This window comes from Pomacea canaliculata, linkage group LG13 (genome assembly GCF_003073045.1).
Source record: "Pomacea canaliculata isolate SZHN2017 linkage group LG13, ASM307304v1, whole genome shotgun sequence".
Classification (NCBI taxonomy): Eukaryota; Metazoa; Mollusca; class Gastropoda; order Architaenioglossa; family Ampullariidae; genus Pomacea; species Pomacea canaliculata.
Genome location: NC_037602.1, coordinates 5,385,802 through 5,517,490, shown reverse-complemented (window position 1 = coordinate 5,517,490; position 131,689 = coordinate 5,385,802). Strand labels below are relative to the sequence as shown.

At 41.8% G+C, this 131,689-nt stretch overlaps 4 protein-coding genes and 1 long non-coding RNA gene across 7 annotated transcripts; 2 read left to right on the top strand and 3 right to left on the bottom strand.

Annotated features, from left to right (window-relative positions):
- Positions 1–2,625: 2,625 nt before the first annotated feature.
- LOC112554164 lies at positions 2,626–7,168 on the bottom strand. The gene is made up of 3 exons (XR_003097212.1): positions 7,154–7,168; positions 6,850–7,027; positions 2,626–2,677 (listed from the first exon to the last, which is right to left on the bottom strand). It is a non-coding gene; the product is annotated as an uncharacterized LOC112554164 (long non-coding RNA).
- Positions 7,169–11,344: 4,176 nt separating this feature from the next.
- LOC112554161 (heterogeneous nuclear ribonucleoprotein M-like) lies at positions 11,345–29,460 on the bottom strand. Of its 2 annotated transcripts, XR_003097211.1 has the most exons (15): positions 29,304–29,460; positions 26,086–26,261; positions 25,928–25,988; positions 24,257–24,350; positions 23,731–24,150; positions 23,150–23,303; positions 22,500–22,595; positions 21,982–22,053; positions 20,760–21,760; positions 19,852–19,903; positions 19,560–19,658; positions 18,456–18,587; positions 13,005–13,078; positions 12,370–12,424; positions 11,345–11,542 (listed from the first exon to the last, which is right to left on the bottom strand). XR_003097211.1 is itself a non-coding variant. In XM_025221786.1 (12 exons), the coding sequence occupies exons 1-12, from the start codon at positions 29,351–29,353 to the stop codon at positions 18,529–18,531; spliced, it is 2,334 nt and encodes a 777-aa protein (XP_025077571.1). In that variant the 5' UTR covers positions 29,354–29,460; the 3' UTR covers positions 16,144–18,528. The 2 variants fall into 2 exon arrangements, 1 of the variants encoding a protein (XP_025077571.1); XM_025221786.1 differs by lacking the exons at positions 11,345–11,542; positions 12,370–12,424; positions 13,005–13,078 and having other exon boundaries at positions 16,144–18,587.
- An 891-nt stretch (positions 29,461–30,351) lies between these two features.
- LOC112554162 (40S ribosomal protein S17) lies at positions 30,352–33,532 on the top strand. Its single transcript, XM_025221787.1, has 5 exons — positions 30,352–30,496; positions 30,834–30,985; positions 31,342–31,447; positions 31,689–31,754; positions 33,435–33,532. The coding sequence occupies exons 1-5, from the start codon at positions 30,494–30,496 to the stop codon at positions 33,507–33,509; spliced, it is 402 nt and encodes a 133-aa protein (XP_025077572.1). The 5' UTR covers positions 30,352–30,493; the 3' UTR covers positions 33,510–33,532.
- Positions 33,533–37,840: 4,308 nt separating this feature from the next.
- On the bottom strand, positions 37,841–42,280 carry LOC112553976 (ARL14 effector protein-like). Of its 2 annotated transcripts, none has more exons than XM_025221524.1 (4): positions 41,999–42,280; positions 39,517–39,753; positions 38,398–38,534; positions 37,841–38,131 (listed from the first exon to the last, which is right to left on the bottom strand). In XM_025221524.1, the coding sequence occupies exons 1-4, from the start codon at positions 42,167–42,169 to the stop codon at positions 37,903–37,905; spliced, it is 774 nt and encodes a 257-aa protein (XP_025077309.1). In that variant the 5' UTR covers positions 42,170–42,280; the 3' UTR covers positions 37,841–37,902. The 2 variants fall into 2 exon arrangements, with proteins under 2 accessions (XP_025077309.1, XP_025077310.1); XM_025221525.1 differs by lacking the exon at positions 41,999–42,280 and adding an exon at positions 41,662–41,791.
- Positions 42,281–43,405: 1,125 nt separating this feature from the next.
- Positions 43,406–129,824, top strand: LOC112554370 (ultraviolet-B receptor UVR8-like). Its single transcript, XM_025222126.1, has 14 exons — positions 43,406–43,795; positions 48,652–48,903; positions 65,803–65,845; positions 71,962–72,275; positions 76,469–76,577; positions 77,850–77,974; positions 83,722–83,865; positions 108,373–108,534; positions 109,209–109,401; positions 110,649–110,743; positions 116,293–116,460; positions 116,827–117,575; positions 118,568–118,675; positions 127,137–129,824. The coding sequence occupies exons 2-10, from the start codon at positions 48,654–48,656 to the stop codon at positions 110,668–110,670; spliced, it is 1,362 nt and encodes a 453-aa protein (XP_025077911.1). The 5' UTR covers positions 43,406–43,795; positions 48,652–48,653; the 3' UTR covers positions 110,671–110,743; positions 116,293–116,460; positions 116,827–117,575; positions 118,568–118,675; positions 127,137–129,824.
- Positions 129,825–131,689: the final 1,865 nt, after the last annotated feature.

Genomic DNA, 131,689 nt, shown 5'->3' with positions numbered 1-131,689 from the left:
AACAAGGCATAAAATTATTATTCTGCAACATTTTCAATGGATCATGTTTTATATAAAAAATAACATATCATCTCATGTATCTATATACATCAAAGACTATAGTTATCAAAGAGTTTCCATAAACTGGAAGCAGAAAATAACCTCTGAAATCATTTTTTCATAGTACCTATTTTGACCTCACAGAAATTTTTTAAAAGAAATGAACATCTTCTGCAAAGCAGTCATGTTCCTCAAGGTAAAGAAATTCAATTTAAACCACCTGTTAAGCGATCTGTGATAATAGCGCACTGAAAGCATTCAGTATTAACAATCCGTTTGCACTTTCTGCCATGACCGTTTTTGTCATTTAAATACTTTCTTAAACCCTCTCTACTAATGTCACAGGTGTACTTAGAAAACAGATATATTATAAAGGATAAAATCTGCGGGACAGCCTCCTATAGGCGCTCAACTGCAACAATGACCATTCCGCGACGACTTCAGCAAATTCTTGTCCTCTTGATATTCAGCTTTTCATAAATACATCCCAGCTCAGTTGAAGAACCCTCTTTCAGCTATGTGCGAGCGTTGACCTTGTAATTCCAGCGATTAAGATGGACTAGCGGTGAAAGATGTTATACCAATATATAATATTCTGATAAATGGGATTTGTGTTCTCACAGCAACACATTATTTTTCTGTTCTAGTCTATGATCAATTTTTTTAAACTTCACTGGTTTTTCATTTCCTTTCATTACATCATTCGAATCTTTAGTCTATCGCATTGATGCATTTAATTGCATCATACGAGTTCCTCATGAAGGTCCTAGAAAATGACACGCAATACCATCAGTCACATCTTCCTGCTTTAACATATATGCGTTAACACTACGGATAAATTGTGTAAAAACTATCTACGCATTTACATAAATTACAAGATATCTACATAGCAACAAAGAACTGTGGTTGAGAAGTTGGTCTTCAGATACCTAGCTGTGCTGGATTTCTGGACTGATACCGTCCTCCAATGGATTTTGTGCCAAGCTAGGACCCAACATTCCAAGCCACATCCATCCCTAGACCTCCTCTCATGTCCATGGCCACTACCACACCACCACCTCCTCCTCCTCCTCCTCCCAACCAGTGCCTATGACCTATCTGCTCTGGAACATCTCCTGTCCTTATCACGTTCCTGGATACAAAATATGCATTAGTTTTCCAGCATTGTCATATTAATTTCATGTACATTTAATTCTAAATCAGGTACTGCATCAATTTATTGTACTTTCCTTAAGGTTGTTTCTTTTCTCTGTGTGTCAAATCTGAGTACAACATGGAAACAAACTATGCATATCTGTATGTGATTTCCAACAAATCTACAAAGATCTTTTTCAAGTTTACCAAGCGAATGGACTGTAAACGGAGACAGCTTAAAGCATATCACTAACAACTAAATTCTTAACTAGCCTGAAAGAATTACATTACGATAATTGAACGAAGACATTCCCACCTCATGCACAACAAGGTATCTGTCATGGACTTTATAACTGGTGCATAGTTTCACATAGCCTCCTGCTGCATCTCTGTCTTGAATCGATGACGCTATGAAAACATAAAACACAAATAGCTTTTTAAAACATTTCTTAACTTCATCATCAAGTACTTGCCTACATCTTTTAGACACTAGAATATCTCTGCTTCTACATAAATTAATTTGTATAAATAATTACCTGCATTAATATAATGCTTTATCATTGATAATCTAACTCATTACAGCTTATATATAAATCTCTCTTATTACATTGATTCGTCCAATGTGAATAAAGACATTTCTAGGGGCTTGTTGCCAAAGCATTTTCAAAATACCAGATGCAGCGCTGAACTAAAATTTTGAATATAATAAGCAGGCCATGCAATGCTGTTAACAGCTGGGTTGCAGTTTAGTGTAATCTCAGTTCTTCTAAAAATCTATAGTATACTTCATCAGCATAAGCAAAACTTACGCCATTCCTCTAGGTTTTCCATTTCCCTTCTATCATCTCAACATATGCAACATCTCCCACTGCAAAAATAAATCAACGGGATAGATATTTATTTTTAGTAATTCTCATATCCAGTGCAAACAATAAAATTCATTTGGTTAGGATTTCTGAATAAGGTACATTTCCTATAAGAGTACGAAAATTTAACTTGCTCCAACAACTTATAGTTATACAGATACTGATAAATTTGCATCCATTCTGCAGAAACATCTTACTTCTCATTTGTAACAGCAGCTAATGACTGGACAAATGTGACAATTGTTATAAACATCTGTAAGTCACTACATAAAGATGAATACTGCGAGTTTTAGTTATATTTTTTATAAATCATCCATTGTATCTTATAAACTGTCAATCTCTCAACTTTGAAGAATACAAAAATTTAAAAAATCCCATGACTATGGAAGAGTAAACAGATCGTGAAGAACAAAACTTTTTACCTTCTTCCTACGGAACAAATCTTGATATCCTGGCCATTTCGTTCAATATGCATGTTCTTAGACCACCACCCTTTGTGAATTTACGTTCACAAAGCATCGTTTTCTCGTGATCTTCATCGCCTTGGCGGATCTGGATCTTGATCTGGATCTCGAGATCTAGAATCTGACCTTGACCTCCTAGGTGATCTTGATCGTGAATGTTTCTTTTCACGCTTGCTGTTAATACAAAAGTGGTAACTAAACATCTGGTATTGTTTGCATATTACTGCAAACACTTACAATATAATACAAAAAATCTGTTTAATCCTCTCAAGAATTATTGCAAGCTTTAATACATATGCCTTAAGACATTCAATATGAGGACTGATGGATATAACATAACGAAGAAACAACACATTTAAAACTGTTTTCCCCCTTCTACCCATTCACCTACAACATTGCTTCATTTAGTCTCCCAGTGGATCAAAAATTTTTGTTAATTATTTTCCATGTTGCTGCCTTGGCTCTTCCTGGTAATTTGCCCACTTTTGTTATTCAAAGTCTTCATCGGGTCTGGTAGGTAATGTTGTTTCGTGCTTATTTGTGAGCATCGTGTTCTCGTTAAGCCGGTTCCGATGTCTATGGGTATTGAAAGTTTTTTTTTGGTTGTTCGTTCTTTGTCTTGCTTTCCAAATGGTTGTTTCGCCTTTGTGCGTTTCTTCTTCTCATGGAGGTGAATGGTAGTGAGTACATGGGCTTTTTCGTTACCTTTTTTTTTTAGCGGTCATTCTAGTCTTCTACCTAATTTCTTCTGACCCTACCTCTTTATTAGGTTTGTTTTTTTTTCTATTATTGCCTTCTTTGTATCTCCTTTTCTCTTACTTTTTCTTTTTCGTTCCTTTTTCTGTGCGCTTCAGTCTCCTTTTGAATTGTCATTCTTATTCTGGATTTTTGTGTGATGAGGCAATTTTCTCGCTTTAAGTCGATATCTAACCGAGCCAGAAGAAAAGTGTTTTCTCTCTTCTCAGCGGAGTACCGTGTGTTGGCGGTTCGTAGAAAGGTGGCGTGAGTGAACGTTTTTGCAACTGAACATACTGTCAGGTAGGACCTTGAAGTGTATTCTTCCATCAAATAAAAAGAAAATAGGAAAGATGAACAGCGAAATTACACAAACACGAAGACAATTGAATTTTAAAACTTTTTTATTTTTTTGATGCTTTCGTCTATCTGTTCACAACACACTGATGATGTTACTCTGGTAGTATCGACCACAAGTGTTCTAAAGGGGGAAGGTGTTTGAAACTGTGTGCAAATAAATTAAACGAGTTTCAGTGCAAAACATAATATTAGCACTAAAACGCCTTTCTCAGCCAGACTAGTACTTGCTGTAAATGGGTTCTGAGAAAAGTGAGGCGACAATGGCTTCTGGTCCTGAACATAGGTGTTTTCCTTACATCTTCTTACCTCATAAGAGGGGATAATAATAATTAATGACTTTCATTCATCCTGGACAAACAATTCACTACTGCAATAATAGTGCCCCCACACCCACGGTCTTTTCCCTCTTCTTATTACTAACCCTGGCGACGCCCCATTATCGCCCGGGCCTGGGAGGTCATATCCGGTGCTTGGTCTTCCTGGGTCGAGACAAAAACCGAAACTGGGCGGAGAAGACTTGTACAATCAAAAGGTTAGGACCCCAGTTTAGCACCCTGGTTTTGTTTGTATGTTCTCCTTGAGAGAAGAACAGACGAAGGAAAGGAGACAAGGCAAACAACCCAAATCAACACAAACCAAAAGGCAATGAATTTTTAAACTTAGTTTTATTCGTCTTGTTTAGTTTTTTTTTTATCCCATTGGTGACCCAATAAAACGGCACTGCATCTGGGTTTGGGTACAGTGTTTCTTAACTTTTTTGCACGACGCAATGGGCATGCACTTCACGCCTGTGCACAGCACCCATTCACCTTCAAACCGCCACCCATTCACCTTGAGCGATTTTCTATCCAGGTATAAAGAATGTACCTTGCGTACATTACGTCGCGATCATCCCCATTCAATATAAACAATTTTTTAATGCCAATTGGGACATGTGAATGAAATAATTTTTGAGAAACGGCTTCCACGGTTTTCTGCAGAGAGGTCGTTGACGTCTTGAAGCGCAGTCTGTCGCAGCTCACTTGCAGCAGAACAGTCCCTGTGGACGACGGATCAGTGTGATGACAGATGCAAGGCACGCTTGTCGGAAAATTCGTACCACACTGATATGTTACTCTAGGACTGTCGACTCACAAGGTTGTAAACCTCAGCACATCACCAAAGAGGAGACGAAGTTTTATTGTTGCTCTTTTCCCTCTCTTACTCGTGGTTTTCAAAAGGCAACAAACCACCCAGACCAAACTAACCAGCGGTGTATACACGTAAGTGCAGAGTGTGGTAAGAAAAGTGTAGTAGAAAGGCACACGGATTCATGAGATGGACATGACTTCATTTTTCCAGATTCAGAGTGTAAGAAACAAAGTATACATAGCACCTGGAAAAATAAAATAGCAATACTACAGTTGCGCTGTTCATTCTTCTTTCCTTTATATACAATATCTCAGTTTTGTTTGTGGAGTCCTAAGTTGCCTAACCCTGACAGTGTGTTCAGACAGAAGTCGTTTCGCCTCAGCGCTCAGACCTGCGGCTTAGTATACATGGTCTGTAAGGAAGACGTTTTATGGCCAGCTACCTCGCGGTGCCTGTGATGTCCACCGCCTTTTGTCGGTATAATTAAGACGACTGCCGCTGGCAGTCCGAACCGCGTGTACTCCTACCTTCCTCGCACGGGGCGATAACCACTTACTTCACTCAGGAGGGAGAGATATCGCCTTAAGTACAAAACTAGCCTACCTGAGTGTTCCAGTTATAAACAGATAGGTAGGTAGAACACTAATAAATATATTCTGTACTTCAGCACCTGAAACAACTGTTTAATTATAATCTAATTGTCAAAGTTGGCAATCTTGCACCTATAGCAGCAAGTCTTGCAAAACCTTGTTTCTACAACTAACATGCTGTGTCAAAGTTTCTTGCAATCATGAGCATGTAAACAATGCCCAATTCACAGCATGGTAGTCAGATTCCTTGTAAGATCTAAATTTATTCCAGCAGTGAAAGATTTAAAGGATTCAATGGTGGGTAGAGGCAGATATGGCAAATGAGTTCCATTATTTTGCAGCACAGTAACTACAATTCCATGACCATATGTTGTTGTTCTGGTGACAGAGATCAGTGACAGTATAGTCATCAGACAAAAAGAGTGGTCTGGCTGGAAAACGTAGGGAAGAGATGCTTACATTTTAACCCGACACTAGTTGCATTTCTGCCTGCAAATGTATGCTTTATGAGCAATTTAGTGCAGTTCACTCTGCAGTATGTATTGTACTATGTCTGCTGCAATGAGACCTGTCTTATAGTATTATTTTGCATGGGCTGTTTTACAATGAGAGGACTACTAAATAAAAATTTTCGCAGATATCTTCTTTAGCATGAATATTTCTTTAGAACGAAGTATATCATAAATGTTTAGCACTGAATGACATTACTGAATCTATATGAATTGCAGAATTTTGTTGCATTTCTTGGTTACAAAAACCAATATCTAGCACAAGCCAATCTTCAATCCTACTTGGACTGGAATCTGGAAAAAGGCATGTGGAGAAGGTTGTGAATGTGCATCCTGACGTGAAGTGGCAAATTCTTGTTGTTGCACTTGACACAAATGGCTACTACTTTCAAAACAGACTGAGTCCTGTAACTTTTGAAGAGATTTCTTATTTAGGGTTTGGGGGATTGTTACAAAACACCTCTTGGGTATCAGTTAGGAGAAACAGATTATATGATTCACAACTCTTTCCTGCTTCCCATTTCTGTCATGTCTGATGACTGTTAAAATATTTAATGTCTCCTCTTAAAATTAATTGAATAATGCTGGGTCGAGTTTTCACATTACTTTTAATAAATATCAAACTCTAGAATAATTTTATTATTTTTATAAGTGCTTGAGAATGTATGAAATGAACGCTAATGCATGATTTCGAACCAGTAGTATTAAAATAATGACGTTTCTGTGGTATTTGCGACCAGTAGCCAGTTTCATTCGATTTTCGAAAGTTCAAGTCAACTTTAACTTCAAGCAACTAATTTTGATATGACTATAAGTGAAACCATTTAGGTAATACATCCCCATAAACTAAAATAGACACTACCAAAAATGTTATTTTATCACAGTTTAAATAAAACCGATACGATTTTTCAATTTCTAAACGATCAGGGAAGTGCCAGGACAGCAATGAGCCGCCATTTTGCGAGCCGGTTCACGTGGAAAATAAAAAATGTGCCTCTACGGACAATCCTGTTAAATTTACCTTTTCGGCTTATCAGATTTGTCATTTTCTCCATTTTCTGATGCTGGCGCTGGTTCGGGTACTTGTTCTGGTTCGTCTTCTGCTGTAATTTCAACAGGCAGTTCCTCGGCTGTAATCTCTACGTCAGACATGACGCCTGCTTCGTATCCGTTGACGCGATAGACAATGGTGATGGAGACTTAAAAAATAGAACATTAAGTGATCGCACACAAAATTAATTATAATCTATTAATAGGAAAAAAACGATTTTCAGTTTAATTTTTTATGTTAAAATTTTTTAATGATCTAAGAGATAATTGCGTACTGCCAACCGTGACTGCGCACTAAAAACTGTAATGCCAACGGGCAGAGGCATTCTGGGGTAGTTAACGGGTACAAAATGAGTGCCACGCACGACCGCATAAACTTTAAGTACCTTAATGGACCTGCAGGTGATTGGGGTATTCTAGGGTTGTATTTTCTGGCATCGTTTAAAAATTAGGCCTGAAGGCTTATGGCGTCCTGTCCGTCCACTTGAGCAACATATCGCGATCTAAGATTATCATTAGTCAAATCTAATTTTTTAAAACTGAAGTTTTCTTATGTTACAAGCATGAAATCAGTTGGCATCCGACTGAAAGATGCAATACCGATCTGTGAAAAAAGAGAGAGGATATTTTCATTTTTTGGGAAGGAATGTTCTGACCTAAATATATGTATATAAATTGCACATAGGTGTAGTCCTTGCCATCAACTCTTGTTATCAGTGGCTGGTATGTTCATGGCTTCATGCTTTCTTTCCAGACGATAAACCAATGAGTATGCAACTAGCAGGAAACCTGCCATTATCTGGAAATGATTTAAAGTTATCAACTTCAGATGGGCGAGTGATCACAAATTAAGTCAGTAAATGACTTAACTCCTGTCAGTGTAATAAAATAGTAAAACATTTGTTCCAATTAAAGGTGATGCACTTACAATCAAAATACTTGTGTTATAAGAAAAATGGGCTTGTTTTCTTTCAAGACCTTATATAATCATTAAGTTAAGATACATTGTGCAGTTGGTGTTCCCAACATCAACCCTCTTAGTCTCGCTCGACCCCTACCAAATGAATCACTCCAGGATCAAATTGAGGAACACCACAAAATGGCACAGACTCTTTGAATGTGAAAAAAGTTTGAAAGAAACCTATGTGCAAGAAACAGATTTTCCAACTTATGATGGCGATATTGTAAAACTTATTTAAGATTGGACAGTGTGGATTTGTATAGTTATAAACTAAGACCAGTTTAGTCCTTGTTATTCCTCGAGAAGCATTAGGGCCGCAACGTCACCTCACCGGCGGACCCAGTTTTGGGTAGCCCCCCCCCCCCCTCAGTTGGGCCCATATAGTTCCGATATCCTTGCCTCGCTTTCTACTGTTCTTTTCCAAGTCTGCCTTGATCTCCCAACTCTTTCCTTGAGGATTCCAGTCAAGTGCCTGCTTGGTAATGGCATCGGCTGATTTGCACAGGGCATGTCCTATCCAGCCCCATTTGTGCTTTTTGATGTCTTGGCTAGTGGCATTCTGGTCGGTTCTTTTCAACAGGCTGCTGTTGGAGATCTTTTCAGGCCATCTTATTCCCAAAATATGGTGTAGGCATCGGTAGGTAAAGGTCTGGAGCTTGTTGCTCTCCAGGTTTCAGAACCATACAGTAGGACTGCCTTCACACTGGTGTCGAAGATATGGTTATAAACTAAGACCACAAACACCTTTATATTCATGAGAATGTAGCAGTATGTGTGGTGCACATTATGCTAATGCTGGCACATGTTTTAATTATACTACTGTACTTACCAAAAGTTAAGGGCCGATAACAACTCGCTAAAACCAACTAACGTGACTGTTCATGTAATATATTTGAATTTCATCATAGCGAAGTGTGAGGAAAATTTCATTTGTCGATTCTGTTCGAAGATATGGACAGTTAAACAGCCCCATCCCAGAATCAAAAAGTAACAGGATCTTTCTGAGCATTGTGATACAGTCAAAAGTGTGGCTACCATTTGTAACTTGGACTCGTGGCCTGTAAAGCTGGCATGACTAGAGGTTGCACAATCTTGTCTCCATATTAAATGCCAGAGGGCTACAAACAAGATCAAGAGAGGCTCTGCAAGTAGATCTCTACCATTAGGGAGCCGGCACCTTGCCAGCTGTTCCAATGCAGATATCAAATAATCGTTCTCCCAAGTGCCTGACAGCCCCATGGCCAAATGGTTAGTGCTTGTTACCAATTGATTCAGATCTTGTCATGGGCACAATGTTCTCTGCCTCTACAGGGCCAGCTGCTGTGCCATCATATAGCCTTAGTCACTGGCTCGCCAATATGCTCCTCTCACACAAAGTAGCTATCATTGTGGACTACGTGGAACCTGGTCTCATCAGTAAAAAGCAGTCTGGCCCACTGTTGCCTTGTCCAGTACTGATATCTACACGTGGCAGAGTACCTTTGTCAGTGGTGGGAAATCCGGTGCCAGCAACTAAGGTTTTATCACAGCAAAGCAGCCAATGACCATTCTCAAACATTATGCTGCTCTTAGAAGGTCCTCTTGTGCCCTATCATTCAGGGCCGACCAGACCAAGTGCGCAATTTAGTGCTGCGCATTATCTAAATCCTGAATGGTTCTAGTTGTCAGGATACTTTTCTGCCTAATATGCTGTCTTGGAGATACCAGTCTGGCCACAATCTACTGATGCCAAATGTTTTGTTGGGGACATATTTGTTGTAGCTTGGTTTTTAACTCGTGCTCAACACCTGGTAAGCAGTATTCACACTAACCATATTTGAAGGACAATCTGGTTACCAGTACACTTGCACTGTTTATCCACAATTTTCATGCCTTTTTTTTTTTTTTTTTAAAGAATTGTGGGATACCGTCAAATGCAGTAACAGCAAGTACACTGTATAGTCACTCTTCAGTTTCTGTCATTCCAAGGTGCTTTAGTTTACTAATGCTTATATTTATATTCCCTATCCCTTAAGTGCATATGGTCCAACTTTTTGTGCACTACTTGAACAATTCTGCTTTCATTCATCTTGGTAGCATTTGTCCCCATGGAAATATTAATTTAGTGCTGTCAAGATACTTCATATTAGCTTGGATGGCAAAGCAAAACAGAATATGGTATCATTTTAAACTTCAAAACTGAGCTTACTAACAGGATATACAAAGGGAGAATGTGTGAAGCCTTGATCTTACAATACCAGTTGATAAACTGAATACTGTACTCATTTTTGAAACATGAACACAAAATAGTTAAACACTTGAAACTTGATACCATTAGTGTAAGAACATAAATCATTTGCATTTAACACTTGGACAGGTCTTTTTTTTTAATTTACTCTAATTCTTGAATCACTGGACCATTTGTTGTGGGTCAGTTTTGTTTCCCTAGTTCATCCCTTAGCTCTCGCTTCAAGAATCCTGTTGATCTTGCGTGGATGGAAAAGGAGATAATTTACAAAATGTTTTCCAGGATATAGATGCATGTGCCACATCAACATTTTGTACCATGGCACAAAAACAGCAACCCAAGTATCACATTCTCTAATGGAAGACACAGTGGTGTAATGTGAAACTTGCAGGGGGCTCCCTGGTGTTGATGCTATATTGCTGTTATTGCACTGGGTGACTACCTTTCTAAAGTCTGTTAGCTTGTTCATTGTCTTATTGCAAGGATAGTGAACCCACTGCTTTGCAACAGGGCATTTTTTAAATCCTAATTTCATGAGTGAGAGGAAAATAGTATCTGCTATCTGCTTTCAACAGAAAAGACTGCATAAAAGGGAAATCTGTTCTGCTCAAAATGATGCATTAACTGCCAGTGGATTAATGAACACAGAAGGGTTATCCTTCCTGTCCATGAGGTCAGTACCTCCCAAATAATTGTCTTCATCAAGTATTTCTTGTTACAATTTAAAAAGTTAGCTATTTTACATATGTAGCCGAGTGGTGGGGGTTGTGGTGTGACAACAACAAACTTCCTGCCCTTGAACAAACGCAGGAACAGTCAGCAGGTGTGTGACCCTTTAATACATGGGCTTGTACAATGGCCATGGCTGCGTTGCATCGCCAGAGGCGCTAAAAGTCGGGGCTGTCTCTTCTCTGTTGTGTTCCTGTGCTCGCTGTCTCCTCCGCCGTCGTCTGTTCTGTCATTTCGTCTCAGCTCTGCCCTTATATACCTCTCGGAAGGGTAAACTTTCCGCGATGCTCCTGTACGGCCGAAGCAATTAGCAGTTTTAACCCAAGCCAATCACTCGCTGCCAAGTATCATCTTTCGCGATGCCTCAGCAGGTCCCGCCAAAAACTAATGACAAACGCCGGCCTACCGGCCCTCTATACATACATGCGTTAGACAGTGACTCCACTAACAATGGTAAGAAAACTGAGTTCTCCTACCCCAGAATACCTCAATGCTGGCACAAGATATCACTTCTAGCATCACAATTTTACATGACAACACTACTACTTCTCATTTTATAGCCACATTTAATTTTGGTTTAAACTTTATAAACCTGCCAATGTGATTAAGCTTAATGGTAATGGTGCAACCAGCGTCAAGCATTCATCTCATAAACTCAAGCATTCAAATTGCTTTAAAAAAAATCATGGGTAAATCACGGACTTTTTCTTTTAATCTTCCAGCCTTCAGGTTGTGGGATGACAAAAGCTGCAACAAACAATTACAATACTAAATGTACATTTAGTGTACTCAGTGGTGTATCTTATGCCAAGGTATTTTTAAGCAAAATTTTTAAGGTGAGAGCTGTCACTGAAAGAGTAAACTATTTGAATTGGTTTTTGATACAATAATATTGGTAAAATGTAGTCTAACCTAAAGCAAAAGCTGATTACTGCCACATAGATATATAGACTAGTTAATTAGATTTTCTCAAAGAAAAAGAAAGAAGTGGTGAAATATAAACAAAATTAGATTATCACGTTATACCTGCTATGTTATGAAGCTAGCAAGAATAAGGTTTTACACACTGAGGCCATCTAAGGCCTATTGACAGAAAAGGACCAGACAGAAGCAATGGTACAAAACATACCTCTAAAAAGGCAACGAGCACATCTTTCGCTCAGATATCCAGCGAATAACAAGATGATAAATTCTCAAACAAGAGTGCTTACATTTGAAGACATTTCTTTCCTTTTAAACAGTAGTTTATTTACAAGGTATATATATCCTAAACATTTGAAGTTTAACTTGTAAGCTAAGAATGTAAATGAATTACAGAAATGAACTGGAATGTACACAGTTAAAAAGTTTATAGTAATACCTGGACTGCATTTTGATATTCTTTATCATTAAATGGAAGCTTGTTGGATTTGACATCGGAATTCAACTACTTTCTTTTTTGACATTCAATGTAAAAGACAATTATTTTAGTAAAAGCTTTACACTCTACCAAAATGAATATAAATATAAAATTTTAAAAACTGATGATTAAAAAAATAACCAAAGGAGAAAAAAAAAGAAAAACAATCGCTCACCATCAGATGTGGTGGTGGTAGGGGAAGGGAACCCACATCTAGAGAAATATCGACACTGTAAAAGAAAATTTAAAAACAGATATGTTAAACAAATATAACACATGAAACATAATCAAAATGTATCATGCCAAAAATACAGTTTTTTATTTTCAAAAAAGTGTGTTATGGTATACAGAATCTTGAAAAAACTTTCCTCAAGTAAATTTATGGTCTAAATCTAAGTTGGAAAGAAAGGAAGGTAGGGTGGGGTTGGCTGAGTGGGGTGAAATTGTTTTTATGCCGAGCCAGTCAGTCAGTATATCAATGCAAGGCACGCAGGCCTGTAAACAGATGCCACATGCAAAAATAGAAAGAAAGGAAAAAAAAACAAAACCCATCAACAAAAAACAGTGTGCCCAAGACAAGAGCTGAACCCAGGACAGCCAACTCGTATTGGTGACAGGCACCAACCGCTGCGTTACCGGGCCACCCCCAAGTAGAAAAGAAAAAGTTATCGTAAAAAGAAGTTACAGAAGGATTCATAGAACAAACTCTGCATAAGCTTTAAGCTTAAAAATAATTCAAGAAAATGCATTAAAAAGAAATAGAAACTAAAATCACTGTTTCATGTAATGTGGTAAAAGCATTCAACTCACTGCCTGCACCAAGGTGCTTGATTTCAATGGTGATCAAACCTCATGGATAAACATGCCAACTTTTAATCTTGTTCCTAGTAAAATCAGATAAACAAATTACACGAAGTGCACTATGGGCTTGGGGGAAAAAAGCTATAGAATTGTTTCTGCTGAATTAACTGGAAACAAAACAAGTAAATGGCTAATGATGAAAACATTGGATAAGTAGTACTGCTCTCTCCCACAGATACATATGTTTGTGGAAGTTAAAGCATGATGCTAGAGAAAGATAGACAAAGAGGGAAAAAAAGCAAAACTTAAAAAAAAAAAATAAAGGCTAAAAACAATGAAATTACTTTTCAACTATTCTTTAGCAATAAATTTGAAAATGTTATGCTGAATAGAAATAAAATAGGCTGTATGATACATAATATGGTCCACTCAAGTAGCTGATAAATCAGCAACCTTCTCTAAAAAGATTTTAACACTTTAATAACACTGCTACTTGTTCCACAAGAAACTGTTCATACTTACTACCATTAAGTGCTTACTAGCACTTCTAGGATTTTATCTAAGGGTGTTCCACCATGCCCAACTCCAGCATCCACACATCTTGCAGGAGCTGAACTGCCCCTCTGAGTTCCTTTATCAAACATCCAAAGGTCACCATGAACCCAAATTCAAACCTTCTGTCAGTTTGGTAGGAAATACACACCCTTTGAGGAACTTAGCAGAGCAAAGCTAAGAAAGTAGCTGGCATGTCCCAACACCATTTGTTTAGGTGTGAAAAATCCATCGAGACAGATGTCTCAGATCACCACATGCAGAGGTAAACAAGTTCACTAGGGCTAAGACCACAGTAAAGTGAAAAGTAAGAAGCATTTGAAGATATTTGTCTGGATTTAATTTCGCATTATATTAAACAACTTGTTCAATGAGACTCCTTTGTCAGCAAGTTGATCAGTGAAACAAGATGTCCAGGTTAATTCAACTTGCCCAAGAAATAAATGCTAGCGAGGACTATTCCATAAAATCTCAGATCCTTTACATCCATCCCTACTTGAGATGACATATCAATACAATGGAAAACGATGTTTTGTTGAATCAAACAGCCCATGAATAATACTTCTTAATTCTCTACCTCAGAAACAGCATGATTACTTCCCATTGTTGCTGCCTACAAATGAGCAAGAAAGTGACTATCTGATGTGTTTCTGGCTTGCACTCTCATAATCGAACCTGAAATTATAATCGAGTGACCCAGAAGCATCAAATATGTGCAGCAAACAGACCTTGATTTCAGCAGATATTAAAGCTCTCAGCCACAACATTAAATGTATCGCACATCCCACAAGTACTAACTGCATGGCGCTGGAGGAAAATATACATGCCAGTTAGGAACCTGCAGATCAAAATATAAATTGAAAGTTCATGACCATTCAGGCCTATTCAAATATGAAGAGACATTCCATCAAGAAGCACTTTCAGCTTTGAATATACAAATAAGCAATATGTGAATAAATGCTCTATCTGAATACTTAACTTTTAAACAAAAAACAAATGATATGCTCATGTTTTAGGAAACACCCCAAAAATAACTGGCAAAATACAGAATCCTGAAAATTGCAAGGTCATAAAATACCTTTGTTAAATATCCCCCTCAATAAAGGTCAGTAAATTAAAGAAAAAAATCAGTCAGAACTGCACCATCTACATACTACAATTTCAACATGCATGTCAATTAGGTTGCCTCATCCTCCCATGTTAAGCCCACCTATGAGACAAGTCAGAGTTCTTCTACACTTGCAAAATGGGCAAACACCTACTCACAAAACAATCTGAAGGCTTGGATTAATAACATTTACTCCTTGTCTATGCCATGAAGGACAAATTTGGCCAACTTTCCCCCAGTGTTTGCCAAGACAAACAGGAGTAATATTACCAGTGGCAATGTCTGCTGCCAGCAGAACAAACCTGTCATGATCCACTCCTCACTGGTTGTCTGCTGAACCTTGACGGTATCCTGTAATACAATACTGGGATATTCATCCATGTTTGCTGAAGATAAAATAACTCCAAACCTTCCTGGAACACAAGTGGTCCACAAAAAAGAACTTATCTACATGTTACAACCAGAACACATGTACCCATCCAAAGAGCCAGTATATTTTTTTATAAGTGGGTGGGAAAATACCTGCATAGCAGCTGTTATTACTAATCCTCTTTCTAAAAGCAGTGTACCTTGCTGCTTACATCCACAGCAATTTCACGGTTGCAGGATCTGGCTCTGAGGATTTCCCTTCTGAATTGGGACCATCAAAAATATTCCACTTCTGTTGATAAGCCTTACTGATGTAAAAACACAAATGCAGTCACTCCGATTTTGATTTGACAAATAACTCAGTGAAACTCACTTCTGGGTACTTCTCTTTTGCACTGGAGGCCCCCCACCCCACACAAAATGCTAGATAACAGGTATAAATATTAAAGAAAATAATACCCATCATGAAATCCACGTAGAATAAGCATCACAGTACTTCTTCTCTCCAGAAATCCTTGTAGGTTGATGCACAGCAAATCCACTTTACGTGATCAAATGACTTCAGAAGTTCCAACCATGGTCCTCATCTGCGAGGAATTTCTCCCAAAAAACAGACGTAGCTGATGGAACTGTTTCCAAATGTTTAACGCTTACCATGGCAGAGATTTAAAAATATAAGATAGCAAATGACTACTTCCTGCAGGAACCTGTTTTAAAAAACCTGCAGTTTTAACATGCTGGATCTGGTGAACAAGTACGTTCAACGTGACCTTAATGGCAAATGTGATAATATATACCTGAAATTATATCGGAAAATGCTGACTTCATCCTGATGAAAATTGAACATATTTTTGCCCATATTCACCTCGATATGACAGATATCTGCATCTAAATATACCAGGTGTGTACTCCATCTCCATACAAAAATCTACTGTGCTCAAAGGCAAACTCCTTTTAGCTCAGTCCAGGAAATGTCCGTAAGCCATAAAGCACAATGCTTGTCCTGAGATAAAAAAAATGCAATGTGGCCATCTTTGTTTTAACTTCGCACATATATTTAAATGTTCTCAAGCTTTAGAGCCATGCAACCATTGTGACAAGACTACATGGTAGAACACATTCTTCTGAATTACTCTTTATTCTCTTTGAATGACTTCAAAATGTCCTGTGCATGAAGTTCAGCAAACAGAAGATATTCTATTTAATTTTTTAAACAACTATAAATAGTAACATGAAAGAAAGGAGAGGATTTCCAAAGCAAAGTTGTCAAGTGAAAAATTTATACCAAAACTACAAATTAAACTTAACTGCCTTTGTCGCCAAGACCACAAGTGGAAAGAGCATATGTACTCTCACATCTTCAGGAAAAGAAAAACCATATAATAGCAAACTAGAAGACAGTGGTGCTGCTGCAATAAGCTTATTGCTTTCAGTAATCTTGTTTTGACATGTAATTAATCATTTTTTTAAAAATAAAAAACCTCTACTGGCATATTCCTGGGCACTCTGAGATATTCACTTTTTATAGTGAAAGGTACTGTTGCATAAGTGTCTACAATGAATCTTACAAGTGACAGGTAAATGCCCCTTGCTAGAATCTGAGAACAAGTGCAACCATTGAAATTTTCTTTGACAAATGAATCTAACCATTGACCTATACTTTGTGCAAAACACTGCCACTACTAAAGATCCTCTTAGCATCAAGATACTTATTCATGAATGTTTTATCAACTCAGGGCTCCCGTGTAATGTCATCATACAACAAGATTTAAAAAAGGCTGTTTTACATGCTGAAATAGACATTTCAGTTGTATGGATCAAGTGCTGGAGAAGATACAGCAAAGCAAACCCTTTCTAAATACAAATCTTGACAAGAAAGGATGACAAAATCTACTTGACAGCTACTTTGTTGTTATCAGCTTTTTTGCGCTCTGTGCATTCACTTATTGAGCAAGCATGCTTTCTCAGATTCAACAGCTCCATTTCCCTAATATCTCTGTTACTGTGCTATTTTGGATTGTTATTACACAGACGACAGAATAATACAATAAAACAAGGAGCCGCACTGGTCTAATTCCGATTATACCAAAAGGACTTCACGGCAACTATAACTGGGTCAACTTTAAAGTCCACAGCATGATATAACCTCCTGCAGAAAATCTAAGTTCATGCAAAACAGAGTATTTATGTCTATCTTGATTAGTATAAAAAGCCTATCCCCAAGGCCTCAATCAAAACATCAAATAACAAATACCCCAGAAGACTCCTTAGCCAAATGCCTGAATTTCAAATGCTTGATACAATGGGTCCATGTGCATACAATTTGTTCTGAGTTGAAAGCACAGCTCAAAGGAGTCCAATACTTCTGAAAAGAGTTCATAAAGCGAGGCCCTAAAATGTTTGACTAGGTCCCAAAAGGTCACCAGGAGGCAAAAACATCAAAGAACCTATTTTTTCCAATCCTTGTGTAACTTACAGAAGAATGTGCAAACACATACAAAAAACAACAACAAACAAACAGAAAAACAAAAAGATATGGAGGTAAAAAAAGTGATAAAACCTCTTGCCTGATAAAATCGCTGGACAGATTAATTCTACAAGAAACTTTGCACAACCCCCCCTCCCCACCTTCCTGAAAAATGTACACTGACTAAAAACTATTCAACAGATAAATATATCCAGAAAATGCAGACAGCTCTACAACTAGACTAAACAAAAACAGATTTAAAATATCATACACATAGGCTTTTTAATCAATCTATGTGTTGTTCAGTTGCTAAACCCAGGGAAACTGTGCGAAGTTAGCTGTGGACGAGATGATGTAAAAATGCTCACCTTAGTCTGCACTTGTATATGGCTATCCAACTGAAGCCCCAAACTTCTGGGCTATAATTATATCTATGCAAAATACTTTACCACACTCTAAGCAAACTGCTACTAGCTATTACTGAGAATGTATAAGCCTTCCTCCAGTTAAAAAAATAAAGCCTGCAACTGACTTCAATCCCGCAAACTGAAGAAAAACATTAAAAGTCTGTTTCAATTATCTGAATGCCATAAACTTTATTACAGTTGTTAAAAAACACAAAAAGACAATCAGAACTACAGAGGCAAATAAAATCAGCAGACTTTCTAGCGTATCGTGGGAAGATAACAATATGAAGATGTCCCGTCAGTACACACAACAAAAGTTCATAAAACTGTGACAATAAAAGGTCCTCCGAAGCTTGCTGAAATTTCTTACAACCCAGTATCTTCAACAATAGCCACCTCTTTCAAAGAACTACAGCCCTGTCCACCCTGAAAAGTCCTCCATCTTTTCGTCAGCCTCTCTGAGCACAACAGTCTAGAATTTTGTGTTTTCTCATAAAAACAAATGATGACTGCATGAACTGCAAAAAACAGCTGCCAACGCTCTCAAGTATACATACACCAAAAGTTGTGGTGTCTGATTACTGCAGCTTCCAATGAGAAGGGCAAGCTGCTTGGTCCAACCACGTGCATTCATGGACGCAAGACCACTCTGATGGTGCGACCTTCAAGACGAGTTTGATCAAGAAGATCTTTCCAAATTAAGGAAACATAACGAAATAATGCTTTGTGGACATCTATTTTAGCTTAATAGAGATCAGAACTGGCCACTGAAAAAAAAATGTCTGAAATGGTTAAAACTATGTGATCTTTCATATTTAATATCTTTATATACCTAAAAGGAGACACATTAAAATGCCACCATTTTAAAGAATTTTTTGAGTGGCTGTGGCTGATTTTCCTTTAGTAGTGTTGAAAAAAACACCGACTGCTGACTATGGTTAAAAAGTTTTAAATGCTGTTATATACAGTTCTACATGCATAGGAACAGCCATTTGGGTCATATATTGACAAAGCATTTATGTCAGCAATGAGTGGAAAAAACTTTAAAATAAAACTGATATCAATATCAAAACTTAGTCTAAGATAATTCCCACTTAAAAAAATCATTAAAGTTTATGACACTATACTCTTGCTCCCCAATTCCTCAGTGTCTATTGCTTTAATTACTTGCCAGCAAAGTTGTTTTTCCTTCCATGCTTCATACTCTGTTCATTTCTCTAACTTGTCAAGTGCTGAGAGCATGCTCCTTCATGACCAAAATGATGCACTAAATAAATTACATTTATTATTATTTTAAAGAACAATTAAGCCTTACGTCATTTGTTTATATCCACAAAAATAATTTTTGAATGAGAATGCATGACAATAATCATTTTCTAGTCACAAATGAGAAGGGAAAATGCAGTCAATTACTAAGCTAGGGAAATTAATTTTTTTTGGATGATGTCACTTTGCTTATAATTATAGTAAACAGCAAAATAAGCAGTAAAACCCTTCTCTAGAGATTAATTTTTGATCGAGATGGAATTTGTTGTTTAACACCAGCATGGTCTCTAATTTCTTACAATAATTAGGATACATCCTTCAGGGAATTTTTTCGGACACAGTAATGCCCAATAATAATCTAGGCTGTACAAACACAGTTTAATTATAAAGGATACTGATTGCACGAACTGCATCTTCTTCACTTCCAAAACGAATCAATGCATCACCAGTTGGACGACCTTTGTCCATTACAATCTCTGCATACTTCACATCACCTAGTTCCAGAAATGGCGAAATTAATATCTGTTCTTTTAAAAATTACACCATCCACATCAATCTTTTTTCTCTCTTTTTATGTTTTATTTTGGAAAAATGTAACAAAAGCCATTTTAAAATTTCAGAAAACTTTGCAGGCTATATTTTGATGGTCACACAAATATATCAAACAGGATAAAGCATCTGACTTACCAATGTCGCGGAACCGATCCCTCAGATCTTGCCAGGTAATGGTATACGGCAACTAAAATATTTGGAAGAAAAAAGACGTAAAAAGATTTTATGACCATGCCATTAAATTAAAAATCCTTATCATTTTAATGCTGTAAAATGTGCAAACAGATTTTTAGACAGCACAGTTCATTAACCCTCTTATCACAATGAGCCACGATTCGCTTTGCCGGCAAACCATGATGAACCATTAATGTGGCCCTGCTTATATGACATAAGAAAAGCTCTCCTGTTGGTTGATACAGTTAAAACTAACCAATCAAAAACTTTGTTTCTATTCTCAGGTCTTCTTCCTGCCGTTTCGAGCCATTTTTTCATTTGTTCTAAGCGATTGTGCTATTTTTTTCTTGAAAAAAATTAGTGACGCATCGAGCTATTTTGCCAAGGATGACTTTGTTGGTGACACCAGCGAAGAATCTGTTACTGACAGCAACTCTGCCAACGATTTAAAAAATATTTGTGCCAGTTTATTAACTGCTAATTGATGGAGATAGGTTTTTGCCGATGTTATTGATGAAGGCATATAGCTTGTGTAGATGTGTTGATTTTTGTTTGAATAGCAAACTCTGAATTTTCTTGGATTACTGCAGTCACCAGAGTGAAAGTAGGCAATTTTCCTTACTTTTATTGCAAAGTGTAAGCCTTCTCCTTTTTAAAAATTGTAGGTTTTTTGTTCTAATGTTTACCTGAGAGCAGCAATAATAAAAACAAACATCACTGATTGTTGTCATCACCGTCTTTAATCATAAGCCATGTTTTAGTATGTACTTATGCAGTGCAAAGAGGGTTAAAAGTCGGCAGTTATTCTTTGGTAATATGTCAGACAAATGGTTGCAAGTTGACCTTTCAGAAATGATATTGCTACTTACATTTCTCACAAGAATTGAACAATTGCCTCCTGAGCGGCCGCCTGTTCGACCACTGCGATCAGATCTGCCATCGGTATCCTTTCCACGTCCTGTTGTGTCAAGTCCTGCTCGGCCAGTGTTTTCAAAACCACCAGTTCCTCTCATGCCACTTTCATAGCTGTTGCGGCCAACATCAAACCCACTGCCTCTCATGTTGACATCAATATTTCTACCAGAATCAAACCCTGCCCTGGAATCCTCTAAACCACCACGGCCAGCAAGTGTATCATAACTACCACGTCCACCAACATCCAAGCCACTGTTTCTACTTCCCATCCCTACATCAAGGCCACTACGATCATATCCACCTCTTCCGCCCAGGTCAAGGCCACCTCGTCCTCCAAGATCTAGATTATCTCGGCCCCGCAAATCTGACATGGTGCCTCTCCCAAGTGAGTCGTATCCACCTCGACCGCTACCGTCAAAAGCAGCTCGTCCTCCAGCATCATAACCTGAACGTGGAGAGGCATCAAATCCACCTCTGCCACCACCTTCATGAGGGCCTCCAATACCAAGACCCCCACCTAAACCAGAGTTACCTCCCAAACCACCAACTCCTGGTGCTGCACCCATCATCCCAACTCCACCTCCAAGCCCCATGCCTCCCATGCCTACACCTCCCATATTATCAGCTCCACCCCCAAGGCCACCAAGACCAGGCCCCATCTTGGAGGAACCAAGACTACTGTTACCACCTAGAGAATCTCCTAGGCCCATGCCCATGGCACCTCCCAAACCCAGACCAACGCCTACCGAGCCACTTGGCCCTAATGACCCTGCTCCTCCAAGGCCTGCTGTACCCATGACACCTGACAAACCTCCTACACCTCCAAAAGAACCTGATACTCCTAAGCCTCCTGTGCCTGCCCCTAGTCCCATGTCCAAACCCAATCCCAAACCACCTGCTCCCAATCCTCCCATTCCAGCACCCTGCATGCTAAACCCAGGACCACCTCCCAAACCTGCAAAAGATGGCATAAGGTAAACCTTCTGAAATATACCAACAAAACAAAACAACAAAATAAATATTACAAAATTGTGTTTGGAGTCTGACCCTTAGATCTAATGCATGTCACAACACAAATAAGGGTTCATTAACTTCAAGTCCAGTTTAGGTAAAGCCAAACAGCAACAAAAAAAAAAAAAAAAAAACTCAACCAAAAAAGCCATAAGCTATGCTCACCACTTGCTTGTGACAAGTTGGTAAGTGGTGCCCCTCCACTACCAAGACCCATGCCAATAGACTTTAGGCCACCTGAATGATTGAAAAGATTTCACAATATCCCTCCACTCACTAATCAATAATTTGCCTACAATATACCCAAATGTTAGAATGAAGTCTAAATAAGTGCAGCAATATGATCAAAAATGTCTGAATAAACAATCTGAACTATGGCAAAAATGAAGAAATCAGTTCAACATATGCATGCAGAAAAAACAAAAACTATTTTAATTCTGCTAAGTACATCAGAACTATGCGAACACGTTTGAGAAAATTTAACATGTTGCACAGATATTACCTGCAAAAACAAGTAAAACAATTTGGGTCTTTTGTCAATAGCAAGTTGTACACTTCTTTCCTTTTCAATTATTATAAAAAATTAATCAGCCAAGCAGTAATTCACAGAGGCCCAAGATAACATATCAAGGCCTTTCATTTAATTAACAGAAATAAAAAATGTCAATGACAACATGTCTTACTTGGAAGTTTTGGAGGCAAAGGCTTTTCTTCTGGTGGTGGTTTGTCAATGCGGACCATCATTTTTCGGTCAAACAATGTCTGACCATTAAACATCGCTAAAAATGTGTTAGGAAATAATATGCTCTAAAACGGAAAGTGAACAATTATTCACACTTTTGATATTCAACATTTTTTAACTACAAAGTAGACTTGCATACCTTTTTCTAAGCTATTTGAAACACTAATTATAAGTCTGTATCAATAATCTTTCAATACAAACAAGTAAAAATACCAACCCCTACTTATGTATTGTCCAGCTGCTACTGTGGAAGTGTATACCTGTATATTTACATTGGAAAAAAAAAATTTTCAGGACTTTCCCTGCCATCTTTGGTTTGCCTTCACTTCTTTTGCTCTTTGAACCCTTTTTCAAACTAGAAAGTACTTTAATCAGATTCAGAGTTTTTCAAGATCCTTTAACAGGAAAAAAAAAAAAAAAAGGAAAAAAAGAGAGGAAAATGCATTTGTGATGTTGAGCCTATATCATTTTACAATTGTGCTAACTTTCAGGATGAACAAACAGCTATGATCTGCAGTATGGAAAACTCATAAGTGAATCATCAATGCAGCAAATATCTGTTCGTTCTACTCAAAAGTAATGAAAGGATACAGACAGCTTGAACAGCCTCAATAGGAAATTCAAATTCAACAATACCCATTCCACGGGATTTACCATTCTTGTCTTCTTTGATTTCAGCATTTATCACATTGCCAGCCAGTCTGAAGACTTCTACTAGTTTCCATCTAGTAACCTGATAATCAAGCTGTTAAATACAAAAATCAAAAGTTAGCAATATTCAACAACCAAAACGAATGGTGAAAAATAAGTCTAGACAGCACTCTTGTACTCTTAACGAAGTTCATTTCATTACTTGTTACTCCTCGAGAAGCATAGGGCTGCAACAACACCTCGCCAATGGACCCAGTTTGAGGAGGCTGCCCTCTTAAAGCCCAGTATATTTTCTACACGTCGATTTCAAATTTAACTGCCTATCAGCAACCTACTGTGGTGTGAAGAAGCAAAATAGTTATGACCTCAATATTTACCATCTCCACAAACCTGGAAAGAAACATGCTCAAATATTATGTTGGTGTAACTTTATATCTCCCATTACATTCTGTTTTGAAGCCACAAGCATTAGAAATCAAGAAAGATCAGGAGCAGTAAAAGGTCACTTGCAAGTTACTCACATTGGCAACAAAGACGGTGCCGGTGACAGGTCCATCAATTCCTAGTTGAGCAAGGATCTCAGGGCTCACATCACTTGGCCCAACCCCCATGCCACCACCCATCAAGCCTCCACTTCCTCCACCTCCTCCCAATCCCATGCCACTGCCAAGTCCCAGTCCTCCTCCAAGACCCAAGCCACCTCCCATTCCCAGTCCTCCAACATCCATCCCTCGACCTCCAACATCCATCCCTCGAGACAGATCCATGCCTCTGACAAAGTCCATCCCACGAGGCATGTCCATTCCTCTGACTAAGTCCATTCCTCGGGGCATATCCATTCCTCTTCCTACATCCAATCCGCAAACTCCCATATCACCTCCCATCCCACGACCATCCATGCCCATCTGTCGCTCAAAGAACTGGCGATCCCGCTCACGTTCCTGCAAAACATTTAAAGGGTAAAGCAACGTTTTTATACAACTTATGAAGCTTTTTAGTCGAAACAGGTACAAATATTCCATAACAATAACTGTAACTTGCACTTGCCTCTCTGACAACAATTTCTCTGTCTCCAACTTTGAACTTGTGCATTTTGTCAATGGCCTTCTTGGCATGTTCCTTGTCTTTGAACTCAATCACCCTGAAAATTTTGGAGTTTGGCGATATCATTTGAGTAAATTTTAATGTTTGTATCTTCAAATATATTAAAAAAAACCTAAATTCTTATGTTCTACAGCTTGTCTCAAAAATATGTTTTATTTTCAATAACTAATTGTCATTATTATGATGAAGTGGTAATTTGCCTATGCTAAATGAAGAAGCTATATCCAAGAGGGAATATTTGAAATGTGGGTCTTTCTAGTAAGCAGAGCTTGGTTCATGCTTTCAGCAGCTTTGGTGGATATTTTTTCAAACTAACACAAAAAGTGATTTTGAAAGTTACTTTTTAAGCATTTTATTGAATTTTACATGACTATGTTGTGCCAGATTCTTAGTACTGCAAACCCGTAAGTATTTCTTTCCCTTTCATTCTATACACATGAAACACAACTAAAACAAAAAAGTAATTAGCTTGTTCCTAGTATTACAAACACATGGCAATTTTGCAATGTGCAATCAACATAGTGTATTATGGAAGGCAAGTACTTTTAGAAATTTCGCACTATTTCCAACTGAAATGTCAAAATGTGAAATTTTATGCTGATAAACAACCAAAAGTCATAGGCTAGTTGTTTCAGTTTAAGATCACATCATCCCAACACTGAACATTGAATCATCTCAGGCCCAAAATACTGGTCTGGGCAAGGTGACAAATATACTCTGGCCATTTAAGGCAGGCTATCAATTTAATCTAGTCTCTAGTTAGAGGTATGTATTAAATGAACATGTAGAGATGTTGCTGTTTAGGTATTCTTGATCTCATCTATGCCCAGGGACACACACATGCACAGATATGCGCACAGGTCTGTATACAGGTCAATCCACAATACTAATCATCACATCAAGATTCTTTAGAGATGGGGTTAACACCCAATGACAGTGGTGTCAGTAAACTACTATAGTAAAAAGTGCAACAAGCTACATAAATACCAGAACATTGACACCTGTACACATTATAATAAAAGTGGGTAGATATAGTACATTTCTCAACTGCAAAGTAGACTCAATGTGTACAAGAGTCAAAATAAAAAATTAAAATAAACATCACATCTTTAAACACATACTTCCAAATCAAAGAATAAATAATGAAAAAAACTTAAATATAAACAAATTTTTATTCTGATGTGCACTGCCAAGCAGCCGTTCTTGTTTAGTAAAATGGTGGCTAAACTTGTTTATATGACTGAATTTGAACTAGGGACCTAACCTTACACTGAGCTTGAACAATGTATGGCTCCTTTAGGAATATTTGGCATTAATAGCTACTTATATCATTGGTGATTAATTCAACTTTTGGGCCTGGGATGATCTGACTTTTGGTGTTGGGATGATGTGGTTTATTTGAAACAATATGGTCATAGTTGGCAAAAAGTGGGGCAATATGCTCTTGGGCTGAAATGACGGGTAAACCCAAATTACATAATCAAGATTTGCATAAAAATGGTACAATTAAGCTGAAATCTTATCCTTTCCTCACCCTTTTTCGTACACACACACACACTCTCTTTTCTCTATACTTGTAAGAAAATAAATCTGTAAAAAATGTTCAATACTGACGCAATCCCTTTTGATTTTCCATCAGGACCTTCCAGTACTTCTACAAAAGACACATCTCCCACTGAAAAAAGAAATAAACAAAATGAACGATAAGCTACAAAGACGTTTACCTTATCCTAAATTACAGCGAGCTTTTGCAATGTTGGGGAAAAATGTACCTTCTCTTCTGAAGATGTCTTTCAGGGTCTGCCATTTGATTTCATATGGCAAATTCTTGACAATGATTCTGGATGATGGCAAATTTCCGCCACCCGCACCTCGGCGCCTGTCACGTGATCCATCTTTGAGAGCTCGAGTTCGGTCCACAGGAGACCTTGACCTTTTTCTTCCTTGTCTGTTGATATATGATACTGATACAGCACCCATATATTTCTATAGCTTGTATTTAACATTACAAGAAAAGGAAGTGCCTTACAAAACTTTACATTATATTTAAAGGTTTTCATCCTAATTGCCATATATTTTAATGCATGCATATTCTTTTTGTCCGAAAAATTATCAGAAGCAATATCACACACAAAGTGATCAGTTCCTATTCTACTATTAGCCAAAAAGAAATTAAGTAACACGAAACTTTTATCAGTATGCATTAAAAACATTCAAAATCACTTATCATTTATTTGAAAAAATAACACTTACATGGGGTTTTTGATAATTATGTTTGTCATTCTGCACCATTTATTATATGATCTACCAACTATATAAACTATTTCAGTACAATAATAATAAATTTTTTCGAGCAAATGAAAAAACACAAGCAACAGCAAATGGACAACACTGTAGCAAATATAAATGAAGTGCATGGCCAGTGATAAGAAAGTGAAGAGTAAGTAGAAAAGCTTTGCCGACTTATTAAATGCAATTGGAGGAAAAGAATTCCAAAAGAAATTAAGCGTCCACCAAATTTCTCCTTTTCAGTCAATGTTATCAGGTATATTCCATAGCATTGACAAAAGCATCTTGTTCTCATACTGTAATAGTTAATTGAGAACTACTTACTATGTTTGAGAAATAAAACAATTAGGTTCTGCAGATGCATTCTTTCCTTTGCCCTATTCAACTTCTTCATTACAAATTAGGCATTTCTGGTTTTAGCTTTCTGAACATACATTTGTAGATTTCTTTGTAATATTTGTGGATGTGGTACATCTAAGAGGAACCAAATGGAATAAGGGGGGTATTTCATTATTTGTAAAATAGTAATAAGAGACATCTGGAAAAAATTAATCTGGGGTCTTCAAATTGTTATTATGCAAAGGCAGCGTGATATGCTATATATTAGGCTAATAAATGAACTTAACTTTCATCTTCTGCATTAAATAAAACTTTAGTGTAAATAACAGTTTGAGATAAAGAAAGGTGGCATTACAGTAAACTAAAACTTAGTCCTGAGCGAGTTGCTGAATTCTTCAAAACATAGTGACAAAGTTAATGTGTGAAGCACTCACTTCCAAGGACTTTATAAGTGTTAGAGAAATATAGATTCCATGATTCGATGTACTGAAATATAATTTTAAACTCTATGAGGACTGATTGTATTGTATTTCCACTGGGTCAGTAACTATGGAAATACAGTGAGCAAGCATAATGCTCTAAATAGGTGCCAGATATTATAAGAGAAGAAACACCCTTGACTGAAGTTGAAAAATATAAGCTTAGTGCAAATACTGTACTTTTCTTATGGGCATATGGCAATGGAACACAATCCTATGTTCTGAAAGTGGGAATTTTAAAAATCTTTTATAGAATAGAATAATCATCCAATACAACTTGTCATTCTGCTAATGCTCCACACATACACAAAACTGTGTAACCTGATAGTAGTGATTGACTGTTTACTGAGTGAGTTGGTAAACAAGTCAAAATTCCAGCAAACATATATCCCCTGAAGAAGGGTAAAATACAGCAATTGAATACAGCAAAGAACTGCTATTCCAGCAGTAAAATTAAACATTTTTTGTTACCATTTAAATGAAAATAATTGTATATGTTTTAAAGCATCAAACTAGCAACAGTCAAGCCAAATGTACTTTTGTTTTTATGTACTAGTACAGGGATGCACAACCTACGGCCCGCGGGCCATCCGGCCCGCGAAACTTCTGCCCACAGTGCAGGAAATCGGCATGTTAGTAATAAAAGAAGACCTTAAAAAAACGAAAAACAGAAAGATGAAGTATTTATCCCTACGTAGGGGCGTCTCTCAATCTTTTTTTCGATGGACGACCATTTCGATTCAGTGCTCCGACTTGGTGTCTCTACGATGCAGCCGGACATTCAGAAGTTGGTTTCGGGAAAACAACTTCAAATATCCCACTAATTAGTACATAATTAATGGTAAGTACAACTTGTTTCTAATAAAAAATGGTATCTGCTCTATTTTTTTTTTTCCTTTTTGTATTTTTGCGGCGAAGTGGCCCGCGACACGGCTGTCCGAAATGGATATGGCCCGCAGGCCGAAAAAGGTTGGGCATCACTGTACTAGTAGATTAAAGGCAGTGAGGTGGAGTTACCCACACTTCAGCATGCAAGCATAAAATTACAAAAAAGAGTGCAATTTACTAACAGTGATCTGAGGCTAGTTTTTTCCTCCATGCATGTTTTAATGACATCATATTATACACATAATAGAATTTCACTCAGAACATGTTTACGCAGCATGGCTTTAAAAAAATTAGAGCGGTTTATGAATAATAATTTTATCAAAGTTCATTTACATTAAAAAAAAAAACAATAATAAGCTGATGCCACAGCGTCACAATAAAATATATGAACGACATTTAATTTGATTTTGAGTAATAAACGGCAATTCAATAAAAGGTTTTTCTTTAATTTGGTGTAAGGAAGGTTAAGGATGGGTGAAAAAGTTGTCATACATTCGAACTGACGCCTAAACACAAAGGAAATCGGAGGTAACGTCAGCCATCAGCGCCTATGCGCAGGCTCAGTAGCACATTGCGGCAAAAATACGCAAGCTCCAGAAAATATCAGGCTAGATTTACCACAACGACTCCTGCATTGTAAATGAATATTGCAGTACATCTGGCAATGCTACTCAAAACGACCGTCCATTGTGATTAACTGACCTTGAACTTGTTGAACCGATCACTGACTGGGCCATGCTGGTATTTATCATGACTACTATATTATCAAAGGCAGTTAAATATTATTAACTAAATCCTTTTAAACAAAAACACATATTATGAATATCAAACAACAACCTGGTACTTAACGACAGGCAAACACAGTCCAACGTGAACCTAATCCCGAGCAATACTAATTGCCATGATTTCGAAGCAACTCGTAAAAGTGGGTACCACTTCGGTTCGAAAATCTACACTACCTTAAAAAAAATAATAATATATGTTATGCAAAATACCTTCTATTTGCTCCATTTGCTTCAGGTTTGACTTTTCCAGAATCGCTCATTTTTCGAGGTAGCCTGAGAACAGCCTTCTCTTACAATCCCAAGCGCGAGTTAACTCGAAGATTTTCCGGAAGAATAAATTGCAACTTCCCATTGGTTCAGCTGATCACATGGTTTCACATTTCCTGTGATATTGTATCCCAAGTCTGTGGTGATATCGCAGATTAGATGACTAATTATAACGACCAATTAAAGACTGGACGTCTTGATTCTGCTAGACCTAACAATTGAAAAATAAAAAAAATTATGGTACGGCATAGAAGTCATATAGTTTAACCAGATGTTCCGAACAAATATAGTCCCAAATAAATTCTGCCATGGGAGACAACTCGAAAAGTTACAATCACCATCTTATTACTAGACGTATTTCACGCGTGCATTTCGTTCTATTGAAAAGGCACAATCCATTCCCGTTTGTTTTTTTCTAAAACGTTATCTGCCTTATGTTAGCGTCTGCACACTTGTGTTGCAAAATTATCTTAACGACACTATAGCATCATCCACCTTTTCTGATGATTGTAGAATAACTTGTATTTAAAGGGAAAAAAAATCATCAGAAATGTTAAGTATTATGTATAACTGCTTTAGACGTGTCGCCCTCAGCTCAGTGACAAGACAGCGGCGGTCAAGGATCATGTTTACTTGTGTATTGAATATTGCGATGGCGACTCTGTGAGACTAAGGCACTTGTTGGATGGATGTACATCTATTACACACTTCCCTAACATGCATGACAAGGCTCACCGTGTAGGAAATCGCTATATATACCATCTCTAAAAATGCTAACTGATCCTGCAGCTGTCAAGTTTGTGAGCGACTTTCTGCATGGCCGTGTCCTCTATACACATCCAGAGCACTACACACTGTGCAGGGACACATTTTATGTTGTCAGGATTATCTGCCCAAGCGTTTAATTCAAACACGAAGCTCATTGACCTTGACCTCTAGTAGTACGTTCGATAAACAATAGTTATCGAATTTTTTTTAACATTTGATATATTAACAGTTTAATTTGTTTTCTTTAATGTAAAAGAAAAAGAGTCTTAAAAACGTAATATGATATCACAAATAAAGTTGCTTCCACGTCTCTGCTGTAACATTTACCACTTCCTGTCTGATTCCTTTTCCGGTATCCTTCCAACATGGTAGGGAAACACTTTATGCTTGTTGTGAAAAATCCTTATCATCCGATTTCTATGAGTTAAGATGGTATTAACTGAGACTACATTTTTGAAGTAAATACATTGATGTAACCGATTTCGGAAATTTTTATAATTTGAATGACTCTGTGGACAAGAAATATTTATGTTTGTACGCTTTTGAGAGTGCTGCTCATGTACCAGCCAATTATGCTAGATTCTAGTAGATTGGATTATTGTGTTTGTGTTTAAATCAGTGATTATTCTATTCAAAGCGAAATGTATAATTTTGTGCATCGATTTTATTTAGAAAGCATTTATTGACATCTGACATGCTTTGCAGGGTCGCGTTCGGACTAAGACCGTAAAGAAGGCTGCTCGAGTCATTATCGAAAAGTACTACACTCGATTGACTCTTGACTTTCACACAAACAAAAGGGTTTGCGAAGAAATCGCCATCATCCCCAGTAAAAAGCTGCGTAATAAAGTTGCAGGGTGAGTGTAAGTCGGTAGTGCTAGTTTATGTCAAGCTCGTTTCTATACGGTAGCATTGTGGTTGCGTTCGAGCATTCCCAGCGTAAAGTCATGACGCCAAGCTGAAATACTAAAACCAGTTTTAAATGTTTCGTTCGGAAGTAGAAACTAGGTAAAAGTGTATGAAGTTATTTTGTTGGTGCCAGCGTTATGATTTTCCTTATTAGGATTCACATTTTCAGTGTTGCATGTGTTGCAGACTATCTTTCCTATTTATTGTTACCCTAGTGCATTTATTTCCTGCTATATGAAAAGTATGCTTTGTGGAGGTCAGCTGCATGCTTTAAAGTTTAAAATTTTCTTTTTGTCTCAACTAGTTTTGTTACACATCTGATGAAAAGAATCCAACGAGGCCCAGTTCGAGGCATCTCCATCAAACTTCAGGAAGAAGAAAGAGAACGGAGAGACAACTATGTTCCTGAGGTAAGATTTGTTTGCTCTCAGATTTATCTTTTAAAAAATTTGAACAGAGGGGCTGTGGTGAGATTTGTTAACTAGCAGATAAGCTTTTTTAAAAATTTGAATGTGGGTAACTACGGTGAAGAAAGCCATGTTGGTTGCAGAGATTGGCTTTCAGTTGAAATCATTTAAATGCTTTCATCTGGGATTTTATCCTGTGATTTTTCTCTTATTTTGTTAAATAATCAAAATTGAAACTTTTCAGGTGTCTGCCTTAGATATGGATATTATTGAGGTGGATCCAGATACCAAGGAACTGCTGAAGTCTATGGTATGTTCGCTCATGCACATTTTTACTTAGTATATGCTTTCTTGCATGCAAGGAATAAGATGGGCTGGCTTGGCTAGTATGTTAGTGTGAAGTTGTTATAGAAGGGAGAGTTAAGTCTTGACATGGTATGTTGTGACCTTGAGACTTATGTAGTTAGCTCATTCACACTTGTACAGCTGCTTTCCTTGAAATGACAGCCATGTGTGGTGCCGAGTAACGAACATCCTTTGTTCTGGTCTGGTTTGTATAGTGGTGAATGTCGCAGTATGAGTGAGAATGGAGAGTAGTACGAAGTTTCTATTTCAGTTGAGATAATTGTGTTGATGATGGCTTTATTATTTGGTGATTATTGTATGGTTTGTTGAAATAAGTGTGGTCTCTTTTGGGGCAGAGGTGAAGGTTTTGATTTGTTCATTTTTTTTTTTTATTTTATGGTTTTTTGTGTGTTGACTTATCATACACGCTAGATTAACACTCCAACAAAAAGCTTATTGTAATAAAAAAAAGTATTCAGCAAACGAAATGATAGGCTTGATGAACACTGCATTCAGACACGTTGCCCGCTATGTGGTACGGGTATTTCATTCCAAGTTAGCTTGTATCACGATTACTTTTGAAGACTTTACCGTCAGTTCTGGAGCTCCACCCAATCACCACAGTACAGTTTTTTTGGTTTTGTTTTTTTGTAGTTGCCGTCTGGTGCAGTTTTCAATTAGAGTAATGTTGTGTAACACAACGTGCTGTGCATAATTGAGTAAATATGTAAGGGAAAAAACTATTGGTGCATTCAGGATTTGTTCTAGTATAAATAACTTACCTTTAACAGCTGAAGAAGTCAACCAATCAGGTATTTTGTTTAAAAGTAGGAAAGTTTTAGCTGATCAAGTGCCATGTTTGTGGTAGTTGCTGGTTCCTTAATAAGACATGGAGGCTTACTTCAAATGAACAAAAAATAGTATAAAAATAGTAATGTTCAAGTTCTAATGCCCATTTTAATAAATGTTTTTGCCGCTGTTTGCATTGATGTTTTTTGTAAATTTTTTCTGGGTTTATCTGTGGTCCATACAGTTGTGTCAATTTGGCGGAAGAAAACAGAACCTATAATTCCTAAGAGTAACACCACAGACATGTTTAAAACATGCTCATTTAGGTGGTGTATTTTGTCTTCTTCATAGTTTTATAGTTATCGTCAAAATTTTCGATCGCAGGCTTTTTAGTTCATTGTCACACGTATCGTATGAGTTGATATTCATTTGGATCCAGCATACCAACCCATGACAAACACCGGGGAGTAAAGCATTTTTTACAAAACCTGGACGGTAAAGTTACTTAATATCTGACAGTCGTTTCATAAATCCATTTTACTGTTTTCTACCAGACTAGTATGCAAAAATTATTTTTAAAATTGGATCCGAGGAAGACTACTTCTACAGGTTTTCACAGACATCTGTTGTGCTACCGGACTGCCTCTCACCATTTTTCATGAACAAAGCCCCTCATTACTGCCAGTGCAATAAGATGGCTGTCATGAGATGAAGAACACTCCTCATTTCTCATAGTTTTTGTTCTCTTTCGGCAATAATTAAAAAATTTAAGCAGGTTTGGGACATGTTGTAACAGTTTGGTAGGATTTGTGATGCATGGCCAAATTTTCATTTGTATTATTTATTTTGTTTACAGGATTTTGGCAACATTGCTGGATTGCAAGTCACCCAGCCAGTCAATACCATGAGCTTCAGGGGGCCTCGCCTGTAAAATAAACATTTCCTGCAGCCATACCTTGTGTTGAAGTTTTTCTTGGCTGCGCTTTTGCTTTCAGATTTGAAATTAATGTACACATCACTACTTGTGTGAAATTTAGACAAGTTATCATTTAGGGCATCTTGGGAACATTGTTTTTGTAGTTACAATGCTCTATCCAGGGCCTATTAGGTACAGTTCCAAGATTTGCACAATGCGCTGCTGCTATTGTTTTGCCCTTGCTTAAAGAAATGAAATCTGGAAATAGGGTGTTAAGGCATATTTCTTAACTGTTTGCGCAAGGAACTGCTTTAAAATAGTCGGCCTACATGTATAACTGACTAAACTAATAAAAAATTTCACTTCCGGAAGCTGTTGAAAATAAATGCATGATTACATCAATGCGCTTGCAAAGAGTCCTCTTCGATACATGGATCGCATGCCGAAGGGTAAACGGTACTGATGGCTTATAAAGAAACAAATACACCTATAGAAAACGTGAAACAGGATCAAGTAGGGAAATAGCAATAGATGGAAAAGAACAAGCATTTTGTGGACTTGTGTAATGCATGAGGAAGGTTATTTTTAGTTAACATTAAAATGATGCAGTGGATTCAAGCTACAGTGCAACATAGTTCTGGAGTTTATGAGTGCATGGAGTTAAGTGTTAAAAGCACGTGGTGAGAACATTGCAAGTGGCACCGATCTTGCATAGCTCATGATGAGCTGATTTCTTTAAACTACACAGTTAAAGGTCTTATTATTTAGCAGCTGAGTGTCTTTAACACTTAATGCCTTGTGAATATGCAGTTGGACAGACTCTGTGATAATCTTGGCCAGCATAGGATGATGGCATGAATGTTAGGAAGATCATGCAAAATTGCCAGTACTTAAAAATTTGTTACATTTGGCTTGTGTACCCTAACCTTTATTTTTAAGGCAGCTTGTGTCTAGGACTGGCCAGAAGTGTGTGCATGGGACAATCTTCTTGACAATGAAGTTTGACTTTCAATAAATAGTATTATTCACTAAATCTCCAAATTTATCGCTTCAGCTGTTTTGTGTGGACCTAAGGAGCATAGGAGTAACGGGAAATAAAGCTGTTCTGAGTTTTCCTCTTAAGCAATGATGGTTCAACCACTAGCTTCTGCAAGTTTACATCCATGATAGTATTTGCACTAAAAAAAATAGACATGACCTGTAAAAATATCTGGTTGAAGCCTTATGTATAACATGATGCACGAAGAGGATTAGATAGATAAAAATACTGGGAATTACTTCCTCATACTTTGGACAGTGTATCAGAAGAAGCACTGAAGGTTCGCACATTTGTAAACATTTACATCGTGTGCTAATCAACACCAGTATTTGACATCAAAATTTAAACTGTCTATAGATGCCACATGATCCATAGTGATTTTGACAGAATTATGCCAAGTTAGGTCATCTTTTATTATGTTAGCTGCTGCAACAATTGTTTTTCTTTTCAAAGAAGAGCATCTATCAGGCACAAGGAACATCTCAGAAAGTATCCTCAAACTAGCCTTAAGCTACAGTCAGCATTTATTTCTGGAAGCCATGTACAACAGAATTGTGTGTCTACCTGAAAACTTCCAAAAGGTGTGTAACCTGTAATGTGGCCTTCGTTTGTAATGTGAATGTATGCTCTGTCTGGTCTGTTATATGACCATTTTTCAAAAGGCCCACTGTGTTATAATGTCCCAAACATTATTTTTGCTTATTCTGTGCAAACCAAGAAAAAATGTCAAATTTCAGTTTGGTCTATCATTTCCCAGTGTTGTCCAAGGACTTTCGTTTATTACTATATGGCCTTTGCGTTCATAGTAGCTACCAGTCTAGTTTGGGTGATTTTTCTCAGATCAAAAACATTGTTTTATGCACTGCAAAATGCTAGATAGACTTACTGCCCCTGTGTTCACTAGACCTGGCAGCTTCAATGTAACGCCAACAAAAGAAAAATTATACATGCAGAGGTATATACATTAGGTTTATTCCAGCACTGTACCAGAAAAGATAAATGGTAAAATGTCTAAATGAACTAGAACAGGGGTGTCAAACTCAATTACCCAGCGGGCCAAATCTCACATCACACACAAGGTGGCGGGCCGAAGGTTATTATTTATGTCCGATAACTTTTTATTGAACACTAAAAAGATGAACTTTTTGTTATTAATTTTGTGTAAACAAAATCATACAAACCAAGGCTTTGCAGTTTTTCTTTTTAATTTATTTTGTCAGAAGTGGACGTTGGACATCTTTTCCTGACAACAAGTTTGTTTATGTTTGGAGTAAGTTTCTGTGGTGGAGATTCTCAGGATGGATCGACTGCAAGTGTACATCAGTATGACGACTCCTGTGTGATGTTTTGTTGATCTTCATCACAGATAAAAGTTGCTCACACAAATATCTGCTGCCAAACATGCTCAAGATTCGAGGCGCATGTAGACGAAGCTGGGGCATCGTTTGTGGGAGGGAATGAGTAAACTGTGCAGGCCCCACACAGTCGTACTTTGCCTTCAGTCACTCATTACACTTTCTTTAGCTTCTGTTCTGCATTCAGGCTTTTCAACTTGTCCTGATGTTTAGTCTCGTAATGCCATCTCAGATTATATTCTTTGGTCACAGCTATTGTATCTCCACAAAGTAGACACACTGGTCTACCGTGGATATTAGTAAACATGTAGTCAGCCTCCCATTGGCTTTGAAAGACTGTTTTCAAAATCAACTTTTCTCTTGGCCATTTTAACGGCTAGCTTTAATTTGAAATTTGATTGGTATTGAAATTACAAAAATCCCTTCACTACACAGTGTAATGTTCTCGATCTTTATTAAGTAAATTAACATTAACTAAAAGTCTTTAGAAAAGTCACAACACGTGCTTAGCTCTGATCATCTGCCTTTGTTCCCCGACAGATGGCGCACCAGTACATAGGACTAGCGTTAAGTTCACATACTACACACAGCTTTCAATTAATTCTAATAAACAATCGCGTGCTCTGCTCTGCTCTGCTCAGTACTATTTGCTATGACATGTGATGTTATTGCATGAGTATATGTATGTAAAAGAAGATATAATTAGGCAAAAAAGACACAAATCATCAATACACAAGCAGCAATTATTTCTACACCATGGCTTGCTGTTTATACTTGGATACTTATCTCTTTGGCGGCAGTAATTCCCTCTTGACGACGCAGGAACTGGACAGTTAGTATTCCACAGTTGGCACTTATCATCCACAGTCCACGTGTATAATTCACAGCTGACACGTATCATGCACTGATGCACAGTTCGCACATATAATTCGAGATGGTAGATACATAAAAGTCCTTGGAGAAGCTATACTCCCACCAACTTGATCTCCACAAGTTTGTTTCTCACAACTTAACGTCTCATCGAGACGACTTCCGCTCGCCAGCCCGCAGAGTCAGAAAGTGACGAGTTTCTACTAGTCTGAGGCTGAGCTGCCTCATCATACACGTGGGTTTTCCCTAGTCACCCTTTGATTTCGGACCAATTCAGGGAAGTTAACAGGTACTAAAAATCTTCGACCCACGGCCCGTGTTCAGGGCAGGGTGTCCCGTGTCAAAGGTCAGATTTATGGGCCCCGCCTTGACCCTCCCTTCAGGTCATCAACAGGAGCGGTGGTAACTTGACCAGTGCACTGTTGGTGGTCTGTACAAACTTCACTAAACTTAAGGTGACCAGACGTCCCTCTTTAGGCGGGTCAGTCCCGTTTTTGACCTCGTGTCCCGCCTGCTCATCGGGCGGGATGCCCAATGTCCCGCTTTCTGGGAAGTCAATCAAATGTCCCGGTTGTCTTTAAAAATCACTTTTTTTCTGTGTTCTTTGACGGTGATGACACCATCATCGGCACGTGTCCCGCTTTCGCCCCCGAAACGTCTGGTCACCTTACTAAACTCATCCCATCGCTTGCTGTGCTCGACGGAAACTTTTCTGTTGTTTGCCTTCTACTTGTCACCGGGCCATTAACAATGATTTACTAAAATTCATTCGCGGGCCATGTAAAATTTCCTGGCGGGATGGATGTGGGCCGGGTGTTTGACACCCCTGAACTAGAACATTCCATTTACACATTTCAATAGTTGGATGCAACAAATGAGGAAGTAACTACAGTTGGGGTGTACAACATTTGAAGTGATTTGTTAACACTGAATGCTGTACCCTTGCAACTGTAAATAAAGATAAGGTTTTCAACAGTTTGTCTTTACTTATGTGGAATTCAAAAATAATACTTAAAAAGTTTCAGCCACTTTCAAAAGCTTCAAAATGAAAAGGGTAACTCGAAAGAATTAACAACACATAATGATAATCCATCACATTTAAAACAATAGTCATGCTGCCAGTTTGGTGCAAAGATGAACCTGATTAGGAAGCAGTGGTACTAGACCACTTAAAGACCAAATTAGTTCCTTCAACTTCCACCTGTTCGTAGGTCCAGCGACGTCCACTTCGACATTCAGCACCACACTTTTCCGATGCACACTTTGGACAAGGAAAGTGGCACCCAGGACAGTCCTTGTCCAAACAGTCACAAATGTCCAAAGAATTTTCCAGCAGTCTTCCAGTCTCATCATACATCTGATTCAGCTTTTTACTGTCACACAGCAATAAGAAATATTTCACCATAAACAGAATTCATACCTTTTCCTTGGTAATTTCATTATCTCTTAATTGCTATTTTAGCGTATTTTGGAAAAAAATGATTTGATTCTGCTGAGTGCAGTGATTTTTCCTTTCATTATAGTTGATAAGCGCTTTACATGAGAAAACAAAAAAATTTAAAAAAGCTCAATATATGTATGAATGCAACCATCAGCACTAAACTTTTTGGCAACAGTCTTGAAGAAGATATAAACTCACTTTTCCTTGTGTATTTTTCTGTTAAGCTTTCGCATTTCCCTTTTGGATCGCTCTGGATCAAAGTCTGACATAAATGTACCATTTTCGTCTAGTGATATCTTTTTCAGCTGATTTGGTGTCATTTGAAACTTGCCCCGCTGTAAGAACAACAAAAAAAGAAGACACAGCACAGTATTATATTGCTGCCAAAAAACCAATTTAGATAAGTCACAAAAGGGTTTCTTATAATCTGATTTCTAACCTTTTTATTTAACATGAGTATTGAAACAGGAAATGGCATATCTTTCACAAAACCAAATAATAGACAAATGTTAAAAAATTTCTAATTCAGGTTTTGCAGATTAACATCTGATCAACTTTTGTATGAAAAATATCTTGCTGAAAAGTTTGCAGGAGAACAGCATCAGAATATTTAAAAACAAGTAATTTTGTGAACCTACTGAGTCTAGAGGCAGTATGATAGATTATTCTATGGCTAAACCATAATGTGAATAAGGCCACATTTATCATCCAATAGGTGATTCTTAAAAATGAACGAACTTTGATCTAGTTCCTGCATTTTTATTTTATTACATATCCTTTAACCATGCAATAAAATAAATTTAAAAAAACTTTTTAAAACACTTTTTTATTTAAAAAGGGTAAAAATACTTTTTTCCTGAGGTCTAGGGATTTTCTTTAATACATATAACTTGTGAGTGGCACTCTAAGAAATATTTTACAATTCACTCTTTTCCATCAATATTGATATCTTTATAGCTCTGTCATAAATTATTATTGAAATATATGATACCTTATCAATAAATAGATAACTGAAATTTGTGATGATCAGATTTTCAATAGCTTGAGACAGTGCCCCTCATACCTTTATATTTTAGGTTATGTATAAAAGAAAAATCTGAAGACCGAATGAAAAATTACTTTACCCTTTTTAGTACATTTCAAACAAAAGTGTGTTTTAAAAAATTTTTGTTTTGACTTATTTTAAACTTTTTAGTCTTTTTGAATTTCGTAATTGATTTGTTTGGGGTTTACTTTGTGAATTTATTCCATCTGACACTAAATCTGTCATCATTCTAACTCTCAATATAGCCTTCTTCAGTCCTGCATTTGCCTAACTTGTATTTGTTCCAATGTTTCTGATCGTCCTAGTCTTTTTCGCTGTCGATCTCGATACAACCGAACCCCTCGTTGTTCTGTTGACTCAGCTTTTCTTTTATCACGGCGTTCTTCCAATCGCAAACGCTTCTCAGCTTTAGTCTCCGACAATAATTTATCCCGATACTTTTGCCTCTTCTTTTCTAGGCGTCTTTTTCTTTGTGTTGCAGTTTCACCTACATAGAATTTGTTTTTTGTCTGCAACATACGAGAATATGTCTCCATTAGTATAATCCAATTCCCATATCTCTTTTGATTTATTCAAAATGCGGCTTTTGTCACTACTTGATTTTACTTCAAACTCTTATTGTTACTGTTATGCCTATCTATTTTGAAAGTAGCAGAAATCTAAGCTTCCTGACCCCTCATCTATTTTGAATGAATTAAAGATGGCAACTCTTGTCATTTGCACCCTATTTCTCAGGACTGTGTCAATGCACAACCTTAAAAAACCTAATCGAATGCCTGATGGAATCTAGTCTTGCCACGTGGATGTGAAGCCAGATAATAAATTCACAGTGTATAAGGTCCTCTTCATCAGTATAATCCAATTACAACATCTCTTTCAATGTTCTATGTTTATTAAAAATGCAGGTTCTGTAGAAAATCATGCAGAAATAAATTTAAAAAATTTGTTTACTATTTATGGACTGCTAGAAAGGATTTAATATTGCATTGTCAAAAAGAAAAGTAACAATTTTAGGAAATTTAATTTTGCAGACTGGATTCCACCTTCACGTACGACAGATCCTTCCCTTGGATGATTGCATTAAAAAATACATTATAAAACTAAAAAGTTCATGAATGCAGTCAAATACAGGCGGTCCTCAGATTAAGTCAGCCCCGAGTTACGGTGTTTCGTGGTTGCGACACATCTCCCATTTACTGTATAAAGCCTTGTTTCGACTTAAGTGGTTTTGCATCGTAAACGTCTTTATGCGAACTTCTGGTTATTCCTGTTTCACTTTTGATAATTACTGTGTTAGGATATGTGGTAAACGGCACAACATAGGAACGGAACAGCTTAGTAAGTTGAGGACCGCCTGTAGTTTACCCAACAAGAGTTAGGGTATCCGAATGCCAGAAATTCATCAAAGCGACAGATTTTCTCTTTTCTGAAAATGACGTTCTTACAAAGAAGGCTATATTGAGAACTAGAGTGACAGATTTAGTGCCATCATATAAATATTTAGTATTCATAATTTGTATATAATTCATATTGAATTAAAGAAGGGAATAAACTCACAAATTAAATGAAAAAAAATTATAACTTTAAATATAAAAGCGTGAGGGGCACTCTTTGAACACTGGGGCCCATTACACTTTTATTATACTTTTTAAAGAGTAGGATCAATTTGAATCTCGTCTATTTTCGTGTCTGTTCATGTGGAAAAAGTTAAAGGTTTTGTAGCATGTTGTGTTTAATAAAGGAAATTACATGTGACTCTTTCGTTTGTTAGACGAAGTCTCGTAAAATGTATTTTACCCAATTTTAGTACTTTTCAAATCAAAGCGTTTTTTAAAAAATGCTCACTCAGCTCATTTTTTAAAGACTACTTTTTTTAATAAAATGAAGCTTTTGAGTATCAGCTTCATATAAATATATACTGTCTGCTGAACAATTTTTGAAGTTGGTCATGATTTACTTCACTAGCAACTTGTCACCGATTCATAGACGATTAATGGCTGGCTATGGTCAAAATCAACTTCAGGCCGTGGTTGAATTGAAATTTCGTCACCACAAGAATAACACAGCTGTTAGTCTAGTTAGACTGTCCTTGACTGGTGGTAAAATAGTCAACATAGTCAACTGATCAGATGTGAAATTCTCCCTCTCTCTGCTAACATTCTGAGGACTGGTTACGCTAGATATTGCATAATTATCTGACAACAAAGACTGTCTCTATATTCATGCAATAATAATAATGGTTAGGCTTTTAGCATTCAGTTGCACGCTGACGCACATATAGAAACCATCCAAGCTTCTGTAGTGAGAATTCTCCGCGTCTCCAAGTCCGATGATAAACCCTCAAATCAGTCTGCTCCGATAATATACATATTATCAAGATCTGCACGCATATTAAACTAGTTCTGGTGCTTCCTTACCTTTTCTTTCACTTTACTAATAACTTGCTCCTGTTCATTCTTCTGTCTTGAAACTTTCGCAAGACGAGTGCTACTCTGTTCGCGTAACAAAGACGCCATTTTTTTTTAATCCTAAGGGAGAGAACTACTGCTGACTGAGGACGAAGATAATTATTGCCTACACGTAAACATATCGTTGTCTGTAGACACAATAGATTGACAAACAGAAGAAGAAAAAACCTGAAGCATGAAAAGGTATTGAAGAAACAGTTTAACATTCAGTATGCATTAAACAAAAATGATAAGCGTTAGCACATAACTCATGCGATGCGTGCCAATTAAGTGTTCGTCTGCTTACCGCACGGTCCGTTGACGGTTTTGGCTCGCGAAATACGTGCTCGCTGTTTTTCACCGTTTGCGCGCTTTTGCTTGGGCCGGAGATTCGTGTGTTTGAGTCTGGGACGTTTAATGACTCGCCTATGCTTAGGCGTATCCCTCCGAGGACGCCATGGCTGAGAAGGGAGATCATGCTTCATCGGCGACAACTGTCCCTGAGTATTGCGCCACTTCGGCGTCAACGGTCTCCCCTCCAGTGTCGTCTGCGCGCGTTGGCTTGCTCTGCCGATGGTGAATTAAGTTAAAACGAAACAAAGTAGGTTAGGGCCGTTAACTAGTAGAAGAGTGTGTAACAACGACACTACAACAAAAGCCTCGATAATATGTTAATATGATAGTTGAAGTTTCTGTATATGGAAACACGTGTGCGATAAGGACGATAAGTGAAGGTTGGTCGAAAATTCCGATGAATCAGACGAGAGTGATTGCGAAGAATCGTCGTCACTTCCGACCCTGAAGGCAAGAATCATGTTGAATGATGTTCGTTCGTTGATCGAGTCGTGCGAAGATGTATCCATGAACATTTTTGACTCACAGTCTGTCATCGACTCGTTTATTTTAAAAGAAATGAAAAGAAATTGTCGTCAGACGTGCATAACAGACTCTTTTTTTGGCTGGGAACAATGATGCAGAAATAAAAATGTCCATTGTGAAAAAAATGTTTTCTTTTCGACTAACTTCTTTAACTCTAACCTTCTATAACTCGATTTTTTTTTTTTTTTTTTTTATCGTTCCCTTGAAGCTTTGACTTACAGAACTTCGACTGCATACCGAACACGCAAGCAACTGCCGACACAAATGAACAACCTCGCAAACACAGTCCCCACACCATCGCACCCACGCACATCGAAAGGAAAGTATACTTCCCCTCCCCATCTCGCCAAGAAACAAGATTCCACGAACAACGGTACAAGAAATGAAAAGGAAAGAAAAGATACCTGTTACACCCTTCTGGTTAGTTTGATATTATGAAACAAACTCTTTTTTTTTTTTTTGAATACTTGTGTTATTTAAAATTTCAACATGCATTAACATTTTCAGCAGAAAGATATGGCTTGAACCAGTCTCCTTTCAGCGATAGTGGCCGATAGCTATTCTGCAGGACACCATTCACTGAGTGTCTGGGATCAGCCATCCAAGTGTAAAGACACTATAGACATAGCAGAGAAAAATGCTTCACGATTACGTGCGTGCCTGCTTTCAACTATCTGAAGCCAATGTTCCAGGTAGGTTTGTAATTGCTGCAGCAGGACCTTGTTATCTCGCGATTGGCAGTTCTCGATACCGGCGACTTGCGACTATATACACCCCAACACCCATCCGCCCCCCACTGATTGCGAGACTAATGCCAGGTGTTTTGTTTATCCAACCTGCGGCGCGGTGGGCGTGGAGGAGGGAGGAGGGGGGGGGAGTTAACCAGCGACGAGAAAATCGGGTAGCCTGGCGCTAACATGGCATGAATAACGGGGTGGCGAGTAGGACGGGTGGGTAGCAGATAGAGACCCACGTAACGGCCCGCGATCTGTTACCGTTGGAAAACAGCATGTCATGTCTGCTGTGTGAAGGGCCGCACTCGACTTGAAGAGATCACTACGTCAACAAGTCCTGGCGGAAGAGAACTGTCCGACGTCGCGCTGTGTCCACAAGCCGTAGACACGGCACAGGGGGGTCAGGAACACGAGGGACTGCAGACGTAACACGATGCCTCGTAACCCTCGTGACTGAGTGGCTCAGCGATGGGACTAACCTTGGTTCGTGGGTAAGTCCCCAAACTTCAACTATTTTAGTTTTTCTTTTTAGTGTGTTCTGATCAGTGCGTGCATGGTCATCGTCGGCCGAGTTCTTCGAAGAAATATCCGCATTTCGCGTTCCGCAAGATTGCGTTTCACGCCAACACATGTAATCTGTTAATACGTCTGTAGCTATCTTCTGGATGTTTTCATTTTTTTTTCCTTAGCATACCACCGTCACACCGTCTCACATGCCCGCACACGCCTGCCTGACCACGCACGCACGCACAGACGCACGAATGGCCCACTATAGAACACAGCTCCGTAGGTATGGATCGTGTTTCTTTGTCGGACCAGGAGACCCTTTCCGCTGTATCCACCCCTCTATTCCAGGCAGTCTTGCGGAAGCCCTTGTCTCTTGAAGAAGCTATTAAACTCAAAAGCAATGATAAAAACTACGGCTTATCATTGTGTTACTCTATTCTTTCGGCCGAGGTGTTGACGAGTGCTATGAAGGGAGTATAGGCTGGTCTCGCTCTCAGGTGACTGTCGCACATTTCAGAGGAACAATTTGGAGGGTCCCTGAGCATACAGCAATAAATAAATATTTCAAACGTTTAGAAAGAATGCAGTTTTCACTGTTCTTTGTGGTTTCCATCAACGGATCTATTTTTCCCTTTCCAAAAAGATGGTAGGGTTGATTGACATTGAATTAATATTAGCACATTACTACACATTCTGTCAACAGTTTGATAAGGCTACTATCGCAAGCAATGTGCATATTCTTTCGAGAGATGCAGTTTTAACGAACGTTGCTATAGACTTTATTGGTTTCAAAGGAAACATATTTTAAACATAAAACTATTGAAAAATTCTGGAGTAATATCTTTGATTGTTTAGTTGCTTCTCGAATTTTATTGTATGACCAGATTTTCTTTCTTTTCTCCCACTACTTACTAAAATTGTTGACATATCAAATCATGTCATACGTTTTAGAGTTTTCTTTTCAAGAAGTTTTCTGAGAATCGTGGTTTGAATAAATCATCAAAATCAAAATCATGTTATAAGTCTGCGAGTTCAACAAAAAGTGACAGTCGATTTCAGTCAAAGAATCATTATCAGTATATATTTATATCTTATTTCTCTCAACTGGCGACCGATTTTGAGAAGTGACACGAACAGTAGTGTTATTTAGGCCCAGATAGTTTCCAAACCAAGAATGAACGTGAACGTTAGAAGTTCACATTATACAATCCCACAACCTTTAAATGAGTCCAAAGTAGTCCATTAACTGTTCAAATACCCCCTTTCTCTCTTTCTCTTTATGTCCCTTACTCCCGAGTTTATGCTTAGCTGTTGAGTATAATGAAAAACGGTTTTTTAACCTCGCCGTTTGATGGCCTTGGTGGAATGCCTGCTCAACGATAACTGTCACTGAAGGCACACTGGAATCTCGAGAAAGTCTCGTTGACACTCGTGAAATGTCCTTCCAACAGCTGTCAGGGATGAAACAGAAAGGCATCGAGAGATTTACAGTTTCAAAACACCGAAAACAACAAATCACCCGAGAAACGAATGATCCATGAACTTCGGGGACATTTTAGAGCCAAAGAAAGCCCGCCTGTTTGAGTTTGAAGACATTTGAAGACATTTGAGGAGGTTTCGCAGTAATAGCTTAACTCTACCTAACAGTGCTCTTACTTATTCCAGACCCGTGCGCACAACGAGCAATAAACGAACGGGATAAGCACCAAGTGTCTGTCTGAAGACTGTTATAAGAAAAAATGCTAAATAACAAAAAACAGACTGTATTTCTCTAGATCATGCCTGTGTTCAAAACTTTACATGACTCGCCGCCGCTTTCCTTCTCGGCTGCTTAGTTCCTTTAGAGAAAAGCTGATGGTCGTCCCTAGGATTCAATGAAAGTAATTTGGTGAGCGTGTTTGCTTTCGTTGTCCCATCTGTCTGGAATTCCCTTTTCTTCAGGTGAGATATGCATCTTCGTTGTCCATATTTAACCGAAGATTCACTTGATCAGTAGTGCTATTGACTGATAGTGAGTGGTCATTGGTTAGATAACGTAGAGTCTTGTTATGTTGTTTTAATGATCATTTTTTTTTAGCGCTATGAGTCCTTAGGGAACGGCGTTTTTAAGTAATCTTCATTATTATTATTATTACCACCGGTGCCCAACACTTGCCCAAAATTTTTTTATTAGAATATCTCCTCGTGGAAGATATAGGCCATGTGATGCAAAAGTGATGTTTGTAGGCGTATACTTCCAGACGGAAGTGTGTATGTGTGTGCTGGGGTAGGGGGTGGGTGGGAATTGGAGTGTTCACTCGGACTTGGGGAAGTAGTATCTTGTACTGAGTTTTAACCAGTCATCAGAATAAATGTCGCGCGCCACTAGTCCACGCTTAACGTGTCAAGAAAAAATTTATTGAAAGGAACAGAAATTGTGTCGGATCCGACTAATCCGTTTCGTTTTTGGAAATGCTTTTGACGATATTTTAGACGATCGCAAAGATCAGAGAGATTAATTATTAATTAAAAAAACTGAACAATTGTCATACGTGATCGTTATGTATGTTCTTCAAACGCTTTTGGACGAAGAAGTAAAATTGTCAAAAATAAAAAAGTAAAGGACAACAAATTTGAAAAGAAGGAAATGTTTTATTTGAACATATAACTACATTTTAAATAAAACTTTAACTTGAAATGCATAAGAAAACCATGCGGTTATAAAAAGAGAAAATTAATAAGCCAGCATGAACTTTTAGCCGAGCAGAGTTGCAGCTCTACAGAAAGTAAACGCCCGTCGAGTTGATGTACTTTCTATTTTCATATTAAGTTTTTATTTGGATAGAGCCGATGTGTCGATTAAAGTGTTTAATTAAAATCTCACGCAGCGCAGGTTGTGTGTCATTTCGTTTAAATTCGAGGTCTTGTTGAAGGCGCCACCTCCCAGCTTTCTTTACACTTCACACTTTCGAAAGCCTTTGACCCCGTGATCTTGTTGAGAATTAAGGCTCGTTACTTGTTATGTGTGCACTGGGCAGTGCACACTTTTGTTCAAACCCAGTTGAGGTGTAGGTAAGTTGAACAACGTGACTCCACATGACGACGTTGTTAAGTACATGGTGCTTATCGAAGCAATCATTTGTCGCTTGCAGGTCGACGGCAATGTCGGCACGCCATGGCAACACCTGGACCTTTTGACGACCCCGCTCTTGAGACGTAGCGTACCCGGGGTAGGAATAAATCACGCTACAGTTATAGTCAAGATTCGATGAGGCGTGCCTGGCTTACGAGGTGGTTATCATTTAAAATGCATTTGGGTGGGTGGGTATGTGGTCGAATCGCAATCTTTTTAGAGCTATAGAAGAATGTTTCTCTTGGGTGGGGGGGGTGGATTAGTGTTTTTCGCAAACCAACAACTAAAACTATGTCACAGCCAGACATCTACAGATATATCACGACCAGACAGCCGGCCATGTAAGATCTAATAGAGGAGAGGGAGAGAAGGCGGGGGCTGAGACGCAAGGGTACGTGACGTCCATGACCCGTAGCAACTTTACCGTTACGATAGGCGGAATCACGTGCCTCGCAGTTCGCAATGGGTTCAAAAGGGCCTTCAAGTTAAGTGGCTCTCTGTCTTTGAAATCTTGGCAAACGGCAGGTGTCAGCTGTTAAGTGCTTTTCTTTCGAGGCATATCCAAAGATATCCTTGAACTGTTTTCACGAACGCAAACATTCACGCAAACGGAAAAGCCAGCATCTTTAATTCAGATACTCCATGAAGAAAGAGCAATATCTTCTGTTGTTTACTAATTTTTAGGTACATTTTTACAAATAGGGACGAACGTTTGACTCAAGTTTGCCCATTTTTTGGGCCGTCTTGACAAGTCGCAATTGGCTGAATATGTGACATAGTCGCATATTGGACATAAAGCTTCTGTTAAGATGACCCTTTCGTCTCCTTGAAATGTAGGCGTTTATAAATTAATTTAAAGAAAGCAACGCCTTTAAAGATCGCCGGTGTTTTGCCATATTTTACTTCTAATCCTTCCTATTGAATGTTCCATATCATTTGCCTTTCATACAATCAAAATGGTTCCTTTTGAAGCTCTGTGCAGCTAATGTATGAGCTAGTTGAACGAAACGCCCAAGTATTACTAAGCGTATTGTAAGAATATATGAAGGCAGGTATCCTGTTTCTAATGGAACTAATATGCAAAAACATGACCCGAATGCAGACTGTCAATGAAAAGAATGGTGTATTAAAAAAAAATCTAGGGAATCTTCGCCAGTGATAAATTTTGACAAACACATTCTTTCTTCAGTACAATAATGTGCAATGTGTTTTTAAAAAGCCGTGTTAAGGCTTCAAACGTGACTACAAGCGTGGTTCCTCCAAATATTATCCACTTGTGCATCTTCACTAAAATAATCACATTCCTACAGATTGCAACTTGTATTTATTCGGGGGTCGCGAGTTCGTATCTTGGCTCGGACATAACCTTTCTCTGGATGCGACACCAATTTTCAGATCTGACTGTCGGCAGTACTCAGATTTCCTTCACCCATTTTGTGTGTTTGAGCATTCGTGCGTTCGTGTGAAGAGAGTCGTGCTTACCCCTAATAGGCGTCGTGTTATGCCTCTCTGTGTTTCACTTGAGTGTTGTAAAGCTCGGTGATGTGTATGAGGCTGGGCTCTGCAAATAAACTGTTTTATCACATTTGTCAGCTGCTAGGGTTAATGCTTCGGGAATGTATGGAATATATGCAAATAATAATAATAATAATAATAATAATAATAATAATAATAATAATAATAATAATAAATATTTTATCAGTTTCTTGAAATAAAATTCATTTACAGACATGGATGGAAGCAATGACACCGGAAACAACAGTCGTACAACACTGAACTTCTCTGACAATATTTCCACGAACTCAATCCCACATGGCGAGCTGCTTTGCTGGGGATGTGGAGAGTTTGGACAACACTGCCACGGTCATAGCGGCGACGTGGGTTTTTCAGACGCGATGGTTGATCCCTGTAGCCTGGAAGGGTCTTCAGGAGGCGTGTCTGCAGTGGCGTGCGGTTCAAGCCACACTGTTCTAGTAACAGGTCAGTATATAGCATCAGCAGCATCTCCTTTGACTACGCATCGTGTTTTTAGTCTTTACACCTACAATTGACCTCAATGATGTGATTTGATTTCGGTGATTTATTTATCAGTTCGCCAGACCACTAGGCTGGACTATGAGGATATATGATGAGACAATAAGAGATAGTCAAGTAGGTCTCAACAGTATAGCAATGATTTTCTTTTTTTCTCTCTCGCTCTCACAACGGGAAGCGTCTAAAAACGTGTGTAGAAAGTTGAATATTCAGTAACTGTTCTTTGAAACACTTCGCGACTTCTTTTTTTCAAACCCTCATACACACGCACACCATCGTGCATAAACACATTCTGCTTGTTTATTTTTAATTATTTCTGTTGTCGCGGGTCGGAAATAAATTTGAGGCAATACTCAAAGGGAGACAAAAGCGCTGCTGTTCACAAGATTGAAATTACGAAGTTATTGCCCTTTGACTGTCCAATCAGTAATAGATAACTGCGCTTATTAAGCCTTCCATTCCCTGCCATCACATCTCAAAGAAAGAAAAGAACAAAGGTTTTTACTTTTCTATGGAGAAAGTGAATAGACTAGAATTTTAGTCGTTTATGTACATGTCTTTTAGTAAACATAAAGGCAGTCCACGATGCAAAAGTTTCAGACTCAACATTTTTTTTATTAGTAATGCAACTTAATTAGAATCGGAAGAGACTAGTAAATTCATAACTTTAAATCAAGGATCATCGAACCCATCTTTTGTTTTGTTAAAATGTAGTTATTGTTTCTTTTTATAATTTTTACTTATTATTAATAAAGCTACATTGTAAGGTCAATGGTGAAATACGATGCATTTCATATTTTAATTGCTACGTTCATTCCTCTCTTTTTCTCTGACACCAAACTATTTTCGGCAAGGCTCCCGTCAGTTATCTTATGACTGACAGAGTTTTGTGAAAGCGAATGTGATTTTAATGAGCCACTAAACTCGACCGCAGAGAAGATCGTCAAAAGTTTGAGGGAGGCAACTGTTGCAATTTTTGTAAAGATTGCTATAAGGATTTCCTTCCCTTTGATTATAGATTTCTTGAAGCATCGCCCACCAAGGTTTCTTTTTTTCCATGTATTACTCACAGTTAGACGTGAAACGCGTTATCATGACACACATGTACTGATTCTTGTTTTCTCTTTTCACTTTTGTTCATAATTTTAGTGATTTTGTTGTGCAGAAAACTGTCGTTATTGAGTATTGATAAAACACATGCAAGGTTTAACCAAATGCAGTTAAGAGATGTGTGCTTCTCGAATTTATATGAAGCTGTCAATATGTGTGTGCGAGAGGTCCCCAGCAGTGGGAATTCATTTTTACGCGCATGGATGCACACACGTAGGGACACACACACATGCGCACGCACATTTAACCGACGCGGCATGAGTGCAGTCATATCTATATTTTATTCAATGAATGACAAAGTTAAGCTCCACAGTCTGCATCCTGTGCCCCTGGCACGGTATACCACTTATTGTCCTTACAACAACGAGACTGTGAGAAGAACTTTTTTTTTTTTAAACATGCTTCGATATTAAATTGAAGACATTAAACAACCAAAACCCCTTCCCCATGATACTGAAGCAAGATATTTGTTGTGGTCTCACGGACTGTCCGCGAAAGCGCGGGCGCATCCAGATTTAACGGCCGCATGCGAGACACTGCCGGCCGCTAGGTGGCGACACAAGGCGCACGTGATGTATGGGCCTTGGCGGCTGAATCACCGGCGCGTGGAGGACGACAGGCTGGGACGACGCGGCGTGTAATTAAAACGTGGCTTCCCCAACACTCCAGCTCTGCGAAGCATGCTTGTCCTCGCTCTCGCTGTCTTCCTTCCGCCCTGCACGCCACTGCTCGTCTCCCATTGATCAAACCGCAGCCGCCGACGTCACGCCCATGGCAGGGAAAGCCAGGAACAATTCGGTCTGCCTGTCTTCGAGTCTTTCGATTGCTGGAGAAGAGTTTTATAAAAATTGCTTTTGGTTTGTTTGTGACTCTGTTACATTTATTTTCTCGATCTCTTTCTGTACTCAGAAGTCACAACTTGTCGCGCGCTGCCCTTTGATCTGGTCTGCGAGCACACTGAGAAAGTTGGTAGTTTTTTTTTTTTTTTTTTTAACGAAGGAACCAGCAGAGAAGAGTTTATCAAGAGGTCAAACAGCTGGTTATGTAAACAGGTGCAGCGTGCTTGAAACGAGATCTGAACCCTGGACCTCCGATGATTACTGTACTGGTAACAAGACTGTCGGACTGAGTGCCAGAGCAAGAAAGGAAGAGAGAGAGAAGAATAGCACTCGTGCACAAGAGTGTGCGCGAGAGAAAGACAAAGATATCAAGAGTACATCGTGAATCTTTGGGTATCCCAAGGACAAAGACATTGATCACACCCAGTACTGTGCATTACGTGCGTTATTTTATGGAAGAAGAGGAACTTCCTTACATCCCGACACTGATGCCACACATTTTGATTACAAAATTAAATAAGCTTCACTCAAATTTGTACATGCAAAGTTTGCAATAAAATAACAGTTTGCAGGACAAATACTTTTCAGACAATCCAGATATCCCCATAGATGATGATCTATTTTAGAATACAATTCTTTCTCCATTTTCTGGAAACGTTGGGCACCAATACACGCACGCACACACATGAACATGCACGTGCGTACATACAAAACACTCCGTCCATTCCGAGCGTTTAAGTCCCACCATCCTAACAGCTTCTGGCCTCAAATTGGCCTAGGAGCAGCGGCCAAGGGCTCTGTGGTTTATTTTGCAAGTTATTTTCCTGTTTTCCTGTTTGCTCCTCGCGGAGCAATCAAGCTTGATCTTTGTTACTCAACCCACGCGATAAATCGGATCTAATTTCCTGCACGGGGCCTCATCTTTGATCCCGAGTCTGGCGACGGTGCTGCCAGAAATTTGGAAACCATCTCTCTCGCTCTTTGTCTCTTCCCACCCTTGCGAGTTGTCGTTCTTTTTCGAAAAGAGTGATTGCCGCTTCTGGCTTTGGTGTCTGTCGAACAGGGAGGCAGATTATGCCTTTAGCTAGTCAAAGGTCAGCTTTAACCCTCCCATTCTCGACACCCCATCCCCCAAACCGGGTGACATCTGGGGAAGGGAGGGAAGGGCAAATTTTATCTCGCTTGTCTTTACACACAAAGTGGGATGAATGAACACGAAGGAGAAATCAGAAAGGCTGTTTAGTCATCAGCGTGGGAGGTTTGGGTCTGTAATCGAAGATTTGCCCCAAACCCTTAAAAAAAGTTGACACATTTCCCCTTCATTTGTTATCTTTCTCCTCTGACTATATACCCTTTTTTCGTTCTGTCCCTGTTCATCTCATTCTCTCTCTCTCACTCACAGACACTCGAGAAAGAGAGACAATATAAAAGGCAAATGCCGACCTCCGTGTAAGATGTTAACATAGATAACAATAAATAAATGACTGGGTGAACACTTAAACCATCATTTCGCTAAAAGGGCAGACGGCGCAGAGATCAAGAAAAGTTGCACTCGAGTGCACATACAGATCGGTACAAAGTAAATACACTCTACACTCGCAATTCGAATGTTGCCATGGTTCCCTCTCTTGTCATGAGACTTTTGAAGCTGCATTAGCAGCCGCCTATTTCAGATGGTGTTTGTACAAGCTCCCTCTTCCCCCGCATGTGTGTGTGTGTGAGAAAAATGAGAGAGAGAGATGTGCGTGTGTCTGTCTGCGTGTAGCGCTAAGCAAACATTTCTAGCCAGGGGAGGCCATTCAGATTATTACTTTATGTAGATGACGCCATCCCCATAGATTGTGCACCCTGACGATGACTTAGGGTAATTATGGCGCGTGCAATGAGGTTTGCGGCCTCTATACTTTTGGCGTTTTTCAGGGGAGGGCCCCAAAGAGGTGTCAGTTGCGTCGGGACCTTTTAACACATGGCCCTTTCAAACTTCCCACAAAGTAATTTATCGATGCTCCGGCCCGGCTGAGTCATGAACTCTCAATTATATTTCGCGACCGAGGCGAAGCCCCCTCGGCCATTATTGTTCCATGAAAAACCATCGTTCAATTTATGAAAGGCTTTATTTTTGAAGACGCGGCGATAGGAGATATAATTTTCATTTCAAACGCAGCGTGGGGGCCTCATCTTTTGCACGCGCGCCCAAGACTGGATCACTTGACAGGCAAATCGAGACGCGAATGAAAAGCAGGGAGATGAGGCGAGGAGGAGGAGGAGGAGGAAAGAGGGAGGGGGAGGTTATCCGCGAGGACTTCTTGTTAGAGCAAGGAGTTTCGGGCCCTGAGCTGCCTTCATCTTTACAAATGGCCATAGCCCGACACCCTTTAATACGGACACTCATGTTTTGTTACCGGCATTTTGCAGTTTGGGTTTTTTCCCCCTTCTTTCCTTCTTCGTGATTTTTTTTCCTTTTTGGCTTTTAATTCAGTTTTCTCGTATTGAATGTAGTTTGTCTTGGTAATCTTGGCTCTTGTTTGTAACAGCTCTCTTGCGAAAATTACAGATAATCGTTTTCGTCATCATCATCGTTAATGCCGCTACCACCCGGCTTCGTCACCACGTAGTCTTTTTCTTGATATGTGTTCTTTCATTCTGTATACGTCCAATTTTGTTTTTCTCTCCTCTTCCATCTGTCTCGCTTCTTCTTATTTTCTTTTAATACCCTCTGTCTATCTACCGTATAGCTCTTCTCTCTCTCTGTCTTTATGTAAATATGTGTGGTTGGGTGCGCGTGTGCTCAGATAGATAGGTTAATGTCAATCTATGAACAGATATAAATGGACAAACTGCAAAACATGTTGGCTTCAGAAAAAAAAATCCCGCTGTGTGTGTGTGTGGCTTAGTGTTGGGAGATGAGGGAAAGAGACAGAAATTGTGAGTAAAACCGTTCACTTTCCCAGAATTTGCCTCTTCCATTTTCTGTAGGCCTCTTATTTATATTGTATTTCATAATATATCATGAACAATAGTAATAATTGTATTGTTGTTATAGGTTGTAATGTTTATTATTTTAATCTTTCAAATTTGCTTTTTATTTTTAAAAATGGCCCTGCTAGTAGTAATTCACATTGTCTTGCTGGAATAGTTTTGTTCCCCGTTAACAGTCTATGAGTCGTTTTTATACTAACACATTGTATGACAGAGAATCAGAAAACTTGAGAGACTTAAGTCATGACTGATTCGCTGAAATAATTTTTTGGGTTAGAGTGGTGATTTGAAGTCCTCATCCCTTTCTCATGGAGTATCATTAAAATTGCCACTTATCTTCTTTTATCTAATAATTCATTCCAGAAAATTCTTTTTATCAATGATCATGTTACCTTCGTCATCAAGACATAAGTACATAAATATGATTTTCCATTTTTAAGTCATTAAAAGAGCTTTTTTTTCCTTGGAGACCAGTGACAGGAAGCAATAAACTTTTAATTACTTTTGTTATTCATTACTTTGTTGAGAAGTGGTTTCTAGTTGTTTTTTTTTTTTAATTGTATTAAATGGTTTAGAAAAAAATCGGCTCAGATTTTTTTCAGCATATCTTGATTGGCTTATTTGGTGTAAAGCCAAGAAAAAAAAAGTGCGACGTATTACCGATTTAAAGTATATGCAAGCTTGGACTATTTAGTACGCATGACAAAGATGGTTCAGAACTGGTCAGAACATTACCGGAAAAAGGCTAAGTTTTCGGTTGTTTAAATAAATAGATAAATAAATCCCCAACTTAATAGATCAATCTGAGGACGAAAGAAAACTTTCACTCGTGGGTCAAGCAGTGAACATGAAGACATAGACATAACACTTTTTTCCCCTTTTTTTTCTTACGACATGAGTAGGAAGATTTTCCTATCTCCTCAGATGTAGCTCCTGGAGTTGTGGCGGGGGGTTAGGGGTGGAGGGAAAGAGTTGGATGCCATGATTTACCAGGGTCTGGGGCGAGTGTAAACGAAGGTGACACCCTTCGGCAACTGGCATGCGGCTGCGCGACCTTCTGCCAGCCACAGAGTCCATCATTTTACACCGCTGGATCCCGCGCTCTCATCGCGGGGCCGCGGGAATTTATATGCACGTAAATTCGGCCCCTTCTCGACACGCAACCCGCGCCAAGATGCGAAATAAAAATGAATTCTGTCAGCCGACGCATCACTCATTCAAATTCCCCCCGAAAATTTAGGACGATTGGTTAAAGCTACAGGGATTGCGAGAGGAAAATGGAATTGGGGGAAGGTCTAAACCCTCGATAATCACCTCATCCATAGCCCAGACTGCCTGTTCGCGGCCATCGCTCCGCTAGCCTTATTGGCGGCCACTTGTTCTTGACAAGGCGAGGTTAAGTATAAGATGCACAGCTCCTGCAACTTTCTCACCCGCCTCCCTCGTCTTGCAATGTGCGCCTGATGATGAAGGGCGCTCGGGAGTGTAACATAAAGGTGAACAGCAGCAACTTCATTACCAGCAGCGTGTCTGCCCTTTGCCGGAGCTGTAATGTGGTTGATGCTGCTGCTGCAGCAGCTGTAGTGTAGTTGATGACGACGTTGCAGCTGTAGTGTTGGTAATAACGCTGCAGCTGGTAATCTTGAGCAACCGCTGCAACCTGCTGGTAACGAACAGCAACACGGGTAGCGCAACATTCAGGGACACACAGACATACCCAGTCATCAGCATTGAGGTGAATAAAGATATTTCCACAGCAGAATTACGGTGAATAGATATATCTTTCAGCAGAATTTAGGGGAATAAAGACATTTCCACTCAACATCATTTAGGGGAAGATATAAATAAACCAGTAACATCTAGCAGAATAAAGAAATCTTCATTAGCAGCATTTCAGGAAATAAAGATATCCACGTGAACAGCACTTAGGGAAGTAAAATTAGCTTAATCAGCAGTATTTAGGGGAATAAAGATATCCTCATTAACAGTATTTAGGGGAATAATTATATCACTAACAGCATTTAGGGAAAAGCGATATTGTTATCTGCTGCATTTTATGGGAATAAAGATATTCTCATCGGGTATATTAAAATAATAATGAAATTCGCAGAAGTAGCATCTGTGAGAATAGAATCACCGGTAGCAGTAATTTGGGAAATGGAAATATTCCCACCAGCATTACAGCCGGAGCGGACAGACATTTTGTTGGCGAGCTTGTGTGACATTAAGATGGATGCCTGGCGGATTTCTATGACGATGACTACGACCTAGACACCATCAATATGCTTTGTAAATAAAAAAATGTAATGTAGAAAACCTTTTTGTGAAACAGCAAAGCACGCAAGCTATGAAAAAGACTTGCAAAACAACAAACAGAACGTGAACATGCGAACTGCAGAGAACAGCTCAAGGAAGCTGGCGAAAAAGGTCGAAGACCTTTCATCGTCTTAACCCTTGACCCCCTCCTTCCATAATCTTTTTTTCTCCGACTCCCCCTTGCCTCCAGCTCATCCCGCCCAGGGCCCGGATCTTGACAACAGTTCATTTGCGCCTGACGGAAGCCACATTGTGTATCCTAGTAACCGATTCCTTAGGTGTCCCCTGGGATCAAGCGAGTCCAGATTCGTGGTAGGGTATAGTCACCCAGGGGCTCCCTGTGTAATAGTCAGCAGTGGTCGCGCGGTTTCTGAATAATACAGCTGGGGGGCGACCAAGGGCGGCAGGAAATGAAGACTTAAGGCGACCGAAGTACGGGCGGAAATGTGCGTACGCGCATGTGCAATGATGTGTACTACTGGACGAGAGTTTGAGATGATGATTGGAGTGTGAGTGGGTTCGTTGGCGTGTGAGTAAAATAATTATAAAAGCGTTATAAGTATTTTTAAATTGATCATCTTATTCAAGAATAATTGCCTTGCAAAAGTATAATTAACAGATGATGGGGAACCTTTTTTTCCTTCAGGTGCCATTTTGATATTTGTAAAATCATTCACGAGCCGAAAAAATATTTATTTTCTTATTTTCTCCCTGTACAAACTCCTAAACTCCCGCCAATTCCAACTTTATTGCCAAATCACAAGTGTTAGTTGTCTGACCACGATCGTCTGAACGAGATGCCACCAACGGAAGAGTGCGGGTGGGTTTTAAGGGAGTCGTCTGCAGCCGTGGGTCGTTAGGACCTGTCTGCTCACAGGCGGCAGCACCAGTCTTGCCCTCTGTCCCCTTGCTAGAGCATGCAGTCTTTAGCACCACCACGGCTCCTTTCGCTTACTTCCAGGAACCACCCCCACCCCCAACTCTGCGTCACTCCGCAACAACGACATCCTTAATTGTCCCACCAGGGTTCGAATTGCTTGAAGAACTGGAATCGGAAAACTAATGGATCGTGCCGCACATCGGCTGGGGACGGGACGTCACGGCTCATGAGTAGTGTTTGGTCCACGCAGGAGGACAAAGACGGCGAGAATCGCGCCTGATCGCGATGGTCTGTTCGAGAGTGGCCGGGGTGGAGGTAGGGTAGGGTGGGTGTGTGTGGATGGAGAGGTACGGAGGGGGATGGAAGATGGAGGAGGAGTCCGTCCGTCCGTCCGTCCCACGCGAGAACGTGTCCGCCCTGTCACTTTTTGATTCCACTAAACGAAGCAAACGAAGCGGAATGGGACGACGAGAGGTCAGGTGTAATCAGGATGTGTCAGATTGTTCGGTTCAAAGTTTCTTCGAAAGGTTAAAATCGTGGCGTTTCAGAAACTGTTGATATATTCGGTATATACTTAACCGGAGATCTGTTTTCATTCCTGTTTGTAAGTCAGATGACTGGGTGATCAACGAGTAGGTGAGTGGGGCTGCAGAAGTTGAGGTGGTAGTGGTTTCTGTTACAAGTCTTTTTCCTTGCATTCCTCAGTGTAGAGTCCAGGGCAAAAGTGTCACATTTAAAAGTTCTTCTCTTAGTAGTCCACCAGGGTCAGTATCATACAGTTTTGAAAAAATAAATTATTTTTTTAGTCTAGTGTTGCATGCTTAGGGTTCCCTCCGTTCTACAACACCAGTATGTTGTATGCTTACTCTAAACGCACTCACATACACGCACGAGCACACACCCTTCCCTATTTTCTCCCTCCTTTATTGTTGCTTTTTTTAAATTTGCAAACTGTGTTACTGCATTTGTTTCTTCGGGTAGTTTTTCGTGAAAGCCCGTGAAGCTACTATACTGCCAAACAACGAACGTGCGCTACATCAGGGTTTTTGCTTTTATTATTCTTCGAGCGCATTTACTGCTCTCCCTTGTGCCCTCTTCTCTTGCGCTATTAATGATCACCAAGGGAGAGAATCGGCTACACTGTGAGGCCGGGTCAGTGCACTACTGGTGTTCACTGTAGTAATTGTCAGACAGGTTCACTGCACTTCTATCGCTTGCTCTCCAGTAATCGAGTGTCACGGTGCTCCGAGCTGGGATGTTCGTGGGCACAAATGACCATCGCCCTTCGCTACTCATTAGGTCCGCGAAAGATTTACAGTCAAGCCCTCCTGAGAGCATAATGAGAAGGTTGGCTAACCTGACTTAGGGACAGGCTCGGAAAAAAACCGAAAAATGAGTTTGTAAATAGGCTTTAAATAAAACAGCCACACCCACCGTCTACAAACCATTCAAAAAGGCCATGCAACCACAACAAACGGAAGCCAAATCCGAGGGAACAGTTCATGACATTTTGCGCGATGATGATGATGATAATAATAATAATCACGATGATATGGTAATAATGAAAGGCATTCTCTTTCTACCATCCGCTGTTCACATTCCTAAAAAGAGAGATGGAAACAATGCGAACGACCATAAAAAAAAACAACAACAACAACCCATCAATCACCCCAACAACCAACCAACCCAACAACCAACAACGAACCCAACAACCAACAACCAACCAACCTAACAACCACAACCAACAACCAATCAACAAATAATCACAACCAACAAACAACCACATCCATAACCAACAACAACAAAAAACAAGAAAAAACCCCAACAAACAACAAAAACAAAAATGAAGTGTACCAAAAAAAAAAAAAAATCAGAAAGAATAAACAAAAGAAGGACAGGATGAAGCAAAGATTATCAGAAGGCAGAGTCTGATGCAAGACAGAACTGTTTTGTGGTCTCTCGGGGACCCCAAAGCAGACACTTTACACGACCAGACCTTCCGACTCGAAATTTAGCCATCAGGAGGCGCTGCAACCCGCGAGGATAGAGTTGTCCCTCTTTCCCACTCCCCGGGGACTTGTCGCCCCTGACATGCGCGCCTTTTCCCTTCCGTGTCGGAGGCCAAGGGGCCGCTCCAACGAGTATTTTGAAGTGGCGAATGAAGGTCTGAAAATGGCAGCGATGTCAACATGTAATGGATGATGTGCTGACTACTTCCGAGGACAGCACGCCACGTGACAAGCATTGTGGGGAGCTACTAGCTCTCCTCTCCAACACCTCCTGTGATTCTTAGTTTATTTACTTTACGTCAGTGAGAATATCCAAACATACATACACGCGAATATATATTTAACTTTTTATCATAATTGCATAAATATTCATTTTCTCCGCAAAATAGACCCATCTATTGTCTACATTGATAAACAGTCTTTGTTCATAAAGGGCAGCTTAAAAAGTTGTAATCTCTCACAGTCCATAAAGTGTTAGTAAATTTTAAAACAATTGTCGGTTTTTGAGTTTAAAATACAATTTCCTTCATTTATACCTGCGCGTCCCCAAAACGGTGAAGCGGAAGAGAGGGTGGGAGAAGAACACATGCCCTGCAAATCTTGCCATTGCCGCCTCAAAGATAAAATGTTCACGCCATGTCAAGCTGCAAGCCACAACCCTGTGGTAGCCACAGCCGCCCCCTTGACTTGCTGGACCGCCCTCTCTCTCTCTCCTCCACCACCCCTTCTCTCTCTCCCCCTAGTCTAGGCAGGCTAGGCAGCTAATTTCCCCTTTGTGCTTTATGACCAGCTGTAATTGCATGGTTGCATGATGACGAATGGCTGTCTTGGACCTGAGCGGCAGTCCCTACCGTTTTCATCTCCTAATCAAACGTAGGCTTATGCGAATGGCATGCAAACTGTGGTACCGGCCGCAGCCGGCTCTTCGCCGCTACTATAAATCTGCCGTCATGATATTCCATTTTGATTCCGATTCCAGACGCGCAACGCTTTCATTGAATGGTCTTTTCTTTTCTATCCTAATTTTCATTGATTCCTCTTCTGTTTCCAGCCCCCAACCCCTTCTCCCCACCCTTCTCCCAAGCTCTACGTCATACGCAAAACACATGGTAACAGCCCAACACCACCACCGCCACCGCCACCATCACCACCACCACCATCACCATCACCATCACCGCCACCATCACCATCACCGCCACCACTTCTCACTTAAAACCATCTCTCAGTGTTTATCTTCAGCTGAGCTGCTCGTTCCTCCTGGTTAACATTGTGTTATATATTCTTAATGGAGAAAGAGAAAGAGAAAGAGAAAGAGAAAGAGAAAGAGAAAGAAAAGATAACCATGTCTAAGGGATGATTTCGTTTATCAACATTACTTTCAACATTACCGCCATGTCTGAATCCTCGTTTTTCAGTTTTGTCAACGTCTGTTGTTCGTCAGCAATGATTTCTTTTTTCTTTGCTTATTTTTTAATTTGTTTATTTGTTGTTTCTTCCTTATCTCTCGATGTTTGTTTTAACCTTTTCTTTTCCTTTTTGTCCTGTCTTTCTTATGTTTATATTTACACTACTAGTGCACAAACTTGCAGCTAATGATGTAACGGGCTGCATGACTTTAAGGTACCCCTCCCATCACTAATGATCTTTTCAACAGTTCTGACACTATTTTATTCAAGTACGACCAGAACCGTCGGAGCTGTAGCTTAAGCCAATTCTGGTTTGATTTTTTTTTTTTTTTTTTTTTGGTTGGTGGGGAGGAGGAGAAGCAGCAGGGTCTATTAAAACTGTTTACTTCTACCACAGTTCAAATGAAGATAAACGACTGTCTACCGTCTTCAACTACAACAGCTCAGTAACAGGTCATTAAAGTTTAACGCAATTACCGTTTCTGTTATCGTTGGTAATGATGTTGGTGGTGCTAACCCACCGCAAGCTCAAGTCTCTTTCCCACCTAACCTTTAATCATCTTCTTGCCGTGTAGCTTGCATCGTACATCTCCTCCCTTCGCTAGTCTGCACTTCCATGTTGACTGAGTTCGTTTTCCGACATGGACAAAGGTCGACCTCAAAATATCAGTTTATTTACAAAACTTTATTGGTTTTGCTATTTATTTATGTACCAGCTTACTGATGCTCATTCGCTCCATCGTCTGCTCGGTCAAGCAGCTCGTGCTTGCGACTCACTCTGCTGCGGAGGCTGGCTTGACCCCCCATCCATCAATCGATGGGTGAAGGCGGAGTGGGAAGCGGTCAAACTCAATAGACGCAGGCAACCGCAAGTTTTAACTAGATTTCAAAACAAAAGCTGCAATTTGCCTGAACTTGTTTGAACTCGCGTTTGGCCAAATAAAACGTGACAGAGCTAGGAGACCAAAACATGGGACCAAATGTTTAATGGGACCAAATCGAGTTAGACGCCAACGTTGAGCCGCCGCGCCAACAGAGTGGCCGCCCCTGGGAAGTGACACAAGCCGCCATGGGCATCAGGACACGAGCATGCAGATGCCCCAGAAGGGTTAGGAAGGCAGATTTGGAAACAGTGGCAACGAAAGAAAACAGAGAGAGAGAGAGATGTACCCATGAGGTTGACAATTATCTACAATATTTCTTCAATTACTTACTCTTATTGTTTAGCAGTTTCACTTTGTTTCGTTGCTTGTTTTGTTGATTTTTTTTACTAAATTCATTGGTGCATGGTGCCGTGGTGCATGAAAGCAATGAAAGTAGAGTTTGTCTTGCCTGGTACAGAGGAATCAGAGGATGCAGCGACCTCGTAATGGCCAAAGCTGCTGATTTCGTAACTCGTATAAACAGCGTCCACGCAGTCACTACACCACTGCCTGAGGATACGGATGTCAATGCCAAATCATTCCATGCATCATTTTGAGGAAATTAACCGTTAATATTGATATTTCCAGCACATTTTGTGTTGCGACGCTTTAGAATTTCCTAACCAATAGTTTTTGATGGGTGTGATCGTCCAAATTTAGTTTGCAATACAGCAGAACATAACAGCTGTTATTAGTCTGTTGCAAAAATGTGTAGGTTTTTTTAGGTCAGTTATATTTACTTTTTTTAAAAAGTTCACATCGGTTGCCTAAATTCGTACATCTGACGTCAGTGAGACCGCCACCAATGCGAGCTTTGAGCACATGCTAGAAAAGAGGTGTCCAATCAGCGAGCAGATATTTGTGACGTCAGTATAATTCATCTTCATCTTTATCTAAACCCAGAGGCGAGAACTATTCTATTCAAAGGGGTGTAGATGGTGAACGAAACAGAGTTTTTCATTCATTAGAATTGATATCTTCTATAGAACTCCCTGGAAAATGATTGTGGACTGCCTGTGCAAAGAGTGATAAAGAACTAATTTGGCATGCACGAACGCTCTCACTACCTCTGTCCGTCTGTTTACTTGTCTGTCCTTCTCTCCTTCCTATGCATGATGAGGATGATGATGATGACGACGATGATGATAATCACGATGATATGCTAATAATGAAAGGCATTCTCTTTCTACCACCCACTGTTCACATTCCTAAAAAGAGAGATGGAAACAAAATAGAGCGAACGACCATAAACAACAACAACAACCCAACAACGAACGAACGAACGAACGAACCAACCAACCAACCAACCAACAAACAACCACAACCATAATCAACAACAACAAAAAAACAACAAAAAACCCCCAAAAAATCAAAAGAACCTATCCAACGGGGTTGTATGTGCGTGTGGGGAGGGATGAAGTGGGCTATTCTGTGAGACAGTACAGACGGAACTGGCCTGCAACATCTTCAACCGCAGCATCCTCGCCAGCCGCTCTACCGGCGTATTTCACGCAGAAATATGTCAGCCGCCTACCTCCCCACTCGTGCATGTCCTTCCGCGCCCTGAGAAATTTTTCCAAGTCCTCGTACGTGGCGGAAGTTTTCAAAGCAACGAGCCACTGCCCGGGCCCTGGTGTCTGGGGCCATCACTCTCCGCGCTCCTCTGATTTATCTGCGCCTAGGCGACATTATTCGAAATGAGATTGGGTTACACCGCGCTTTTGAGCACTGACAGGGGTGTCCAATATTTGCGCTGACCTGCAGTTATTACACTGTGGCCTTGACAGGGTTATAGCTGCGGAGCAGGGATGTCAGCCTGTGGAAGGGGGGTGTGGGTGGGGTACCCCGGGCTTGGCCTGTCCTCTTGTGGATTGACGCTATCCTATTTCTGCACAAATAATATTTTTTTAAAAAATTTTCAAGTCCAAAAATCGAACAACCAAATGAGTTCTGTGAAATGAGAAGGGGGACAAAATATAAATTTTTAAATCATACTCAGATGAAGAAGTGGAATTAAAGCATTAAGAAGTGTGACTGAATTTTGACTTAATCACGTCGACTGGTTTTTCATACATGTGTGTGTCGGGAGTGGGTGGGTAGAGCTAGATAGGAGAGTTAGAAAAAAAAAGACCGAGAGGGGAGAGAGACAAAGACGTGTAGAGGAATCTATCGAAATAACATAAACTATAGTCGTTGACCAATACTTTTATTTGACTATGTCGCACGGTGTGGAACGTGCTTTACCAAAAAAAAAAAAAAAAAAAAAAAAAAATCGACAGTTGCACTTTTTTTTTCAAAGAAGAAGCGGCATAGAGAATGAACAGGAGGATAGCCCGGGATTGGGGAGGAGAGGGTGTGAGGGGTTGAATGGAGGCGTAGGGAGATGGATCAGACAGCTCGCTCTCTCTCGACGAAAAGGGCGATAGATGGAGGACCTAAAGATGATTTGTGCGCTAAGCAGCCAGAGCCTGGACTGCCATTTCGCCGCAACCTCTCTAATGCCAACGTCTGCGGCCAACCGCCCTCTCCTCATCCTCCTATACACTACAACTGCACGCGGCAGCGCGCAAAGGGCCGTGCACCGACGCTAGCTGCACGGGAACCGCTCACGAGACCGTGGCGAGGGCTGGAGAGGAGGGCGACCCATTCACCGGCAGATATGAACAAATTAGATTTGTAGTGGGTTACGCTCCATACTCGGCCCCAGCCAACGGTGTCGCGGCCCCACATTCAATCAAGTCGGGCCTTGTTATTAGAGCAGGGCAAAGGGGTAGGCAGGAGGTGAGGCAGGGCTGGAGGATGGGAGGAGAAAGAAGAAACCGAGAAGGATGAAAATACTGCATGGCGACTCGACGAAATCCGTTGTAGGAAGTCGGTGGGATTTTTTTTTCTTTAAAAAACCTTATTCTTTTTATTGAGGAATGCATCTTTACGCTTTCTCATTCATCTGCATATATTCTTCCTCTTTCTGTTGGTCTGTCTGTCTGTCTTCCTCTGTATGCCTACTCTCTTTCTCTGTACCTCATTCAGCCGTTGGTTAGATCGCGGCAAATTCAGTTTTTGGTCGTAAGGAGGTGGCCAATATTGAGTTTGAAACCGGGAGATGGTGTCGCGTTCTGTTAATATCAGGAGCACGGAGAGCATTAAGGAGTCTTGGAAAAGCCAAACGGCTGTGGTAATAAACGCCACGAGGGCTAGACAAAAAATGGCTGCGAGATGAAATGCATGGGATATACACACTGATTAGGTTGTCCATGAGGTGTCCTCCTGTCCCGCTGGATTTTGCTCATACAAACGAGGGCATGATACACTTCCTCTTTCTTTCTCTCGCTCTTTCACACGCACACAAAAAGACATAAATACAGAGAAAAAGACAGGAAGAACGAACGAGCAAACGATTTTATTGTTTAGGTCTCTGTCCATATAACAAAGGGATGGTTCGCGACCCAACATACAATAATATAGTCAGGGCAACAAAATAAATAAATAAAAAAATAAAAATAAAAAAGAAGAAAATGCTTTTGGGTGTTAAAAAGAAAGAAAGAAACAGAGGTAGCATGCAATGAAGATTGTCTTCTTCCTGACTGCGCCTTGTTTTCACATACGCGAAGATAAAGATGGAGGACAAGCTCAGGTGTTACTATACGAACCCGATGGGACACAAGAGCCAGTAATGTGCTTAGGAGCCCATGGGGACCTCCACACAGACGATGCGCTTGTCTTTTGAAACCTTTTCATGTGAAAGATCGAGCTCGTATCTCCTGCTTAATTCGTAACTCGAGGGGACAGCGAGGGCTGGTTTGAAGGAAGGTTTTTCATCTTGCTGGTTCATCAAGGAGAGAGGATGCGAGTGATAGAAGGACCCCTCTAGAGAAAACACCAGGGTTCCCAAGGGTTAAACCTGACACCAAGATGACATGAAAGCCACACAGCGAGGCCATGAAGACAAGAATGATCAGGAGATGCATCGTGGGGAGATGACTATAAAGGGAAAGTCCTCAGGGAGGAGTGTGAGGAGGGTTGGTGGGGAAGTGGAGGAGTGGGTGCTGTCGAACTGCACAAAAGTTTTGGTAGCTAACATCTACAACATATCGTACATCGTGGCAGAAGGCCAATCAATTTCGTCCATCACACCAAGTAACAGAGACTTCGGGAACTTTCTGCTAAGCTAGAAACACCGACCGCAGACGAATAAAAAACTGCAAACACTTAACTGCCGAAAGTAAAAAATCAACACCTTCCCAGGGAGCTCATAAAGTACCCGACAGCATAGTTCGTAAAGGGTACACACTGGCCAACCCCTAGGACGTCCAACCTACATTTTAGGGAGCAGCCCTGTTGTCCTGCTGCAGCGTCTTCTAAGACCTTTCTTTTGTGTTGCAGGTTCTGGTCAGATCTATGTCTGGGGAAACGGCAACAGCGGACAGTGAGTACAGATGTTTGAGTAAATAACTCCAGCAATGGCTTTAGTCGTTCAGGCTAAGAATGTGCTCCGTGCGTGGGGAATGAAATGAAAGGAAGGATGTTGAAAAGCAGCTGATCAATGTTGGGAGATGGCAATGTTGGGTAGAAGCTGCAAGGACGCCATGTCTAACCTTAAGATGTCTGATAAGTCACCTTAAAACAGTTTTTAAGGAAGAGGTACAGGTAAACAATTCTATATCCTGGCATTTAGGGTAGTGAAGGTAAAGTTCGTCATGACGAGGACACGAGATTATGTTAACCCAACCCTCACCTTCCGGCTTTTTGTAACTTTCCTGATATATCATGTGACCGTTTCTGCTAGTGAGCGGCCCGGTGGCGCAACGGTTAGCGCTGTTAGCGCCTGTCACCAATACAGTGAAGGTTGGCTGCCCTGAGTTCAGTTCGTAAAAACAAATCCTTGCTACTAAAACATCGACAACAGTAAACTGTCGTCGATGGCCTATGCACCCGAACAATTTTTTTTTTTTTTTTCTGCTAGTAACTGTTATTTGAGGACAAGAGGAGTTCTCCGGTCAGACCCGAGCAGGTCTGTAACTAGTGTCCTTGGTATTCAATTTTGAGTGCAATCAGCACCAGGGAATAGACCTACCCTAAATAGAGTCAGTCGTCTTGTAAGGTAACAATGGAGTTTTAACTGACGTTAGGCGATGCTGAATAATGTTTATCTACACACTACAGTGCACCGTCTGAACTGGGACTAAGAATTTACATTCGCATGGAGGTAGTTGCAGTCAACGAGACGAAGTCGAAATGTCCTAAAAAATGTGGGACTAAGCTTCTTAAATATTTACGTTGTAACTAAAGAATACTTTTAATCATCCCATCCTCATACATCATCTATCCATAATCCATCATCATCAGCCGGACGTTAATGAATGTAAGGCAGCTTCGTCATCACGAACAACATGCGGAAAAAACTGACTTTTCAAGTTATTCTATCTTAAATCATTCAGTTCTACCGGATATTACGTAGTGATGGAAGTAGCACTCACAGATTGACAGTTAGGTGATACCGTGCTGTAGTTGTGTGTGTGCGCGCGCGCGTGAGGGCATCCATGAGTATCCAAGTGTAAGCGTAATTATCTTGATAATACTACAACAGGTTATATTTCGTGAAGTAAAATGGGATTAAACAGACTGTATATATAATCTGCATGATTCTACTCTTTCATAGAATTATTTTGATTATTTTGCATTTTGTCTGATATTATTTTTCTTCAGTAGCTTTGATTGTCATAAATAATATTTTATGTTTGATGTTTTCATCTACTGCTTCTCCTAACAACTCTTTTAATAAAATTATTTTATAGATTTCCAAGACTTGTTAATGACATGACAATTTGTATGCGTTTATTCCATCTTCTTCGTCTTCTTCTTCTGATGGTGATGATGATGATGATGAGGAGGAGGAGGAGGAGGAGGAGGAGAAAAACGATGACTGATATAATAATTTTATTAAAAATTGGAGTAGAATCTTCCTGCTGGGCGCGTTAACCCCGGCTGAGACTCGAGGTACTTGAACGGGTGTTGGGAAACAATCCCCAGGTCAACAAGTCATGCGTTAGTCGCTGTTGTCACCTTGCGTTTAGCTGATTACCATTATAAAACAAAGTGTCTTTTCGTGGAGATTTCGTTGCGAAAAAAAGTCAACATTTCGTTTGATTGGAGGCAATGATTTATGCTGCCTTTGCAGACACCTCTGTTTGTGCTAAGATTACAACCACAGCTCCCCGCTAGAACATCCGCTAATAAGCAGCACAGATGGCTCCGCAAAACTGTGGGGGGGTTTCATGCAATTTATTTGATACCATCTCCCAACAGCGCTGGGTGCTAGGCAGGAGAAGTCCATGCCAGAAAGTGGCAAAACGCAATGAGTCTGAGAAAACAAAGGAATTTCTAACCAGCCTCTAGTCTTGTTTATCTGTCATGGGGATATTGAGGAGGCGGGAGATTGCTGGCATTGATTCTGACATGAATTCTTATCAATTCGTAGTTTGTCACCAAGCGTCGAGTAGTGGTCGAAGGGGGGAGGAGAGAGAGGAGGAGGTGGAGGAGGAGAGAGAGCAAGAGAGAGAGAGTCTTGTTCTGTCTCTTTGGATGGAGGTTTTTTTTTCTTTGAGTGGCGCTGACATTTGACTTTTTTCCTCTCCATCTCAGCTTTCTCCCTCCAAGCACCCTTTGTTTGTCAGTCTCTCCCTTCTAAGAAACTACTTTTTGAATTTCGTACAATTTCATAGCCAGATTACAGTATTGTAGCAATGTATTTTGATATGTACAATGTCTATACTTTTTTCTATTATATTGTCGCTATTTGAGTCTGTCTAATAAAGGACGGTGGTTTTAATTTAACCATTAAGCATTCATCACTCTTCCCCTCCTCCATCAATACATGATAAAAAAAATCTGTTTTATAAGTAAAATGGTTGAGGAAGGTGACATGTTCTTCCTCCTCTCCTCTTCCCTCCTCTCCAATCAGCTGTTGTGAAGGTTCGGACAAGATCGCTGATTCAGAGGGTTTACAGTTGTCTAACACTCCTTTACATCGTCCTCACATTCACACATCAGGCATCGAGGTGATGTCGTCCACAATGGCCAGCGTGTCGACGGAAGATGAAGGATTCATTAGCTGTATGTAGATACGCATTAGTCACACGAGGAGGTGGGGGCGGCTGTCAACTGGTCATAGTGACGACGGACACAGAAATCGATGTTTCGTCAAAAGACGGCAGCAATGTCCGTCCTCTCTCGTCATTTACTTTCTAGCATCCCAATGGATGGAAAGCAGAAGACAGCTCTTGTGGGTTTGCATTCTTCGTAGGCTTCTCTATGAAATTAAGTTTGGAAGGCGTCGGTAAATATAAGAAATTTTCAACGCATTCTGTCTGAATCAACACCGAAGGATTTCAGAGAAGTCAGGGTCTGCTGTCTTCTTACCTGCCTGCTGTGTGGGCGCCATATTGTGATTCGTGCTGTTTGCTGACGTCATCTTTCGGCGTGGTCTGCTACATACCTTCGTGATTTTGTTATGTCGTCACGTTGCTGTGACGTCACACCACGCTGCTATACATACCTGCGTCATTTTGTTATGTCGTCAAGTTATTGTGACGTCACACCACGCTGCTCAGTCTTCGTCCTTCACCTTCATTTGTCTACTGTTTATTATCATCAGCTATTATTACTGCCAGCCATAGGGCTGGGACATTGCTCTATATAAGCCAACTTTATTATTATATTTTATTATCATATTAAATGACAAAAATTTATTTTATTTTTATTCAGAAAGAAAGTTATCAAAAGAAAAAAAAAGCCGAAGGTAAAAATGTCGAATAGATTGTTAAGATTAATTTTTTTTTACTTATTTCTTCAGCTACTCACAGATGATGAATTCAACAGAAATGGTATTTGGCGAATAGTTCTGTACATTACCTTTGCCCAGTTTATTTGTTAGCTAGGAAAATTCTGTGCTCTTTTTAGTAAATCATTCATGATCTCCACCATATTTGCCAAAGGTGGGAGAAAGTTACGGACGGGAGACACAATAAATTACCAGGTGGTAAAATGATTTGGGTAGGTCTCCCTTGAGTCCATAAATACCTAAGAGGTTTTAGGCGCCATCTCCGGTACCCAATCTGCCAGCTCGGGTAGGGTAAACGACTGGATAAACATGCTTCATGATATATGAACCCAGCAGTTTATCGCTGCCGTTTCGAAAAAAAAGGTGTGGAGGAGGAGGAGGAAGAGGATGAGGATCAGGAGGGGGAACTGCCCGTTGATCAGCCAAGACCTTCCAATGATGTGTTGGCCGCAGTATTTCCACGATGTGCCAGGTCAAACTTCTTGCTTCGCGGTTTCCGAGCTGTCGATGTCCCGGGTCTGGCAAGGGTTAACTATGTAATCTGCCGGTGTCGGCGGTCTCCAGTCCCGTCCGTAATTAACTGACCATGTTCTCTCTGATTCCCATCAACACCAGAGAGCTCTTCTAGTTGGCGAGTGCTCTTCGCGGAGGACCCCGGGGCCATGACCATATTGAACAACAATTTGCTGGAACATGACCAGTAGATTAGAATGGCCGTGGGGGTCTCGCCATGATGAGAGGAATTTCGTGGAGTGGGTGGAGGGAGGAGACACAACGTTGTTGGTGTAGCGATGAGGATCTTGAGGTTTTAGCCTCTTCAGCTGCTACTTTGGCCTGCGAGTTCCCTTCCTTCAACGCCTTGGCCTTCTAGCAGAATAAAGTGTCATTTCTGGGTCGCCAGATTAGGCAACCGCTGTAAATTGATGACAACATGTTTTTGCTCTGTGGCCTATTGGATTTCCGTAAAAATGGTAAAAAGGCTCGGCCGGCAGCGACAGTCGGAGGGCAAGGAAACTGCATCGAAGGGATGATGGATGTCAAAGGTCATCCTGCTCTCATCATGCTGATTTGCATCCGCTGATGCAAGATATTTCCCGGGGTCACGTTCGATGGCGCTAAAGTTTCAGAAGTCAATCTCTCTAGTTGCGACCTAAAACCGGAGTGTCAGGAGCGGGGGGCCAAGGTTCAAAACACGATTGAGTCTGGGGCCGATCGGGGCAGCTAAGACCTTGTGTGTTGACTGTAAATGACTGGGATTTGGGGGACCGCGCGGGTCCAGGCTATCTCTGCGGCTTTGACAGCTTTTTTCGTTCTTTCACCCCGTCGCCATCTCTTTCTCCTCCTCCCTCTCCCGGTTTTCCCCTAGGTCGTATTTGTCCCAAAGGAATTGAAGAAAATCCTTATTCTCTTCTCATTTCCACTTTAGGTTCCTCCTAAGTATCCTCAAAATATACAATTTTGCGTCGCTTTTAACTCCCTTCATCCATCTCATCCTGATCAATGTTCAGCAGATTCTACCTCCTGCTCAGTTGTCGTTATTTTCGTCGTCATGGTCCTGATCATCATCGATGACATGACATCAATGCTTGGCTGGCCGCACTTTGCATGATAGTTGGCGTCTGTTCCCTTGTAAGAGATAAATCACTCTTGCCGTGATTGTCTATTCTGCCGAGAAATTCCTGCAAGCATTGAGGCTCATCTTTATACATTGTTTCGGGAGGCACCGTTATGCTAAATTTCGTCTGTCTGTTCGTGCGTCCACTTATGTGTTATCATATCTCTCCACCTTTCCCAGTCCCTTCTCTCTCTCTTTCTCATAGAAAACACTTTTATCTTCTAGGCACCCAGACAATAGTAAAACACATTTTTATATTGGGGTGTTCCTGGAAAGAAAATATTTTGCTGTTTGAAATGTGCGAACATTGTAAGGAGTGGCAGGAAAAAGTATGACTTTTCGTTAAAGGAGACTGTTTACTACATCGATAATAATGTTCACAGTTGTGTACCGCTTTTTTTAAAAAGATTTTTGAGGTGTGGGGATCATATTGGCATTGAAAAATGTATAAATGACATGCTTTAGAAAGATTGCTGCATGAACTGACAATGGCGATGATGCCAAACGAAGAATCGGCGAAATAAGTTGTCACAATTTCAGAAAGTTTTTCTTCTTTTTAGGTATAGTGAGTTAGAAAAAAATGTGTGATGGTAGTGGAGGGAGGGCTGTGTGGGTGGAGATTCGTGGGTGGGTGAGTAAATGAAAGGATGGATCATCTATACCAACTGAAATTCCTAGAGTGGCGTTTGTTGTTTGGACATTGCAATAAATCTGGAAATCACTCCCTCTGACATTCATCTCTTTTGTCTTTCAAATTTTTCTTCTGTCCTCTCCTATCTTCCTACCTCTGTCTCGATGTTTTCTTCCATTTTCTGTCTCTTGTCCTTGTGTCATTTGACCCTTGAAAAGCCATTTTAAACAGGAAAGAACCATTCTGTGCATTACTGTGTTGAAGATTTATTTTTAGGTTATCTCCAAAGGCAAAAAGACAAAGCTAGGATCAAATCATTCATGTACCCGAGTTCTAGAAAAGCCATGAACTTTTTTTAACTCTGCTTTTGATTTGATTTGTAAAATGTCCCAGGTCTTTCTTTATCCTATTGACGACGAGCAAATAGCATCGTCTGCTCCTTCTGTTCTGCAACAGGCTCGGGTGTGGGGACCAGACTTCGCGATGGAAACCCACACAGATCCATCTGTCGTTGCGACTTCCGCCAGGGGCGACAATACGCTCGGTGGCCTGTGGGAGCCGCCACACCATGGTGGTGCTAACGAATGGACACGTGTACTCATTCGGCAACAACTTCTACGCGCAGCTGGGCTACAACTTCCGAGAGAAGAATTACAAAGAAAACCAGGTAGAGCGGCAATGTTTGTACCGGGTGGCAAGCATTTGTTTTCAAAAGGGTGTTCCTGGCAGAAGTGTATTTTGTAAAAGAGTTGCACTTGAGAAAACTAACTGCCAATGACCGAGAAAAAAAGACAGATACCATACAATATTTTTAATAATTCATGCTTGTAGCCTAATTTATAGGAGGTACAATATTATAATACATAAGGTAGAATGAATGTATTGAAGCATGTTCGCCACTAGACATCAAGAATGTGGAATTAAAAATTTAAAATGTTCTATTTAGCGGTGAACTGTTTATGAAGATCCATACATTTAGGGCATATAAAGAGAAAATGCTGTTCAGCTTTGGCCAAATCAGGACAAAAGGGACAGTTCAAATATTATGGTGAGATACACAATAACGCTGCATTTATAAGTACAGTTATAAACATTTTATCAAATTATCTCTCATGCCTCTGTATTTCAGTCAGACAAGATAGTTGCTTAAAATGAGTCTTGAATGTATTATATAGTAAATATCTTACATTGCTTTTACTAGAATCATGCCGCTGCTGGTTTATCAGTCTCTGTTTCAGGATTTGTAAAGTTTATCATCTACATTAACCTGACATTCCCACAATTTTTAAAGAAGAATTGCCATTCTGAGATTAACATTTTTCCTTTTAAGCAATTTTTTCTAACACATTCCGTAGTTTGTTTCTTTAAAACATATCACACGATTGAGGAAAGTCTATGAAAGCAACATACAGCTTTTTGATGATGAAGTATCTGCTTCTTTATTAATGCCATGACAGTAGAGTCTTGATAAAGTATGAGAGGAAAACGTAAGCCGAGTTATTTTTATAGAATTCTTCAATTACGCCATGTGGCTCAGCTGCCATTTTGTTGTTTAAGGATCTCCAAAAATTTACTATTTCTTCTTTTGAGATGACACTGTTTAGTGTCTCATCATTTTCCTTTTTAAACACACACACACATATGCTCGTGCGCTCGCTCGCACTCATTGTGGAGGTTTGGGGGAATGGATGGACGTTTTGTCAGACTCGATCCTGGCAGGGCTGTCTCCCCTTTGTCCTCGTCTCTGCAGTCAAGACTTTCGTCCATTCCATCTTACTTTCCTTCAGCGCGGCTGTATCGTCAGGTCGCATACAGAGTTGATATCGACCACAGGTCCGGCAGCGCCCTCTGAAGAATGGGGGAAGTCTTTAGAACATATTCCCAACAGCTTGCTCCTTGAGAAAAACATGTCTAGTTCCTTGGCAACTACAACCTGAAATTGCTGTTACACGAGATAATAGGACCTGATCCTTCACAAATAACTACTTCGAAATGATTGAAAATGATTATTTATGTCCCTTAGTGCTCACTATTTTGTTGCTTTCTTCTCGACCTGTCTGTTTGTTTTTGTGGGGACTTGTATGAGAGCGTGATCTTATTTTCGAATGCTGTCTGACTTCAATATTTGAAAAAGCAGCCTAAAAACTTGGCGTGGTACTGTAGGAATGGTCTTTAGCCATTTGTATCGTATATTGAATAATTGAAACTACTTTAAACTAACTAGTTTCAAACAACAATAATTAGCTAAGGTATTTTTCTTTTTGCTCAGTGGTATTTGATGACATGAGGACAGCCTCTTCTAATACTAGGAGAATGGTTTCCCCTATTTGTTTGTGTGTGTGTGGGTGCGTGTTAGAGTTGGTAGCAACACTAATAAAATATTATTTATTGGTTTATTTTTTTATGATTTGGCAAACACATCGCAGTGAAATTTTAAAGGCAATAAGCAAAACATCTCTCTGCCCATTTCTATCTCTGTAAGGGTTCGTTACTTTAATAAAAAATATTTATTGTTCGACAGCTTTGTGGATATTTATGATCACAGCAGCAAGAGTGCTTATTTTCACACTTTCCGCAAACATTTTCACACGTGTGACCGAGTTTGGAGAAGTTGAGTGTGAAGGTCACGGGAACCAACGGGTTTTTTTTTTTTTTTAATTTTTTTTTTTTAACTGTTTGAAACGTTTGACCTTTGGTCGTCATGCTTAGCTAAGTCGATCCTGACTTATTTGCCAAAACAATGGGACTTAGGGGATGCTTCGGTGTTTTGTCCGGTTAAGAAAGAGCCTGATGGGAAAACCATCGCACTTACGAAGTATCTTTTAGCAAACAATTTTACAATTCGTTTAATCATTTACTTTACTGAAGCCATACGAATCAATTATCACAACTGCGTTATAGAATAACCAATCACAAAGTATTCACCTGATTGGTCTCCCGACAGCTTATGGACGTTTTGAGAAGCTATAAAGGTTAATAGGGATGAAGATGTGCCTGGTGTAGAAACTCTGGGTTTCGTCTGCTTGTTTGTCGTATACTCTTATATTCTCCTTTCGTTTCTTTCTTCACTTCTCTCTCTCTCTCTCTGATTTGCACAAATACACATTTTCATCGGTGGGAGGCCATATGCAACCTACGCTTTGCAGACGACATCGATCTGATAGCAGACACCAGAAGCAAAGCAGCTGCAAGACCTTGCCAACAGACCGACAGGCAAGACCAAAGTCGTGGTCAGCAGCAAGGGCAGGACAGAGATGAAAGGAGTACAGTTAGAGGAGGTCAGCAGCTTTAAGTACTATGGAGCCACCAAAGATGGCGATTCCACAGCAGATAGGAACACGAGGATCGTGTCAACAACTGTGGTAATGGTCAGTCTGGACAAGATGTGGCGCAGCAAAATACTGTCCCTCGTAGTTACGTAGTGACTTATTGTGCGAATTGTTTTATAATGTCTGTCAGTCACTGAGACAGGCAAGCCTAAAACCCGCATCAATGCGCAAGACAGGTCAAAGATCAGACAGCGCTCTCGACGAAAACAGTTACAGTTTTCGACGCACGTTTGGAACCGGCAGCAAAGTAGACTTCGAGCTCTAGCTGTCACAGCAAATGGCGATGGTGGTGGTAGTTGCCGTATGTTGGTGGTGATGGTGATGGTGGTGTCAAAACTTCATTTTTGACCCCTTCCTTCTGCGACCAGTCACCCCACCCCTACGCCTTCACTGCTTTTAACCCTGAAATAAGGTCAGGCATAACTGGATGGATGGAGGGAACAAGGGGAATGCATGAAGCTCTCTCTCTTTCCCCTTCCCCTCCCCAACTTCTTCTCGGAAGACATAGACGATATCTGTGTTGAATACAAAACACTTCTTAGCGTGTACGTGGTGGAGAAAAATGACTGCAGGGCGCAGCCCGCCTGGTTTGACTTTATAATCTTGGTCTAACAATGGCAGATACATATGGAAGCACACGGGCGGAGCGCGAGCGGAGGGGCTCCTCAGTGAAGAGTATGGATGGATTATGCGAGACGTTGCTGGAGCGAGGCTGTCATTAGCGCCCTTGATCTATTGAACTGTCTGCGGACAGGGCGACCGCCTGCGATGATGGATCCTCGCCAGTATGAATCACATTTTTACGCTCGTGAATAATGAAAAGAAGAAAACGAATGTAATAATATATGAATGATGATATAGGGATAGAAAGAGAGAGAGAGGAAACAAAATAGAGAGAAAAAAAAAGTAGAAGACAATGGATGGAAGGAGAATTTAAGCTGCAGTTTGAATTATACTCAGCTATGGTCAAAAGAAGAGACATGGCAAAGGAGGAATAAGAACGACGATTAATGTTTAAATGTTCAAAAAAAAAATTACGCCCCCTGATTAATTTATTCCTTTATAATGCCAGCGGTATGTTTCTTATTTCTTCTTAATAGCTCATGCTCACTAAATCTTATATAACAAATAGCACACTAGTAAGCCAAGCCGGTGTTGCTGGTCCGACTGGCTATAACTCTTCACGCAACAGGCAAAAATGGATTGCTTCCCTTTAATCGCTCGCTGGCTGTATGCACGTCTGTTTACTTTCTTTTTCTCCTCGCTGTCGTTAGCCAAAGCTGCTGGCAAAGACTGCTGCACTCATCGTGGTTTTCTTGTCGCTGATTTCCCGAAACCGCAATGGCAGTAAAAAAAAATAAATAGAAATAAAAAAAAAGAAAGAAGGAGGAGGAGGAGGAGAACAAGAAAAGTGATGAAATTTCCCATTCGTATCCTCATCATCTGTCCCAAGCGATAATAGTGTAGAAAGATCACCTTCTATGTTTTTCTTTCTTCTGTTGCTTGTAACTAAATTTTTTTACAGAGGTACCTAAACACTACAAAATTAAAGTGATCACAGATGATGAAAATGCCTTTTCCAAAACGTTTTTTCAGGTGTAAGATGTGTTTATGTTTTATTATTTATTTTAAAGCTCAGACCTCAGCTGTTGGAGTTCTGGTGAGTCGCCCGGTGCGGCAAGTGTCTTGCGGTGACAAACATTCGCTTTTCTTGTTCGATGATGGCGACGTGGCTGCTGTCGGGTGAGTGAAGACCAGCATCCTCTCAACACTAGTTAACGTGCCTACATGTGCTCATCCCTTCATTTTCCTTCCATCAAACCATAAACATCCTATTTTAGCCATCCACGAGCATTCATGTATCTGTCCATGCATACAAACAATAACAGCCAGACATATGACACTTCCATCCATACTAAACATAATAACTGATTCCTCCGACCATGTTTATATTATACAGCAAAACATTCTGGCAGAAAGCGGATCAAGAGAATTTAAGTGTCAGACAGAAAACATAAAACGTTGCAAGACTTAAAACGGTGGGAGAAGGAGGGAACTAGGTTGGGGGAAAGCACTACAATCTGAGTGAAGATACCCGTAAACAATCCAAAAGCTTCACAACAACAGCCCGTCCCCATCAACCAAACAAATAAGGGAAAAAGAAAAATATAATCACTGGCACAGGTCTTGACATTCTCGTTTCAAGCTTCAGTGTCGACTCGCTCCATAATTTTGTTATTTCCCACGAGACACGACAGGTCAACGCACTTATGGGTACATGACCCTAACAACGGGCTCTCCATCGATGTCATCGAGTCGCCGTTTGCATCGATAAAAAGAACAGAACAATAGTAAGTGACATGTGAATGGGTATAGAGTAGATTGCAGTATTGTCCAAACTGCAGCAGATTTTCCGAGCTTGTGCACACCTGTTCTAGGTAAATCCTAAACAAAGCTCACAAAAAAGAGAAAAATATGCAAAAGAATTAAGGCCTTAAGTATAGGGTCGCATAGAGCGACTATCGTGCGGGAATCAGAACCTTAACAGAAGCGGTAGTCGTGGTGGTGGTGGAGGAGGTTTTTTTTATTTTTTTGAGGGGAGAGGTAATGTTCCTCTTTTCCCAAATCTCGGCTTTAATTTTCATTGTCGAAACTACGACGAAGTAGAGGGTTTAAAGCGCTCGCCAAGCTCTACGAGTATGTGTGACCTGTGTAGAGATACCCATCTGCTGCGGTCTTATGCTTGAGCTGCAGCTAGTGAGTGGCTTACTGTGTCTAAACTCTACAGTTATGGATGACTTTAGAAGAAAGCTAGAAAAGAAAACCTATAATGCGGTATTATACATGCTAGGGACCAATCGTAATTTGAGACTCCCTTTTTAACATGATTACAAGTCTTAGTGGGGTGCATTTTTTTTTAGCAATGGGTAAAGTTACTCTAAACCAGTCGTCAGTAACCTTTCCTCTCTCAATCAGGGCTTTGGTGCTTTACCGATTTCTTCTTACCATTTGCAGGAACAATGCCCATGGGCAGATAGGTGATGGGGGCCACCAGGAGTCCGTGGTACCGAAACCCGTGGAGCTAGACCACCCCGTGAGGGAAATCACCTGTGGCCCAAACCACAACCTGGTAATTACAGGTGAGATATTTTTGTTTCTCCTGTTGGTGAACTGACTCCTGTGTTTTTTTAATGTTCTTGTCATGTGCTTGTTCGTGTAGGAGCAAGAACGAGGAGGAAAAAAAAAACAAAAAAGTGGGGTTGAGATAATCTGAATCTGATTACTGACGTAAACTTTAAAAGAATCAGCGAACAGAAAAAAATAACATCACTAGAAATAATACGACCTAAATGGTAGGAGTGCATCGTAGCAGGTCAGATGAACGAATTCCTAAGCTTCAGATTTTATACCCAAACCCAGCTGCCGAGGAAAACATTGGAATCCCTAGGGTCAGGTCCACTTCAAGTCTTTTCATTTACATTCTTTTGCGAGGAAGGAAGAATATTACTGGAAGAGAATACAAAAATACATCAATGGGACTAACTTATGAAAATCCATCACAATAAGTGTACAAAGAAAATACACGACTTAAAAATACATCGTTGTAAGTGAACAAAGAAAATACATCACTGAACAAGCAAACCACATCACAGCGAGTGCGCATGCGCCCCAGCAGGCGCTCTTCCTGCGCGCAAGAAAGACAAAAGGTTGTCACGGCGCACCGTCTACAAAAGGTTGAGGTTGCGCCACCTAGGTGCTGGGTGGCTGGAAGAGCGTAATTACTACCCGAGGTCCGCAGGTTACAAATCCTTTCAAATATTGATAAATGTCTCGCACGCAGCCGCAGAAGAACAATCTGACAGTGTTGGGCAGGCGACATTGACGGAGTCGCGCCGGCACCAATGGTGACACTGCCCGGCTGTCAGCGCAGACCGGCGCCCGCTCTCAAAGTGGATCCCAGATATTGCGCTTTGTTTGTCGTGGGGCCACAACACCTGCGGCTCGCGCATAGACGTTTCCTTGGTAAATCGCTCAAGGCTTTCATCGACTGGCGGCTTTTGACGTCAGCAGCAGGTAAAAATTAAAGAGGAGAGAAAGAAAAGGGAATGAAAATGTATCAGAAAGGAGGTTGTGGGGAAGGTTAATATTATTATTTTTTTTTATTTTACTTGAATTTTTTTTTCCCAAGAGTTTTACCTGTCGGGTGATGAGGAAATTTGTCCAGCTATTCTCTCAAGTGCCTGGGAAGAAAGGAATTAGGTTTCTAGTTCGCCCACAACAGATGGGAGACTCAGCTGGTAGGAGCAGCACTTTGATCTGTAAGACCTGAGTGTGCATTCGATTTGTGTTTCTTGCAACTGCAGGAACTTTTTTTATTATTATTATTTCTATCGTAACGTGTGTCTTGTGTCTCTGTACCTGTCGCTCTCGCAACCTCTTGAGAAGATCGCCCAGTAAGGGGCCTTGGTTTCTGACTGTTGGTGGATTAGCTTCACGTTGTCGTTGCATTGTTATAGTTTCAGTTAATCTTTTTGTGTGAGAAATTAAACTTGTTTGAATTTTTTATGTGCGTATATATGTATATGGTGGGTGTGTGCATGTCTGCTAGACTGTCTACAAGTGGATATCGTTTTCAAGAATGGAGATTGCCAGAACTGTCCTTTATTTTGTAACTTGAAATGAAAAAGATAAAATGCAGAGTATCAGAATTATTCTCTTCTGCTTGTCTATTGCTGATAGACTGATGTAATAGGCGTTCCATCAAATGCTGAAAAGCAGAGATGTCATTGACAATGGCAATGAAATGATCAACGTAGAGAGAAATATGCTAATTAATTAGTTTTTTCTTCGGTTCCTAATCAACCAGAGTTATGGTTAACATGTATTAATCATTTGCCAAAGCGTCTGGCATATGCTGTGGGCTATCCCCATACCATCTGATGTATTCCTTTTTTTCCCTGTTTAGAATAATGTCATTGATAAAGACCCTTTGACAGCAAGAGAGACCACTCAAGCTGTCAGTTATGAACTTCACTTGTAAAAGCTTTCGGATTTTGTTGAGATGACAGTCGTGAAGTTACAGACTTGACAAGCATCCAAATGAAAAAAAAAAAGAAGAAGAAAAAAAAACCTGAAAACCTTTCATGCCGCGTAATTTCTTCCCTTCTCCCCAGACCCGTTCGTTTCTCAGGTTAAAGAATTGGCCTTTGATTAAAGTTGTAATCTGTCTGACGAGCGAACACAATGGCGGCGACACACGACAAAGATTGTATGCAAGAAGGCGTGCCCCGTGTGGAACTCGAGTCTCAATGCCGCCATGAAATTAGACAGAAATTGTGCAACCACGGAACTTTTCAGCGACAAAAGAATGGCCCTCTTTTATTTTTTTGAGGACCGCCGGCTTCTGCTTTGCAAAAGAGAATCGAATGTAATCGATGCATGTGTACCGCATCGCCCCAAAACAAAAAGAACTTTTAACATTCGCTCACCTTGCCCCGTCTGCGCTCGTGAAGTCTGTGAAGTGGGTCCCGCTGTTCGGGTGAGATCCCCTCTCCTCCCTATTCCCTCCCCACCAGGGGATTGCCGTGGAAGGCCCTTTCGTAACTCCCTGACAGAAATTCAAACATATGGAGGCGATGACCTCTTTTGTCGCCTTCCGACCGCAGGGAGGGACGTTTCGCGGCTCACATCGACATTTTTTTTTCCCCAGAATGCAAAGCAGCGGGTTCAGGAAGCAGTGTCAGTGCTAATTGGTGAGAGGACATGTTTCCTGATATAACAAAGAGTAGAAATCCTGTTTTATTTTATCCCCCTCTCTTGATGCTGTATAAATACCTTTATCGTTGATAACTACTGTCATGGAGGTCACAAAGTAAAATTTACGACCTGCCCTTTGACTGTAAAAATACAAATAATAATAATAAACAGCAATAAACATTGTGTGGTAATGAACCAGTGTAAATTAATTATAAGGTTTCGTGACGTTTATTTTTGTACATAAAAAGCATGCACGAAGATAATCTCTTTTATGTTCTGAGAATATATATTTCATCGCTGTCGTCGCTGTCATCTGTTACCTGGGATTTCCTCTGCGACTGTTGTGAAAGGATTGACCGCTGACGGCAGGTCTGGATAATTCTTTGTCTCTTTGATCTCGAATCATGCCCGATCAAATTGCCCATCGATCAGAGGAAACTCAGGCTTTTGAGGTCCGACGTGTCTTTGACTGTCGGTGGCCTTTTTTGCGCGTTCGGGCTGAACCGCCGCGCGGTTGTTCCGGGTGGACTTGTCGACCCCGGGTCAAGCGAACGATTTGTGAGGCGGTGGCTTGTGGCTGGCGAGGGTGACCGTGTTTGTTTATGGTGTCAGGCCTGCGTAACAAGACATTTCCATCAACGACTGTGCCAGCCCTATTCTCTCTTTCCCCCAACAACACCCTCACCCTCCCTACCCACCCAACTGACTACAGCAGCAACAGCAGCAGCAGAAAAAGCGTCATCGTGGTTTGCCTGGAGTAGTCGACCCTTCCAGCCCAAGCCTTTGTAGTTCCTCGGTTAGCTGCCCGCAGTTATTGTGTCCGGCGGTTGTCGAGTGAGTTTAAACTCGTGCCTTTTGGCCACTCTTATATCGGCTTACACCTTTTGTTTTCCTTTTCTGCCAGGGCTGTTCCTTTCATCATCCTGCCATTGATTCCCGCCACACCTGAGTCAAGGTGCCGCGTTCACAGCGCTAGTGGCTTTTTTGGGGGAAGGGGAGATTATCGGCCAGGTCTGGAACGGGAGGCCGGGACGCGGAAATGACGCAATAAGCCAATAATAGTTTCCTTTATTTCAAAGCGTGAACAAAGTCGCTGCAGTGGACGATGACAATGACTTCGGGTGCGTAACCTTGTCCCGGCGCTGCGTGATTAAACCTGCATGCTTTTTTTTTTAATAATAATAATAATGTCATTTCAGTGCCAGAGATCACAACAAGAAATCCAACAGCGCCATGTTGAATGCGGTGTTCTGGGGGAGTTCTATTGCATCGTATCAGGCGCTGGGTTAGAGACGTTTGAAGTTGATAAAGGATTTATTCGATGTGCAATCATTACACCGTTGGCATGGATCACCTGTGGTTTGTCAATAAATGTTCCGCTTGTCACCTAGAGAGCTGCAGGGTCGGATTGCATGACTGTCGTATCGACTTTTGTGAAAAGAAATAAGTGCTCAGAGTTCCTTTGCCGTTTGTGAAATTCAAGGTTTTGAATGAATGGACACACTAAGGTTCATGCAACCTGGTCCGAGGTTGCTACAGCTGAAGTATGATATTTGAAATGACCTCAAAAGTCTTTTTTTTAAAGTTTCTTGAACCATGCTACGATCACCCTGAGTGAAAAGGATATCGAATATTAGACGAAAAAATTGAGGGGGATGGGTCTGTCACTGTTTCACTATGAATGGTTACAAAGCCAAACAACCAGAATTAGTCGTGAACAAAATCAAGACATGTATAATAATCATTAAAAGCTATTAATGGTGGCGTAGGAACCGGAGGGGGCCAAGAAGAACAGCCGCCCCCTCAAAAAAGATGCTGAGGAGGCAAGAATGTGAAAGTCGTTTAACTGTCAGCATGAAGTTTGGCGACCCTGCCCCCCCAAAAAAAAAAAAACAAAAAACAACAACAACAAAACAACAACAACAACAACAACAACAACAAAACAAAAACAAAACAACAACCCGAGCATTCTTGCTGTGTGAGAGGAAAGCGGTGCTGCAAAGCTGCATTGCACGTAAAATCTTGCACGCGCAAACCTTGAAAACATTGCAAAGTGAGTATTGCCCTTCAGACATCTCCTGAGCGAAGAAAGCATGTTCATGTTTCCCCGACACCAATAAGAGATTTTTTTTAAAAAAGCGAACCACAGCCAGATTCAATTACCTGGATCCTACCCCTACCCCGGATACCGCCCTGCCACCTTTCTAGGTCTTAGCGGGGAGACGACTGGTGAGAGGGTACGTGACAGCACTGAGAGGCGCCACTTGCCCCCTCCACCCCAGTCCCTACCCACTCTTCTCACACCTTGTTTTCCCTTCCTCTTCGTGAGAACCTCGAGCCTGGGAGCGTGACCTGATGAGCGCGAGGTGAGCCCGTGATGTAATGCAGGGTTCAAAGGTCATGACCTCACGAGTCCATCGCGGAAGCTAGGTACAGGTGCGAGGTGCGTCTAAGGATGGGGGAAGGTGGCAAGTGGGTAGGTGGGTGAGTGGGGTGACAAAAATACTCATGTCCAGCTAATTTATTAGTTCTCGCTTAAAAAAAAAAAAAAAGCAGGAGTACGAACGAGGGCGTCACATCTTACGATCGGTTGAAATTTTACGCCACCTTTAATTGTATTTAGGAGAGGGAGTTATGGAACCTTATTTTTCACACCTGCGCGGTACTCACTTTCTCTCTGCATGCGTTGTCCACTTCTTCTTGAAGTGCTTGCATGTGCATTAAACTGACGCATTTCATAATCAAAAACTCACAGTCGCCCACCTTAGGTAGTAAATGAAGAGGTCACGTCAGCCTCAAGAATACATTCGTGACTACAAGTTGGCGTTGGGGTTTGGGTTAGGATCAGGGTTAGGATTTGTGTTCACAGAAAAACGAGCATACCTCATATATACATGCATTCATGCATTCATTCGGTTAAATTAGCTGTCGGCTATTCGAGGCGTAGTATATTATCATGCATTTAGATTAGTAAAACTTAGATCCCCTTTTCTTCCACTTCTCCACCTAAAAAAAAAAAAAATTAAAAACAATGTCTACCACTCATAGTTTGCCGGAAACGACTAGTGTTCCGGAAATGGAACTTTAAGAAGTTTTATGTATTTTGTGTATGCTCACTTTGCCTTTGCAGAGGAGGGGCAGCTGTACATATGGGGATACAGCAAGGCCTGTGGGCGGAGGAGGCATGATGTTCGACTTCCAGAACACATCGACATCAAAGGGAAGGAAATCAGGCAGGCAGCAGGGGGCAGCTCACACAGTCTCGCCCTTACAGGTGAGATGAGCGAAAAGAGAACGAGAGAAAGAGCAAGCACAGTATGTCTGGATTAGTGTTCTGAAGAAAAAAAAAATCAGCTGTTACTTTGTTGCTGTTTGCCTGTTCTGATGGAACAAGTCGAGTTACGAACCGGACGAGTCATATTATGAGAATGTGACAAATAGCCAAGTATTCAGGGTGTGAGAAGTCGAGACGAATAGTGTCATCACCATTGCTTTGCCAACCATCCATGAGCCAACATTCGAGGGGTAAAATTTCACGAAGAGGCTGAAGAAATGGAGTAGGGACGTAAGCCCTCGCCCTCCCCTCTCCAACATCTCTCGTCGCGCTCCAGTGAGTGGTGTGTCGTCACGGTCCAGTAGATAGCGGGTGGGGATCTCCATTGCGGGCCCACGGCAGCCGCAGGCTGGCGTTAGTGTCCTGTCTGAGATCCCGGCACATCCGGGCTCTTGTCTCCATCCGGGTTCCCGTTTCACGCACCAAGGTCGCTCGTGCAAGCGAGAGGAAACTCGACCTTGTCTGGCAGGGTTGCAACTGCGGGGAAGCTGACAGTTGAAAAATATTTTTTTAAGTAAAAACAAATCGGAAGAATGGTGGGTGAGTGAAGTGGGTGGGTGGGTAGAGAGAGGCAATGGATGCCAGCGTGAGCTCAAACACAGAGTTAGCCGCGAGCTGCGCAGCAGACCGGAAGCAAATTACTTTTTGTTCCTGATCAAAAGCCGGCGGGAAGGAACATGCAAGAGCCGAGTGAGGCGGGACTGAGGTGAGATGGTTGTTGTAGCTCTACCGCCTGTTGTGTCCTTTTGTCCAAAAAGAGTTTGTGTGGCAAGGACACATAGTGGCGGCTTTATTTTTCTTTTCTTTTTCCGTCATGGCTAACGTCCATTTAACTGTCGGTATCGTCAGTGTCGACCGCAGAGACCAGAGAGCGGTTTGGTTCAAGGCTGTTAAATGGCGGGGCTAGCTTTTACACCTGGATAGATTTCTACCTGGCGAGGTCAGATAGCGCGCAACCCCGAACCGATGGCATCGATTTCGCCCTCCGGGGGCGACTGGCTGCGGCCTTTTCGCACGTGACAGCAGATTAGCTGCTGACGCAGGGCGTTTTTCCAATGCATCGAATGGCCCACCTTTAAGTCCTTTCCTGATCTGTGCATTTCCGGAAGTTTCTAACGATACAAGCGCCCTTCATACAACCTACCGCCACGCGCATGCGCGTGTCTCTGTGCGCAGTTTTTCTTATCATGATCCGCGTTAAAAAAAAAAGTTCTTCACTTGACCCTTGACCTCACAAATGAAACGCTTGTGCTGCCGATGAGAACTTGTATAGAAAGGTCAGGGGAACCTCTCAGACTGTTATGAAATCAGTGAAGACAGACGACACTGTTGTCAACGGCAACGACAACTGTTTTCAGCTCACTACTTTGTGACGTCACACAGGAAACCGCCAGCAGCAGCAATCGATCGGTGTGACCTTTGATGTCCCTTACATACGCGTGTATAACTCAGTCCACACTCCTTTGTACTTTCCCGCCGATATCACGACCTGTGGTACGTGCTCACCTGTCGTCTGCCCGTGTAAGCTTTGAACTTTATTTTAATATTTCTGAAAGGCTGTTCGCAGCAGGAAAGAATTGAAGATCAAAGGCCTAAAGTGCCGGTAAGAACTAAGTAACACGAACATTCCCGTCTCCATGTCGAAGTGGTGGTTACGTACAGTAGTGACGGAAGTGACGAATGGACGTTCGTGTCTCCTTTTCAAAAGAATGGACGTTCAAAAGCTTATGAAGACAGGATTAGAAAAGTCGCTTTAAAACAATTTTAAAAATCGCTTGATGTGCTTATCTTTAAAAAATTTTTTTGTCTTCTCACTCTTGTTCTCCCAGACACCAAATTTCCGTTCATAAATCTCTGTGCGGTGAGTGGTTGCAATGTCCAACACCAACGCCACAGATACGGCTAGCTCAAATTTATGGGGTGGAAGTGCTTCCTTGTGAGCTGAGCGCGAAGGGTGTCGTTTATTTGCGGAGTAACTATAAACAGAAAAAAAAACAATGTCATATATAATTTCGCGTCTTGTGTGGCACAGCAAGGACACACTTGATGGGACAGTCTGGATGGCTGAATGGAGCGGCAGCCTCTCGGTTGGCGAATCGGAAGCAAGATAATTTGTTTTGTCGATGTCCTCATTGGCGTTGACCTTGCTGGTGTCGTCGTCACGGTCGCTGGTGCTGCAGTGGCGACGGCAGCTGTTTGCGTCTGCTGTCAGGTGAAACAATGAAGGAGGATACAGACAAGGTGAGAATGGCGATTGCGGTTTGAAGTGGCGGGGTCAGTGCTACCCTCTCACTCTTATCCCTCACCTTGGGAAAGAGGTTATTATTACCCACCTCGTCCAGTGAACCTCGGCAATGACGACCATCATCCCTATTATTGCCATAACCATGCAATAGTTGTATCAGCAAGATCGTCAGTCATCTGCCACCTGCGACCATAGTTTTGACACACATGATGTAGGGCGCGGTATTCGTTCGGATTTGGGCAACAATACTAACTGGCATTACGTTTAGCCAATTAAAAAAAAAAAAATAAATAAATAAACAATCCTGGGAGTTCAACCAGTACAGTACCTTCTCCATCCCTCGACACAAATAAGAAACAGCAACGAACATAAACCTCTGATGGAGAGGAACGCAAGGCGCTTCCTCCACACCCCGGCACCAGCGTTTCACCTGTACCGTGTCTTTGCCTCCATCCTCATGTCCCCCTCCCCTAGTCGGGGATTTGGAAAGGGAAGGAGGCGCAGGTTACTGTGTCAGTAATCAGGGTTGTGGGGGGTAGAGGGAGGCTGGTCTGTGTCAGTAATCAGGGCGGATGCGAGAACCGTAGCGCGTGCTGCGGCGGCGAGGTCAGGGCGCCTGCCAGAGTTCTACCTGGCAAATTGGAAACCGGGCACCTAGTTATCGCCCCTTGCCTGCCAGTTATCGCCCTCGTTCGCTACGCCGTGCATGTCAGGTGTTGCCCGGGTCGGGCGGGGTCGCCATCTTTAAGACCTCGGGGCGAGGCCGAGACCAGATACCACTTGACTCCTGGCAGGAGATCCACACCGTGGCTGGTGATTAGCTGTTCCATCTGCAGAAAGAAGAGAGAGAGAGGGAAAGAGGGAGAGGGGGAAACGGGATAGGTCAGATGGGCTAATAGCTCTTAGACAACCCCGTGACTTTTACAATCAGTTCTCGCAACACCTGCGACTCGCTTTCATGTCGTAGGCACCGAGGATGACTCAAAACTGCGGGAACCGGTGGAGAAATAGTTCTGTCTGCACTGAGGGTGAACGCTTGTCACCAGATTGCAGGTGCTTTGACATGTGTTTGGAAAATCTATACCTGCACTGCAGCAAAAACATCTTTTCTTGACATCATTAAACAATAAGGTTCATCACTAAGATCGTGGTATCTTTTGTTGTTGCTGCTGTACTGAAAATCGGTGTTGAATGAAAATGCTCGTAGATGATGCGAGAAAAAAATTATTCTGCATGACAGACTAGAAGAGAAGAAAGAGAGAGCATACTGGAAAACATACAGAAAAAAAAGGAACAAAATTAAAGAGAAAGTGAGAGAAGGTGAAAACGGAATATAAATAGCGAGCTCGTGCGAATCAGAAGTAAACATGCGAGGAAATGGAATAATGAAAGAGAATGAAAGGAAGAATTATAGAATGGGTGAGTGAACGGGATTGAATTAAAAAAAAAAAAACCTGCTGAACACGTCAGCGACACGAATAACCTGAAGCACTATAAGACATCTCGGGAAAATCTCGTGCGATTGTCCGAGGGAACTCTTCGGGGACAACTCCCCTGCGTTCATGATTAACCTCCATCTCTCTCCTCACCCTCTCTGCTCCCGGAGCCTGGACTCTCGGAGGGGCGGCATGGCGACGGCGTTTTGTGCTGACCAGCAAAAAGGGCGAGGGTTAATTTAACGGGCTCCAGAGCATCAATGGCGGGATTCGGGGTTAATTTAACAGTTTCTTTTCATCCGCTTCAGGAGTAGAAGGGTTAATTTAACTCTTCGTTCTTTGGTCGCCGCGTGGCATTGTGGCTGGTGCCTCCTGTGGCTTCGATTTCTGATGTTTCATCGGGTAGCGCCGAGCGCGATTGGCACCCAGCACACCCTGGGGTCCAGCATCTTCTGTAGCCAGGCTCTTACAGACTCATAACATATTACCGCCAGTGACCAGTTTTTGGGGTTTTCATTCGTTATCTTTCTGTCGTGGATTTACACATGCAGATTAAAAAAAAAAAAAATTCCATTACCCATACTCTGACGAGTGTAGGATACAGTTTGAAGAAATTTGCGATTAGTTTCGGGGTGACAAAAACTGGCGGCGAAATTAGTAATTTCACAGATTCTTTCTTCATCATTTCCCCACCTCCAGAACAGAGGCATATGGAGCGATCATGCAGAGAAATTATTTTGTTGGAAGCAAAGAGTATGGATGTCAGCAACGAAAACGACGGTTTTGTAAAATGTGTACAAGCGGCGACCGTTATTTCCTATGGCTATTCTAGAATAGAAAAAAGACAGCTGGGAAAAAAAAAAATGCAACTGCCGCAAGTTCTTGCAGATCCGAACGGCTACCGCTGGACATTGTCATCTGCCAGACCTTTCCACCCCCTCCACTGATCAGTTGCCTTCACCCGCTACCCTCCCGGCCCTCCGTAACGTCCAGACTTCTGTCTGATGAGGCGATTGCGAGAGATCGGCCATGTCTGTCGCTGGGTTAAACGTGTAGATGATTGTCTGCAGTCAGCCCAGAAATGAGAAGCGAGAGGTTCCTCCGACCCAGTCCCTTGTCTCTTGTCTCCGAGTGGCGGGCTGATTGCCTCAGGGACAGGCTTCAAAGCCAGGCTACTGGGTCTGTTCAAAGCCACCCGGGCTCTGCCTCTCTGGTCAAGTTTTATTCTGATTGCTGTCGCTTCTTTGGAGGACCCCTTGTGAACTAAGCGGTATAGAAACCCTTTGACATTACCCCGAGAGCAAGGGAGAGGAGATAGCAATGGAGGCAAGGATTTCATTTGGTGGGCGGGAGAATGAGTGTGGATGGAAAAAAAATTAGAGAGATTTTCTGCATGAAAAGAACAGCAAACACTTCTTACAAAAAACTGTGTCCATAGTTAAAGATGCACTGTCTGAGGACTCTAGTGGGATAACGGCCTTATACTACAGGCTAAGCTGAGGGCAATTTTTATTTTCAATTGACTATTTTTATTTCATCACGAGTAACTAATTCCTCAAATCTCAGCGAATACCTGCTCTTTCGACATTCTTACCTGTCATTAAACGTGAGAATGCAAGGTAGCTTGAAGTTTAGATAGTAGGTAAGTCCTTTCTGCTGGTTGGAAAATGAGAATATTAGGTTCTCTTTATGAGCGAAGGCAGAAAAACATGATTAGGAGAGAAGAAGGAGAAGAAGAAATACTAATAATTTATCATAGACAGCAGTTTCTTAGTGAGTTAATTCATAACCGCATCTGTCATTACCAGCAGACTATGGAGACAGGTGCAGATAACAGGGGTGCATGGAGGTGGACAAGGAGAAGCAATCTCCTTCTCCTGCGGAAAAAAGAGGATAGGGAGAAAAAAAACTGATTTCTGAAGCCTAACAGGAGGCGTTCACTGAGAAAATTGATGCATTGCTTCTCACACTCCACCCAATAGACTGTCTAATGGGTCCATCAAAGCCTTTTGGTCCAACTGACCAGTGTCCAATGGACACATTAGACCTTGTCCTTCACGCTAGAGTGACCACGACTGTAAGAGCCGATGAGCATCAACCAGCTCATCATAGAGATGAGGATGGAGGTGTAGGTTGGCGGAACAGCGAGTTGCCTCGCTTGTATGAGAAAAGAAACGATGTTGATCTACTTCTAACACACTAAGGGACACAACATTATATACACATCACCTCACCCCTCACCTCCCATCACCAGCCGAAGAGGTTTTGCTGTTCCGTAGTATTTCTTCACAATACCAGGTTTGTTTTGTTATGTAAGCACGATCTGCAGGACTGTGAGCACGCGGATGAGTGGTGCGATATGAAACAGGGGAATGTGGTTTAACTCAAGAGAAAACGGAACGAAGTAGAGAAAGGAACACCAGGGAAGATGACTGAAATGTGGCTGACCTATAGAGACCTCCCAGACAGGCAGAAGACACATAGTTAAATGCTGGAAAGGCTTCATTTTTATTGTGCATCTGAACGGAATGGACTTCGGGGTCAGAGTTCAGCTGCGAGAAGAAAGTGGTAGCAGCTTATTGAGCTTCCAAGCAACGCTCGGAAAGGAGGGAGGGGCAGGGAAGCGGCTGGCTTGGGGTGGGGCGGGAGGATGAAGGTAGGGGAGAAGAGAGGTGAGATGGAGGGGAGTGTGGGAGTGGGTGGAGGCGAGATCTTTCAGGCATAGCCGTGTTTTGTGCGGCCTTTGTTCGTTGGTGCATTCGATTTTCAGAAGCCATTATGATTATCAGGAGCATCTGGTTGATTGGTCTAAGCCAATCTCTCGCGCGTCGCACTTTCTCTCTCAACTACTCTCGCTCTCACAGAGGAATAAAATCGAGAAAGTGAAGAGAGAAAGAGCGAAAGGGAAGAAGAATAAAATGAAAAACGCAGGTGTGTGTGTCAGCAGAAACTAGGAGAACAGAGCAAGAGGTGGCAGTGTGTGTGTGAGAGAGAGAAAATAAATTCTACCACTACTCGCAACGGCCACTACCAAGTTTAGTGTTATCAGGTAAATCTTCAACACCTCGACAGGTGGCGAAAGTTCGTCTCCTCTTCCAGCTTTAATCGTTGTGTTTACTTTCTGGTCGACTCGGGGATCCCTGTGATGTAAAATCTCGGTAATTTAGGATCCCTGCTATCGACTGATCTTGCCAGACATGTACCGCAGGTAGCCCCCCGATCCACCCGACTGTCGCATCCGCCACTTCATGCAGCTGAAGGACAGTAGGGAGGGCGACAGATGGCACCCCGTTAGGAGGAGGTGACGTGAAAAGCTGATTAATACATTCCAAAAAATAAAATCTTTTGTTCACCTGACCGTTTGTCTTTACTGCTGCTTAACTGTAGTTTGTGATGAGAAAAAGGTGGACAGCAAGAGCCGAAACACGAGGTAATGTATTTTGACTGCTGGTCGCGCATGCGCAGTTGGTATGCCCCAGTCACCTGACTGCTTATTCCACGTGTCACACCAAGGGAGGTCACGTTCAGTAGTGTTTGACAGGCCAGCAAGTGTCTGTGACAGACATTTGCAGACAACAAGTCTTTCAAAACTGTCTGTTGGGAGGAAGAGACAAAAGAACATGTTTATGAGCGGGAGGGATGATGAGAGACGGTATAGTGGATATCTGTTACCTGTACAAATATCTTGTTCTCGTCAACTTTAGCTCTCCATGACATGTTCTTATATCTTAACGTTCGTCTACAACAGTCTTCTGTATAATATTCAGAAGGAAAGGCGCAGGTGGTTAAACCCCTCACAAAAATACAACTGGAGACGTGTGATCTTCTAGTTAGAAACAATGCCGCCATTTTCTACTCCAACAGGCGATGGTTGTTTTTTAAAACCGTTTAACTTCTTGACGAAAAGACCAGTTTGACATTAAAAGTAAGGATACTTCTCCTCTGATAATTACTTTGACCTCAAAATTAATGAGAATGTTTCAGGCATGGGGCAATTTTCAAACCGTTTTGGGTGCGAACCGAGCTGCAAGTAGACTGTGGACAAGAGGAAGATAATTAAAGACGTAATGTCGCGATGGGGAGAGAAAATATACAGAAAACAATATAAAGTTCTTTATTTCTTTGAACTCCAGACATTAGTAAAGGGTAATAGTTAATGGCTACGGGTTCACACAGTTTCAGATAACCTTTTTATTTACAACATTATGCATATCAACAATGCTCAGAAGTTATTCACAAAATCATCGTTTTTATACGTTTCTGTAGGTTGTAGGAGAGCATAAAATAAAATTTGTAAGAGCATAAAAATGAAATTACCAGATGTTTGAGGAACTGCATTGTTGTATCGACTAAGTCTGTTTCTCTTACCTCTGTCTCTCTCTCTCACACACACACACATATACAAAAACTACACTTATTACACATGTATGAAACTGTTCATCAATGAGATCAACATTCATTCCTCAGAAAGTTAAATTGTTTTCCCAGTGCAGTCAGGGAGCCAGACCCTCAACCTTTACAAAGTGCTGCAGCAGCACAGCGCATGTGCACAAGCAGTCACGTGACAGGAAGCTGTTGCGGATAGTCTTGCAAACATGAACATTCTCTCTCTCCCTCTCTACTCTCTCTATATCCTCCCGTCTCCTTTCTTTTTTTTTTCTTCTCTTCCTACTCCACTTTTTCTTTTCTCTCTCTACCTGCTTCAGCTTTCTTTGTCTCCCCTCTCCTCATTCAAAGAAGGGACAGCACTATACTTAGCGGCAAAATGTGTGTCATGAGAACAGTTACAAATTTCACAATTATCTCCCCGTTAAGACAAAATACGTGCCGGCGATAACAAAAGAAAAACTCAATAGGTGGGTGTACAGTTTTGTGTTAGCCTTGTGTAAGGGTCGGAAGGGAAGAATACTGCAGAGGAACTGGAGGACGAAGACAACAGTTCCCACACACCCATGGAGGCTTGCAACACAAACCCATGAAGCCAGGAACACCTTTATTCAAAGACCTTTACCTGTGAACATGGAAGGCTCCCAAAGACAAATTCAAAAAGTAACTTTGCAACGTATGAAAGTTTATTCATTCTTCAATAAATCACAGTGTCCAAAAAACGAATGCTGTGAAACCTAAAACTATTTCACACGGAGCAGGTTTGGTCATTTGAGGAAACCCAAATACCCAGTGCCTCTGTCCTTTTCTTCATCATTTCATCTCTTATCTCCTTCTCTTTCTGTCTTTTTTTCTTATTTTTGTCTGTCTTGTATCATGACATCTGTTTTCATTTTGCATCCCGAGCTTATCTATAAAAGAGACACATCATTTGTTTAAGAAATAAAATATTGCCGTATCTGTGTTCGTGAGAGAAAGGATGTGGGTTTTGCTTGAGAAACTTGGAGGAAACGATCCCAACCCATACAAGCTGACAGAGTCTTTCACAACCCAGCTGGGCGAGCAGTTACTGTTGCGGGTCACGTGTGTGTTTATAGACACAGGATTTGAACCATCTGCGATACAAATTACGAATGACCTATTTCTCGCATCTTTCATTCTTTCTTTATCGCCCCACCCCGATCCGTCTCTAGCAGGTAATCTGTCAACTGTCTGTCTGCTGCTTCAGTCTGTTCTTTCGTTTCTACTTACTGCAGCCAAAGCTTTTCTCTTCACACCTGTACTGACGACAGAGGAAGGAGTGGCTTGGGAAAACATTTTATTTTTCTTTTTTTTTGGAAGAGGGGAGGGATTTAGGATTACGATGGTTGGGGTCTCTGACCCGAGCTCACCAACCCATTTCTTTATTCATGGTATCATAGCTGTGGTGGAAATCACTCGCGATAAGCCGCCTGTTGCTACCCTGACCCCCGAACCGGATCTTTAGGAAGAGTGGGAATATGAGGACAGTGAGAGGTAATTTTTTTTTCATCCTTCAAATTGAGCAGGAGAGCTTGGAGGGTTCGTGAAGCTGTTATAGTGTTGGGCACAAACTTGTTTTTTCTCACTGACAAAGGAAGCACACACACGTACACGCACAAGCACACACACACGACAAAGAAGCGCGTGAGTCGATGTGTACAAACCCTACCTGTGAATTGTCGAACTTATACACATATGTATCTGTGTGAGGGCGCTGTCTGTTTATTAGCATCCTGATACTGAAAATAAATATTACGGTGCGTATGCACGTGTGTTTAAACCAAGGTGGAGCCCGCGATAGCAGCAGACAGGTAAAGTGTTTAGAAGGTTGCGTAATGCATCCCTGTGTCTCCCCGCCTCCTCGCGGGATGCAAGAGTTTTCTCCCTTGCACCTGTGCGCGTGTAACCGACCTCCGTGCACTTGTGTGAATGTACCCGAGAGTGTATGTACATGAGACAGGTAAGTCACAATGGTTGGTAACAGAGGGTTAATTGAGAGAGAGAGAAAAAAAAGAGTGAAAGCGTTTTTGGGCAAGAACATTCTCCTCTTTACCCCTCCCCCACCATCATCATCATCACAACCTCCCATCCCCATCTACAACCTCTCATCCCCATATACCCAAACACAGACACAAGATTTTCCATTCAAAATGGCAAAGTTACGTAAGGTGAGTAAGGTGGCGGAAAATGACTAACTCATGTCAGACATCGCCATAAAGCCTGACGGTGAAAATCTGACCTTTGCCGGGATGCTGTTTCATACACGGGTGGCATTCATCAGCGTCGGATCAAACAAAGAACAAGGCTCGCCTGGGTGTGAAAAAGAAGCAGACAGAATGCGCGCCGCGGAACATGGAATGGCAAAGGCCAGCAAAACTAGACTGTGTGTGGGGGGACAGGCTGGCTCTACGGACGGGAGGAACCAGTCGTGGAGGAGGTGGGGTGAGAGTGAGAGTCGGGATGGAGAGGGAGGGAAAGAAATAAAACACCTTGGAACCACGTGAGGTGCGGAAAAGTGGCCCCAGGTAATTTTCGCCACTTGACCCTTAGTAGAAGGGATAAAAAGAAGGAAAAGAAAAAGGAAGAAAAATGCGCTGCATAATCCTGACCATGTTCTCTCTAGACTAAAGAGGTCGCCAACGTCTGGCTCTTGAGACGCACGTGGAACGTTGAGGTGACTGACACGAGCTGAGAGCTGAAAGGAAGGTGGTGTCCGGGGCTGAGGCTGAGGTGGTCCTGGCGCCATTTGTGATCTGACTCTGTGGCGCCATGTACATTTTCACCTTTTTTTGTTGTTTACTTGCCCCACCCCCTTCTTTCTCTCTCCTTGTTTTCCTTTGAAGATTGCGTCCTCCTGTATGGTCTCTGATCTCCAGACTGAACGCAAAACTAAGATCACGTGTTCTTGACGGCTGGGAAGGAATTGCATCACGAGCACCAAGTATACATGAAAATGTTGAAGGGTAAAAACGCCACCCGCTCTTAATGCCAATAAAATAAATTGAATAAAGTGTTCTAAAATTTGATGCTTTTTTTTTTTTGAGGATTGGACGAGGGTTGAGAAGAGGATAAAAGATGTATTATTCGGGAGGTCATCAATAAAAATCTAGATGTCTCGGAATATGCCCGGCGGTGTCGTGATTAAATGAAGCGCGTCACCCCTGCAGTGAGAGGCCCTGTTGGTTCAGATCTCGTCTCGGAATACTGCATCTGACACTTTCGGCTGGCTGTGGGGAGTTTGTTTTTTTTGGATGCTCCGGTTTCCTCTTCCAACCAACAATATCATGGCGCATGTGTGGTGCACATATTTAAAGCAGTTCACCCGACAAAGCAGTCCTCGTGTGATAACCCAGTATGTCACGTTTCTGATCATGCAGAGGAAGTTGAGTGTTCCCCCCTCAAAAAAAAACCAAAAAAAAAATCATCAGAGTATGACTTGACAACATTGTTTCACTAGTGGCACATCAAAACTATCGTTGCAGTTAAATCCATGATTCCTTGCGCCTCTCCTCCAGTTTCAGTCGCTACAAAAAGCAAGTTCGTGTATGTGACGTTGCACAATGATCAGCTACATCACAATATGCTGCATTCCTGCACTTGGTCCGACAAGAAATCGGCTCCAGAAGCAGTTGTGATCAGTCGTCGAGACGCCAGATGGGAATGTTGGACAATGGCAGACGGCGCCAGTCGCTGCAGTGTGCTGCCCGCCCGGCGCTGAAGAAGCTCTACATCCTGGTGCTGCTGCTGCTGCTGCTGCTTGCTGTTGTTGTTGCTGTTGTTACACACCTGTTTACAGACAAGTTTTTGCTGTTTTTATTGATTGTACTGGCAGTTTACCTGTCTCGCTTTCTGACCATTTGCCGATCTCCGATCCCGTCCCTTGATTTCCGTTCTACATCCCCTCATCCCTTCTTCTCTTCTAATCAAATCATCTGAAAGGAGAATTCCCTTCCCTTATATCAAGAAACATCGATCAGGGAAACCAAGTTTGGGATATTCTACATCAGCCAAGTAAATTAGGAAGGTTGTGTTTTGTCTCCGTTTTTTTTTTTTCGAAGCTGTGCAAGAGCAAATGCGGAGAAAAGTTTTGACACCCTATCTTTTCTTCTGGTGGCACAAAGGCAAAGAAAAATGGGTTGTGCGTTCAGATCTCGCCCCCGAAACATCTCTTTTCTCTCCTGATATGGTACTTGTTATGGCTGGAATCGTTTGCCGTGGTATATACCTTCAGCTGCAGACACGGTGCTTTACCACCAACCAACCACCTTTTAGAACGAAGTCCTATCTTATCATCATAACCATGCTCCCTCTGCGCTACCGTGATTCCCGGGTTGGTTCAGGAGCACGTGTTGTTTGGTTGATGGACAATCCACCCCTCCACCACTGCACCATCCCAACCACTGAATACCTCTTCGATAGTCTGAACCACAGAACAAGAAGTGCCCCACTTGAAAAAAAAAAAGAGAAGTGAAGAAAGCGAGTGTTGTAGGTGTCTAAGCTTTTCTTTTGTCGTGGGTCTCCCACTTGAAAGGTTGTTTACGTCCAAGCCCGCATCGACACTGGGGTCAAGAGACGCCGTGACCCCGTGGATCAAACCCTTAACTTTTCCAGCTTGTCTTGGCACGCCCAACGCACGGCGGATATCACGTGCAAACTTTGATCTAGTAGCCGTCTGGCCTAACCCTTGCAGGGTTAATTTAAAGGTCAGAGGGCAGACTCGCAGAGGGTAGTGTTTTTTACGGCTTTTGTAGATCTGAGTAGCAGCGAAAGGGGAGGAGTGGAAGAAAAGGACTCTGGGGGAGCGGAAGGAGAGGGAGAGAGACCTCAAAGAGAAAGAGAGCTGAGAGGGAGTCGCTGTTTCCCGTCACGTGAAAACGTGGGTAATTCACGTAAGATAATCGAAGTAAAGAAAATTGACTGTCGGGAATTTAAAAGCATAAAAGTTGAGGTAGGAGGTCTCAATGTGTATGGAGGGAGGGAGGGAGGGGGAGAGCAAGATCAAATTTTCTTTATTGAGTAGGTCAAAGGCTCTGTTAAGATCGAAAGGGTTACATCCAGAGGTGTTATGAGAGAGTGAGAGAATCAATGAGCTGAGGCAGAAACCATGCGAAGTCTTTCTGTGTATGCAAACGTGTTTTTTCTTCTCTATTGCTTTATCTTTCTTTTGTGACACCACCAGAGCTCTTGTCCTTAAACAGGGTCCGTACCTCCCGTGCAGCGACGCTGTTGAGGAAAGAACAAGTTGCAGACGACACTTTGCACGTTCTCCTCTCGATAACCCTGGGCACGTGTCGTGTTAGCACGAACTTGTATTACATATCCATAGTGTTATTGCCTTCGCTTATTAGTTTGTGTGCGCGGTCATGTAAGTGTTTCGCACCTTAAGAAACGATTGATATGCACAGTAACATCATTCTTCGCCGGTTATTTTTTCATATACAGGTAGTCCTCGGTTTACGACGGTCTCGAGTTACGTCGTTCGTGGTTACGACGCTCATTCGACTTACGAGTTAGTGCATCATAGAAAAGGAAGGGCCAATCACCATGGAGGTGAAAGTGGATATCATAAGGCGATCTGAGAAGGGGAAACAGCAACAAAATTGCCAGTCATTAGACTTAGTCGCTCGACTGTCGCTACGATTATCAAAGGATAAAGATCAGCACTCCATTGAACATGTGAAACGATCTGCTCTATGAAAGCGTCAGTGATAACAAGCGTAGTGTACTGCACAATATTTTAGCTCTGTACCTTATGTTTATTGGTAATTATGTAGGTTACTGCGTTAGGACAGCGTGTTTGGATAGGCTAGTGTTTGCAGTACTGTTACTTTATTTTGGTACAGTACTGTATGAACGTATGATCCACTTACGTCGAAATTCGTTTTACGACGCCGCGTTAAAGAACGGATCCCCTCGTAAGTCGAGGACTACCTGTATATATAAGCAAACTTGTCCAGTTATTGCAGTCAGAAGTCGAGCTCCTTTAATTTACCTAGCAGACGTCACTCACGTCACCTCAATAGTCGATTGCGATCGAGATTATCCTAATTAGACACTGCTCATCATGTTTGACACCCTGTCTTACCATGCCACCGCGCTTGAAAAAAAAACAAAAAAAAAAAAAAGAAAAAAATCAATAGCACTGTAGATGAACGGAAAAGAAAATTCTGTCGTGAACGTCAAAAAAAAAAAAAAAAAAAACTTTGAATATAGAGCAAAATCCAATCTTTTTTTGAGGGGTGGTTAATGGAGGGGGGCGGTCTACACATGATAGTTATATATCTTGTTTACTTCGTGTGAATTTCTAGACACTTGTCTTTTTTTTTCCCTCCTGCCATCCGCAGCTGCGGTCAGATCTGTTTACAGGGTGTTATTGCCTGCTCCCTGCTATATCACGTGGTATCACTGACCCTCGCACATCGTCTTCATAGTAGCACTGCTCTCAGTTGCTAGCCGGGACCATCCAGAAGCCGCTGACCGCAGCCGGGGTCATAGGTGACGTTCCCACGCCTCCGAGAAGACTGACCTCACCTGAAGCTAGAGGGCCGAGACGGGTGGGGAAAGGGTGTGGAGGGTAGGGCTCAGAAAATGAAAATCATAAAGAAAAGGGTTAAGAGGGGACGGCTGGCTGTGCGACTTCGGTCCCGCGGCAAGACAACGGAGGAGATAAATTTCTTTTCTTCCCTTTTTCCGCGCAAAGGGGTAGTTTTTGAAATGAGACACTGCCATGTCCGACAGGCGTCAACAACCTCCGCACCCGGTACGGCACGGCACATCTCCAGGTGGCCCCGGGTAGCCGCATACCCGGAGATGGACAGCCAGGGTCCAGCCGGCTGCACTCCGACCAATGCATGAGCTTGTTTTAAGGGCAATGGGGGAACGCCTTCGGGTCATCTTGTCCGGACCCTGGTCAAAAGGGCGCGCCCTGGCTCCCAGGCTACGACCTCATTAGGTGACCTACGACCCGTAGGTCTGAGGTCATGATTACTTCTTTCAGAACCTCTTTCCTAGCGTTCTCGTCCCTGGAAATTCAACGAATTAAACAACGCTGAATAATTGGCTAGCTTGTCTGTCAGGGTCTGTAGCCCCCCTTCTCCTCCACCCCTTTGGCTTTTGTTGGGTGTGAAGAAGATGCACGCTGGGGGCTGACCAGCGTGGGAATCATGTCGATTGAATTTCGCTTTTGGCGTCGGTGGTCATTACAGGCCAACTTCTGCATGTCAAAGGAGGATGGACCAGGTGACAGGACGTTGATTACCGCACCGAGAGAAGAAATCTTGTGGACAGCTTCTTTGTTCAGTTTTCTGCATCTGGCCAGCTCGGGGTGGGGAGGAGAGGGTGGGGAAGAGAGGATGTCTCCGGATGGGTAACCGTGGACATGACGGAAGTATCGCTTGGCAGATGATTCACAGGATCGTACACAAAGCCCAGCTTTTGAGTGGACAGAGGGTTTCAAAGTTAAGAAAGATGCTTGGTTTGGAGCAGAAAGTTTTAATGAATCCTTTTGTACCTCATCTGACTAGGGGCAGGTGAGAACAGCGAGGTTGTAACAGGTGTGTCATCAGACTCATTCTATACGAGACGCAGATAAAGCGAACTGGGGGATGGGGTGCGAACAGGTGACATCAGGAAGCAGGTGACACTGTATTTGTGTGCGGAAGACCGTTCAAACGATGATAATGGCAGCGACAGCAACAACAAAAGATTTCTGTTACTTCGCCTCTGAGTTGGAGCACCTTTTTTCCCCTTTTTTTCATGCGCATGCGTATGAAATTCAACTTTCTCGATTTTCCTTAAATCATCATCAGTAGTAGTAGTGGTGGTGTTGATACTGCTGCTGATGATGATGATGCAAAAAACATTACTTGATCAATCTCAACAATCAGTCGAGTAAGTGGCTGCTTTGGTGACTATTTTCGTCCAAGTAATTTCCCTTCCCTCGATTTCCGGTCCAAACATTATTAATTAAAACCTTTTGACGAACAGCACACAACCCATTTCATTATTACAGAAAAACTTACATCTAATTAGTGTGATCATGGAAGGCGAAAGGAAAAAAAAAAAGACGAACAAAAACAATAATCAGAAAACGGGTCACAACAACAGGTACTATCTAATCTGCGACCTCCTGTCAGTGGGGTCACGGAGCATGCGCATCGACTTGCTATTGCAGATGGTGGGTGACACGTCGCCAGCGGTCTCAACCAGGCATGATGTTTCGACTGATTACATTCTGTGATTTGACAGAAAGCTGTCCGTCCACGACAGGTGATCAGTACGGTGATAGTCGGCGACAGGTGATCAATACGGTGATCACAAGGTCGTAGTCAGGGGTCAGCACGCCATCGAAGTCATCTAGTGAGACCGTGACAGCTTGCGTAGTGATATATTGTGAATAAAATGTTCACCCGACAGGCGAGTAATTGGTGAAAATAATATCATCATTCAATTTTATTGCGGTTTGGTTTCAAATAGAATTTATTTATCTGAAGCGCCTAACCGTGAGGCCACAGTCGGTTGGTCAGCTAAAGTGATTATAAATACAAATATAGTCACAGTCCTCACCACTCGTGAGTTTCACCTTCACGATTATGATTATTTGTGAGTTCACCATCAATGTTTATTATTTATTTTTAAATTTGTGGCCTACTCCGGAAAATCGGAGACTAGAAAATTAAAATGTCATCAGCTACTGCTCTGGATTTCATTTTCTATCAGAAAAGCAAGTAAACAGAATTAACAACACAGATGCGAAGATGAAAATAAATAGTGTGGCTTAAATTAAAACAATCAAGCTTAATGACTGAGTCAAGTAAGGAAGCAGAAAGGTAAGACACAGAACGATGTTTACTCATATTTTATGAATGAAAGTGGGATGTTCTTCTCTGGTAGGGCGGTAGGTTCGCAGTTGGCAAAGGAAGGTCGGGGCACGAAAATCATATAATTTAGAATTATTTTTTTACAGTCAGAAATGTGTTGCATATTATGAGGGTCACGGTAACTGTTGTCAGCTGCTGTGTTCATCAGGGCAACCTGTATGCCTAACCTCTCCCCTCCACGCCCACCAGCCACCCAGCACCTGCAGTCGACGCATACTCCAGGTCCTTCAAAAAAGACTCGACCTTTCACCTTGCCTCAATTTCACACATAAATCAAAGTCCTGTTGAAAGAGTCGGCTGTGCATATCAGTCACAGAATCAGCAATTCTGTTGTTGGTAAATGATGCCACATCGCGCAGGGGGGAGCCCGGCGCCCTAAGTCGGTTGATAGCTCCATTACGACTGATTGCCCTCCACAGAGGCCCTCCCGAGTGCAGAACCCAACTCCAGGCCCTTGTGGCCAGGGGCCTTGAGGTCTCGCCCGCGTTCACTCTGCTTTGATGCCCGGGAGCCCACGACAATAATGTAGACGTTTGATACAACGAAGGGCGGTTAATGATTTGATAACACAACAGGTCAGCGAGTAGGGAGGCGAAGAATGAAAGAATGGGAAAATGTCAGCTGTGTCCTGGCCGTCATTTATCATCCTAGGGGCCGAGTATTAGGTAGAAAGAGGGGCTGGGAGGCGCGGGAGGTAGTGTCGGAAGCGGGCCAAAATCACAGAACACTTCTCCGGCAACCGCTCGGCCATCTGCGAGAGAATAATTGGGGAGACATGAAACAAATTCCTGCCGATTCCAGTCAGCTGCGCCTAATTTGATATCCGCTCCACCCTCATCTGGACTCTCTGCTACCACTGTCTATAATACCTAAATACTTTTGCTGAGTAGATTCAACTGAGGACAGAAAATATATATAAAAAAAAACTGATGTTTACTCAAAGGTCATACATCTGTGAACACCTGACAGATACAGAATTACCTGAGTAAACGCACATCTGTGAGCACCAAGCTCTCTCGTTCCTGCTGCAATCCCTCAAAAAATCTCTGCCTCAAATTAGCCTCATTTACTGCAGTGCCATTGGCGATAATCGTGGGAGATTGCATGGAAAATGAGTAAGGTAAGAATTCTGTGCCACAACAGCAGCTGTTGATGAGGCTTTGCATTGACATGTCACATCTGTAAGGTCCTGTAAGTAAACAAGTCAACATACCATCATGCCTGTAATTATATAAGGTCGTCCTAGAGATTACCATCGCTGACACTTACTATTCAGGGTAGCAGTTCATTAAGTAAGTGCGATGCAAATCATGATGCTAAGAAGGCATTGCCGGACAAAGGCTGTCCACGATGAAAGTACCGGCCAGGGCCAAGACCAACCCCCGACTCCCATTTTTGCGACCAGGACGACTCTTCAGATGAAAGGTATCAGCATTGGTCCCACTTCGAGTGGAGATGGGTGCTACTAGATACATAATTAGACAAAGGACAATGAATAACCGATGCAGAAGAAACTTCATACTGAAGGTTGAAGTCCGGGTAAAGAAAGACCATCAGTTTCAGGGAGGGCAAAGAACAGTATGATGTTGGAGCCCAACAAGAGAAGGAACAGTCATTAGGAAGCAGTGCGACTAGAGAAAGAACTCACCCTTGACCTATAGTGGTACCAGTGAAATGATGGCCACAGACTCTGGGAGGGTTGAGAGGACACCAGACACGAGTTTTGTACTTAGGGAAGTAGTCGGAGCCGTCAGCACCTGTACACCCTCTTGCTGCAGGCTTGTCTCTGATGGTCTTCACAGGCCTCGCGATGTCACCATTGTCCACGTTTACACTTCTGCTTCCATGTTTATGAGTGAATATTTTTTTATTGGTATATCAATCTAATAGCCACAGTGGACAAAGTTCTATGTTTCTTTACCGAAAGAGTTCGCCAATAATTTCCAGTACAGTAGATCTACTTTGCGTTCATCTTTTTCTTTCTCTCTCTGTGTCTTTGGCAAGCCTGTGCTGCAGAATATCAAGTTTAAACATAAATTCGACACGAATCAGCGTGGACTTTGTGAGTTCGATTGTGGAAAGGTCTGGTGATGGTGTGTATGGACTTGTCACTCGACACGGGCTTTAAATACCTGATAAGTTTGCAGAAATAACCTAGGAGCAGGTGACTACTGCTGGAGGCTGTTTGTTTAGGGGTCTTCACTTCCGTGACCTCTGTTCTTCCTGCCTGCCCTCCTCGCGTGCGTACGGCATGTACCCGGAACAAGAAATAAACAAATGTCAGCCGCGCTGTGCCCTCGGTCCTGGGGTCACCTTCTGTGTGTTGAGCCTCGACAGTTCCTCCCCTTGTTGCCTGAGGTCTTCTTGTTGTGGATGTGGATCTGAGCACGTGATTAGTTAAGTGTTTGGTGATGTTACTGTTTTAATGTTACTTTGAGCGATTATTTATTTGAATTGGACACAGTTTTGATTGAAATTTGTGTGTAAAAAGAGAGATAGGTTCTAGCCTTTTGATACAACATATCTGGAAAAACCCCAAAAACAAACAAACAAACAAACAACAAAAAACTAAATGACACGAGAAACGAAAATTTTGTAAATATCATCGTAATCATCATCAGGGTTCAAGCTTAATACAAGGAAAATTTAAAGGGCAAACTGTTAATTGTGTATAATTAAATTTCTCAATATCTCTGAAGGGATGAAAATAAACAAATATTTAATGTCTTCTCTATTTTATGAGCAGTGAACAACTTTGTAAGAGGTGCATGTACGTCGTTAAAGTTCTAGGGTTGAAAAGGGTGGATCTGATGAACTCTGGTCGAATTCATATACGGGTACCTACCCTGCAGACATTTATACATGAAAAGTCCATAGATGAGCTAATCCTTGTGAGACTGGCTTCCTGGTGTTCGGTTTGTTCACTGTGTTGTTCATTGTATAATTTGTTCTGAAGTGAAGTTCACCAGTGCATCTCTATCCTCGCAGCACTTGTTATGGTTTCCTTGTCGATAGGAAGCAGGAGGCGGGGGAGGAGTCTGAAGGTCTATCACTGGCCCCTGCCGTGTTCTTTGACATACAGCAAAGGCCATGGCTATTTTTGTTCCTGAGGTTGCAGTAACATAGTCACAGCCTCACAACAATTGTTATCCCACTGCCAGTGAGGGGCAGGGACAGTTACAAAGAGATGGGAGGACCGTGCAGACACTGTATCCTAGCAGTCAATCTCTTTACAACTTAGGTTTTAGTGGGGAACGGGTGGTAGTGGGAAAGAAGATGCCGAAAAAAATGACTAAAAGAAATCGAAAACTTTTTTTTTTTACTACAGATATTTTTTTTCAGATTGAGAATCAAAGTGTCTTTTGAGCGCTAATCACAGCTGTGGTGATTATCTTGATTCGATAATTCCTTTAAAATCTTTACAAAAAGAAATCGACTTGCCCTTTTGGGGCCATAGTTATGAAGCGATGGTAAGTCGTTACCCTGGGGCAACATGGGGAACTCGAGGAAAAGCGTTTCCGAAGTTATAAAGCTGTTAAGTTCCCGATTTTGCAACTTACTCTCGCTTCATACCTATCCTGGAGTTGCTGTGGAAGATTTACGAGACTATCTGATTTCATTTCTTTAAACACTCTGCGAGTGGATTAGAAAAAGTGTAAAAACTACACGAAAGAAAGAATGAAAGGCAAATTTCCTTGCTGACACGATGGCAAGAGCGATATCAGCGCCCCACAAAAAAGTTGCTAGAATCAGTGGGTATTTTTCAGGAGGTTATTTCAGGAGATTATTTATCTTTTTGTTGCTCCAAGAAGAAATTCTGGCGAAAGGAGTTTGGATAAGCGGAGTCTTATTCAGTGGAAAGGTAAGGACTAGATGCTAGGGGAGATGAAAGCGGTGTCATGGAACACTCCCCCATCCTTTACCTGCCAGCGATCCCCGCGGTCTCACTTGAAAACTCGCTCCCCTCTTTTTACCTGGGCTTGATCCTCCTGGTATTGTGCTGTTTCTTCAAGCTAATATTGACCGAGGCTGCTGTCCTGCTGCTTTTTCTGTTGTCAGACGTCTGTATTGTTGACTCGAAGGTTGTGCTGCCTCCTTCCGACACGTGTGTGTGTGCTTGTGTGTATGTGTGTGTGCTTGTGTGTATGTGTGTGTGTGCTTGTGTGTATGTGTATGTGTGTGCTTGTGTGTATGTGTGTGTGTGCTTGTGCGTATGTGTGTGTGTGTGTGCGCGCACATGCGCTCCCGTGTCCAAACTTCTTGCATTGGCGATGCATGTGCAGAGGAAAAGGAAGGTAGAGATCAACACACTTGCTGACAGATGTCTGAAGTGATTTATGTCCCGGCCTCTAACTTAACTATCCTGCACCACTGAGGCGTGGCAACTTATTTTTGCAGCAGTTCCCTAACGAATATTTACTGCTTACATCTGACCGCCCGAGAGATAAACTCTTATAAACATGTTTTGACTGGGACCGTGAGCAACGTCACATCCGATATTGGCAATGGCACAGGAAAGCCTTTCAAAGTGTTCTGAGCCGACAATCTTGTCTTTGCAGGATCGTTCACTTTTTCATCGCTGAAGAAAACAGAAGTAACCCTCACAAAGTAAGAATGCAAACAGAAGGATAACCAGTAAATAGATGGCCAACACGCATTTTTTTCTTCCCTCCATCCACGGAAATCTGTTGAAACAGAAACGCACAGTGAAAGATAAAGACATACACAGATGCTGCTGCTGCTGATAATAATACTAATAATAATAATAATAATAATAATAATAATAATAATAATAATGGGTATTTATAATGCACAGCATCACGACCAATATAGACCAGAAAAAAGAAGACAGAAAGACAAAAAGAATAAAAGACAGAAGCGTTGTTGTTTGTCACAGTGCATTCGTAAAATTATTCATATTTCTATTTTTCGCTTTGTGTGTGTGTGTGTGTGTGTGTGTGCAGAGTTTAGGATTTAGCTTATAAGGTTCATTTGCGTATGACATGATTTTAATTAATAGTCAAGTGTTTTTTTTTTTTTTTTAATCTGGAAGAATTCTCCTTTAACTTCCCCCGAATCCATCTATACTCTGGCTCAAGTCTTTCCAACATCAACACTCTCTCCACCTTTCGCAGGGTCAGGTACATGGCGTAATACGGGTACGTGAATTACCACATTAACATACCCGTCCACGTCTCTCATCGGCTTTGACGACCTGCGCACGTGACACACGTGACATCGTGACTTCAAGTGCTTGACCTCATCTGGGCATGTCGATATTTGAACACTCGCGTCCCCCGAATGTAGGCGGGGTATTTTAATATCGCACACTGATGTCAGCCCAGCCATTAAAACAAAACCAAAAAGTGAGCATCGCAGTAGGCCTTTAATATGTTCCTTTGAAACAGGAGACAGACATGCGGCTTTGTGCAGACACGTGACAGAGGAGTCTGTCCCATTCTTCCCTTTCATCTGCCGATGGCTGCACGAAATGCGATAAGCTATAACTTAAAAGAGATGTATCGTATATCCGATATGTTTGAGCTGTCTCCGATCCAGCCTTTTGCCTTTAAGCTTATCAAACGTAAAGTGTGACACTCCATCCTCTCTCCCGATTCCCTCAGCAAAAAAGTATAAATTCATCAAACTGTCTGAAGCGAACTAAAAACTTCACAAAAGAGATTAGTTTTTCATTTTTATGGTGTTTATTCCTGCCTTCCGAAATGAAACTGTGCGTGTGGATGGGTGGGCAGAGGGGTGGATGTGGTGGGTGTTTATGTATTATTATGGAACCTGAGGTTTTTCTGTTAACACTGATTCGATTTACTTGAAATATTTTTGTGTTTTTATTTCCATGAATTTTATTGCTGACACAGAGTAAAACATCAACAGTGAGATCCCCTGCTGAGAAGGAATGAAATAAAAGAAACATTTACCTGCTATTTTCTCGGGATAACAGTATCGTAATATGGTGGCTTTACTCCTGATTTACCAGTGCAACCACAGTCAGGGTTACAGTACCCGGTTAAAGTCTCGACAACTTACAAGGGGGTGAAGAGTGCATTTCCAGAGTGAAGGAAGGAGAACTCTGATGATGGAGACGGGAGATAATTTCCTTGCTCGTGGAGCCAAATGATGATTAATCATTGGTTCATTACAGAAACGGCGACATTTTTCACAGGTGGTTCATAAACATGGTTAGTCCCCAAAACATGTAGAAAACAAAATTAAACTGAAGCCTTGGAAGGAAAAAGAACTGGTAAGCGTGTAAATTTTCTAAAAATGCGTTTGGAAGAAAATATAGTTCCCTGATGCAACGAATATACATGCATCTGGTCTACTTCATACTGTTTACAGACTAAATAACACTGTACATAACATTTTCAAAGGTTTGAAGTATACATGAAAGAATCAACAGTACACGTGACTTGATTAGAAGGCAAAATGTAAGCAGGGCATGATGCAGGGTTTGCAGGACATCAGGGGTTAGCCTGGGCTGGCAGGGTCAACGGGTTAGCAGGGCTTGTGAAAGGATGACCAGAATAGATATAAAGAGTCATTTCCGGTCTTGGGGAAATTTTTTAAGGGGGAATAGGAAAAAAAGGAAAGAGAGAGGGCTTCTGTCACTCCTCACCAAAAAAACACCCCCCAATCTCCATCCCCCCCCCTCCACGTGCACACACACACTCACACACACACGCACACAGAAAACACACACACACCGCACACAAAAACTAAGTGGATTTTCACCACTAAACCTTCGCACAACACCGGCCGGATCCGAGGGTCTGAGGGGCTGCCTTCTCTGTTTGATTCTCGGGATTGTGGCAGGTTTGCGCTGATTTGAAAGGCGCACGCCTGGGTCAGGTCCGAATTCTTTGCACCTAACTGCCAATGTTTTCCGACCGACCTTCAAAAGATCCCCGTGTCCAGGGTCCGGGGGCCGCGGGCAAACGTGATGTCTGTGAAGATGTGGCCGGGCCAAGGCAGAGAAAACATACAATTACGTTCTGGCTAACAAGAGTATGATGTTGAACTGACTGCAAAGAAAGCGTGTACAGAATGGCTGGAATTTTTTGGGTCAAGAATTTTTTTTTTCTTTTCTTTCTGCTGATGTAGTCGCTTTTTTTTTTTTTAATTAACGGACGAAGCGCGGTGCGCGCGCACACCCACACACTCTACAATCAAGACAGATGATAAATAAGTTAACTACTTTTACAATAAAGTCACTTGTATAAACATTGTATAACAATATATTGTAAGAATGTTATTAATTCTGTGTCCGAACATGTAAACACCTCGTGGAGTCGTCGACCTAACATTGATGGTCTCGTCACACCACACACATCTCTTGACTGTCTACCCTAGAGAAGACAAACGACATCTTACATACATTCTACTCCCACCCGAGTAAAAAGTAACGGATAACACACGATGCCGATTCATTTATTACTTTTTATAGTTAATTGATTTATTGCAGTTAAAGGCAAAGTCTACTCATGGGGCTTTGGACCTGATGGTCAGCTGGGACTTGGTCCTGACCTTCTGACCTCCGCTAAGCCTCATCGTCTTCGCCACTCGATGCTTGCCGAAGGTGTGTCACGGGTGGCTTGTGGCGACGCTTTCTCGGCAGCTGTTACAGGTAAATCTCTACCTGACTGTCAACCAGTCTTCCTCTTTCTTTCCCTCCTTGTTCCGTTTTCTTCCTCGCCTACCGCCACGCGCACCTGTGTGAGTGTGTGCGTGTTTCTATGTTTATATATGTGTGCACGCGCATGTGGTACACGAATAGTTTCTGATGTCTGTGTTTTCACTTCTGTTTTTCTAAAATAAAAATTCACTGATGTCAAGCAAATGGTAAAGCGTCTCTGCAATACAAATTACTTGCAGTAAAATTATAGTGCTTTGTGCGCAGGACATATTTTTGCTTGACATGTTATGTAAAAAAGAAATAATAAGAGCTGTTATAAATAGAAGACATTATTCATGAACTGTTTTTAGAAGAATAAAACCTGTTATAAAGCGACGAAGGTTAGAAAGAACAGTTGACAAATTTGTTGACTTCATCTTAAAATGTGATTGATGATGAACTTTGGGGACATTATGTGTAAAAAAAAAAAATGCAAATATCTTCCCCTCCCCCGACTCTCTCTCTCTCGCTTCCTCTGAGTGAGAGAGAGGGAGAGAGAAACTTTTCTATTCAGTGGGTATATATTAGCCGCTAATGTGTCCTCCCAGTCTTGTCTACTGTCATTAGCCGCTAATGTGTCCTCCCAGTGTTGTCTACTGTCATTAGCCGCTAATGTGTCCTCCCAGTGACCGGCCGACCTGTGCATGTGGGGTCGCAACAGTCACACCATAGAGACAGGCCTGGGCTCCTTACACCGTGTGTTCGAACCCAGGTGTCTGACTTGGGGAGCAGAGAGAAGCCCGACCCTCCCAGAGTCGGGGACAATCCGCAGTGTGGAGTGTGGCGCCTGGCATGCAGCAGCTCTGATAGGTCTCCCAGGTAAAATAGGGAAAATGTGTGTGTATGTGTCTGTCTGTATGTCTTCCTGTCTGTCAACAAGCTGAGAACAAATCGCTTCCAAACTCAGATTATTTCTGTTCTGCGTTCCGTCACAGAAACATATATGTAAGTGAATCGTATTCCTCTTGTGAACCATTTCGCATTCGGCTGAATTCACTTATAATTATTCCTCCTTTTTTTTTTTTTTTTTTTTGTAGATGCCCTTTCCTCTCAGCCACAAATACTTCCCCATCATAAAAACAAGTCCTTAGCATCCTCGCTCCTCTCATTACCTCCCACTTTCTTTCCTTTACTTACACACTGACCTTCTGCGCCCCTCTTGACCTTTTCATTCCGCATAATGTATGACAGGAAAGGAGACTAGAAAATAAAGTAGCTACCTATTACAATGGGAGCAGAATTAAGCTTAATATAGATTTTCTGCATGAAAACCTCTTGTGTGATGTTTACCCACCGCAACTCTCGCAACCTCTCAGATTTATCACTTCCCTTCAAGATACGTCACTTGTCCCGGAAGTATAAACCTGCCATCCTTGGCTTTCCTCTCGTGAGTTACATAACTGCCTGCGTTATATATTATGAGGCCAGCATCCAGAAAAAAGTGTGGCTGTCAGAAGGTACACTCTGTCACAGGAGGCCATGAATTTGTTCTGTTTACAAACTGGTTTCGTCCGTTGGCCCGTAAGAGCGAGGAAGAACACAGCAAGCAAACCGTCAAAAACGTGTCAGTCCAATGTAACCATGGCAATGTCGCAATCCCATTGGTTATGTAGTCACATTTGTATCCAGAATTTTGAATCCAGAACTGCATCCGTTCTTTCTAGATGATAGTCATTGGATTGTGCACTTCGGATAAATATCTTTGTCGAGCTGTTGTTTTACTCGCTTTTAAATCAAATTTATTTTTTAAAGGAAGGATGATGTCAGGTATTGTAGTAGAGCAGGGGTGGGCAATTAATTTTTCCAAGGGGCCGGATGAGAAACTGGGATGGTTCTAGAGGGCCGGACTAATATAGTTAACTCAGTTTTACCCAATACTGTTTATATAGTATATTTACTGGTTCAAAGACAGGAGGCGGGCCGGATCCGGCCCGCGGGCCGGCGTTTGCCCAGGTCTGTAGTAGAAGAATGTGATAACAACAAGAGGTTCTTCAACCTACCGTGCCCCGCCACCCCTCAGCATCTCTGATATCATTTATTTATTTCTGATTCCATTTTCATTTCAGAACCTTTACCTCACTCGAGTGACTCAGACGAGTCGGATGCAGAAACAGAAGATGGCAGCATCCACAGTGTCAGTTCTTGGACCAGCTCTGTGCAGGTGACTGCAGACATATTCTTCTTTCCCTTTTTCTCCATCCCTTTCTCTCTTTCGTTCTCTCACTCATTAAATTTCCCAACTTTTTTTTTACACTCTTAAGGGCATCATTTTCTTCTCTCTTTTTTCTTTTTTTTCCCTTGTGCTTCAGTTCTGATAGTCAGGCACATGTGTATCTAAAATTTATATCTCCTTTTTTAATATGACTGTAACGAAACCCAGCGATGGATAAAACAACCGCAACAACAAAATAAAGGAAGTTTGCCCTCCGTATGAGGTCATCCGAATGTCAGGTCACTCACGAGGGACATTAATATGGAGATTTTTATTACAATGTGAATTGTCCTTGCGACCTTTATACTTTTATTTCCAGCAGCTTCTGACAACAATTTCACGAACGTAGATGATTTTCAAATCTGTAAAAACTCTTTATTTTCCCGCTTTTTTTTCGGCCAAGCCAGGTGTTTACTGATAATAGAATTGACCAATGGAAATATTTTAAACTTATCCTACGTCCATTTCTAAATATTTTCCTGTAAATAGACCTCACTGTTTTGAACAAAGAAGGTAGGTGAGGACACCATCAGTGGCGTGACGACTTTGAAGACTAATCACCCGAGGAGGACCGACATCGTCAGGGAACGATGATGTATAGAGTCGCTGGCCTGGCTTTTATCAGAAATGGGGAGGGATGAGGTAGGAATTACCCTGATCGTGTCTGGGTCTTATCTTCTACCGCAGAGCACCTTACCCTGCCCCATCTTCCACCCACCCTTGCCCCTCCCAAGCTAACCGCGACGATGTTAGTTCCTAGTTAGCCTCCTGTCCTAATCTCTCTCAAGTTTGTGCCTAGTTATCCTGATTTTCGCTGGAGTATTGGCGGCCAGAGAGGAGGTTGGAGGGGTAGGGACTGGGAGTGTGTGCTGGGGTGGGTGGTGAGACATCTCGCGAGATTGGCAACATGACGTGGCAGGACGCGGTTGCTTTATGACAAACACGGTTTCTCGCTTGCCAATTAGCCGAGGTTTATGCGAGAACGTTGTCCGCAGACTCCACCCTTCTCGAAACCTTCTACCCGAGCCGGAGTTCTTCAAGTTGTCCTTCCCGAACTCTTTGTACGATGTCTACGTTGTACTTATCAACCGAACGACATCTGATGCCACCCGCCCCCTGTCACCCTTTCATTTGAAAAAAACATGGCAACAGACTTTATCCCATCATCATCATCATCATCATCATCATCATTATCATCTAGTCCAAAGTATGGGAGCATAAAAATAATCCCTGGCATTTGTTTTCAAAGAATTTCTGATATGGTCTTCCCAGTCATTAGCGATGTAATTAAAGGTTTGCCGCTTTGCCAAGAAGAAAACCACAGTAGCTGAGGAAAAAAAGATTAGCTTGATAGCAAAAGGCTGAGGGTTCGGTAGAAAAAGTCTAGAGGATACGCAGAAAGAGGCTGAGATGATTAGGTTGCTAAATTTTGGTAGGAAAGGTGGAGAGGTTGCGGTCGAAGACGAATGTGAGGTTTAGTACAAAAGGTTGAAAGGTTCCGGAGATTCTGCCAGGTTCATAAAGTGCGAGCCAATATGTAACTTTTAGCGAGGCTATCATATTTTTTTAACTGTCGCTGGCTGTTTTGCACGCCTGGATTACCATGTACCTCATGAAGAAAGCCGGAGGGATCTGCTGCCTCGTGTGAAGCGGCCCGTGGAAAGGGAAATGGTATCTGGCTGACTGTAAGCATCCGCACGTCTTTGATCTCCGCGGTTAGTTCACTGTCTCGTGAAGAATATTTTTTTTTTCTCTTTCTCTCTCTCCGACTGCGCAAGGCTCGGCTCGGCTGTAGGCCAACAGACATTTTGCAGGCAAAGTCTGCGAGTAAGGTGCTACTGCACATGCGCGGGGTTAATTGCCAACGGTTAGAGACAAGCGACGGTTAGAGACTGAGGCAGTTTTTTTTATGTTTTTACAGCGCCTGGTGCGAAGACATGTGAGACAGTCATTGAGAGTGCATGTCATAACCTTCCTTTAACAGGAGTTCATTCCCTTGCGAACACCGAGCCTTTATTGTTTCCTCACCGCACCATCCCCATCCTTTCCCCCCGACCCCACTCATACACTTTCTGTAATGAAACGGTTGGAGTGTAACAGGTCAGAATGTCTTTGTTTTGTTCATTTCACTCTCTCGTTCACGCACGCACAGACACAAACGGGTAGGCAGACAGGTATATAATATTTATACATATATTGGATGTATGTCGTCAGCACACACACACCAAAGTATTAAACGGTATTTTATTTCCAAATATTTCATTTGTCGGATATGAAGTATATAATCATTATCTCAGTCATACAGTATGATTATGAAATTCAAAACATCAAACTTTTCTTTAATCAGTTGGACATTTATAATGGTATATTGAACAAGTCTCGTATCTACTTTCAAAGAGGAGGTAACATCAAACTTTTTTTTTTTGTATCCTCTAACAATCTGTATAGTCGTGTTTGCACTTCAACTGCCCCGTAACCCGTTAATGGCCAATAGTCTGGGGGCTAGGGTTACCGTGAGTTTGACCTACATCCGTAGGGTGTCCTCGAACACGATTGCCCTTTGACCCCAGCCTGTGCGCAGTTAGTCCCCTTTGACGCTTCTCGCTGCGCCTCTCGGCGGTTTGATGTCGATCGGCTTCTGTGATCCACGCAGTCCCTCCCCAGTCCCACCTCCCCGGGCCTCCCAGCGGCGCTTTCACAAGAGGGGCATGTGTCGGCTAATTAGCTGCCTCCTTTGATCTGGGAGACCTCACGTGATCGAGTTACGTCTTTGCCGGTACGGGACGTAAGTAAAGGGCGGTCGATAAGGTTCCGGGCTGCAGCGACTCGGCGTTGTACGTCATCAGTGCACTGCGGCGCCGACCTCGTAGAGTTCATGCAAGACACTCACCTCCCAGACCCCAGAATGCCAGGTGTGCCGCACCAGTTTTTCCTTCCCCCCATTTACCCGCTCGTGTTCGACATGCATGGCTTGTCCCGTAATCCACTAGACTTACCCTAAAGCTGAAGGAATTTGACATTCTTGATTAGTAAATTTCAGTAATGGCGGTTATCACCAGAATGTTTTTTTCCGTTTGTTTGTTTTTTTTTCTTTTCTTCAAGTTTTGTCGTTCATGAGAAATTGGCCTAAAATAATGACTCGACCTTTCCCGAGCGGAACAGCACAACTTAACTTTCAGACTAACATTTTCCCCCAAGATGCATTGTGTCATATTTTCTAAAATTATAGACTCCATCCACTTTATAACCGAATGAGAGCATTGCTGTGTGCGGGCAAGTTTGTTACGATGTAAAAAAAAAAAAAAAAAAACAAAAAAAAACAACAAAAGCCGACAGTTCATATTAGGACTAATAAACACGCAGACGACAAAGCTGCAAACCATTAATTCAATGCATGGACGAAGAAAGGAAGTTAAGGAGTTCCAGACAAATTTACTAGGTTACTCTGGACGATGTGTTTCGAGGCAGGAGTTGAAAACTTGTTGGTTTCAAAAAAAAAAATAGAAATAGGAATTCTAAACAGTGGCGCTGGAGAAGAAGGAACGGATTCCGAATGTCATGAATGCCAAAAGGTACAAGTAAGAATTTCCTGGCTCCATATTCCAGAACTTTCAGTAAATAAAATTTTTAGAATAGGTCGCTGTTCTGTTATTTAACTTGTAGTCTAGCCTCCATCATATCGTACTACAAAATCAATTTAAAAGATTAGAACAAAGAAACTATTTTTCTGTAAAGGGTACCATCGTCCATGTGCTGGAGCTGCAGCAGGGAACCTGCACTCTTTTGATCCGGGTCCCAGGAAAGCTCACAGCAAACGAGGCAGTTCAAAGGCGCGGTGGAGCCCTCACGCCAAAGTTATTACATGGCAGAAGGAGAAAAGTTCCAGAAGCCTTCGGTGGCAGGCGCTGGGTTCGGCGGGGAGCAGGCAAGCGGCCACGCGTTGCTCGCCGGGAGCGCTCTCGGCAGCTGGTCGCGCGGGACGTCGGCCGCGCCTTTCATCTATTGTTGTTGCGCGAGCGAAAAGGCGAACCTTGTTCTCTACCGTTACGTTTCCTGCCTGCAGAGTGATTGGATCATTTGGGGTCCAACGGTTTGATCCGGGGGTCGCGGCGGTCGGGGCCAGTGCGCATGGGGGACGCGTGCTTTTGAGGCTAGCTCGCCGGTGGAGTTCTGTTTTGTCTCAGGCTTGCTTTGCGGTTTGGACCCCAGCCATATCCATCAAACAGCGGAAGCGAAGAAAAAGAATAAGATAAGGGAGAAATTTGGGCTAATCAAGTAATGCTTTTTGATTGATTAGATCCCAGAGATTAAAACTAATTTTATTAGCTCGGTGAGAGCGGTTTTTTTCTGTGGGTGTTTCTCTTTCTGCCGGGTTTGTTCCGACCATTCCTACCCCTTTTCCTTACCCTCCTCCCTCTCATGAACCTTCCCTAGAGCATCGCACTGAGGTCCCAGTAGGGGTAGCCTCTGGAGAAGGGTGGGTAATGATTCAGAATGAGGAACAGGGGCTCCGCTACGGGGGCTCTAATTAGATAAGGCTGCCCCCACAGGCCGCGAGTAGGCTTGGGTGAAAGGAGGAGCGGCGGCGGCACAAGGGTGGGTGCCTGGTGAAACAAACTGCTGGCAAAGTGACAGATTTGGGCAGTCGGTGCGACACTCGCCCCCGCCAAGCGCAGCGATCACGGCCCCGACACCAAAGACGGGGGAGAGACAGCATGCCTTTGACCCCAGATTGGTGCCATCTTTGATGAGTGCATGCAGTTTTGTCCTTTCCGCTCCCCCTCCTTCCCTCTGTCTCTCTGTACAGGTCTCTCCCGTCATCACCCTTCCCCACCACCACCGCCAGCCACTAAAAGCATCGTCACCTTCCATCTGCCATGGTAGAGGCATCTGGTAGGGCACTTGCCAGAAGCTGGACCTTCTTGGACTAATTTCAAGAGATGTGATTTTTTGTTTTGTTTTTTGATGTGTGCGTGTGTGTGCCAGTCATGAGTCTGTGCTTTCGACTGTGTTGAGAAGGGCTTCACACTATTATAATTAGTATTGGCTATTTTTATACAAAAAAGCAAATTTACCCATGATGTCTACAGTTGGCTGTGGGCAACTATATTATCGTTGATTGTTCATAAATCTTCGCATTACATTTAGAGACCATTTTCTTTTTACAAAAAGAAAGTCCTTTTATTTAAAAAAAATGAGCTAACATTCTCCTTAAAACTCGGATTCTTAATCCCCAAAAGAGAGCATTGCCTTAAAAAAAAGTTTAATTGGAAGTAGCACTTTCCAGTCCACAAACAATTGACAAAAAGCTCCCACAGCTCTTCAGGGTCATCGATGAGAAGAAATGAAGGAAATATTAAGCATTATGGAGAGAGGCTGAGTTATTGCGATCATTTTTGCGCAGCTATCACATCACAAAGAAAATTATGGAACTAACTCAAGTAAAGTACAACGACGATGATAATGGCTATAATGACGATGATGATGCATTTTTGAAGGACTTTGGTGATGAAGACCTGAATACTACAGTTGGCGATATTGAAGTATCACCGCCGCCGCAAGCCACGTCGTCTTCAGGGTCAAAGGTCGCATCTTTGTGGTGCCCAGGGGACAGACCAAGCTGACTCTGGCAGAGTTCTATGCTACAACAGATAGCAACAGATCAGGTCAGGAGGTTCTCTTACCAGTTATCAAGGATTTAGATAATGAAAAAGTGTTACATAGCTGATTTACGACAACCACGAAACTCATCATATACACGAGTGCTCTTCTGTGTCGCTGTCAGTGTTAATAACAGACTGTCATTTCTGGAAAGACGATAAAAGAACGAAATAAAAAAAGATTCTGAGTTTTTTTCTATGGCATTGGGTGTTCTTACGTTTGTCATATTTTGCTAGGTTGTCGTTTTTAAAGGCTTGGCACTTCAAAGTTTTACTTCTTTACTGACTTTAGAGGAACTTAGAGCCTCGTTTGAAAATCTTCATCATGCGTCAGTCGTGATGTTTTTCTCTTTCTTTCTATGTTACTTACAGTGGCGAGCTTAGACAAAACGTTTGTAGCGCCGACTGCAAAGAGAGGTAAACCGCAAGTGTCTCTAGTATGCTGCCTCGGTTTGGTGCCAGAACGATCTGCAATCGCCGCCCCCAGGTCCCTGTCCGTAGAGGTGCCAACGGCGACAGGTGAACCAGACTCCGACGAGGAGGACCCGCTCTCGCCCTCCGCCAACTCTTCCGCAGTCCACCTGCTGAGGTCGACCAGGTTCTCAGAGAATCAAAGGTAAAGTCATCTTGCCAGCCTCCCCAGAGTCCACAAGCAAAAGACTGCGATTGTGTCGGATGATGGCTCCTCGCGAAACGCTGTGGGCGTGAAGCCGCCATCTTCCGGAGTCAGTGGCAGAGAAGGCGTTCACGTGACTGCAAGCAGGTCGAAAGTCACGCAGTCAAAGGTCGCCAGTACTGTGCAGGTCAGCCGCACGCCAGCCAAGAATTTCTCCTTGCCCAGAGAACCCACCGTAGTGGTCAACAAGCGCATGGACTTCCTGGACCCCAGCCAACTCCTGACGGGCTCAGGAGCACACGTGACAGGCACGTCAGCCAGAACATTTGGGGTCAGATCAGACAATGACCTCGGCAGCCTCACCAAAGAACAAAGCACCACGAGCATCCCTGGTCCTACGGAGGGCATGAGAGAGAGGTCAGGAGACGTCATCAGGTCTGGGATTTCAACGTCTGGCTCCAACGGTCAACATGTGCCGATAGTCCAGCTTGAAGGCGTCCTCGGGGTAAGATTTTGTTTCTGTTTTGAATTTTCTTTATAAAATTTAGTATCGAGGCTGCTTAGGCATAGAAGTGCTTATCTCGAGAGCTTACAAACTGCCATGTGTGACCTCAGAGAGTCAGCCATCAACTCCATCTAAAAATAATTTTGTCATGACCTTATTTTCAAGTGGAAAAACGGGAGCAAAAACAGGAAGAGATTAAAAAAGCATTCTCTTAGAAGTATGAGGGTTACTAATTAATAAAAGTCGAGTGATGAGAATAGAGACCGTGACAATAGTACGTTGTGAGCCATTAAACAGTCACAGTTGGATGCACTTCGATTTGCGGCTTGGACCCTCTCACTCAGTCACGTGCCAGACAAATGCAATCAGTACTGTCACAGATCATTTCCTCCCATCGGCATTAGCTGTCATTACTTTATGACAATTAACATAGATATTCAGAGTTTAGAAACACTCCCAGCCCTCCCTCATCCTCCCCCTAAAAAAAATCCATGCCATCATCTGAAAAGGATGCTGTTCCATCTCGACTAGTGCTGGTGAAATCGTTTTACAGACGGAAGCTGCTTTGAGCGTATGAGATAAAGTTCATGTCTGTTTGCTTGACACGAGGCATAAAACTTCCTGATCATTCTCCTCTGACTTTGCCAGGCAAGTGCACTCTGGGTTTTTTATTTTTCTTCAAGCCACAGAGTGGAACACATCTTTCTAAACACTCAAGTAGAACGGTGCCAGCACGTTACTTGTGTTCTGCTTGCACGTGATCAACGTGACATTTCGAGTGTCAGAAGCGTCTGTAATGATCTTCTAGAACAGTTCAAGAGTTCGTGTTATCGTAGTGAATTAGAACACTGAAAGCTGTTCTGACATTTGTTTCTTTCAAAACAAAAAAAAAAATCAGCTTCTAAACTCCTTGTTTTTAACATTAGAGTTAACTCTTGTTGTGAATGCAGATTTTTTTTTTTCCATGTGTTGCGGTGATTGATGCCTGGCAGGTTGCAGAAAACGGCTACTTACCCTGCGAGTCTCAAACAGCGCCCCGACCTCTTCAGGATCTCAAGTGGTTTGATGAGCTGCCCTCCAAAACAGTTTCCAACCTTAGTGTGAGGAAGTCGAAACCTGTACTGGCATCGTCTTTCTTTTGCATGAGCATTCTCCTGTTGTCCTCCATCTAAGCACTGAGCACATCTTTAACTCCTCTCTTTCCTTGCAGCACCTTTCGTCTATCACATGCTGAGTTTTTGTTTCGCAAAGCTTGTTAGTGTTTACAATTCCAAACATTTTTTTTTCAGATTACTTGTTTAAACTCGAGCACAAGATTCTGTTTTCTTAGTCTTTTCTCATCTCATCGGTTTTGACTGGTAAGCGTGTACAAAAAAGATTCTGAGATGAGTTCAATGCCCACTGGGAGTTTGATTAAAATTGTGGCTCCGGCTGTTGCTGTAGTTTTGACAGTGCAACTGTTTGCGTGTTCGTTCTGGATATCATAATTTCTTTGCAAAATACATAATATGACCGCAGATATATTTAGGTTGGCACCTTCGAGACATGTGTAAGGTTTGCTAAGGAGCATCTTTTGATGTTCTCAGATTAGTCTTTTGAACGAAAAACTTCTTCTGTGGACCTAACCCACGATTAGCTGCAGGACACAGAGCGACAGAAGCTTGTTTTAGCATTTCAAATAATTATTGAAAGCTTCGCGGCTTGACTACTTGGCTGAATTCTTTTGCGCTTATGGCTTATGCCTTCTTCACACTTTCTGCTTTTCCTTGCTTTTATTCCAGTTTTCATTTGTTACTAACAAAAATTCGGATATTTAAAATTTTTGTCTGTAACAAGAGCAAAATGGATTGGAGAAATAAGGATTTATCCCTTATATTTTTTATACATCTATTGGCTTATGCGTGTGTTCATGCGTTTGTGCATGTGTTCGAGTGAATGAATGTGTTTGTATGTTTGTCTAGTATGCGAGTGATTGAGATCCTTTTTTTAAGTTTATTACGTTTTTTTCAAGTTCAGCTGGGTCACACACACACACACGTACATGAACCTAAAGTCTTGATCGGAACGAACGTTATCTATAATCCATGGTCAGTACATAATTTTAAATCTCTTATTAGAATACAATATATTGTACAGCATAAGTTATTCAAATAATTGGAATAAAATTAAATGGTCTGTCTGAGTCAGTCTGCCTCGTAGACGATCAGATCTTAAACAGCGCCGTCCAATCCGACCTAGAAAGAAGAGAAAAAAAAAGAGAGAAAAAGAGGGAAAAGATGCTAGAATAAAGAAATGCATAATGATTGTGATTGGGTACTGGGCTTGCAGTAACCGCTTTTTTATCGGCGTGACTCTTCATGCCTCGACGATACAGAAAATGACGATGCAATTACGCATGCGCAAGTGACGGCGCTTCTGACGTCAGCATGGCGTTAACCGTTATACAAACGATGCGTCAGTTTAAACACGCGCTGACTGCTGCCTCGTTGCACCAGTTCCGTTGCCGCCATTGAAATTCATGCCTCCACCCAAAAACGGCTTTGACTGTGAGTCTTGGACTCTCGGCAGTTTCCGCCTTGTCATGTTCCTCATCAAAGATGTCTGCTGGAGCATGCAGGAACATGCATTACGCCTGGAGAAACTAATATCGCCAGCACATCAGGGCGGGAACAAATGCAGGGAGTCTTGTCTGACTACTTGCGTGTTGGTCTGTCTCTCTGTTTCGTGACCTCTAACCTTCTCTGTCTCTCTGGCTCGCGGCAAAATCATGCTCAGCTCCCTCGCTCCCTCCATCTCTCTCTGTCTCCAACTTGATATCATTACTATTTCTATTTCTGACTTTTGCTAAGAACCTGAGTGTCGTGTTCTCGATACTAATCTGCACGTGCATCAGTTTGCATCCCATAATGCTAAGTCATGTTATTATCGTCCATGATACCGTAGCCAGATCCAAAATCATTTTCCGGGTGCGACTACCGTTAACTCTCATCTTATTTCCTTCAGGACTCCACCATCTGTGTTAGTCATTGTAATTTTTCTAAAGATTAAAGCTGATGACAACATCTCCACTCTGTCTCCAAGTTTGTAAGTGCGTTCCATATACATACACATCTACCTGTCCATATCTACCCACCGCTTCCTTCTCTCCGTCCTCATCCATTCTGACTTTGCTTTCCTCGGACCAGACTTCTTACATTTGTTCCTTTGCTATCTCTGGTCTTCGCACCTGGAATGAACAACCACTTCATGTTGGGCTGTAAGCAAAACAGTCTCTCTTCATTCATAATTTGCTTTTTTCTCTTTGTCCATAGTGTATGTGTGTGCTCGTTCGCGCATGTGCGTGTTTCACCTGCATCCTGCACGTGCACGTGATGTTCGTTATACTTCCGTACAGCTGCTGCGTTCAGAATATAATGAATACATCAGAACGGATTGGTAGCGACTGGCATCAACCGTCAACACCATGCAGTGACATAAAACCTGACATAACACCTGACATAACACCGAACGTCTGAGCGCACAGGCCAGAGCGTGTCCGTTCACGACATGCACGCGCGTAATTTGATTGACACATGCAAGCGCACGCGATGCGGGCAAGCTCAGTCACCTTCACCAGGTCTGGCGACGCGCCATCGGCCGCTGATCTGCGTGGTAATTAGAAATGTGAAGGCAAAGCCATGCCGGTGACACCAGTAAGAATAATTCTCACACACCCAGGCGCACCTTCTGACGATCTGTGTCACCCCCATCTCAGGAAGTTGGTCTGTTGATGCTGACATCGAACCGGTCTGACAAGAAGTTTCATCGGCGTGCGATGACCAGACCTGCAAGTACATACGGGCATCGTGGTATCATGGATGTGTAAAGGTGGATTGCTGTCTGCCAAGACCAACGCTTAGCCTCTTGCGAAGTCTCGGCGAGCCTAAACAAAGAATGTGACTAAACCGGAAGCTTTGTAGTCTCCTGCCTCGTTTTGGTAGTTAACTGGAAAAAATCGTCTTCCAGCAGTCCAGTAATACAATTTCATGATGGTATGGAACATAATCTTTCGTTGTCGAAAATTTTTCTCGACAGCCTGCACAAAAGAAAAATATTTTAAATTTTCAGGATTGTTCAAATATTTTTAAATATTGTGAACTATTTACTGCCACTGCAGACCTATACATTCACACAACTATTGACATAAGAAGGATGATTCCAGCAACCAATTCTCTATTTCTTTTTTTAATTGGCGTGACGATGGCGTCGCAATCCTCTTGACCCCAGGAGCGGCCTCGTGCGACCCGCACACGGAGGATGGCGTGACGGGCGAGATCGGCGAGCCAGCAGGCCGAGCGCTCTGTCGCTCACCTGTCACAGATCGGCAGCGGCTCAGTGTCGCCACCTTCGGCACTCGCTGGTCTGGACAGGCTTTGTCACTTGAAAGGGCAGGAGTTGATGGAGGAATGCCATGGCCTCGCCTCGCTCCGCGCCACTCTCGTGGCCAGAGGCCAGAAAGGCTTCACAAGTACTTGCGCCCACGCTCTGCAACATGGCGCTCCATGGATGTGTGGTCGGCGACCAACTTCGGGAATGAGGGGTGGGAGGAAGGTCTTGAGTTCGAGGCTTGAGTCTCCACCCCTTCCCTTTTTTTTCCTTCGCGAACGAAGTGCGGGTTTATCCGATTGCCGATGGTAAAAGGCGGGTGAACGTGTAGCTTGGATTTCACGCGCCCTAGATACGATGAACCACTTACCTTTTCCTAGCATTACGATTACTACCAAAAATTAATGTATGATAGCACAAATCACACTCAGGAAGAAGTGTTCTCTCAGCGCTTAAGTGGGAGACATGGACAAATTACGAAGGACGGACGAAGAAACAATGATGCAGACAAGTAATAACAAAGAGGAATCAGGGAACAAAACAATAAAGATGGAGAGTGTCATAAATCTGCCGAGGAAGACGAGCAGGCGGACTGGATTACTATCAGATTTTGTGTGAGTGGGTAGATGTGATGGAAGCGAAGGCTTTGTACAAGGTAAAAAGAATGTAATTTGCTAAAAAAAAAATTAATAATAATGAAATTTTTGTATCGACGGCAGCAGCAACACATGCAAGGGAGCAATAACTCTTTGCTGCCATCGGTGTAGTGGTGAAATGTTACCAAAGACAAGGAGAAAGATATAGATATATATTGTCTGTGTTTGTAACAATTCAAACGAAAGTGACCGTTACTTTCTCTAATGACTCAGACAAGATGAAATAACAGCTAATTAAAAGCTTCTCCATGTGAACATCAAACTGCAGTGACAAATACCGGCTTTCTTACATATCGAGTAGTGACGACATCTAATATATCTAATTAGTAATACTTGTAGCTAGTTAACTACAAGAAGTTGAAGACTTAGTGGCTGGGAACGTTTTACGATTACGGGCCCTGATGGCAGCCATTTTTCCCCATCCTCATTTGCGCCACGCATGCGCAGACTGTCTTTTAATTTATCCTTTTTGTGGTGTCCAATGAAAATGTAGTACTTCAAACATCTTAATTGGCTACTGCTTTTGTCGAAGCTGTTGTACAAAAGTGATTAAGGCGAACTTTACAGTTTCGATTTCTCCAGGACCTTTCATTTATTAAGTTTTTTTTTCTTATTCTGTTCTTAAGAGCGTGAATGTGTGTGTTTAACCTGTTAGCTCAAGATATAAACATAGAAATAGTAGGTGTTAAGTTAGGGTTAGTGTTTGGGTCAAGCGTTTGGATGCAGGTTTTCGGTTTGGACAGAGTAATTGAGTAAACAAGAAAATTTCGGTCGAGGTTTATCAGGTCGGCAACCGCTCTCCGGTCATCGCACTTTTCTTTGAACAGATTAGTGGCAGACAAGAGTTGAAAAAATATAGTTATAGCTAAGATTCGAACCTGTGAATTTCCGCTGTAAAGTCAGCCACGGGCCATAGGTGACTCCACATCATCGTGGTAAGTAGAAGTCGGGGTTAAAAAAACAACAAAAACCACGAAAATGAAAACTGCTGTGGCGATGGATTATGGAGACTCGAGCAGCAGTAGTGATGAAGCTAGGCAACTGATACGAGTGATGAATCCTGGAAACAGACGCAGCGGATCGTGAAAACAGGAAGCAACAAGAGTGATGGATCTTGGAAACGGACGCAGCAACCGAGCTTCTTGGCGGTGGCACGAGAACCCAGCGAGATCGAGGCTGAAGAAAGGCATCTCCCTAGGGCACTGACGTCATGGAGAGGTCTAAATGAAGTTCTTTTTCTTATTTCGTCTTTTTTTTCTGGCGAGCAGGGAACGACAGCGGCAAGCTAGAGACATGATTAATGAATATCCTTGTCATCAGCCACGCGCAGACGGATCTTTGTAGTGCCAAGACCCGAGAGACTCTCATTACCGCTCCAGTAAACGAAGAACCGATAAAAGAAAAGTGAAAAAGTCATGCTTACCTGGTACGAGACTCGCCACGAATGGCTACACCTGGGTGAAAGGTTAGGGACGCCATGCGGGGGACGTCCTAGTGCAAGGAAAGAATGAAGTGCGAGTAAAGTGGAATGAGATTAAAATATAATGCACCCCGGGTAGCGCCTGCTGGGAACAGATCGCTGGACCTGGCCCGACCCCGCAACGAGAGGTGGAGTGAGGGAGGGAAATGGGAGACGTCGGCTCCCACCCTCTTACTAACTTTACCCGACTCCCTGATTCCCCCTTCCTTTCCCCCCAAGCAGCTCCTTGTTGAGTATCGCGCCGGTCTTTGTTGCACGTGCAGCTCGTGTTCAGTGCAGCGTGAAGCCTCACTGAGCGCTGGAGGAGGGGCTCCTGCTTGTGCTCAGTGGTGCGTGCGCACGCGCGTGCCGCTGGCGTGAAAACAACTCCGGGTGTCGGCTGCTCCAACCCCCGGTCTAGTCGCTCGACCTCGGACGTGACAGAAGCTGCGTTGTTGTTGTTGTCACTGGAAGCGATGGAGGTTGTTGTATCGTTGAGGTGTATCGGTTGGGAGCTGTATTGTTGAGATGTATCGATGGGAATGCATCTGTAGGATGGGAAGTGTTGCGTTGATTATATTGATGTCTTAAAAGTTAAGTTTGTATTGTTTAGGGGATCCGTATCCATGGGACTAAGTCTTCAGAATTTAGAAGTATCCATGCAAGATCATGGCTTCTGTTCCGTTGACCTCTTTCTGTGGATGGGGATATTTGTATGCGTGTATCTCGAGAACGGAAGGAGGCGATTCCCAAATTAGTGGGAATAGTATCTCGCATCGATCTTTACTCATTAGACAACTTCTCCTTTGAGTTGGAGATTCAGACAGAAGAATCCTTTCGTGGCTTTATCCACCCAAGCACTCATAATGGAAAATGTACTATGCGTTTTTTATTTTATTTCTCTCGTCATCACGTCGGTGTAAATTTTGTTCGCTAGATGAGGAAAAGGAATTTTTTTTTTTTGCAAAATTTATAGTTCTTGTGGTTTTGCGGCAAGGAACTGATGATTATTATAATGATGATGGATGATGATGATATTTAATATACAGTGCCCCAAATTAGTTTTTTTTTTTTTACATCAGGTTAATAACCACTTTGATTGATTTAGGATTAACTCTTCCTTGACGAGAAGAAAACTAAGCAGGTACCTCCGCTGCCACCTTCCCATCTTACATGGCAGTTGCAAATTACCTCCTCTTCTAACATCGGCTTAGATGTTTTTAGATAATACAACTGTGGAAGAGAAAACATGGCGCTGTTTCGTGAAGCAACTATGGCACATCTACGGGGCTTTCCAATTAACTCTTGCGAGCCATTATACGAAACAACCTTTGGCATCTTGCATTCTTACCGGGCAACCTTCTTAAACTTTGTAATCGCATTGTTTTTGTCGCAAGGACCTGGCTCTATCTGACTCACTCGACACCTGTGAGGCCTAATTGGTTTCAGGTTTTTTATGCTCTTCAGTTTCTGATTGTTTCAGAACAATAATAGCTTTTGAGAAATCTGAGCTCACCAGCTAGCATGTATTTTTTTCTTCTTAAAACAAAACTGAAAAAAAAAAGCAGGCAGCATTTAATGAAAGTGTCAGAGTGTTGCAACCTGGAGATCACCCGTCATGTTTCTTGGTTTACCTACTCTTCTCTTTCCCATGCATGCATGCGGGAGTAGATTCTTATAGAAGAATTCATCCTAACATAATATGCAGAATTCACATTGACAGTAAAAGTAATATAAAGAGAAACATCCATTTTTACACACAGACATACAGAGGTGTTAACGTTCATATCATCTTCCTGCTTGCAAAAGGAAAATGAGTATCAGACAGAAACAAAAGCACCAAAATCATCTCGAGCCATAATTATAAAACAAAAGCAAGTCGTTTCCCAAGGAAAAGTGTCTTGTAATCGTAGTTACAACGAGGTGCCCAGACTCCAGACTCTAACCTCGTGTTTCTTTACATCAGGGTATCTTTGCCCCCGCTTTATAAGTACAGCTTCAGGGGTTAAACATAACCCGAGGAGTTTGGACACTCGTTTATAACTTTAGAAACAAGTCTCTTGTCCTTGAGTTCCCGACGGTGCCCAGAGCCACGACTTATCCTCTCGTCATGACTACGGCCCCAGGCCCGCATTTTGAACCTTTATTTATTCTCTTTAGTTCCCTGCAGTTTGTGTGTTGGTCTGCCTGATGCTAACTGAGCAAATATTTGGGACTACACTTGTGTGTTTGTAAAATACGTATGTGTGCATGAGTGAGTGAATGAGAAAGAGAAACACAAGGGATGTACGTGACAGTAGACCTTATGGAGATCGCATGCAACTGCGAAATCTGTCGTGAGACAACACTTTTATTTGTTTATTTGCAAATTAAGGCTTGAATTTCTCCTGCCACCTAACCGAAAGGAAAGCTGTTGGTAGATTAGATTGTAAAAAGGAAGACAATCTGGACGTGCGCAGTTTCGTAACAGCAATCAGCAAGAACAAGAACATGGAGCTGCACTCAAAAACCAGAGACATCGAGTGAAAGGAAGATCAGATAGTTTAGGTGGTTTGCGTGTGTTTGTGTATGTGTGGAGGTTAGAGAGGGGTGGTGGTGGGTGGAAGTAACACTATTTTATACAAGGACAGTTATTCGCGATATTTTACTGCCTCAGTTAACAATGTATTGTCCATATCCTATTACATGTCTCTCAATTTACAATGAATGTCGCGTCGTATACATGTAGAAAATTTACTCTTTTTTTCCAAATCAAGTTTATATACTAATATTTGTTTTAAAACTTAGTAACAGAATGCTTTGCCAAAGCTCAATTAAAAATATTTGTTTGTGTAACTTCTCCTGTATGGACTTTTGTGTCATTTGACCAACGCTGATTTTGATCAGTAATAATAAAAATTTGTTAGTTCCTAAAATAACTTCGAATTTTGTGTAAATGAACGTGTGCGTGAAAGTTTGTTGGAGTATGCAAAGAATAGGTATTCGCAAACAAAGTATTCCTAAGATTTTCCATTGTGACCAAAACTTTTTCCTAACGAACTGAGTTATTGCTGATGTTGCAACATTTGTTTTTGTTTCCAGCCGCTGATGAAACGGTCCCCCAATTTGATTGGTGCGCTTCCGGGACAGTGGTCACGCAGCCCCAGCAAATTTTATCATAAGCCAGCATCAAAGTGGGTCTTGAATGGCTCCTCCAGACTGCTGACACCAGCACCAACTTCCTCCCTCCATCTCTCATCAGAGCGAAGACTTTCGCTGCGACTGTCGGTTCTCAGCAGAAGGTGATGGGAGAGCAGGCAATCAAGAAACAGGAAAAACAAAAGTCCTCAAAAGCTACAGGTAAAGAGGCCAGAGACAGTGGCAGAGGAGTAAGGGGAGAGAATGATGGACCTTCCGGTGTCAAGACTGTTTTGCCCGGACTGCGAAAAGTGCCATCTTGTGCTGACCCGGAAGTGACCCATAGGAATCCAATCTTCTCGAGCGCCACTTCTTGGCAACAACGCCATCAGGGTAATATTTTCTCCCCCGACCCAGCTATGAATTCCCAAGCATCTAGTACAAAACAGTGGTATTTGTCGATGAAGACTTCCCAGCATGGAACAGAGGAGACTCCCACCTGGTAACAGGGGCCGCCACTCCTGCTACTAGTCTACTATTACCTACCTGCAGCACATTCTTTCTAAGCGCACATAATCAGCTGTAAACAATCATACCATTGCTAAGCAACACTCCAAAGAGTATGCAGGGTGAGCGATTGGTAGCTCCCAATGCTATGTCTTGACAACACCACTCGACGACGACGAAAGAGAACAGTCATCCACGATGTCTAACCTCTGTAGTCTCGTTATCTTCAAACACCATTTTCGCAACAGATGCACTACCGACTGGCTCCGATACCAATGAATATCATGATCAATGTCAGAGAGGAAGTGTTACTCGCTGTATTAGTGACAAGAGACGAATGTCAAACCTCTGTGTTGAAACTTGTCTTAAATGAACTTCGTTCAAACAAATTAGCGACCGTTGTCAATCCTAGTAAACTAGATGCAGTGTGGGGTAAAAAAAAAAATGTTCCTAAAATTGGTACCTTCCTGCTAGTCGATTGGCTGTCGTCAAAGAAGACGAAGAAACTATTTTTAATAGTAGTAAAATAAGTACTAAGATACCATCCTTCATGTACAAGAGCTTCCATCAAGAACATTGTAGACAGATGTAGTGCAATACGGGTTGTCTAGTCAAAGCAGGGGAAGTAGGGGATCACTTACACTAATACACTGTAATATAAGCTTGAACACTGTAATATACAGTTAATATAGTTTAATATAATGTTCTCTGGTGAAGCAGTGGCTACTGTAATGCCATCTGGTGACCTGATTGTTTCTGATTCTTGCAGGCGTCCGTCTGAGGTGCAGAGACATTCAGACCTTCTCGTGTTTCCTACCCGAAATTGTATTCGATGCTTTAAAATCTCGTGATTGCATTCACATGAAAAAAAATCTCCTGGTTTTGTTTCTTTTTTTAAAAAAATATTGTTTAATGTTTGCCAGAGACACAATCGTTTCGCGAAATGGGTCTAGAGACAAAGCTTTGGGATTTCATCTTGAAGACTTTTCTTTTGAGTTCAACAGACAAAGTATTTGTGTGCATGTGATGTGTTTGTGCCTGTAGTTGTGTCTGTTGTGTAAGTGTCCACGTGTGTGAGTGTGTGTAGAAAGTCGAAGAGGGCATTCCTGTACCCATGGGCTTCGGAGAACATAGGTAACTTGTTGGTGACCTACCTGTACATGACAGAAGCTAGAATGGTTCGCGTACCTAGTTTTAAACACCGTTGCTCTCAGATATAATGCTGGAATTTTTTCCTGCTGAACTCTTCAAGAGATATACTTTTTATATTCCGATTGCTGTGTATTGAAAAATATTTGAAAACTGAATATTTTCATTTACGAATCACTTTGTTGTTACAATACTCTTGGGATACAATGAGGTAATAGTAAAGACAAGTAAGATAGCATGTCTGATGTTTTTAAAGTAAAGGTTGTGTGGATGATCAGTTGAGTGACTGTGAAAAGTTTCGCGTCAAATCTGTTAAGAAAAAATATACAGAAGGTTCCAGAAAGGGCAGCTGAATGTAAAAAAGTGGAGCTGTGATTTCCCAGCAAAGTTTGGTAGCAATTTTTGACATCTTGCATTCTTGGAAATTGTTCAAAATATACTTTTTCGTCTATTTGTTTAGAAAATTTATGATTGTTTTCAAAAATAAACTTTTTGTAAAAAGCTCCCTATTTTGATATTGTTAAAAATCAGTTTCAGGGTTAGTCAGTCACAGATGAAAGCTTCGCAGTAGAACTTCAACTTCATTGACTCGAAACCGTCGACGACTGTTTACTTCGTAAGAACATGTTCACAAACTGTCATTCTGGTCCGGCTGTTAATTCCCAGAAGTATACTCAGCACTATTTATTTATAATTAAAATCCAGCTGTTTTATGTTAAGATTTAATTGCGCTAAGTAACTTTTGATGTTATAATTAGTGTCGTCTGTTGAGAATTATTAGTTGACCGTTAGTAGCATTACCGTACCTCTGTGAGTCTGGGAAAAGGAATTTTTAATTTTTGAATTGGAGTGTGGTCATTTTTGTTTTCCTTTCTGGATATATTTGTGTGTATTTATTATAGAATACAAAACCTGCAGGAGACAAGTGAAGTATTTTCCAGCCAAAACTTGTAAATGTTAATTCTCGTCAATAAAAAGTCTTTCAAGGTTGCAAAATGTTTTTTTTAAAAGACTGATTGGAAGCAAATTGCCACTAATTCACTCCAGATGATGGCTGGTCCAAAGAGGAAAGTCAGCTTTCAAAACCACAACATTAAGAAACATTCTTATACATCATAATCGTTCGAAGCATCAAAATATTTCTCCTTTTTATTTTTATTTATTTTATTTTTTTTTTACTTCAGCCTTGGTCATGTTCCTTAATGGATTGCGTTGCACAGCAGGCAGGCGATAGGCTGTTAAAACAACAGGACCTGCAAGACACCGACAGTAGTTACAAGATTCACAGCAACAGCAGATCGATGGCTGGAAGACTTCGCGAGAATTAACGAGACTTGCGATGGGCGCTGGGCCAGTGTTTGCAGGCCTTGGTGATGACAGCAGTCGGTGATGAATTGCCGATGGCTGAGATGCCGTAAGGTGGCGGCCAAGTGGCCTGCATGGAAAGCTGCCTGCCAAACTGGTTTTGGAGTTAAAGCCCCACCGAGGTCCACTTTCCTTTCAAATGAGTGAGCGAAGTTCATTACGAGACACACGATTGTCAAAAGTCACGTGATAAGTTCTTTGCTGTACGCAAGATAAATGCATTTAAACATCCACATTCATAGAAAAAAGTCAAATCAGGTCTTTGGATTTTATATAGGTTCTCATCTTCAAGGCTTGAGAGATGAGCTTATATTAATTATAAACCTGTTTGACTTTGTTATCTACAAGGGTAAGAATATCGATGCGTTCAGAGCTGAAACTCTCAAAAGTAAGAGTCTAATTAGTATATATATATACAAAATATTATCATTCCAGTGGGTCTTTAACTTGCTTTCCTGCCTGCTTTGAACGGGGAGTTGGAGTCTGGTACTTGAGGAGTGGCGGATCCGGGGAAGGAGGGGTAAGAGGGCAAGGAAGGGTGAATGAGAAGAGCGATGATGTGAAAAGAGACCTTACGTGACAGGTAGATAACATATTGCCTAAATAAACAGACGCCTGCTTGAGGCACTTGGCGGGGAATAGCAGTCCACCAATGCCCCACTGACCATATAAATCAACTTCAGGGAAATGTATACACCACCTCACTGAATTTACTCCTCAGAACTAACTTCAATTCACGGGTAGAGGGAGAGACGGAGGAGACCACAGTAGAGTAGAATTTGACAACTCTCAAAAAGAAAATATTTCAAAAATACTTTTAGAATGTTGTTAATGAGGAAAAAGTAGTCCACCAAACGAGTACAGGGAATTATTTTATCTACAAAGAACTCGGTAGGCAATCTATTAGATCGAGTATGGCGACGTGTGTTAACGACGATCAACAGACATTTTATTTCATTATTATTATGTTGATTAGCCATTAAACCAAACCAAAAAGTTTTTCACATAGTTTCAAGTATCATCCTTAACTGCCGGAAGAGAGTGTCGCTTACACGAAACTTTCGCTTCGCTTTCATTCATTCGGCACCGCCTGCTATTGTCCACGCTGATCCCCCAAGTGGAGTGAGAGAAAGAGAGAAAAAAAGAGATCACAGGTATTTTTTTTTAATAGCGAGCGGCTAGGAGCTGGTTTGCATGACTAAAAGCTTCTCCAGCAACTGTCCCAGAATTCCGCGGCAATTGCGGTTTGGCCAAAGCGGGCTCGAGGGAGTCGCATGGAGGGAAGGAGGAAGGAGGATGTGTGTGGAGGTTGGTGGGGATGGGGTGGTTGTGGTGGGGTGTGTGCGGTTTGTGGCGATTACTATTCATGGTCGGCGTGAGCCTTGATTTGACGTGCCCGCTGCTAATGCGGCCGTCCACGCGCCCGGTCCTATGGCGTGCGAAATGATAGTCTCGCCAACTCCTCCCCCCTCCCCGCCATCACTATCACCCTCATC

Bases quoted from the DNA above. Each gene is read 5' to 3' on its own strand.
- LOC112554161 (XM_025221786.1), bottom strand. From the start codon at position 29,353: ATGAGCGATTCTGGAAAAGTCAAACCTGAAGCAAATGGAGCAAATAGA. The intron at 24,351-25,927 runs GTCAGTATTGAA...CAAAATTTTCAG, and splicing joins GGAAAATCAAAAGGGATTGC to GGTGATTGAGTTCAAAGACA. The intron at 22,596-23,149 runs GTATCCTTTCAT...ACACATTTTTAG, and splicing joins TGAGGCTGTTCAAGCTGTCT to CGATGTTTAATGGTCAGACA.
- LOC112554162 (XM_025221787.1), top strand. The intron at 30,986-31,341 runs GTGAGTGTAAGT...TGTCTCAACTAG, and splicing joins CTGCGTAATAAAGTTGCAGG to TTTTGTTACACATCTGATGA. The intron at 31,448-31,688 runs GTAAGATTTGTT...GAAACTTTTCAG, and splicing joins GAGACAACTATGTTCCTGAG to GTGTCTGCCTTAGATATGGA.
- LOC112553976 (XM_025221524.1), bottom strand. From the start codon at position 42,169: ATGATCTCCCTTCTCAGCCATGGCGTCCTCGGAGGGATACGCCTAAGC. The intron at 38,535-39,516 runs GTTAGGCAAATG...TTGTTCTTACAG, and splicing joins AAACATTGGAACAAATACAA to CGGGGCAAGTTTCAAATGAC. The intron at 38,132-38,397 runs GTGAGTTTATAT...GCTGTGTGACAG, and splicing joins AGAAAAATACACAAGGAAAA to TAAAAAGCTGAATCAGATGT.
- LOC112554370 (XM_025222126.1), top strand. From the start codon at position 48,654: ATGGATGGAAGCAATGACACCGGAAACAACAGTCGTACAACACTGAAC. The intron at 76,578-77,849 runs GTGAGTGAAGAC...TACCATTTGCAG, and splicing joins GGCGACGTGGCTGCTGTCGG to GAACAATGCCCATGGGCAGA. The intron at 77,975-83,721 runs GTGAGATATTTT...TTGCCTTTGCAG, and splicing joins CCACAACCTGGTAATTACAG to AGGAGGGGCAGCTGTACATA.